The sequence below is a fragment of the Triticum aestivum genome, chromosome 2B, assembly GCF_018294505.1.
Source record: "Triticum aestivum cultivar Chinese Spring chromosome 2B, IWGSC CS RefSeq v2.1, whole genome shotgun sequence".
Taxonomy (NCBI): Eukaryota; Viridiplantae; Streptophyta; class Magnoliopsida; order Poales; family Poaceae; genus Triticum; species Triticum aestivum.
This window is the reverse complement of record NC_057798.1, coordinates 381,962,972-382,107,150: the sequence shown is the minus strand read 5'-3', so window position 1 is coordinate 382,107,150 and position 144,179 is coordinate 381,962,972. Positions and strand designations below refer to the sequence as shown.

The 144,179-nt window shown below is 50.5% G+C and overlaps 1 protein-coding gene across 1 annotated transcript; it reads left to right on the top strand.

Annotated features, from left to right (window-relative positions):
* The first annotated feature begins 25,034 nt into the window (after positions 1 to 25,034).
* On the top strand, positions 25,035 to 99,736 carry LOC123045037 (pentatricopeptide repeat-containing protein At2g41720). Its single transcript, XM_044467946.1, has 11 exons — positions 25,035 to 25,516; positions 26,172 to 26,344; positions 34,246 to 34,351; positions 35,274 to 36,383; positions 36,456 to 36,561; positions 36,635 to 36,839; positions 54,629 to 54,761; positions 76,392 to 76,496; positions 76,939 to 77,059; positions 99,227 to 99,382; positions 99,458 to 99,736. Exons 1-10 carry the CDS (start codon positions 25,142 to 25,144, stop codon positions 99,250 to 99,252), a joined length of 2,460 nt encoding a protein of 819 aa, XP_044323881.1. The 5' UTR covers positions 25,035 to 25,141; the 3' UTR covers positions 99,253 to 99,382; positions 99,458 to 99,736.
* The last annotated feature ends 44,443 nt before the right edge of the window (positions 99,737 to 144,179 follow it).

Genomic DNA, 144,179 nt, shown 5'->3' with positions numbered 1-144,179 from the left:
AGAGCGTATTTGGATTCGTCTCGTCGTTTTGAGCAACTTTCATGTAGAAAGTTTTTCGATCCGATCTACGGTTTAATTTCTATGATTTTCTGAAGTTTTAATGATATTCTGCAATGTTAATTTAATTCGAAAATAATGAGTAAATGCTAGGCGCACCCAGCACAGTGTACACAAAAGTGTACCCACTGGCTGACAGGTGGACCAGGGGGTCCCAGTTGACCAGTCAACGTTTGACTGGTCAACATGCGGTGGGGCCTCCTGTCATTCTCTCAGCTCACTAATTACTGATTTAACTAACTAATCTAGTTCATTAGATTAATTAATTAAGTTAATTAACCATTTAACTAATTAATTAAATAATTATTTTTATATTTTTTCTTGTTTTCTTTTCTCTCTTTTTTTAACAGGGGCGGGCCCCACTTGTAACTGGCCCAAGAGGCCACACGGGTTACAGGCGCAGAGGCGCCCGCCCGAATGGGGCACAGGCGAGGTCGTGGCCGGTGATGGCCACCGGGGCAGCGGCGCGGCGCCGGCAAGGGGAAGCGGAAGCGAGGCCGAGTGCGGTGGTGGCCAGGGCGGCCGGCGGAGAGGCGAGGCTGCAGGGCCTGTCGGTGTCAAAACCGGCGGATCTCGGGTAGGGGGTCCCGATATGTGCGTCAAGGCTGATGGTAACAGGAAGCAAGGGACACAGATGTTTACCCAGGTTCGGGCCCTCTCGATGGAGGTAAAACCCTACTTCCTGCTTGATTAATATTGATGATATGGGTAGTACAAGAGTAGATCTACCACGAGATCGTAGAGGCTAAACCCTAAGAGCTAGAATATGATGGTATGATTGTAATTGTGATCGGACTTGTAAGGACCAACCTCTCCGGTTTATATAGACATCGGAGAGGGCTAGGGTTTACATGGAGTCGGTTACAAGAAAGGAAACACAATATCCGGATCGCCAAGCTTGCCTTCCACGCAAAGGAGAGTCCCATCCGGACACGGGCCAAAGTCTTGAGTCTTGTATCTTCATGCTTCAATAGTCCAGACGTTGTACACATTCTGGTTGTCCAGATAACCCCTAATCCAGGACTCCCTCAGTAGCCCCTGAACCGGGCTTCAATGACAATGAGTCCGGCGCGCAGTATTGTCTTCAGCATTGCAAGGCGGGTTCCTTCTTCGAATACTCCAAAGTAATTATCGAACACTTGAATCGTGTCCGGATCCACAAAATGATCTTTACACACCGTTGTAGAGAGAATGATATTTCACAAACGCAATCTGCTGACAACTTTTTTAAGCAACTCGATGTGTCATTATGGTCGGGTCATTATTCGAACCGTTTTCCTGCAACCTGCCATAGCGCATATTGCGAGGCGGTTTCTTGGACACGTCTTGTCAAAGCAGAGATCTTGTCCCCTTATCGCGGGATTCTCATCAATATGAGTATGTGTAATCCCACCACGCCATCAATCGTGGTGCTTGGGAAGCAAGCGATTCCCAACGGGCAAGTGGGGAGGCGCACCGCTTTCGTCGCCTCTACAAAGGGATAAGATTTCCTCATTTTTACCCACGCCTTCCTTCTCCCTTGCCCACTCTTGCCCACTCGAGCTCCAGCGCCCAAGCCCAAGTCTTCTCCGCATAGCTAAACATGTCCGGAGCAGGAGGCAAGTGGGTGGCTTCCACCGTCAAGGAGAAGCACGTCACAAATCTTCGGGCGGCCAGATACTTGGCCGCAGACATAGCGCACCGGCTATCGGACGCCGGGCAGGTCATTCCGACCCCAGGACCCCACGAGAGGTCGTGTTCATCGCCCACTTCGTCCGTGGACTGGGATTTCCACTTCATCCCTTCGTCCGCAGGCTTATGTTCTACTACGGGCTAGATTTCCATGATCTAGCCCCAAATTTTGTCCTCAACATCTCGGCGTTCATCGTCGTATGCGAGGCCTTCCTCCGCATCCGGCCTCACTTTGGCCTGTGGCTGCAAACCTTCTGCGTGAAGCCGAAGATTGTAAGCGGCCAGCAAGCGGAGTGCGGAGGAGCCTTGGTGGGCAAGATGCCTAATGTCACCTGGCTGGACGGCTCCTTTGCGGAGGCCGTGAAAGGGTGGCAATCGGGGTGGTTCTACATCATCGAGCCGCGCGGCGCCAACTGGGCGGCGGCCCCCGAGTTCCGATCTGGAGCCCCCATGCGGTTCACCTCCTGGGAAAGGAAGGGCATGTCCTGGGGCGAATCTACAGAGCTGACCGGACTCCAGACCTACATCAAGAGCATGAAGGACAAGAACATCAAGCTTGTCAATGTGATCCAGGTCATGCTCGTTCGCCGGATTCTGCCATGCCAAAGGCGGGCATTCAATCTGTGGGAGTTCGTCCCGGCCGAACACCAGACGCTCCGGAAGCTCCACGACATGACGCACAAAGGCGCATGGAAGGTGTTGTTCAAGGCCTCCGAAGTGCCTCCTCCCACATCCGAGGACCGCGGGCTTCACGCCGCGCAGGCTCCTAGTCAGGTGAGTTCTCAGACTACCACCGGATTCGGTTCTTCCCAATATATTCATGGGAGAGCCTTAAGTAGTCATGCACATTTGTTCAGGATTATGTGGAGACAGCGGAGCAGGTTTACTGTTCGGCTCCGTTGCCAGAAGGCCCAGCTGACACTCTCCTGACGGAGATGCTGGTCCCGGCACCGTACAAGGTGCCGGAGAAGAAGGCCGAAAAGAAGGCCCCGGGGACCCGAAAGGGTCTCCGGCATAAGGTTATGCCAGAAGCCCCATCCGAAGACGACAAGGCACACTCCTCCCACGAAGGGGAGGAGGAAGAAGAAGAAGAAGACGCCCCATCCGAAAAGGATGAGGGACCCGGGGAGGCGGACCAGGGGGACGGAAAAGGCCCTCGGCGTAAGGCCATCATACCCCTGTCGTCTAATGACAACGAGACAGATTCCTCCCGCGGAGGCGGGAGGAATCAAGAAGAAATTCTACCTTCCCACACTGGGGGGGGGGAGAAGAAGAGAAAAACCGCCCTAGAGGGGGAGGCTAGGGCGTCCAAGAAGGGGAAGGTGTCCCTTCCGGACTACTCCGCCACGGCCGCTCACAGCGAGGAGGGGTGGCTGCCCAGGGGGAAGCCCCCAGTGCGATCGTAAGTGTCCGCACTCCATCATAACTTCACTCTATAGCTTTTATTTAACGCCGAACATATGTGCAGTCCGGCCAGGGCTCACCCCGAGGTATCTTCCTTCGGGTCCCTGAGCGATTCGGAGATGAATTCGCTTTCGACAGCCACTACTCCTCAGCCCGCGGATGACACGGAGGTGTTGTCCCGAAGGCTACCGGAGCGTGGGGAGGTGACTCTGGAGACGCCCCAAGGCAGGGTCCCAGATGTCGGACACGCGGGGTTCAAGATCCCCGCGGATCGTGTCGATGAGAGCCACGATAGGCGGGCTTTCAGCCGAACACTGTCCCAGAACCTTCAATGGTTCCGAACTCAGGCGGACAACCCCTCGTTTGAGGTAAGTGCTAAATATGTGTAAAATTACCACCCGATAGGTAGTAGCCCCTGATACTCTGTTTGGTGTTCGGAAAGAAAAGCCAAACGGAGGGTCAATTATAATCCGCAGGAGTCTAATAATAAGTATTCGTGTGAATAAGCAGGCTGTGCTGCTTGCCGCTGTTGCCCGCACCACCGAGGTTGCCGAACTAAAGCGGTACCTAGAGCAAGCGCAGGGAGAGCTCGGCCTCACGAAGAGGTAGCTTGAGAGAATAAAGGTAAGCGATTCCCCGCTCGCATGTATTTAAAGATAGGCAAAATTGGCTAGTCTAACGCCAAAGCGTTGTGACTGTGTAACAGGGGCCACCACCGAAGTGGCGTCCCTGAAGAAAGCGCTGTCCGAGGCCGAAGACAAAGCGGCCTGGGAATGCAAGGAGCGCGAAAAGCAAAGTGCTAGAGTGGGCGAGGTACAGCAAGAGCTTCGGGACCTCTGCAAGAAGTATGAGTCTGTGGAGCATGATCTGAAGATGAAAGAGGCCGAGCTTGCGAAGGCCCTTGTGAGTTTGAAAGACGCCAAGGCCGAAGCCGAGAAGGCACAACAGGAGATCCAGGAGGCCAAAAAGATAGCAGCGGGTAAGAAGTTCTTTATGCAAAGCAAACATGTGGAGGAGGCGTTTCTTTTACTTACTCGAATTCAGAGCTCTCCAGGGGCATTCGCAGATCTGCCATGCAGCGTATCAGACGCTGCGGAGTTCTAGCGTGCCCAGGAGGGGAGCTCAACGGAGAAGCTGTTCTGGTCCCAGTATGTTGGGGCCAAACATCCAATGCCTCTGAGTGACCAACTAAAGCAGTTGGTCGAACTCCACAGGGCGGCCGAACTGGCTATGAAAGGTTTCATAGTCCGGATGTGGCCTAGTGAGCTCCTGCCCAGTAGCTACTTTGGCCTGATCAAGAGGATGGTGGATGCCTGACCGCGGCTTGAAGTGATCAAGCGATCCGTTTGCATCGAGGGTGCTCGTCAGGCATTTGCCCGCATCAAGGTGCATTGGGGCAAGCTGGATGCGGAGAAGCTGGTAAAGGACGGGCCGCCGGAGGGCAAGGCGCATCGCCATCCCGAGATGTACTATGATGGCTTTATGAAGGGTGCTCGTCTCGTGGTCGATGAATGTACCAAGGACACTATTTTAGAGTGAATTCACTTCTGTCATGTTTGTAATTTAAAGACGAAGTTACTTGCACTATGTAGCGCTTTTGTTATTTAAAATATTACCTTCTGTGCGGCTGTTTATAAAATTCTGAAAGTAGGCCAGTCGTTGGCTTCCGCCCCCACGTAACTAGTACTGGGGTGTTCGTGGAAAACCCGGACACTCTTTATCCAAATGTTTGGTCCCTTAAGGAGGTGTTCAGCGCAATGAACAAGGCAATCGGACTATGCGGCTTTATAACTTTCACTTAGCCATAGAAGTCTACAATTTTAAATTTTGGCGAAGCCCCTAAAATCCGGACGGCCAAATTGGGGCGCTATACACGCATATATCGGACGAAGCCGATTTATCGCCTAAAGCGGAAAATCTTTAAGGATTTTAAGACCTCTCGAACAGCGACCAGCTCTCGCCACATCATGCCGGTCAGTTTTCGGCTTTCTCTACTGAGGTGCTCGTCCGGAAGAATCGGGACACAATCACAGTAGTTCTTACTGCGCTACCTTAGCCGATATAACGGAATGTAAGGCACCAAAACAAGGGAGCCACGCTATCCCAACTGTAGACCCAAGACATGATTCGGAGCTGATGCATATAGTGCTATAAGTTCGGGGTGCCACACTGTTGAAAGTGTTCGGACTTTACTTGCCATATTACGGGGCGCCATGAGAAGCCCCTGGCAAACTGACCGTACCAAGGTGTACAGATGCAATATCAAATAAACATTTATAAGAGAAAAAATGTTCAAGTAAGAATAATAAGCTGACGCTATATATGATCTCCCATTGACGAATAATATGTTTAAGCGTATGTTTACAATGGATGCATTAAGCGGAGATAAATAGGACTATTTGACATGTCCTATCCAGGGGCAGGCTGTGTACAGATAGATAAAGCAGGTATAATGATCGTAAATAGATTCCACCTGGGTATTTCCTTCCGTGCATAACGTCTGTTGCCTTCTTGGATGTCTCTCACATGTAAGTCCGGCAATTCGGCTCTTCTGAGGATGCTGCACTAAAGCGATGTCCTGAAATGTAAGAGGGAAAGATTATGAAGGTATTTGGCGGTTACCCGCACTATTGACTGAGTCATTGATGCGCCTCCGCCCATGCCCATGGTATCTTGAGTGTGTGATTGTGTGCGTGTGGCACAAATGCTGCTTTGATGGGGCTTGAGCGGAGGCCGGACTGCTAATAACGCTCTTGGCGTTCCTGATGATCCTGTTGCACGGTGCTCCGGACTCGCTTGACGGTGCTTGAGGTTGTCGTCGCCGGATTGGAGGTTTGCCGGAGGAGGCCGCATTGTACTTCTGCCGCGAGGGCTGCAGTATGCTCTTCTGTACGGAGAGAGCGGTCCATGTTTCCATTTACTGTTATGACCCCGCGCGGACCTCGCATCTTGAGCTTGAGGTATGCATAATGTGGTACCGCATTGAATCTAGCGAATGTGGTTCGTCTGAGCAGTGCGTGGTAACCACTACGAAAAGGGATGATATCGAAGATTAACTCTTCGCTCCGAAAGTTGTCCGAGGATCCGAAGACCACTTCCAATGTTATAGAGCCCGTACAGCGGGCCTCTACTCCAGGAATTACACCTTTAAAGGTGGTTTTGGTGGGCTTGATCCTTGAAGGATCAATGCCCATTTTGCGCATTGTGTCCTAATAAAGCTGGTTCAGGCTGTTGCCGCCGTCCATAAGGACTCGCATGAGGTGGAATCCATCGATGATTGGGTCCAAGACCAATGCGGCTGAGCCGCCATGACGGATGCTAGTAGGATGATCCCTACGACAAAGGTGATCGGACAAGCTGACCATGGGTTGAATTTGGGGGCGACTGGCTCCACCGCATAGACGTCCCGTAGTGCTCGCTTTCGTTCCCGCTTGGGGATGTGAGTGGCGTAGATCATATTGACCGTTTTCACCTGGGGGGAAATTTCTTTTGACCCCCCATGTTCGGACGTCGGGGCTCTTTGTCATCGTCGCTGTGCAGCCCATTGTCCTTGTTTTCGGTGTTTATTTTGCCGGCCTGTCTGAACACCCAGTAGTCTCTATTGGTGTGGTTGGCTGGCTTGTCTGGGGTGCCATGAATTTGGCACGAGCGCTCCAGTATGCGGTCCAGACTGGACGGTCCCTGATTATTTCTTTTGAACGGCTTTTTCCGCTGACCGGACTTGGATCCATTGAATCCGGCGTTTACTACCGTGTCTTCTGTGTTGTCGTTATTGTTCCGTCGCTTATGTCTGTTGCGTCGTGGCTTGCCGTTGTTATCGCGGACATCCGAAGTGCCAGAATGTGGCGTGGTGCCGCTGCGAGCCAACCAGCTGTCCTCGCCCGCGCAAAAGCGGGTCATTAGTGTAGTGAGAGCTGCCATGGACTTGGGTTTTTCCTGGCCGAGGTGTCGAGCAAGCCATTCGTCACAGATATTATGCTTAAAAGCCGCCAGGGCTTCGGCGTCCGGACAGTCAACTATTTGGTTCTTTTTAGTTAAGAACCGAGTCCAGAATTTCCCGGCTGACTCCCCGGGCTGTTGAGTAATGTGGCTCAGGTCATCAGCGTCCGGTGGTCGCACATATGTGCCCTGGAAGTTGTCGAGGAATGCGTCTTCCAGGTTTTCCCAACTGCCAATAGAATTTGCTGGCAGGCTGTTTAGCCAGTGTCGGGCTGGTCCTTTGAGCTTAAGGGGAAGATACTTGATGGCGTGTAGATCATCTCCGCGGGCCATGTGAATGTGGAGAAGGAAATACTCGATCCATACTGCGGGGTCTATTGTGCCATCGTATGATTCGATGTTTACAGGTTTGAACCCTTTTGGGAATTCATGATCCATTACTTCATCAGTGAAGCAGAGGGGGTGTGCGGCGCCTCTGTGCCGGGCTATGTGGCTACGCAGTTCGAATTGGTCTGGGTTGCTATGTTTGGCCCGGTCGGACTTGTTGATGATGTGTCCGGTGTGATGGTCATCGTCGCGCGCTAGGGCGCGCCCCGGCGATCCGTAGATCGATCTTGGCTATCCTGCTTTGTTTTCCAGAATATCTTGCAGGTCTTGCCTGTTGCCCTGGGCTGTAGTGTATCGGTGTGGGGGTGCGGGCCGGTATTCGGGCTGATATCCCGATTTATCCCAGCCACGAGGTGGCCGGTCAGCCGTTTGGCGCTCGAGTCCGTATTCCTCGGCTGCCAGGACTTTAGTCCATCTGTTTGTGAGCAGGTCTTGATCAGCTTGGAGTTGCTGCTGCTTCTTCTTTAGGCTCCTCGCAGTGGCTATAAGCTGATGCTTGAAGCGCTCCTGCTCCACGGGATCCTCACGCACGCCGAACTCGTCGTCGCCGAGGCTAATCTCGTCTTCGGAGGGGGGCATGTAGTTGTCCTCCTCCGGGTATCTGTCTGTCGCCTGTTCTTCTGGGCTGACCTGCTCATCTTCCTGTTCGGCCTGCTCGAAGGCGGGCTGGTCAGGGTTGTATTCCTCTTCGGCGCCATCCGGATTGCTTTCGTCTCCGGGGCCAGTATTGCTGTGGCGGGGCTTGGAGTGGCGCCGACGACACCCATGCTTTGCTTTTCTTCCTGAGGGGTTATCCTCTGTTGCAACGTCGCCATTGGTTTCCTTCAAAGTGTCCACCATATATATATCATATGAGGAGCTGGTTGTCCACCGCCCTGTGAGCGGTGGCTCCTGTGATTCTCCTGCATCGTCGTCCATACCGTCGATGTCTTCGGAGTCGAAGTCAAGCACGTCGGTTAAATTATCGATCGTGGCAATGAAGTGGGTGGTGGGTGGGCAGCGAGTTCCTTCGTCGCCTGCCTCCCACTCGAGCCGGACATAGTTCGGCCGGGAGCCTCCTGACAAAGAGAGAGACTTTAGTGAGTTCAACATGTTGCCAAAGGGCGAGTGTTGAAAGATGTCCGCAGCGGTGAACTCCATTACCGGAGCCCAACCAGGATCGGTGGGCTCGGGAATGCGTGGACTGGATCCTACAACCGGATATGAATCCGGGGGTCCGGAGTCAAGGCTTCCTCAGAAGCGAGGCCTGTGTTCGGCTCCACCGCGATGAGGGTACGGCCTGCGGGGCGGGGTCCATCCATCTGTCCCTAGGCAACGCAGCCTGCTCCAGATTTGAGTCCGGGGCTGCTGCAGGGGTGAGATCCCGAGCGTCGCCCGACAGCAGGTCCATGCCATGCTCGTCGTGACTGTCCGGTGCTCCTGGCGCGGGCCCAAATCCGTCAAAGATCAAGTCTCCGCGGATATCCGCTGTGTAGTTTAGGTTTCCGAACCTGATTTGGTGGCCAGGGGCGTAGCTGTCGATCTGCTCCAGATGGCCAAGCGAATTGGCCTGAAGTGCGAAGCCGCCGAACACGAAGATTTGTCTGGGGGGGGGGGAAGTCTCATCCTGGACAACGTTGTTGATGATGATTGAAGGAGCCATCGAGCCTTGCGACGACGTCACAGAGGAACTCTCGATGAAAGCACCAATGTCGGTGTCAAAATGGGCGGATCTCGGGTAGGGGGTCCCGATCTGTGCATCAAGGCTGATGGTAACAGGAAGCAAGGGACACAGATGTTTACCCAGGTTCGGGCCCTCTCGGTGGAGGTAAAACCCTACTTCCTGCTTGATTAATATTGATGATATGGGTAGTACAAGAGTAGATCTACCACGAGAGCGTAGAGGCTAAACCCTAAGAGCTAGCCTATGATGGTATCATTGTAATTGTGATTGGCCTTCTAAGGACCAACCTCTCCGGTTTATATAGACACCGGAGAGGGCTAGGGTTTACATGGAGTCGGTTACAAGAAAGGAAACACAATATCCGGATTGCCAAGCTTGCCTTCCACACAAAGGAGAGTCCCATCCGGACACGGGCCGAAGTCTTGAGTCTTGTATCTTCACGCTTCAATAGTCCAGACGTTGTACACAGTCCGGCTGTCCAGATACCCCCTAATCCAGGACTCTCTCAGGGCCCACCGCAGGCGCAAGTGCTAGTGGTCACGGGGCTGGACATGCACGCTGGGCGCGGCCAGCATGGGGGACCACGGGCGGGGCGCGGCCGGACATGCGAGCGGCGACGATGAGGGGCGCGCTGAGCCATCAGGTGCAGACCGAGCATGAACACGCTGGTGGCGATCTACGACTACCACGGGAGAGAATGGAGAGAGAGCAGGGTGCTCATGGCGGAGCTGTAGGGGGGTGGCTGCAGGCTCGTTGGAGCCGTTGGGGAGGACGATGGGGACGGGGTCCAGCGGGGTCCAGCGACGGCGCGAGGTTGCGGCGACGTCCACGACGTCAAGCAGGCGTCTGGCCACGAGGGAGAGGGGACGGGGTCGCGAGGAGGACAGCAGCGGTCTGATGAGGGGGGCTTGGAGCGACGGCAGGGTCGGGCGGTGATGATGGGGTTCGGGCAGTCCGCCCGGTCCTGATCCGGTTCAGGAGGGGAACGAGAGGAAGGAGGGGATCATGGGGAGTTGGGGTAGTGGGGGTTCATGGCTAGGGTTCGCTAGGGGTGAGGGGATAAGGGAGGGAAGGTGGGCCGGCCGGCTTGGTTGGCCCAGGGGGCGATGGCCAGCTGGGTCGGTCAGTTGGCCAAGGCCCAAGGGCACTGGGGGGGGTGTTTATCTTCTAATAAAACTGCCCCACTGTTTTCTTTAAAAAAACAAGACTAAAAGAGCTTTGTTAGAAAAGAGGCTTGTCAAACAAAACAAGCACATTATTTCTAGGAGTCACAAAAAGTTTTGAGGCCAAAAGTAGTTGCCTAACCATTTTTGGAAATTGGAAAGGCCAATTTAAAAGTCGCTGGACCACTAAATAAATTTCCTGGGGCACCTAGGAGTCCAAAAGAGGTTGATTCCAACATGACAAATAACCAGAGATTATTTGCCACGGTTTGAACATTTTAGATTAAAGTTTGAAAACTTTTATTTTTGACTTTAATTTAAATTTGAAATTGGACCGAATTCGAACCAACGCGAGTTTAACAACAGTAATCATGATGACGTGGCATCATTAGCAGGGAATTACTGTAGCTTAATTATCCGGGCATTACAACCATACTCTGGTTGATCTACAAGGTTTGGTAGTAACTTGATCTGAAGTTTCATGATCATCATCATTAGCTTCTTCACTAATTGGTGTAGGAATCACTGGAACTAATTTATGTGATGAACTACATTCCAATTCGGGAGAAGGTACAATTACCTCATCAAGTTATACTTTTCTCCCACTCACTTCTTTCGAGAGAAACTCCTTCTCTAGGAAGGATCCATTCTTAGCAATGAATATCTTGCCTTAGGATCTGTGATAGAAGGTGTACCCAACAATTTCTTTTGGGTATCCAATGAAGGCGCATTTCTCCGATTTGGGTTCGAGCTTATCAAGTAGAAGCTTTTTCACATAAGCATCACAATGCCAAACTTTAAGAAACAACAGCTTAGGTTTCTTGCCAAACCACGGTTCATATGGTGTCGTCTCAACGGATTTAGATAGTGCCCTATTTAACGTGAATGCAGCCGTCTCTAAAGCATAACCCCAAAATGATAGCGGTAAATCAGTAAGAGACATCATAGATTGCACCATATTTAATAAAGTACGGTTACGACATTCGGACACACCATTACGTTGTGGTGTTCCAGGTGGTGTGAGTTGCGAAACTATTCCACATAGTTTCAAATGAAGACCAAACTCGTAACTCAAATATTCGCCTCCGCGATCAGATCGTAGAAACTTTATTTTCTTGTTACGATGATTTTCCACTTCACTTTGAAATTCTTTGAACTTTTCAAATGTTTCAGACTTATGTTTCATTAAGTAGATATACCCATATATGCTCAAATCATCTATGAAGGTCAGAAAATAACGATACCTGCCGCAAGCCTCAACACTCATCGGACCGCATACATCGGTATGTATTATTTCCAACAAGTCAGTGGCTCGCTCCATTGTTCCAGAGAACAGAGTCTTAGTCATCTTGCCCATGAGGCATGGTTCGCAAGCATCAAGTGATTCATAATCAAGTGATTCCAAAAGCCCATCAGCATGGAGTTTCTTCATGCGCTTTACACCAATATGTCCTAAACGGCAGTGCCACAAATAAGTTGCACTATCATTACTAACTTTGCATCTTTTGGCTTCAATATTATGAATATGTGTATCACTACGATCAAGATTCAACAAAAATAGACCACTCATCAAGGGTGCATGACCATGAAAGATATTATTCATATAAATAGAACAACCATTATTCTCTAATTTAAATGAATAACCATCTCGCATCAAACACGATCCAGATATAATGTTCATGCACAACGCTGGCACCAAATAACAATTATTCAGGCCTAAAACTAATCCCGAAGGTAGATGTAGAGGTAGCGTGCCGACGACGATCACATGGACCTTGGAACCATTTCCGATGCGCATCGTCACCTCGTCTTAGCCAATCTCCATTTAATCCGTAGCCCCTGTTTTGAGTTGCAAATATGAGCAACATAACCAGTATCAAATACCCATGCACTACTACGAGCATTAGTAAGGTACACATCAATAACATGTATATCAAATATACCGTTCACTTTGCCATCCTTCTTATCCGCCAAATACTTGGGGCAGTTCCGCTTCCAGTGACCAGTCCCTTTGCAGTGGAAGCACTCAGCCTCAGGCTTAGGTCCAGACTTGGGTTTCTTCCCGGGAGTAGCAACTTGCTTGCTATTCTTCTTGAAGTTTCCCTTCTTACCTTTGCCCTTTTTCTTGAAACTAGTGGTCTTGCTAACCATCAACACTTGATGCTCCTTCTTGATTTCTACCTCCGCAGCCTTTAGCACTGCGAAGAGCATATGAATTGTCTTTTCCATCCCTTGCATATTATAGTTCATCATGAAGCCTTTATAGCTTGGTGGCAGTGATTAAAGAACTCTGTCAATAATTATCATCAGGAAGATTAACTCCCAGCTGAGTAAAGTGGTTATGGTACCCAGACATTTTGAGTATTTGCTCACTGACAGAACTATTCTCCTCCATCTTGCAGCTATAGAACTTGTTGGAGACTTCATATCTCTCAACTCGGGCCTTTGCTTGAAATATTAACTTCAACTCTTGGAACATCTCATATGCTCCATGACGTTCAAAACGTCGTTATAGTCCTGATTCTAAGCCGTAAAGCATGACACATTGAACTATCGAGTAGTCATCAGATCGAGCTTGCCAGACGTTCATAACATCAACATCTGCTCCTGCAGCAGGCCTTGCACCTAGCGGTGCTTCAAGGACGTAATTCTTCTGTGCAACAATGAGGATAATCCTCAAGTTACGAACCCAGTCCGTGTTGTTGCTACCATCATCTTTCTGTTGGAAATATGCCCTAGAGGCAATAATAAAAGTGTTATTATTATATTTCCTTGTTCATGATAATTGTCTTTTATTCATGCTATAACTGTATTATCCGGAAATCGTAAGACACGTGTGAATACATAGACCACAATATGTCCCTAGTGAGCCTCTAGTTGACTAGCTCGTTGTGATCAACACATAGTCATGGTTTCCTGGCTATGGACATCGGATGTCGTTGATAACGGGATCACATCATTAGGAGAATGATGTGATGGACAAGACCCAATCCTAAGACTAGCACAAAAGATCGTGTAGTTCATTTGCTAGAGCTTTGCCAATGTCAAGTATCTCTTCCTTTGACCATGAGATCGTGTAACTCTTGGATACCGTAGGAGTGCTTTGGGTGTATCAAACGTCACAACGTAACTGGGTGACTATAAAGGTGCACTACAGGTATCTCCGAAAGTATCTATTGTTTTATGCGGATCGAGACTGGGATTTGTCACTCCGTGTAAACGGAGAGGTATCTCTGGGCCCACTCGGTAGGACATCATCATATGCGCAATGTGACCAAGGAGTTGATCACGGGATGATGTGTTACAGAACGAGTAAAGTGACTTGCCGGTAACGAGATTGAACAAGGTATCGGTATACCGACGATCGAATCTCGGGCAAGTAAAATACCGCTAGACAAAGGGAATTGTATACGGGATTGATTAAGTCCTTGACATCGTGGTTCATCCGATGAGATCATCGTGGAACATGTGGGAGCCAACATGGGTATCCAGATCCCGCTGTTGGTTATTGACCGGAGAACGTCTCGGTCATGTCTGCATGTCTCCCGAACCCGTAGGGTCTACACACTTAAGGTTCGATGACGCTAGGGTTATAAAGGAAGCTTGTATGTGGTTACCGAATGTTGTTCGAAGTCCCGGATGAGATCCCGGACGTCACGAGGAGTTCCGGAATGGTCCGGAGGTAAAGATTTATATATAGGAAGTCCTGTTTCGGCCATCGGGACAAGTTTAGGGGTCATCGGTATTGTACCAGGACCACCGGAAGGGTCCCGGGGGCCCACCGGGTGGGGCCACATGGGCAGTAGGGGGTGCACCTTGGCCTACATGGGCCAAGGGAACCAGCCCCAAGAGGCCCATGCGCCTGGGGAAACCCTAAAGGAAGAGTCCCAGCAGGGGAAGGCACCTCCTAGGTGCCTTGGGGGGGAGGACTCCTCCCCTGGCCGCCGCCCCCTTGGAGATTGGATCTCCTAGGGGCTGGCGCACCCCCCCTTGGGATCCCTATATATAGTGGGGTAGGAGGGCCTCCCAAACCTACACCTTATGCCTTTGGTGCAGCCCCTCCCTCTCTCCCAAGTTCTTCTCCTCTCCCGTGGTGCTTGGCGAAGCCCTGCGGGATTGCCACGCTCCTCCACCACCACCACGCCGTTGTGCTGCTGCTGGATGGAGTCTTCCTCAACCTCTCCCTCTCTCCTTGCTGGATCAAGGCGTGGGAGACGTCACCGGGCTGTACGTGTGTTGAACGCGGAGGTGCCGTCCGTTCGGCACTTGATCATCGGTGATTTGAATCACGACGAGTACGACTCCATCAACCCCGTTCACTTGAACGCTTCCGCTTAGCGATCTACAAGGGTATGTAGATGCACTCCCCTTTCTACTCGTTGTTGGTCTCTCCATAGATAGATCTTGATGTTACGTAGGAAATTTTTTGAATTTCTGCTACGTTCCCCAACAGTGGCATCATGAGCTAGGTCTATTGCGTAGATTCTTTGCACGAGTAGAACACAAAGTAGTTGTGGGCGTTGATGTTGTTCAATATGCTTACCGTTACTAGTCCAATCTTGTTTCGACGGTATTGTGGGATGAAGCGGCCCGGACCGACCTTACACGTACTCTTACGTGAGACAGGTTCCACCGATTGACATGCACTTGGTGCATAAGGTGGCTAGCGGGTGCCAGTCTCTCCCACTTTAGTCGGAACGGATTCGATGAAAAGGGTCCTTATGAAGGGTAAATAGCAATTGTCATATCACGTTGTGGTTTTGCGTAGGTAAGAAACGTTCTTGCTAGAAACCCATAGCAGCCACGTAAAACATGCAACAACAATTAGAGGACGTCTAACTTGTTTTTGCAGGGTATGCTATGTGATGTGATATGGCCAAAAGGATGTGATGAATGATATATGTGATGTATGAGATTGATCATGTTCTTGTAATAGGATTCACGACTTGCATGTCGATGAGTATGACAACCGGCAGGAGCCATAGGAGTTGTCTTTATTTTTGTATGACCTGCGTGTCATTGAAGAACGCCATGTAAACTACTTTACTTTATTGCTAAACGCGTTAGTCATAGAAGTAGAAGTAGTCATTGGCGTGACAACTTCATGAAGACACGATGATGGAGATCATGATGATGGAGATCATGGTGTCAAGCCGGTGACAAGATGATCATGGAGCCCCGAAGATGAAGATCAAAAGGAGCAAAATGATATTGGCCATATCATGTCACTATTTGATTGCATGTGATGTTTATCATGTTTATGCATCTTGTTTACTTAGGACGACGGTAGTAAATAAGATGATCCCTTACAAAATTTCAAGAAGTGTTCTCCCCTAACTGTGCACCGTTGCTACAGTTCGTCGCTTCTAAGCACCACGTGATGATCGGGTGTGATGGATTCTTACGTTCACATACAACGGGTGTAAGACAGTTTTACACAGCGAAAACACTTAGGGTTAACTTGACGAGCCTAGCATGTGCAGACATGGCCTCGGAACACGGAGACCGAAAGGTCGAGCATGAGTCGTATGGTAGATACGATCAACATGAAGATGTTCACCGATGATGACTAGTCCGTCTCACGTGATGATCGGACACGGGCTAGTTGACTCGGATCATGTAATCACTTAGATGACTAGAGGGATGTCTATCTGAGTGGGAGTTCATAAGATGAGCTTAATTATCTTGAACATAGTCAAAAGACCTTTTGCAAATTATGTCGTAGTTCACGCTTTAGTTCTACTGTTTTAGATATGTTCCTAGAGAAAATATAGTTGAAAGTTGGTAGTAGCAATTATGCGAACAGTAGAAAGCTTATGTCCTTAATGCACTGCTCAGTGTGCTGAACCCCAACGTCGTTTGTCGATGTTGCGAACATCGGACATACACGTTTTGATAACTACGTGATAGTTCAGTTAAATGGATTAAGTAGAGGCACCAAAGACGTTTTCGAAACGTCGCGGAACATATGAGATGTTTCGAGGGCTGAAATTGGGATTTCAGGCTCGTGCCCACGTCAAGAGGTATAAGACCTCCGACGATTTTCTTAGCCTGCAAACTAAGGGAGAAAAGCTCAATCGTTGAGCTTGTGCTTAGATTGTCTGAGTGCAACAATCACTTGAATCGAGTGGGAGTTGATCTTCCAGATGAAATAGTGATAGTTTCTCAAAAGTCATTACCACCAAGCTGCTAGAGCTTCGTGATGAACTATAACATATCAGGGATAGATATGATGATCCTTGAAATATTCGTGTTGTTTGACACCGCGAAAGTAGAAATCAAGAAGGAGCATCAATTGTTGATGGTTGATGAAACCACTAGTTTCAAGAAGGGCAAGGGAAAGAAGGGATACTTCATGAAACGGCAAATCAGCTGCTGCACCAATGAAGAAACCCAAGGTTGAACCCAAACCCGAGACTAAGTGCTTCTGTAATAAGGGGAACAACCACTGGAGCAGAATTACCCTAGATACTTGGTAGATAAGAAGGCTGGCAAGGTCGATAAAAGTATATTGGATATACATTGTATTGATGTGTACTTTACTAGTACTCCTAGTAGCACCAGGGTATTAGATACCGGTTCGGTTGCTAAATGTTAGTAACTCGAAATAAAAGCTACGGAATAAACGGAGACTAGCTAAACGTGAGATGACGATATGTGTTGGAAGTGTTTCCAACGTTGATATGATCAAGCATCACACGCTCCCTCTACCATCGAGATTGGTGTTTGCGTTGAGCATAGACATGATTGGATTATGTCTATCGCAATACGGTTATTCATTTAAGGAGAATAATGGTTACTCTGTTTATTTGAAAAATACCTTCAATGGTCTTACACCTAAAATGAATGGTTTATTGAATCTCGATCGTAGTGATACACATGTTCATGCCAAAAGATATAAGATAGTAATGATAGTACCACTTACTTGTGGCACTGCCATGTAAGTCATAATGGTATAAAACGCATGAAGAAGCTCCATGTTGATGGATCTTTGGACTCACTCGTTTTAGAAAAGTTTGAGACATGCGAACCATGTCTATTGGTGTATACGCATGAAGAAACTCCATGCAGATGGATCGTTTGAACTCACTTGATTTTGAATCACTTGAGACATGCAAATCATACCACATGGGCAAGATGACTGAAAACCTTGTTTTAGTAAGACGGAACAAGATAGCAACTCGTTGGAAGTAACACATTTTGATGTGTGCAGTCCAATGAGTGCTGAGGCATGCAGTGAATATCGTTATGTTCTTACTTCACAGATGATTCGAGTAGATGTTGAGAATATTTCCTTGATGAAACACAAGTCTGAATTATTGAATGGTTCAAGTAATTTCAGAGTGAAGTAGAAGATCATTGTGACAAGAGGATAAAATGTCTATGATATGATCATAGAGATGAATATCTGAGTTACGAGTTTTGGCACACAATTAAGACATTGTGGAAATTGTTTCACAATTAATACCGCCTGGAACACCATAGTATGATGGTGTGTCCGAACATCATAGTTGCACCCTATTGGATATGATGCATACCATAATGTCTCTTATCGAATTACCACTATCATTCATGGGTTAGGCATTAGAGACAACCACATTCACTTTAAATAGGGCACCACGTAATTCCGATGAGATGACACCGTATGAATTATGGTTTAGAGAAACCTAAGTTGTCATTTCTTAAAAGTTTGGGGCTGCGACGCTTATGTGAAAAAGTTTCAGGATTAAGATCGAACCCAAAGCGGATAAAATACATCTTCATAGGACACCCAAAACAGTTGGGTATACCTCCTAATTCAGATCCGAAAGCAATATGAATTGTTTCTAGAATCGGGTCCTTTCTCGAGGAAAGGTTTCTCTCGAAAGAGTTGAGTGGGAGGATGGTGGAGACTTGATGAGGTTATTAAACCGTCTCTTCAACTAGTGTGTGACAGGGCACAGGGAGTTGTTCCTGTGGCACCTACACCAATTGAAGTGGAAGCTTATGATATTGATCATGAAACTTCGGATCAAGTCACTCCCAAACCTCGTAGGATGACAAGGATGCGTACTACTTCAGAGTGGTACGTAATCCTGTCTTGAAGGTCATGTTGCTAGACAACAATGAACCTACGAGCTATGGAGAAGCAATGGTGGGCCCAAATTCCGACAAATGGTTAGAAGCCATGAAATCCGAGAGAGGATCCATGTATGAAAACAAAGTGTAGACTTTGGCAGAACGGCTCGATGGTCGTAAGGCTAATGAGTACAGATGGATTTCAAAAGGAAGACGGACAATGATGGTAAATGTCACCATTAAGAAAGCTCGACTTGTCGTTAAGATGTTTTCCGACAAGTTCAAGGAGTTGACTACGATGAGATTTTCTCACTCGTAGCGATGCTAAGAGTCTGTTGGAATTATATTAGCGATTACTGCATTATTTATGAAATCTTGCAGATAGGATGTCAAAACATTGTTTCCTCGACGATTTTAATGAGGAAAGGTTGTATGTGATACAACCGGAAGGTTTTGTCAATCCCGAAAGATGCTAATAAGTATGCAAAGCTCCAGCGATCCTTCTAAGGACTGGAGTGAGCATCTCGGAGTTGGAATGTATGCTTTGATGATGATCAAAGATTTTGGGTTTGTACAAAGTTTATGAGAAACTTGTATTTCCAAAGAAGTGAGTGGGAGCACTATAGAATTTCTGATGAATACATGTTGATCAGAAATGATGTAGAATTTTTGGAAAGCATATAGGGTTATTTTGAAAGTGTTTTTCAATAGAAAGCCTGGATTAAGCTACTTGAACATTGAGCATCAAGATCTATAAGGATAGATCAAAATGCTTAATAATACTTTCAAATGAGCACATACCTTGACATGATCTTGAAGGTGTTCAAGATGGACTAGTCAAAGAAGGAGTTCTTGCCTGAGTTGTAAGGTACGAAGTTAAGACTTAAAGCTCGACCACGGCAGAATAGAGAGAAAGGACGAAGGTCGTCCCCTATGCTTAAGACGTAGGCTCTTCAGTATGCTATGCTGTGTACCGCACCTGAAGTGTGCCTTGCCATGAGTCAGTCAAGGGGTACAAGAGTGATCCATGAATGGATCACAGGACAGCGGTCAAAGTTATCCTTGGTAACTAGTGGACTAAGGAATTTTCTCGATTATGGAGGTGGTAAAAGAGTTCGTCGTTAAGGTTACGACGATGCAAGCTTGACACCTATCCGGATAGCTCTGAGTAGAGAGACCGGATACATATAATGGAGCAATAATTTAGAATAGCTCCAAGTAGAACAGTTGTTTGGAATAGCTCCAAATAGAGCGTGGTAGCTGCATCTAGGAGATGACATAGAGATTTGTAAAGCACACACGGATCTGAAAGGTTCAGACCCGTTGACTAAAACCTCTCTCACAAGCAACATGATCAAACATAAAACTCATTGAGTGTTAATCACATAGTGATGTGAACTAGACTACTGACTCTAGTAAACTCTTGGGTATTAGTCACATGGCGATGTGACCTGTGAGTGTTAATCACATGGCGATGTGAACTAGATTATTGACTCTAGTGCAAGTGGGAGACTGTTGGAAATATGCCCTAGAGGCAATAATAAAAGTGTTATTATTATATTTCCTTGTTCATGATAATTGTCTTTTATTCATGCTATAACTGTATTATCCGGAAATCGCAATACACGTGTGAATACATAGACCACAATATGTCCCTAGTGAGCCTCTAGCTGACTAGCTCGTTGTGATCAACAGATAGTCATGGTTTCCTGGCTATGGACATTGGATGTCGTTGATAACGGGATCACATCATTAGGAGAATGATGTGATGGACAAGACCCAATCCTAAGACTAGCACAAAAGATCGTGTAGTTCATTTGCTAGAGCTTTGCCAATGTCAAGTATCTCTTCCTTTGACCATGAGATCGTGTAACTCCTGGATACCGTAGGAGTGCTTTGGGTGTATCAAACGTCACAACGTAACTGGGTGACTATAAAGGTGCACTACAGGTATCTCCGAAAGTATCTATTGTTTTATGCGGATCGAGACTGGGATTTGTCACTCCGTGTAAACGGAGAGGTATCTCTGGGCCCACTCGGTAGGACATCATCATATGCGCAATGTGACCAAGGAGTTGATCACGGGATGATGTGTTACAGAACGAGTAAAGTGACTTGCCGGTAACGAGATTGAACAAGGTATCGGTATACCGACGATCGAATCTCGGGCAAGTAAAATACCGCTAGACAAAGGGAATTGTATACGGGATTGATTAAGTCCTTGACATCGTGGTTCATCCGATGAGATCATCGTGGAACATGTGGGAGCCAACATGGGTATCCAGATCCCGCTGTTGGTTATTGACCGGAGAACGTCTCGGTCATGTCTGCATGTCTCCCGAACCCGTAGGGTCTACACACTTAAGGTTCGATGACGCTAGGGTTATAAAGGAAGCTTGTATGTGGTTACCGAATGTTGTTCGAAGTCCCGGATGAGATCCCGGACGTCACGAGGAGTTCCGGAATGGTCCGGAGGTAAAGATTTATATATAGGAAGTCCTGTTTCGGCCATCAGGACAAGTTTAGGGGTCATCGGTATTGTACCGGGACCACCGGAAGGGTCCCGGGGGCCCACCGGGTGGGGCCACCTGCCCCGGGGGGCCACATGGGCAGCAGGGGGTGCACCTTGGCCTACATGGGCCAAGGGCACCAGCCCCAAGAGGCCCATGCGCCTGGGGAAACCCTAAAGGAAGAGTCCCAGCAGGGGAAGGCACCTCCTAGGTGCCTTGGGGGGGGAGGACTCCTCCCCTGGCCGCCGCCCCCTTGGAGATTGGATCTCCTAGGGGCTGGCGCACCCCCCCTTGGGATCCCTATATATAGTGGGGTAGGAGGGCCTCCCAAACCTACACCTTATGCCTTTAGTGCAGCCCCTCCCTCTCTCCCAAGTTCTTCTCCTCTCCCGTGGTGCTTGGCGAAGCCCTGCGGGATGGCCACGCTCCTCCACCACCACCACGCCGTTGTGCTGCTGCTGGATGGAGTCTTCCTCAACCTCTCCCTCTCTCCTTGCTGGATCAAGGCGTGGGAGACGTCACCGGGCTGTACGTGTGTTGAACGCGGAGGTGCCGTCCGTTCGGCACTTGATCATCGGTGATTTGAATCACGACGAGTACGACTCCATCAACCCCGTTCACTTGAACGCTTCCGCTTAGCGATCTACAAGGGTATGTAGATGCACTCCCCTTTCTACTCGTTGCTGGTCTCTCCATAGATAGATCTTGATGTTACGTAGGAAATTTTTTGAATTTCTGCTACGTTCCCCAACACTTTCAACTTAGCTTTCTCTAGCAACGTATTAAAATTCAAGGGAACGGTAGCACGGGCCATTGATCTACAACAACATAGATATGCAAAAAACTATCAGGACTAAGTTCATGATAAATTAAAGTTCAATTAATCATATTACAAAAGAACTACCACTTGGATAGACATCCCTCTAGTCATCTAAATGATCACGTGATCCATATCAACTAAACCATGTCCGATTATTACGTGAGATGGAGTAGTTTTCAATGGTGAACATCTCTATGTTGATCATATCTACTATATGATTCACGTTCGACCTTTTGGTCTCAGTGTTCCGAGGCCATATCTGCATATGCTAGGATCGTCAAGTTTAACCCGAGTATTCTGCACGTGCAAAATTGGCTTGCACCCGTTGTATGTGAACGTAGAGCTTATCACACCCGATCATCACGTACTGTCTCGGCAGGACGAATTGTAGCAACGGTGCATACTCAGGGAGAACACTTATACCTCGAAATTTAGTGAGGGATCATCTTATAATGCTACCGCCATACTAAGCAAAATGAGATGCATAAAGATAAACATCACATGCAATCAAAATATGTGACATGATATGGCCATCATCATCTTGTGCCTTTGATCTCCATCTCCAAAGCACCGTCATGATCTCCATTGTCACGGCTTGACACTTGATCTCCATTGTAGCATCGTTGTCCTCTCGCCAATTATTGCTTCTACGACTATCGCTACCGCTTAGTGATAAAGTAAAGCAATTACATGGCGATTGCATTTCATACAATAAAGTGACAACCATAAAGCTCCTGCCAGTTGCCGATAACTTTTACAAAACATGATCATCTCATACAATAACTCATATCACATCATGTCTTGACCATATCACATCACACATGCCCTGCAAAAACAAGTTAGACGCCCTCTACTTTGTTGTTGCAAGTTTTACGTGGCTGCTACAGGCTTCTAGCAAGAACCGTTCTTACCTACTCATCAAAACCACAACGATTTTTCGTCAAGTGTGTTGTTTTAACCTTCAACAAGGACCGGCCATAGTCAAACTCGATTCAACTAAAGTTGGAGAAACAGACACCTGCCAACCACCCGTGTGCAAAGCACGTCGGTAGAACTAGTCTCATGAATGTGGTCATGTAATGTTGGTCCGGGCCGCTTCATCCAACAATACCGCCGAATCAAAGTAAAACATTGGTGGTAAGCAGTATGACTATTATCGCCCACAACTCTTTGTGTTCTACTCGTGCATATCATCTACGCATAGACCTGGCTCGGATGCCACTGTTGGGTAACATAGCATGCAATTTCAAAACAATTCCTACGATCACGCAAGACCTATCTAGGAGATGCATAGCAACGAGAGGGGGAGAGTGTGTCCACATACCCTCGTAGACCGAAAGCGGAAGCGTTAGGTTAACACGGTTGATGTAGTCGAACGTCTTCACGATCCAACGGATCTAGTACCGAACGTACGAGACCTTCGAGTTTAGCACACATTTAGCTCGATAACGCCCCTCGAACTCTTGATCTAGCAGAGGGTAGAGGGAGAGTTTCGTCAGCACGACGGTGTGGTGACGGTGATGGTGATGTGATCCGCGCAGGGCTTCGCCTAAGCACTACGACGCTATGACCGGAGGTGTAAACTGTGAAGGGGGGCACCGCACACGGCTAAGAGAACAATCGATGTGCCTTTGGGTTGCCCCCCGCCCCCGTATATAAAGGAGGGGAAGAGAAGGCCGGCGGCCAGGAGGGGCGCGCCATGGGGGAGTCCTACTAGGACTCCACTCCTAGTAGGATTTGCCCCCCCTTTCCTTTCTTCCACTGGAGGGAAAAGGAAGGAGAGGGAGAGGGGGAGGGAAAGGGGGGCGCCGCCCCCTCCCCTAGTCCAATTCGGACTGTCATGGGGGGGGGGGCGGCCACCCCTTGCGGCCCTCCTCTCTCTCCACTAAGGCCCATGTAGGCCCAATACTTCCCCACGGGGTTCCGGTAACCCCTCGGTACTCCGGTAAAATACCCGAACCACTCGAAACCATTTCAATATCCGAATACCACCTTCCAATATATGAATCTTTACCTCTCGACCATTTCGAGACTCCTCGTCATGTCTGTGATCTCATCCGGGACTCAGAACAAAACTTCGGTCACCAAAACACATAACTCATAATACAAATCATCATCGAACGTTAAGCCTGCGGACCCTACAGGTTCAAGAACCATGTAGACATGATCGAGACACATCTCCGATCAATAATCAATAGCGGAACCTGGATGCTCATATTGGTTCCTACATATTCTACGAAGATCTTTATCGGTCAAACCGCATAACAACATACGTTGTTCCCTTTGTCATCGCTATGTTACTTGCCCGAGATTCGATCGTCGGTATCCTCATACCTAGTTCAATCTCGTCACCGGTAAGTCTCTTTACTCGTTCCGTAATGCATCATCCCGTAACTAATTCATTAGTCACATTGCTTGCAAGGATTATAGTGATGAGCATTACCGAGAGGGCCTAGAGACATCTCTCCGTTACACGGAGTGACAAATCCTAATCTCGATCTATGTCAACCCAACAAACACCTTCGGAGACACCCGTAGAGCATCTTTATAATCAACATTTACGTTGTGATGTTTGATAGCACACAAGGTGTTCCTCTGGTATTCGGGAGTTGCATAATCTCATAGTCAGAGGGACATGTATACGTCATGAAGAAAGCAATACCAATAAAACTTAAAGATAATTATGATAAGCTAACGGACGGGTCTTGTTCATCACATCATTCTCTAATGATGTGACCCCGTTAATCAAATGACAACACATGTCTATGGTCAGGAAACATAACCATCTTTGATTAACGAGCTAGTCAAGTAGAAGCATACTAGGGACACTTTGTTTTAGTCTATGTATTCACACATGTACTAAGTTTTCGGTTAATACAATTCTAGCATGAATAATAAACATTTATCATGATATAAGAAAATATAAATAACAACTTCATTATTGCCTCTAGGGCATATTTCCTTCATACTGGTGGTGGTGGACGGTGAGCGGCCGCTGAGTGGAAAGTGGCGGCGGCGGATGGAAGGGGAGAAAATGTAGACGAGTAGGTTCTCAGTGCTAGCGATCAGCTTAAATAGCAAGGTTAGAGCACTACACGGCTAGTCGGAGCGGCGCCACGCGGCGCCATCGATCCGTCGTAGTAGATGAGTTTCGGACCGCCGACCTGACGGACGCGCCCAGTCATGCCCGTGCCTCTCCGTATCCGCCCCATATTGAGGCTAGATATAAGGGGTGCCGGCCAACTCGGACCGTTTGAGACGGGTTTGAGACATTTGGGTCGTTTTTTTTCTTCTGCCGGTCAGTTAGTCTCCCGTGGGCCAAACGAATGGTGAGATATGTGGTGCATCCACCGCCAGGTTCACCGGGGTAGTATTTTCCAGTGGAGAACGTCGCTGAGAAATATCAGATTCCTTATCCGCAGAAATCTAGCACATCCACAACGGTCGAGCTTTGCCACCAACTGCAGCAATGTCTTCGGCCACCTCCCCTCCGCCGGCGTCACCGAACTCGGAGGCGCCTCCGCGCGTCGTCCACCCGCCACCTAGGCGGTCACCGAGGTCGCCTGGACCGCCGCCGTGGGCCAAGCGGCGGCCCTCCGTCTCCGTCGACTACGACCGCGGCCGCCGCACAGTCCGGGTCGAGGTGGACGGCGTAGGTGCCGACGCGCTCCCCGCGCGGCACCGCCTCCGCGTGGCGGGGAGCCGGTGGCAGCGGGACTGCAAGGTGTCCCAGGTCGCCGCGTGCGTGCTCGCGCTCCCGCGGGCCGACACCCATGCCGTCGACACCGTGCTCAACTGCTGGGCCGGGCGCTTCGCCCGCCGTAACTTCCCTCTCCTTATTCGTGTAAGACACCTCTGCAATTTATGTGTTCGATGCACTGAGTCTCTCTGACTCGCACATACCGGCTTTCTATGTGTTCGATGAAATGAGTTACTGGGCATCCATTTGGGTTTATCATAGGAGTAAATGAACAAAAAAACAAATGAAAGATTATTCTGCGACTATTGCAGTCTTGTCTTGCAGCTGTTGGCCATTAGAGTGTCTCCAAAATGTCTAGATGGGAGTGTTGAAACTGAACGAACTCAATTTCTGTTTTGGACAGACATTCTAGTCATATAACACCTGTGATTTCGTGCTTGATTCAAGCATTCGGATCTTGTATTATTTCTAGTCATCTTGCACGTATTAGCTAGTTCTAGTAAACTATGGGAGAATTATTGATTTTAAGGATTCTTGCTTGATCCTTGTAATCATAGGCTTCTCATGGCATTATTTCTGTTTAATGCTTTTGCTAGTAATTCCAAAATTCTAATTACTTAATTCATGTACCATCTTACCATCTTTCTGCTCCAATATATACATTGCTATTTACTAGAGAATGTGCTTCTAGCTACTGAAGCTACAAGTCACAAGTCAAGACTTCTCATTTTGTTAACAAACCTCCCACCTTTGTAAATCCACTGACATAAAGTGCTTACATGGTCTACATCACTTGTAGGAAATGGCCTTTTCTGGGTCCTTGCAACATGCTGTATATGTGTTCTGCTGGATGAAAAACCAGGAGAACTACTGTGCCCGTAATGACATTTATGGTATGATGATACGATTACATGCCAGACACAACCAGGTTGATCAAGCACGTGGCCTGTTCTTTGAGATGCAAGAATGGCGGTATGAATAATATTAACTTGAGACACCAGATTTCATTTAGCTACCCTCGGTTTTCACCAAAAAGTCAATAAGCCACAATATCCTCATGTTATCTGTGTTCATGAGTCTACATACAGACTATAGAACATATTTGGCCTTGGTTGCCTCTGTTATGGATGCAACTTGATTGTATTGCAAGGCCCATGGGGCAAATATAGCCTAATAAAGACTCCTAGAGCAATACCAATAGTCCTAGACCAATACTAGTACTCCTAACACCTCAATGACAACGCATATGCAATAGCGTTGCATTTGAAGAGGTGTAACACTAGAAAAAAATGGTAATCCAAAATCCGCATCTTGAGAGTGTCGTTGTAGCATGGAGAGTCTTGAAAGCTTGTTGAGTCAAGCCAAAGGGGATAAGAGAAGATGGTGGATCAACAAAAGACACTGCATCAGTAGAAGATAGAAAATACGTATCAAGAGAAGATGGGTTGTCGAAAAAAGATGCACATCAAGAGAATGAAGCATTGCACACAAAGTCATAGTCCAAGAAAATCGGCGGCTAGAGAAACTCGGTGGCAAGAGAATGGGCGTAAATCGACAATGCAAAAAGAGGCCACGAAAATCCTATAGAAAACAACGAGGACCGAAAAAGGCCACAAAAGCTGTATAGAAAGGACTAGAACCAGAAAAAGATGCTGACAAATAAAGGTTTGGTGGACTCACATGGCATGAGAAACAAAAAATATCAACAGATTTGGTGGACGCAACAGAAAATATGGAGAACTAGAAGCTAGGAAGCACATACAAAATGTATATCACGTGCTAGGATTGGGACCGGCTCTAAGACCGATGATTGTGACATGGTTAGGGGTACAATTCTAAGGAGTGAAGGTTGGCCAGCCATGGTGCCGGGGATGAGAGGGAGAGAAGGTTGGTGACAGGGATTAAATCTTTACTAGTTTATTCAGGGATTAGATCTTTACTAGTTTATTCTTATCTACTATTTCATAATCCTTATGGGGTACATGGTGTCCCTTTTATAGGGAAGACTCAACTTGATGCCTAAGAATAGAATCTTGGCTTTCCTAACAAACCATATCTTAATCTTCCTAACTGAACCAATCTTTTTCCTAAATAATTATCTCTAATGGGCTAAGTATGAGATCCACGCCTTTGACAACATAGATTCAAGAGCCATCGTGTATGCAGGAGAGTTTGTGGAGGAGGCTGTCGGCCCAGTGGGAACCAGGGTACCACGACCTGTCTGCCTCCGGCTCAGGAGGCGACACTTGGGCTGGCCCATGAAGGAGGGCCTTGCAACGACTGCTCCGGAGGGAGCCGCCTCGCGAGGGGCTAGCCTCGCGAGGCCCATTGTCACCTGGCTGAGTCTCGCCAAGGTCGTCAAGTACCAGGTTGCCTTGCGAGGCTCCCCTCGCGAGGCTGCCTCACGAAGCAGGTCGTACAACACTAGCCATGGGGCTCCAAGTCCACGTGGATGACGTTCCGCAGGGTAAGGACGACAGGCCGTGACCAAGACCACTTTCCATTTTAGTGATAGGGGGCGGGAGCGTCTGCCTTCCCCAAAGCAAGTCCCAAAGCATTCCGCTTTGGTGTAAGAAGATCAGGACAGATCGATGCGCCAGGGCAGAGCTCATCGCCGAGCCCACGAGAGCATCAGGATGGCAGCTTTGGCAGGCAAAGACTGCCTTTAGTCAGGATAAGCATGGACGCCTGTTCCCCTTTGAATTGCCGCCTTGTGGCCACCCTTTCCCGCTCATATTTTCGGGGAAGAGGACCAAGGCACTACAAAGGGGGTAGGGCCGCCTCCATGTAAGGGGATCGAGCCATTCTCTTCCCCACGCATCGTGTACCTTGAGCTCCAAGCGCTCCATTACACAACAATCCCACACAAACAGGATTACAAGAGTACGGTATTACACCGCACGGTGGCCTGAACCTGGGTAGCTCGCGTGTCCCCGTCGTGTCCAGTGCGAGTGAGCGTGATCCCGCCGTAGTCCCCGTCGGGTCGTAGGTTGCCAAGCAAAGCCCCCTAGAGTTTGAACCCTAGTTCTTGGAGAGTTTCGTGGACGCAGATCCTAGACTCCGACATTTGGCGCGCCAGGTAGGGGGATTTCTCGTCTTCGCACCTTCGACCTCGACATCGACATGGACAACGACGCCGCCACTCGCCAGGAACGCGCCTCGCGCCGGGCTGCCGCCAGGGTCCATGCGTCGTCCGCCGCCTGTGGTGCCCCTGGATGGCGCCCTCGCGCTGCCACCGAGCCCGTGTGATAGCGGGTGGCCTCCTCCGTCCACCCGTCAGTGAACGAGCAGGCACGTGGCCGCTCCGCCACCTCCTTCTCGCTTGCGCGTTGCGACCCTCTCGCTCCGCACGCCGTGCTACTCATGGCGCAAGAGTTGCTGCGCTATCGTCCCACCGAGGACGGCTACGACACTTAGCTCGGGCGCATCACCGAGCTCGTTGACGCCGCACGCGATGGCCAGGCGCCCTCTCGCTCCCTGCCTGCTCTGCCGTCGCGCGCCGAGCGGGCAGGGCGCGATGCGCCTACTCCCCCTCCTTCGGGCCTTGACGTGGCCGAACAGCGCCACGCAGCGCGTGCTTTGGAGCCGTCCCATGGCTTGTTCGCGCCGGCCGGTGTCGACGACAGCTGCCAGATTGTCCGTCGCGCGCCCTCGGACGCACGCGTGATCCTCGAGAAGCGGCGCAACCGTGAGGACCGCGTCCTCCATGACGTTGCCGCAGCCGGGCGCCAGAACCGCGCGGCCCTGGTTGGCGGCACCATCACCAACGGGGGCTACCTGACCCTCACCCCCGAGCTGCGACGTGTGGTGTGGCCCGACAAGTTCAAGCCTGAGCTTCCATCGCGCTACGACGACAGCGCCAACCCCACGGAGTTCCTCCTGCTCTACACCATCAACATCCAGGCTGCGAAGGTAGACGACCGGGTCATGGCGAACTGGTTCCCCATGGCCTTCAAGGACGCCGCGCGCTTGTGGCTCATGAACCTTCCAGAGGCATTCATCTCCTTGTGGGGTGAGCTGTGCACGCAGTTCGTTGCCAACTTCGCGGGCACGAGCGACCGTCCTCTCACGCTCAACCACCTGCGAGCCGTGTGCCAGCACCCTGGCGGTCCCTTCACAAGTTCATCCAGCGCTTCAGCTAGGTGCGCAATAGGATCCCAAAGCCTCCGACGCTGCGATCGTCTCCGCCTTCATCAACGGCGCCACAGACGTAAAGATGTGCGAGAAGCTCTCCATCAACGACGAGCTCGACTCCGTGGCAGGGCTGTTCGTCCTCGCCGACCGTTGCGCTAAGGCTGAGGAGGGCAATCTTTTCCTCCACAACGACCCTGATGCTGAGCCTGGCGCGGCGAAGTCCAAGGGTAAGGACGCCAAGCGCAAGGGCCCTACCGTGCTCGAGGCGGAGCCAGACTACAAGTCCGGCCGCGACCGCGACGAGGCCAAGAAGGACGACCGTCTTTTTTGCGCCTACCACAATGTGAATTTCTCACAGCACTGAAGACTGCCACGAGCTCAAGTTGCTTCGCAAGGGCCGCACCGAGCGCCTCGGCAGCCGCAAGGAGCGTGGCAAGGGCTGCGGCGGCAACAACAGAGGCGGCCGCTGGGGCGACAACAACAACAACCGCCCGGCGACAACGACTGTTAGGGCTGGCAGAACCTGCCGCGGCAGGCCGACCCTCAGGCCAACACCACGCGCCAATGACCCTCCCCCCGCCGAGAGCGCTGGGGGCTACCAAGAGCTCCGCAGGGTGGCCTGCATCAGGCCCCTCCATCCAACTGCCACTTCAAGTAGTTCTCTCAGTGAGGTGAACGTGGCCCTCCTGGCGCCCGAGTCCACCAGGCGCCTCAAGTGGTCCGAGTTTCCCATCGCCTTCGACGCCGGCGACCATCCCAAGTCCACGAAGGCCGTGGGTGCCTTACCCCTGCTGTGCACTCCTACCATCAACAACGTGGCCGTCACCAAGACGCTCATCGACGGTGGTGCAGGCCTCAACGTACCCTCTGTGGAGACCTTCGAGACGCTTCAAGTGCCCTACGAGCGCCTGGTGCCCACCAGGTCCGACGGTTCCACTCTTCCCATGGGGCAGGTGCGCCTTCTCGTCACCTTCGGCACTCGCAAGGACTACCGCATGGAGTTCATCGTCTTCGACGTGGCTTACATTGGCCTGCCCTACAACGCCATCTTAGGCTACCCGGCGCTCTCCAAGTTCATGGCCGTGACCTACCACGCCTACGGTCTCGTCAAGATGCCCGGCTGTAGCGGCACCCTGACCATCTATTGTGACGAGAAGAACGCGATGCGCACTCTTGAGCACGCCTACAAGGCTGCTTCCACTGCATAGCCGGCCGATGAGGACGTGCCGGGGCCTGCCGAGCCGGTGCCCGCGAAGAAGCCCCTGCTCTCCCAGGAGCGGTCCGAGACCAAGAAGGCGTCACTAGATGGGAGCGACGCAGGCCCCTCCCCCGCCGTTGGCGGCGGCCCTTCCCCCAAATAGGAAGGCGAGCTCGTCACCTTCCTCCGGGCAAGCTCTGATGTGTTGGCTTGGACAGCTTCAGGCATGCCCTGTGTACCAAGGGAGGTGATCGAGCACCACTTAGCCGCGTGCCAGAGCGTGCGGCCCGTCAAGCAGAAGGCACGGCGTCAGGCGCCCGAGAAGCAAGAGGTCATCACCCAAGAAGTCAAGAAGCTTCAAGATGCCGGAATCACTCGCGAAGTCCTCCACCGCGAGTGGATCGCCAACTTCACCGCCATTGCCAAGCCACACAGCAACAGACGCATGTGCGTCGACTTCACTGCCCTCAACGAGGCTCGCCTCGGGAGTCCTTTCCTTCCTCCACGAATCGACTAGACCGTGGGCTCGTCCTGCCGCATGCCTTTCGGCCTGGAGGGTGCCGGAGCCACCTTCGCGAGGCTAATGCGCATGAGCCTGGAGACCCGCATCGAAAGAAATGCGGAGGTGGTTAACACCCATCTCCCGTCCCGGCGCGACACCACTCGTGACGGAGGAGGGTGTTCCGGTACGAAACACATGGAACACCCGACATCTCCGTAAGTTCTATCCGTGACCCCACGGATAGAGCGACATGGAGCTGTACACGCTCCAGAGCTCTCTCTACCAGCGCTGCCACCGACACGCGAGAGCTCCTTCCCACTCGTGGAAACCCCATGCTCAACACTGGCGGATTACTTACCTGAGGGCCCCCCGGCCATCACATCCTCAAGCTGACCCGTGTCAAGCACGACAGCATGTATCTTTCTGTTATGTAATGAATCTACTTCATGCATCAATACATTCTATTTCCTACAGAATCCTATGTACTTGCAGCTGAGTGACGGCGCCGCTGCTGCCGCTGCCTCCCTGCGAAGCACGCTTGGGCTGCCGCTCGGGGGCTCGGCGCGGGTCCCGTCGGTGTCGGCGGGCGCGGTGCTCTCCTCCTCCCACACCTCGAGAGGCTCGCTGGCCTCCCCGGTGCCCTCTCCTCCGCCTCTCACCTGCACGGGCCTGGCGGGGATAACGCGAAACGCGTCCTCTTCGTCGTCGTCATCCTTGCCCAATCGAAGCCGGTGGCGCGCCGGCGGGGACGATTCCTTGCTGCTCTCTTCTTCGGAGTCTGCGGTGTTGTAGTCGCCCGAGGCGGACTCCGCCTCCGAGGAATCCTCGCGGAGCTCCTCGAGCTCCGTCCGGATCGGACCCCACTGGTCGAATCGGGGCATCGCCGTGACAAGCTCAACCTTGTTGGCCCAGCGATGCACCGGGCATGTGTCGTAGGGCATCTCCTCCGCCTCCCCTGGGAACAAGACCTCCCAGGCTTCGATCACCACTCCGGCCGGAAGGTGGCCCTTTCCTAGCCGAGTCCCGTCTTCGGATCCCGTGGTCTCCCACATCGGGTGCGAGCGCCTCTGCAGGGGCGCGATGCGGCGGCAGATGAATTCCTTGGCGACCATGGCTGCCGTAAGCCTGGCCTCCCGCAGCTTCGCCAGCCTCTCCAAGATCGGCCCTAGGGTCGCACGACTGAGCTTTTTGTGCCCCCAGCGGGGGGGTCTTCTCGGCCAGCTCGGTCGGGATTGCCAGAAGAGGGCTGGCCTGCGTGGCATCGACATAGACCCAACACGACCTGAAGTTCTCCACCTTCTTCAGGATCTTCATGTCGATGAGGAACTTGCCCATCTCATCGTCGATGCGGAAGGAGGTGTCGCCTAAGCGATGGTTTCTCGAGGAGAAAACCCGCAAGCTGTAAAAAGTCCGGAAAAGCGCCACGGACGACATCACTCCCAGGAAGGCCTCACAGAGGTACGCGAAGACGGAGAGGACAAGGACGGAATTGGGATGAAGGTGGAGCAGGTGAATCTCGTAGTGCTCCAGGATAGCAAGGAGGAAATCAGAGAAGGGCGGCACCAACCCGGTGAAGAGCGAGTGGAAGAAATGGGAACCACCGTGGGCCCGAGGTCGCCAGCCCGGCCAGATGTGGGTGTCTCCTCCCTCGTAGTGCTCAGTGGCCACCGGAGGGCGAGCCTTGGCCATTCCGCTCTCGTTGGTGATGGTGAAGGCCAGCAGGGCTGGTCCGGGCTCCCCCGCTGGGGTATTCTTGCTTGAGGAGGCCTAACAATTTTTGAATAAATTACAAAAGCCAGGACCTTAGGCTCTGGTACCATGTTAAGCTTCATGCACTAGCCAATGCCAAAAGTCCGAATTGATAGAAAGGGCAAGGCAATCCGCAATCCACATACACTTCAACACAGGTGAGATGCCGGTGAGCAGCAGTGCGGAATAGCAACTAGCGGATGAACATGCACCGACGGAAGGTGCATGTGGGAGATGGAGTTGACGAAATGACCACCGCCGAGGAATCACTAGACAAACAACATTGTAAACTTCCTTTTTCGTATTTTTAGAAGAGTTGAAGCTAAGGAGCACATAAGGCCGCAACATCAAGCATCTAGCGCACCAGCTAGAGCAGGGAAGAGCCACACGCTGAGCATACAACAACCAGTAGCGTGCAAAGCAAGCCGTTGCAAGGAAGATCCAACACGCGAAGCAGCAAGCGTCCCGCACGCGGGTCAGTAGCAGCCATGCAAGCAATGCACAAGTAGTCAAGGGAGAGCCGCGTGCGAGACTATAGAGAAGCAGCCTGCATGTTGTCCTCTGCCAGAGAGGTGCGTCATGACCAGGAGACATCTGCGCCGGGAAGACGGTGGCCCGACGGACGGTGGAGGTCGCTGGAGTTCTGGCCGGTGGGCTGCGGTTGAAGCCGGTGTGAGGCGAAGCAGGCGGGGCGTGCCGACAACATAGAGTCGTTCTCCTAGGGCGGCGGGGTGGCGAACTCCTGTAGCGGCTGCAATTGATCTGGACGGGGTTGCTTCTGTTGATCTAGATGATCGAGCGTGGGATGGCTGGATCGTGGGCATATCGATATGGAGATCGATCTGGCCAGCATTGGCGACGGCCGGTGCACGATATCGATCAGAAGAGGAGACCAAAAAAGTCCATCAAGAGCGTGAGCTGCGGCACGCGAAAAATCCCTAAACCTGGGCTCATGATACCATGGCCTAATAAGGACTCCTAGACCAATACTACTACTCCTGAATAGCCTCGTTGGCTGCTTGCCGAAATTATGAAAAACTCGTCTGTTTTATGAAGTGTATCCACTTAATTTTCTGCCAAAAGGCATATTTTATATTGTTACATATTTGCCTTTCTTACCACACATTACTAATGCCTTTACTGGAATAGCCAACTTGGCAGTTTGAAAAGCTGTACTATTATCATATGCACCAATATGATTTATCAATGTAGGTTATAGCTGCCTTATAATGGTCTGTCTTACATCGTCAGTTCAGTCTATGATTTTTTTTACATAACCAATATTTATAGGTGCAAGCCAGATGCTGATATATACAACTCTTTGATCAATGCTCATGCTCGGGCTGGTCTATGGCGCTGGGCCATCAACATTATGGATGATATGCTTCGTGCTGCTGTCAGTATTGTTCGTTGAAATAATCATTGTGTTCTAGTTGCTTTGTTTTCTTGAATATGACTGGTTATGTGTGATTTATGTGTTCTAGTTGTTTAGGGTTATATGTGATTTATGTGTTCTAGTTGTTTAGGGTTGTACGTTTCAAAGTATGCTATTTAGTTTACTGTCCTTAAAGAAAGTGACAGAGGTAAGGGCCTTGTTCACTTATAATATTGCTAGGGTGGCACCAGTACTGTAGATGTATACTGAGTTCTGGTATAGAATTCCCTCTAGTCTCCAACAAAGCCATAATTGTTAAGCATATATGTAGATTAGTACTACCACATTAGTTTTGGTTTACAGTCTCTTAAGAGTATCCATAGTTGACCCTTGGCCTACCAGATTAAAACCATCATAGCACTACTAATCCACATATATCCTTAGTATTGGCTGTGAATTATATTGCTGTTTAGTTTGGTAATGATGGGTGTTATCTCTATTTTATGTTGGCTACTACCTAGCCATTGCAGCGTTGCCTCATATTTCTTGAATTTCATTACTGGCCCACTTAGAAAACACTTGTATTTTTTCCGGAATTATGGATGTTATGCTTAACTTTCTTCCTGTCTGAGGAAGTACTAATGTTTTCACCAATTCTTGCCTCTTAGCAATAGGTGCAAAAATATCTGCAGTAGTCCATTGCACCACTAGCAAATAATAAAGAGCTATTGCTGAAATGGATCAACATCACTAACATCGCCATGAATGTACTACCAGGAATAAATTGCAAATCTTGATTTTCTATATATTGCAGTCTGTAGTTTGCTCCGGTAACCACTTTGGCAAATAACATTTCTGTAAATATTATCAACGCTCAGATACTTGTACCATTGTTAGTTGTCATAGTTGTGTTATTAGTTTACTTTCTGTGTTTGTCCTGCAGATACCTCCTAGCCGAGCTACATATAATAATGTCATAAATGCATGTGGTGCTGCTGGTAACTGGAAAAAGGCTTTAGAACTTTGTAAGAAGATGATAAGAAATGGTGTAGGGCCAGACTTGGTTACACACAATATTGTATTATCTGCTTTCAAGAATGGCTCTCAGTATTCGGAAGCCATAGGTTACTTTGAAATGATGAAAGGAGCAAATATTGCCCCTGATACTTTCACTTTGAATATTGTCATCCATTGCCTTGTAAAAGTCGGACAGCACGGAGATGCTGTCGATTTGTTAAACTCGATGAGGGAGAAAAGAGCACAGTGTCCTCCAGATGTTGTTACGTACACTAGCATAATGCATTCTTATTATGTTTGTGGGCAAGTGAAAAATTGCAAGGCAGTCTTTGATATGATGGTTGCTGAAGGAGTTAAACCTAATATTGTATCATATAATGCACTTTTGGGTGCTTATGCCTCACATGGGATGCACACTGAGGCCTTGGGAATTTTCAAGTTACTGAAACAAAATGGTCTGCGACCTGATGTAGTTTCCTATACCACTTTACTGAATGCCTATGGTAGGTCAGCACAGCCTGAAAAAGCTAGGGAGGTTTTTAACGAGATGAGGAAGAACTCATGCAAGCCAAACAAAGTCAGTTATAATGCACTAATTGATGCTTATGGATCTGCTGGAATGTTCAAGGAGGCTATTAGCTTACTGCATGAAATGGAGAAGGATGGCATTCCACCAGACGTTGTTTCAATAAGTACTCTGTTGACTGCCTGTGGCCGCTGCAGGCAAACAACAAAAATTGACACAGTTCTTGAAGCAGCAAAATTTCGAGGGATTGAACTTAATATAGTTGCGTACAACTCGGGCATCGGAAGCTATTTAAGTTTTGGAGATTATGAGAAAGCTTTGGAGTTCTACGCCACAATGATGGCGAGCAATGTGAATCCAGATGCTGTAACTTACAATATACTCATCAGTGGATTGTGTAAATTGGGAAAATATGCAGAATCTCTGAAATTTTTTGAAGACATGGTGGACTTGCGAATTCCTTTAACCAAGGAGGTTTACTCGTCCTTGATTTGTTCATATGTCAAACAGGCAAGTGTCGATTTTCATTAGTTGTCTAGTTTTCTCTGGAAAGTTGCTATGCTAACGATGGTTCCCACTCAGGACAAACTAGCTGAAGCGGAATCTACTTTTAGTTATATGAAAGCATCTGGCTGCTTCCCTGATGTTCTGACATATACTGCTATGATTCAAGCCTATACTGATCATGGTAAGATCCTCTTAAATGTCTTAGGTTGAGATAACATTTTTTAACTGATCATGTTTTTCTTATGGATCATAAGGGAGTTGGACGAGTGTGTGGGACCTATTCAAAGAGATGGAAGGAAATGCCATACTGCCAGATGCCATTATATGCTCATCCCTCATGGAAGCATTGAATAAAGGAAATCAACATGAAAGGGTCCTTCAGTTGATGAGATTCATGCACGATCAATGCATCCAATTGAACCAGAAAGCTTATTTTGCAATAATAGCTTCATGCAGCATGTATGTCTATCCACTCTCTTAAGTTGAACAAGCATGAATTGGTAATTACGCTGTTATGATCTGAACAAGGTTACTACGGTAACACCGGTGGTCGTTACACCCACGTCTCATATACTACTTTATCATTTTAAGTATGTTCATATACTATATCTTAGATTTTCCAAAGCGACCTTCATGATTTTTTTTGCATGTGAGTCCATAGTTTTTAGTATATTTTGAAAATACTTTCATATTTATATGTGTACATATTAACAATATACTAAAATAACAGTTCATACTACCTAAAAAGTGGTATATATACTACCGAAATATTCTTATATACTACTTCCTCCATTCATAAATATATTTTTAACTTTTATCTGAATCGGATGTATATACACACGTTTTAGTTTGTTTGTTTGCTCATTGCAGTCCGTATGTAGTCCATACTAAAATATCCAAAACATCTTATATTTGTGAACGGATGAAGTACATACTATGCCTACATACTCCCTAGTTTGACAGATACTACATACTCCCTCCGTAGTGAACTAAACGCTTTTATGTTCTTTACGGAGGGAGTACAACATACGAATCTCACTTGAGTGTAACTACCACCGGTTGCATGTAAAATATCCGGGGCACCTAGGTGCATGGGCAGCTTGTTTGGGTCCAACCCGTTATTGCATTTGGTTGCAAGTGGCGTGCATCACTCTTGATTAGTTTCCTAATTTGTTTGCATGCAAGACTATCCATGTATGAGATAGCATCAAACATCTGAAATTTGGTTCCTAATTAAATAACATTATTAGTTATGTTGGATTTCGAACCATTCTTGTCTATTTGAATCTGAGATACCCACATGTACGTGTTACCAATTTAGGACGACACAATAATAACATTTTTTGGTATACACATACCCAAGATACCCACTTGTACGTGTTATTAGACCGCGATACCAATCAGTGGGTATTATACCTAACGAAAAATATTTAGTGTTGGTGTTATACCTAATCAAAATATATACACTCGAGGTATTATACCTAATGAAAATATACACATCCTGAGATACCCATGCGTACATGTTTGTAACTCGGTCAAAATATGGATGTGCAAACCCTCCTAATTACACATAGTTCCTTCTCTATTCCTAATGGGTATCATGTACCTTCCATCTATGAAACATGGAAAGAAATATGAGATAATTATTCATGACGCATTGATTTCTGATTTCTCTCTCCTATTATGTTTCTCAACATGGAACGTTGCCATGCATGGTATTTTTTATTTGCTGCTAACAAAATGTTCAAACAAGTGATGGCGACACTGGTGACTTTCCAGTTAAAATAGGATTGCACCAAGGGTCAGCTTTGAGCCTTTATCTTTTTTGCTTTGGTGATGGATGAGGTCACAAGGGATATACTAGGAGATATCCCATGGTGTATGCTCTTTGCGGATGATGTGGTGCTAGTCGAACAAGGGTTAATAGAAAGTTAGAGATGTGGAGACGAACTGATGTAGGGTAGAACCCTAGATGCCCGATCTTTCACGGTTGGTGGGAATCCTACGAAGAACACGAAGAACACGAGGAGAAACGATGAGGGGAAACACGAGAGAATCACTCAAACCAACAAGATCCGGTCACACATATGCTAGATCCTCGAAACAGAAAGAGTGATACACGATCCAAAGTCAACAAAGGACGATACAAAAGGTCTTCTCCGAGAGGAGGTCTTGAAGGGTCTTCCCGTGATGGGGTCTTGAATCCGCTTGGGGGATCTTCTCCGAAGAGGTCGTGAACTCCGATGGTGAAGTAACCAAGTGGATGAGCAAAGCTCTCACACAAATATGAGCTAATCCTTTGCTAACCCTAACTAGGAGGAGGTCTATTTATAGTGTAAGTGCAAAAGGGGCAGAATGAAAGGGTACATGGGTCTCGGGCCCGAAGCTGCGCACACACAGGCAGCGGATGTCCGGCAGCTAGCGGACGTCCGGTGGCTCGCGAGGGCCCGGACGTCCGGAAGGCTCGGACTTCCGCTAATTATGTTCTGTAAACGTTGCACCGGATGTTCGGTCGTCCGGTCGCCGGCCGTCCGGTCGCTTCGGACTTTCGCAGAATCGACTCGGGTGTGGAAAATGCCGGTCGTCCGGTGGGAGCCGGACGTCCACTCGCTGGGAAGTTCTGCCGGTCGTCCGGAGGAGGCCGGACGTCCGCTTGCTGTAGCTCTTGTCGGCTGGGACTTGGGTCGGCTGGGCCTTCAGGCGTCAGATGTCCGGTCCTGGTCGGACGTCCGCTGGCTGGAGCGTCAGGCGCCGGACGTCCGGTCCTGGGTGGACGTCCGCTCGCTGTAGCTTCTTCGGTAGCTCTTCTTCTTGTCCTTCATGCTCGGTGTCCTCGCCGTCTTGTCCATTGGGTGTAGCTGCTCCGTGGCCTTCCTCCAAGTACCCGATCACACATAGTGTTTCCGCTTGAGGTAGTAGCCATGTCTCATGTGTAGAAAGTGGTAGTTCGGAGAGGAGCGAGTTCTCCTTATCTTCGATAGCCTTTGCTCGAGCTCTTGTCATCGGTTCAAGTGGTGTCGTAGGAGATGCAGATACATCCATGGGGATGATCGTGGGATGCTCCACATCATCTCCCCCCCTTGGGAAAGATCCGACCTTGAATCAAAAACTTCATCACGATGGTATGGCGAGAGGTCTTCGACATTGAAGATGTCACTCACATTGTACTTGTCGCTTGGGAGGTCGATCTTGTAAGCGTTGGTGTTGTAGCGTGGTAGCACCTTGAAGGGTCCATCGGCTCGGGGTAGAAGTTTGGACTTGCGTTCGTTGGGGAAGCGTTCCTTGCGAAGGTGTAGCCACACAAGATCTTCGATGTTGAATATCATGGGTTGCTTGTTGATGTTGAGCTTGGTCGCGAGTCGTTGTACTTGGCGCTCGATGGTGTGCCTTGTATCTTCATGCATCTTCTTGAGGTAGCTTGCTTATGCACTCGCGTCCATGTTGGTGCGCTCTTGTAGTGGAAGAGGAAGAATGTCCAATGGGGACAATGGGTTGAAACCGTAGACGACCTCGAAGAGGGACTTGCCGGTAGTCGAATGTCTTGCGCGGTTGTAGGCGCACTCGGCGATAGGTAGGCACTCCTCCCACTCCTTGATGTTCCTCTTGATCAACACGCGTAGTAGAGTGGAGAGTGTTCGGTTCGTCACCTCCGTTTGGCCGTCGGTTTGAGGATGGTATGCCGAAGAGAACAAGAGCTTGATTCCGAGCTTGGCGCATAGAGTCTTCCAAAAGTAACTCAAGAACTTGACGTCGCGGTCCGAAACAATCATCTTTGGCACTCCATGGAGGCGCAAGATTTCCCTACAAAAAAGATTTGCAATATATGAAGCATCGTCTATCTTGTTGCATGGGATAAAATGAGCCATCTTAGAGAATCGGTCCACAACAACAAACACGGTATCCTTTCCATTTTGAGTTCTAGGCAAACCAAGTACAAAGTCCATGCTAATGTCTTCCCAAGGTTGGTATGGAATAGGAAGTGGCATGTAAAGACCGTGGGATTGAGCTTTTGACTTAGCTTTGCGACATGTCGAACATCGGTTGGTGAAGCGTGAGACGTCGCGGAACATCTTGGGCCAAAAATAGTTCTTGGAGAGCGTAGCGAATGTCTTGTCGCGTCCAAAGTGTCCCATTAGTCCTCCATGAGATTCTTGCAAAAGTAACAAACGAAGGGAAGACTCGGGGATGCAAAGTTTGTTAGCTCTCATAAGATAATCATCCTTGATGTAATAGCGTTCCCAAGATGTATGCGTCAAACACTTGGCATAAGGAATTGCAAAAGTAGAATCATGCGCATACAAGTCTTTTATGTGCTCGAAACCAATGGCATTTAATTCAAGTTTGGTGACAAGCATGCATATGCGGGAAAGAGCATCCGCCACAACATTTTCCTTACCTTTGATGTACTTGATGACATAAGGAAATGACTCGATGAATTGACTCCACTTAGCATGACGCTTGTTCAACTTAGTTTGACCCTTTAGGTACTTGAGCGTTTCATGATCGGTATGGATGATAAATTCATGAGAGCGAAGATAATGTTCTCATTCACGCAAAACTCGCACTAAAGCATATAGCTCTTTGTCATAGATGGGATAATTGAGTTGCGCTCCGGAAAGTTTCTCACTAAAGTATGCTATGGGGCGCTTCTCTTGCGTTAACACACCTCCTATGCCATTACCACTAGCATCGCAATGAATTTCAAAAGGTTTGTCAAAGTTGGGTAATGCAAGCACGGGAGCATGAGTAAGCAAATTCTTAAGCTCATTAAATGCGGTATCTTGGGATGGTCCCCAAACAAAAGGCGCATTTTTCTTACTCAAAGAATGTAAAGGTGAAGCAATGGTGCTAAAATCCTTCACAAATCTACGATAGAAACCGGCTAAACCGAGAAGACTACGCACTTGTTGCAAGTTGTTTGGTTGGGGCCAAGTTTTAATAGCATTGATCTTAGATTCATCTACATGAACACCCTTAGAAGACACAACGAAACCCAAGAAAACAAGCTTATCAACACCAAAAAGGCATTTGTCCATATTAGCATAAAGGCGCTCTTTTCTAAGAGTTTGCAACAAGGTTCTAAGATGGGTGACATGATCTTTGAGAGATTTGCTAAAAATAAGAATATCGTCAAAGTAGACCACAACAAATACACCAATATAGGGTCGAATAACAAAATGCATGACTCGCATGAAAGTACCGGGTGCTTCAGATAAACCCATTGGCATAACAAGCCATTCATTTAAGCCAAATTTGGTCTTAAATGTGGTTTTCCATTCATCACCTTCTTGGATGCGTATTTGATAGTAGCCACTCTTAAGATCAATCTTAGAGAAGATGGTGGCTCCGCTAAGCTCATCAAGCATATCATCTACGCGTGGAATAGGGTAACGATATCTAACGGTGATAGCATTGATGGGACGGCAATCGGAACACATGCGATAAGTGCCATCTTTCTTAGGAACAAGGATTACCTGTACGGCACAAGGGCTCAAGCTTTCACGTACATGACCGTTGTCGATGAGTTGTTGTACTTGTCGTTGGATCTCCTTAGTTTCCTCGGGGTTGATGCGGTAGGGAGCCTTGTTAGGTAGAGGTGCTCCGGGGATGAGGTCGTTCGGTGTTCGATGCCTCGTGGTGGAGGGTAGACCCCGAGGTAGCTCGTCGAGGAAAACATCGTGGAATTCCTGCAAAAGAGAAGACAACACTAAAGGTAGATTGTGAGAGGTGTTAGTTTTTGGTGCCTCGTCCTTGCACAAAAGGACATAGTGTATAACACTTGATGGGTTCTCACACACTTCTCTTATCTCACTTTTGGTGGCAAATAGGACTAAGTTTTTCTTGCCGCTCATCGTGGAGGCATTCGATTTTGGCTTGTGGCGCTCACTCTCTTTTGGGTGGGTCGCTCTCTCACTCTTTTCTCCATGATGGGTGGCTTGCTTGTCGGCGATCACTTGACTTGGAGACATAGGTTGTAGCACGTACTTCTTTCCTTTCATCTTGAAGCTATATTGATTGGTACGCCCGTTGTGGATGACGCCTCGGTCAAATTGCCATGGCCGTCCAAGAAGGAGGTGGCAAACGGACATCGGAACGATATCACACTCCAAGTGTCTTCATATGCTCCGATCTTGAAGGAGACTTTCACCGTATGCTCGACTTGGATAGTGCCAGAATCACTTAGCCATTGAACCTTGTAGGGGTGCGGGTCCTTCATCTTGACCAATTGGAGCTTGGAGCATAGTTCTTCACTTGCCAAGTTATGGCAACTACCTCCATCGATGATGACCTTGACGGACCTTCCTCTTGATGCCGGCCTTGGTGTGGAAGATATGGCATCTTTGGTCTTCGTCTTGTTGATGTTGAAGAGTCAAGACCTTGGAGACAACGAGAGCGGGGCTCGAATCCTCCTCACAAAAGACTTGATTATCTTCATCTTCGTTCACGCGCCGGTGCATGGCCACTTGCTCAAGGGCTTCCATCTCTTCTCTCATGGAGTCATAGGTTCCGTCGTCGTTGAGGATCATGGTGCGCTTGTTGGTACACTCAAAGGACTTGTGGCCTTGGCCGCCGCATGTGAAACACTTGATGGAACTTGTCTTGACGGTCTCATCGGTTGGAGTAGATGATGAAGCTCTCGGCTTGAGGTTGCTTGTAGTAGGAGGACGACTTGAGGTTGTCGAAGTTTTCTTGTAACTTGACTTGTCGCCGTTGCTTGTAGATGGCTTGGTTGAGGTAGAAGGTGTTGGAATCGTTGAATCTTGGTTGTTGGAGAAGCCGTAGCTCTTGGAAGAGTACTTGGCATACTTGAAGTCATCTTGCACTTGACGTTCCGCCTTGGTAGCTTGATGCACTAGCTCAATGAGGTTGGAGTAGGGTTGGAAGTCGGCAATCTTCTTGATGGGATGATTGAGGCCATTCAAGAAACGGGCCATAGTTTGCTCATCATCTTCCGTGACACTGGCTCTTATCATGGCAATCTCCATTTCCTTGTAGTATTCTTCAACGCTCTTTGTTCCTTGCTTGAGGAGTTGGAGTTTCTTGAAGAGGTCGCGGTTGTAGTATGTTGGCACAAAGTGTGCTCGCATGATATCCTTCATTTGATCCCATGCGGTGATTGGTGGTTCACCTCTTGCTTCTCGGCGCTCAAGGACTTGTTCCCACCATATGAGCACATAGTCTTGGAACTCAAGGGATGGCATGGCGATCTTCTCCTCTTCCTCATAGTTGTGCAAACGAAAGATCTTGTCGACCTTCAATGCCCATGAAAGGTACTCTTCGGGATCATTGCTTCCATTGAACTTGGGCATGGTGAACTTGAGCTTGCCGTAGCGTTGCTCTTCATTGTGTTGGGGTCGAAGATGATGATGACGCCCTTGACGTGGATGATAATCAACCTCATATTGCTGTTGGCGTGGAGGATTTCCTTAGTCATCATGCTCTTGGTGAACTTGAGGTTGTGGAGGAGCTTGTCGAGCTTGTGGAGGAGCTTGAGGAACTTGATGATGCACTCTTGCTTGGTAGTTTCGCTCTTGAATTTCTTCTCGAAGTGCTTCTTCTTTATTGCGCGTATCTCGGTTGCGGTTGGCGACGGCTTGACTTGACTCTCAAAGGGCACGTTGCGCCTGTTAGACCTTTCAGCCTGAGCATTGATAGATGTGGATGACACTAGGAGAGTTGGGACAATTTTCGTTGGTTTATTTCTCACACAATGCCATACCAACCCGAGGGGTTGGGGATACATATTTATAGGCTGCTAGCCAGCCAAGGCATATGCTAAGATGCTGCCAAGATGCCAGTCTAAGATGCTAGTCTAAGATGCTAACTGACAGTCCTTGATGGTCAAGGACAGAACTCTATCCTAACAGCCAGTCCTTGATAGTCCAGGACTTTATCCTCCTAACTGCCACAAGGACCATGTGCTGCAGCCCCACAAGGACCCTAGTACACAGACTTATCCATCATTCTCCCCCTAAGTCTTGTACGTCGTCTTGTGGGAGAGTTGAATCATCCCAATCCTGGAGCAAAGTTCGAGGAACTTGACCCTCCCAAGGGGCTTGGTGAGCAGGTCTGCGAGCTGATCCTTGGTGTTGATGTAGCTCGCCTCGATGCTCCCTTCTTCCACACAGCTGCGGATGAAGTGATACCTCAGTCGGATGTGCTTGCTCCGTTCGTGGAACACGGGGTTCTTTGCCAGGGCCAGGGCGGACTTGCTGTCCACCAGGAGCTGCACCGTTCTGGTGTCTTGAACGAGAAGATCACCAAGCAGTCGAGCAAGCCAGAGCGCCTGAGTACAGGCGGTGGAGGCCGCTATGTACTCAGCCTCACAGCTGGACAGGGCCACCACCTGCTGCTTGACTGATTGCCAGCTCACGAGACACTTGCCGAGGAAGAGGAGGATCCCGCTCGTGCTCTTACTGGTGTCGATGTCGCCGGCGTGGTCGCTGTCGCTGTACCCGACGAAGTGTGCCGCCCCAGGACACCTAGGGTAGTGGAGGCCGTGGTCGAGGGTCCCTGCTATGTAGCGGACGATCCTCTTCACTGCCTGCTGGTGTTCCGACGTTGGTCGCTCCATGAACCGACTGACATAGCCGACGGAGAATGCCAAGTCCGGCCGTGTGTGAGTGAGGTAGCGAAGGCTCCCCACAAGGCGTCGGTACTGCGTAGCATCCACTTCCTCCGTCGTGCTGTCGCGGCTCAGTTTCAGCCTCTCCTCCATCGGAGTGAGAGCTGGATGGCAGTCGGTGAGCCCAGCTAGCTCAACGATGCGCTTGGCGTAGGCGGACTGTCGAAGCGCGATCCCGGAGTGGTCCTGGTGCACCTCAATCCCTAGATAGAAGGAGAGGAGCCCCAGGTCACTCATCTGGAACGTGGCCTTCATGTCTTCCTTGAACGCCGCCACCTCTGCACCTTTGGTGCCGGTGATCACCAGGTCGTCAACGTAGACGCCCACCAGCAGGGCATTTCCTCCACTCCCCCGTCGGTAGACGGCAGCCTCATGCGGGCTCTGCTCGAAACCCATCTTCTTCAGCGTGGAGTCCAGCTTGGCGTTCCACGCCCTGGGTGCCTGCCGCAGGCCATAGAGAGCCTTGCGCAGGCGGAGCACCTTGCCCTCCTGGCCGGGAATCGTAAACCCAGGTGGCTGATGCACGTAGACTTCCTCCTTCAAGTCGCCGTTGAGGAATGCCGACTTAACGTCCATGTGGTGGACACGCCAGCCCTCCTGGGCAGCCAGCGCAAGGAGAAGTCACACGGACTCCATCCGTGCCACGGGAGCGAAGGCGTCGTCGAAGTCGACTCCTTCCTGCTGCAAGAAGCCTCGGGCCACCAGGCGAGCCTTGTGCTTGATGATGGCGCCGGCTCCATCCCTCTTCAGCTTGAACACCCACTTAAGGGTGATTGCGCGATGACCACGGGGGAGGTCAGCGAGCTCCCAGGTGCGGTTTTGCTCGATCGCATCCATCTCCAACTGCATCGCGGCGCGCCATGCCGCATCTCTCTCGGCCTCTGCAAAGGATCGTGGTTCGCCGTCCTCACACGCGAGTTGTAGCTGCGCCTCCAGGTCACGTGGCATCAGTCCCGGCACCGGCTGGTCGCCGAGTAGATCATCCATCGTGCGATACCGCAGCTGTTCACCTCCATACCATGCGTCGACCCGCTCCTCGTCGTGAGTGAGCGGGGAAGCGAACTTCATCGGGTTGTGCTCTGCGTGAGCTGGTGCTGATGAAGACGAGCCCGGAGTGGCGACCGCCGGGGCTGGAGTATGCGGCATCGCCGGTTGTGGTGTCGTCGGTGTAGCAGGCGCCGGAGTCGATGTAGTTTTGGGGGCCGGGGTAGACGTGCCCGGTGAAGAGGAGCTGCTTGCTCCCCCAGCTTCCTTGAAGTGAGCGTACTCGACAATGAAGTCGTCATACGTCGACGTCGAGCCGTCGTCCACCGCCTTGTCCCATTGCCACCCTCGCCCTTCGTTGAACACGACGTCTCGCGCTGTGCGCACACGTTGTGTCTTTGGGTCGAGGATGCGGTAGGCCTTTGAGCCCTCCGCGTAGCCGATGAAGACTCCCGGAGTGCTCCTGTCGTCGAGCTTGCCGATGTGGCCGAGCTCCTTGGCGAACGCAAGGCAGCCAAAGACCCGCAAATGAGAGACCGCCGGCTTCCGCCCATGCCAGGCCTCGTACGGAGTTCTGCCGTCGAGTGCCTTAGTAGGAGAGCGGTTGAGGATGTAGACGGCCGTTAGCACCGCCTCTCCCCAGAAAACAGCCGGCATCCCTCTCTGCTTGAGGAGAGCTCGAGCCATCCCCACAACCGTCTGGTTGCGCCGCTCGACGACGCCGTTTTGCTGCGGGCTGTACGGCGCGGAGTAGTGGCGCTGGATGCCCTCATCGGCGCAGTACGACGCGAATTCAGCCGCCGTGAACTCGCCGCCGTTGTCAGTGCGCAACACGCGCAATTTGCGGCCGCTCTCCGCCTCCACACCAACCTGCGCGCGCCTGATGGCGTCCGCCGCTTCTCCCTTACTGCCGAGGATCATCACCCACATGTAGCGGGAGAGATCGTCGACGAGCAGCAGGAAGTAGCGTCGACCTCCTGGTGTGGCTGGCGTCACCGGGCCGCACAGGTCTCCGTGCACGAGCTCCAGCTTCTCCTTAGCCCGAAAACTCGCCTGTTGTGGAAAGGGGAGTCGTCTCTGCTTTGTCAGTACGCAGATGTCGCAGAACTGCTCCACATGGTCGAGGCATGGCAGGCCTCGCACCATCTCCTTGGCACTTAGACGCTTCAGGGCCTCAAAGTGAAGGTGCCCAAAGCGCTCATGCCACTGCCACGCCTCGTCGTCTCGACGGACAGCGAGACAGACCGGTTGTGCCACCTGCACATCAAGGACGTAGAGTCGATTTTCACCTCTGGGCACCTTGGCGAGAAGGCGACGCTGGCGATCCCAGATGCGTAGGACCCCATGCTCAATCAGCACGCGTGAGCCGTTCTCATCCAGCTGTCCCAAGCTGATGATGGAATTCCTTAGCGCGGGGATGTAGTAGACACCGGTGAGCAGCCGGTGCTCTCCCATCTTGGTGGTGAAGATGACGGAGCCGACGCCCTTTATCTCCACAGCGGAGGCATCCCCGAACTTGACGGAGCCTCGCGCATCGGAGTCGAGCTCGGCGAAGAATTCCCTTCAACCGGTCATGTGGTGGGTGGCGCCGGTGTTGAGGCACCACCCCGTAGCCTTGTCCTTCCCGGAGCCATCGCCGAGAAGAGCGTGTGCTTTTGGCTCATCGAGGTGGATGAAAAGCCTTTGCGACTGGAGTCGCCGAGGGTAGCTCAATGCTTGCATGCGCCATGAACAGAGCCGTCTCCTCCTCCTTCGCCTGTGCGACGTGAGCCTGGCCTTGTCGTGGTTGCCGACACTCATTGGCCCAATGGCCAAACCGGCCACAGTTGTGGCAACTGTTGTCTTGTGCCGGCTTGGGCTTGCCAGCGGCGCCGTCCTTGGCGCCTCCGCGGGCGTCACCTTCGGCACGTCCTTGTGCCCTGCCCGGGGGGCCTCTTTGCGCCTTACGCTGCTTGCCACGCTTGCGGCCGCCCGTCGAGGAGGAAGGCTCCCCCTTCTTCCTGTCACCAAGGCTGGGATCCCACTGCTCCCGAGTTAGGAGCAGCTTCCCGCCGGTGGTGACGGGCCCCGAGGGCGGCTGTGGCTCGTCGGTGTCGACGACCTTGAGTCGACCTATCGCCTCCTCGATCGTCATCGTGGAGAAGTCCAGCAACGACTCGATCGAGCGAGCCATCTGCTTGTACTTCTCGGGAATGCACCGGAAAAGCTTCTCGACAGCTCTCTCCTCGGTGTAGGTGGCATCGCCAAACTTCACCATCTTCTGCAGCAGAGTGTTGAGACGGAGAGCAAAGTCATCAACGTCCTCACCTGGCTTGAAACCCAGGTTCTCCCACTCCTTACGAAGTGCCTGCAGGGTGGACTTGCGAGCACGGTCGCTGCCGATGCGTGCTGCGGCGATGGCGTCCCAAGCCTCCTTGGCAGTCCGCTTGTTGGAAAGCGAGAACTGCATCTCGGGCGGGACTGCGGCGATGAGGGCGTCCAGTGCCCGTCGATCCTCTAGGTGGTCGACGTTGCTGTCCTGGACTGCCTCCCACATGCGCCGCACCTGGAGCCTGACCTTCATGATCCCGGCCCACTCGACGTAGTTGGTTTTAGTGAGGGTAGGCCACCCAACACTGGAACCAACATCCCTGACCACAGTCCGGACCTCGTAGAGGCCGCGGTCCTGGTCGTTGCAGCCGCCGTCGCGGTGCGCGCCTCCACCTGGAGCGCGGGCGTGCTCGGCTGCCCACTGCGCCGTCCGCTCCTGCGCCACTTTGGCGCGATCTGCGTCGGCGCCGTCGTCCGCAGGCGCGGAGCTGCTGGAGCTGCCGGGGCTGCCGCGGAGTGCCTTGGCATCCGCCGTAGCCTCACGGGCTGCTTCTGCTGCTTCTACCTCCGCCCTGGCTGCTTCTACCTCCGCTCTGGCTGCTGCCAGCTTCGCTGCAGCCAGCCTCGACACTCTTGCCGCCGCAGCAGCCGCTGCTACAGCCGCTCGCTCACGCTCCTCTGCCACGGCGCGCTCGGCCTCTTGCCGGCGCCGCATGCTCGAGGTAGCCGTGTGCTGAGAGCGACCTGCAGACATGGCTCGCTGCAGGGGGGCTGTTGCGTGAAGAGGAGGCTGATGAAGACGAGCTGCTACTCGACAGTCCGGAGAGAGGAAGGTAACCAGAGGCAGACGGAGCAGCTGCTGCTACCGACTTGGGCTGCTCACAGGAAATGCTCAGGGTGCAGGTTAACGAGGCTCTGATACCACTTGTTAGACCTTTCAGCCTGAGCATTGATAGATGTGGATGACACTAGGAGAGTTGGGACAATTTTCGTTGGTTTATTTCTCACACAATGCCATACCAACCCGAGGGGTTGGGGATACATATTTATAGGCTGCTAGCCAGCCAAGGCATATGCTAAGATGCTGCCAAGATGCCAGTCTAAGATGCTAGTCTAAGATGCTAGTCTAAGATGCTAACTGACAGTCCTTGATGGTCAAGGACAGAACTCTATCCTAACAGCCAGTCCTTGATAGTCCAGGACTTTATCCTCCTAACTGCCACAAGGACCATGTGCTGCAGCCCCACAAGGACCCTAGTACACAGACTTATCCATCAGCGCCTCCAGTGCTTGAGCTTCCCGTTGTTATTGTTGAAGACGTTGAGCCTCGACATCTTGTTCGTCTTGGTGTTGGCGCGCTCGCTCTTCCTCTTGGTGACGTTGACGTTACCTTTCTTGTGCTTGTGCAAGAGTAGGTTGGTTTTGGCGATGACGATGTGCTTGCTCGTCGAATTGCTCTTGTGGATGTTTGCCGTGTAGAGGATTGCGAGTTGCTTGACGGTCTTGGCGCGTGGCTCGACGTAGAGTGTTCGATGTCGGTGTACTTGAGCCGGAGAGGGTGTCGTCGGAGTGTCGACTCGAGCGGCTCCGTCTTGAGTAGGACGGAGTGGTAGAAGAGCGGTTTACCAACAAGGCACGAATCTCGTCCATTCTTGCATCGTTCTCTTGTTTGTGTGCGTCGAGCTTGTTATCGAAGTAGTCTCTTGTTCGTTGCTCGGAGAGTCGCAAGTCGGTGGCGAGATTGTCGATGCGGTCGCTCATTGCTTGTTGTTCTTGATGCAAAGCTCTTTGTGCACCAAAGAGGTGGCTCTTGGTGACATAGGATGACATGTCGTCGTCTTGCTCGATGAAGAGTGGGTTGGTAGAAGAACTTGGCCTATCCATCATTCCAAGCAAATATGTGAGTGGGAGAAAGAGAAGAACTTATACCAAATGTACCTTGACCGATGTTGAAGATGGATCAATGATCACTCAAATGTGGAACAAGGAAATAGCACAATTGGTACCAATTCTTGTCGGTTCTCACACCTACACAAGTAAAAGCTTATGGTGGAGCTCGGTTAGGATGGTGGCACAAATTTTGATGCAATTGTTAGTGAGCCTCAATAATGTTGGAAAAGATTCACAAATTTGCAAATGCAACAAGTAGACCAATAGCAAGATATGGTACACGGAAACACACACGCAAATAGATAAGTGGGGTCGTGAACCAAGGAATGAGCTAAAATGTGGAATCCACGAAAATGCTCTTGTTGCACAACACTAGAGAGACGCTAGCACGATTGCACAATAGGCGGATACGAAACTTGTGCACAACCTACTAAGCAAAAATGCAACGACTTCTATCCCAAGTATGCTATATGTATTGGTATTCCGGTGATATGATCCAAGATGATCGAGTATGACAATCTTAATGTAGTATGATGCTATGGTTCTTGCTTATAAGCTCTTTGCTTATCTTTCCCTTTTCCTTAAAAGCTTGTTTGGCTCTTTCTCTTTTGAGCTCTTTTCTCATGCAAAACTTCACGAACCAAGATAGCAATTGTGTATGCGATGACAACTTTGTGACACAAGAGATGATACCAAGATATGCACCACGATGATATGGTATATATGCTATGGGAAGTATGATCACTAATGTGCACAAGTCACGTTGCCGGCAATACTCAAAGGCTAGTCTTGATGGGTAAGCAACGCAAAAGTAAGGCTATGTGGTTATCAATGCAATGTCAAGGAGTAGACAAAGATGTCGTCGAGGTAGTCGTTTGTAAGCAAGGACAGTTGTTGGCGATGACGAGTCCTTGACGAATGAGCGGTGGTGATGTTGATGTCGAACCGTACCTATATAGCCGAAACACAATAGGACACCGGAACCACAACTCAAATTCTCAAAAGAAAACACGTCAAAATTGTCGGGGTTGATACCGGGTAAGCGATGGTGGTGCTTGCGGAAAGCGGTGGTGGTATGCAGAATGGTAGTGCGTATGCGGAAGTGTAGGTGGAGAGGCGATGGTGGCCGAACTGAAATTATTCAGTTTTGTCAGGGAACAGCGGACGTCCGGTCGGGGAGCGGTTGTCTGGTTGTCGGACGTCCGGTGCCTGGGCGATTTCGGGCACGGGATGAACAGCTAGGGTTCGTGGAGGAAGTGGCGAAATTTGTCAAATCCGGGCTATTTTGTGGATGGAAATGGTGGAGATGATGGGGGAAAGCTAGATCCACTCGTGGCAAAGCAAATCCATGGATCAAATCCAACAAAACTTCATCACACCAACAAATCACAAAAAAATTTGGGGCTATTTTTGGTGGGGATTTTCTAAATTAAGGACGAAATCAACAAAACAAGGCTAGAAAACAAGGGGTAGGGGCTCCAAATTCGTGATCAACGTGGCTCATGATACCAAGATGATGTAGGGTAGAACCCTAGATGCCCGATCTTTCACGATTGGAGGGAATCCTATGAAGAACACGAAGAACACGAGGAGAAATCACGAGGGGAAACACGAGAGAATCACTCAAACCAACAAGATCCGGTCACACATATGCTAGATCCTCGAAACACAAAGAGTGATACACGATCCAAAGTCAACAAAGGACGATACAAAATGTCTTCTCCGTGAGGTCTTGAAGGGTCTTCCCGTGATGGGGTCTTGAATCCGCTTCGGGGATCTTCTCCGAAGAGGTCGTGAACTCCGATGGAGAAGTAACCAAGTGGATGAGCAAAGCTCTCACACAAATATGAGGTAATCCTTTGCTAACCCTAACTAGGAGGAGGAGAAGGTCTATTTACATGGGCCTCGGGCCCGAAGCTGCACACACACAGGCAGCGGACGTCCGGCAGCTAGCAGACGTCCGGTGGCTCGCGAGGGCCCAGACGTTCGGAAGGCTTGGACTTCCGCTAATTACGCTCTGTGAACGTTGCATCGGACGTCGGGAGACGACCGGTCGTCCAGTCGCTACGGACTTTCGCAGAATCGGCTCGGGTGTGGAAATGCCGGTCGTCCGGTGGGGGCGGGACGTCCGCTCGCTGGGAAGTTCTGCCGGTCGTCCGGAGGAGGCCGGACGTCCGCTCGCTGTAGCAGTCGTCGGCTGGGACTTGGGTCGGCTGGGCCTTCAGGCGCCGGACGTCCGCTGGCTGGAGCGTCAGGCGTCGGACGTCCGCTGGCTGGAGCGTCAGGCGCCGGACGTCCGGTCCTGGGCGGACGTCCGCTCGCTGTAGCTTCTTCGGTAGCTCTTCTTCTTGTCCATTGGGTGTGGCTGCTCCGTGGCCTTCCTCCAAGTACCTGATCACACATAGTGTTTCTGCTTGAGGTAGTAGCCATGTCTCATGTGTAGAAAGTGGTAGTTTGGAGAGGAGCGAGTTCACCTTATCTTCGATAGCCTTTGCTCGAGCTCTTGTCATTGGTCCAAGTGGTGTCGTAGGAGATGTAGATACGTCCATGGGGATGATCGTGGGATGCTCCGCATCACGAACTTTAGAATAGAAAGGGTTTAGTCTTGGTAGATCTAAAGCTGAGTACATGAGGTGCGGTTTCAGTATTAGTAGGCACAAGTGGTACCTCAGAAGGACAATATTTTTAGCGTACTCCTTTTTACATACATCATGCATGCATGAAGCCTTTTATCCCAAACAAGTTGGGGTAGGCTAGATATGAAACCCTTTCACGAGGACTTCCCAGGAGGTCACCCATCCTAGTACTACTCTCGCCCAAATGGGTTTCATACTAAAAACTATGGACTCGCTTGTAATCTGAAACACACAAGCGCCAGCGCGTTAACGAGGCGAGCGAGAGGGCAAATAGACAGGCAAATGTATACCTCGGAGGCGCGGGTGAGGCGATCGCCGCTCTCGCCGGTAGAGATGTTGAGGACGAGCTTCTGCACCTTGATGGGGTTTAGCTACTTCTTCTCCGTCGACTGCGAGTACCAAAACACAAACAACACCATACCGTCAGAACACCAGGAACCTGAGCAACCCACAAGATTTGGAAAAATTGACAAAGCGGAGGGGAACTCACCATGGCTGCAGGATCTGGGGTGCGGCGGCGAGGGAGAGGAGAGGGAGAGGGGGAGGGTTTAAAGCGTGGTGCGGGGCGGCGGCGGCAGGGGCTTTGTAGGGAGAGAGAGGAAACCCTAGCGCGGAGGGTGCTTATATGCCTACAATTATGTTCGTGCCCCCGTGTGCAGGTGTAGAATGGAGGGTGGTTTAGTAATGTTGGTTAATCTGGCTTAGGAGCGCTAAAGAAAGGACATGTAGCTTGCTTTGGAATCTTATATATAGTACTCCCTCCGTTCCTAAATATAAGTCTTTGTAGAAATTCGACTATGGACTACATACGAAGCAAAATGAGTGAATCTACACTCTAAATGCATCTATATACATTCGTAGGTGGTCCATAGTGGAATCTCTACAAAGACTTATATTTAGGAACGGAGGGTGTATATGAACGTACTCAAAAGTAATAATGTACTCCCTCCGTCCCTTACATTGTGGGACGAAGGGAGTAAGCACATATACTACCCCATGGTAGTTGAGACGTGGGTGTAACTAGACCGGGTTGTAGGATGTATTTTCCCCACGGAAACATAAAATGGTTTTGTACTCCTGGAAGTATATATTCCTGCTCCTCATACACCACACAGATAAACTGATTAAAGCTCTTAATTATTTTTGGCATATTTTGCTAATAATTACTAGATACCTAAGTGAGTTATATGAAAATAATTGCCAAGTCCATATATTTTACTTAGTTTACATATGACGCCTTTTTTGTACGTAGAACTGTTATATTGCAAAAACTAGGGACCTAAGTGACAATTTTTTGTACTACTTGTACTGGTGTATCTTACAGTGATTACTATGGTATATTTAGAATGATAGAGGTATACTATGGTATATTTAGAATGATGGAGGTATACTATGGTATATTTAGAATGATAGAGGTATAATAGATGCATATGAGGTACATTGAATGTGGGAGTACGTACTCCCAGGAGTACAGAAAATTAGTCCATATATCTTATATTACTAGACTTTTAGATTACCATGTCTATTTATCAGGTTATCGTTCGAGTCACTTGCAACTAGGTCTGCTGTCTTCTGAGGCAACCATGCCGAATATACACACCATGGTTAATAAATAGAAACATAATAAAGTTGAATATTTATTGGGATAGCAGCATAGAGATTTCTTGTGGTTAAGATGCCATCTAAATTGTGGTTGTTCAGTTTTTATAATAGCTGCATAGAACCGCCCTTGATGTATTGAATAGGTCAATGTTCATTTCTGTCGCTTAGTTACTTATCGACATTTTGCTTCCCCATAACAGGCTACGGGACTGGAAAACTGCAAGTGAAATAATTGAACATTTGGATTCCTCTCTCCCATCCATTTCTGTTGGGAAGCTAAACCATCTTCTGAATTTTCTTGGAAAATGTGGGAAGACAGAGAGTATGATGAAGGTACAATTGGTCTGCGTAACATAGCTTTCATACCAGAACCTTTTTTTGTTATTTCCAACTTCTTCTATGCAATTGATATAGATACTTCAGCATTATCTGTTTTCATAGACCATCAATTTGTTATGTTGCTCTGTATATATGAAGCGGAAGTTGTGGCAACCAGTTCACCCAAAAAGCCTAAGCTTAGGGAGACGGTCAGACATTATATTCAAACACTCCCCCTCGCGTATGAACTGGGTTTGGAGATATGATGTGCGCATCGCAAGTAGAGGCAGATCACAATTATTTATTGCATGTACTGGGTTTTGAACCTAAATCTCTTGGATTCAAATTGTATGTGCATGACCATTTCATCCATCAACTCAAGCTTAGAGAGGGTTAGATATGACATTCTGAACATGTTTGTCGTTGCTAGTTATTCTATGGACACTTAGCAATATTTTTTAATGCATTATCACTTAGTGTTTTTGTGCTTACCATGATCAATTTAGACAGCATGGCTCCTCATTTAAAAAGAATGGACTGCTTGTGCATAATGGCTTGCTGGATCCCTATACAATCTTTCCCCTTGAAGTCTATTGTGTTTGGTTTGAGCCCAAGCCAACCTTGTCAAAAATTTGGCGAGCCAATATTTTGGCTAAGGTTTGTTTTCACTACTGTTGCAAGAACAATGAACTAGAGGGCATGCCAAAATTTTGGCAACTATCCATGAAAAGAGCCAAAATTGTTTTCATGACCAAAATTAGCATGGCTGATTTTGGTCATTAACCAGACAAACCCTTTGTTTTCTTGAATTTTGAGGCCCAAGTACCAATGTACATGTTGAAGTGTATATGTGGATTGCCTAGCCCTTTCCATCAGTTCGGACTTTTGGTTGCGTTGACTAGTGCATGAAGCTTAACATGGTATCAGAGGCTAAGGTCTTGAGTTCAAGTCCTAGCTTTCGCAATTTATTCAAAAATTGCTGCTGCCGCCCTTTGTGTCGGCGTATAGGGCTCTTGAGCCATACCTCTTGAGTCTATTCACGTGTTGACTTCCTGCGTCACACGTGAGAGGGGGTGTTGAAGTGTATATGTGGATTGCCTAGCCCTTTCCACCAGTTCGGACTTTTGGTTGTGTTGGCTAGTGCATGAAGCTTAACAATACATAGATAGATATTTACATACCCCCCTGTTCCAAATTATTTGAAGTTCCAGTTTAGTCCTAAGGGAAACTTCTCTATATTATTATTTGACCACGTCTGTAGAAAAATATAAGGACTCGACCTGGGTTGGAGATTACAGACTTATTAGTCTCATTCATAGCTTTTCTAAGATCTTGGCTAGGCTACTAGCCAACAGATTGGCGCCGCATATGAGGGAGTTGGTGGGTGCATCAGAGTGCCTTCATTAAAAAGGAGCTGCATTCATGACAATCTTTTGCATGTTCAGCATCTTATTAAAGTTCTTTATAGGAGGCACATAGTTGGCATATTCCTCAAATTAGACATCTCCAAGGCATTTGATTCTGTGAGCTGGATGTATCTTCTGGAAGTGATGTAATAGGGGCAAAGGTGTCCTGTTCTTTTGATGAGAAAGTAGCTATCGATTTGAAGGAGTCGACTTTGACGATCCGACTACGAACATATGATGACGTCGGCCTGCAAAGACAGATCTGCGGCGTCAGACATCCGAAAGGCAACGGAAGCAGAAGACTACAAATATGTTGGTGCGACGCGTAATTACCGTGAGGGCGTCGAGCTCAGCCAAAGTCGAAGCCTCGCTCGCACGCCAGAGACGGAAGGACGGGCTGCTATGAGCGGGCGCGGGACCTTGTGCGGTAGCGGCAGCAGGTGCTGGTGGTGCGATGGTCATCGAGTTGCTCCCGACGAAGTTGGGCATGGGAAAGTCTTCTGACCCTTTGGGTTTTTCGTCGTCCAGTCGACAACAACCGGAACCAAGGCATGAACCGAAGATACCAATTCCACTCTGCAGGCAGCTACTGCTGCCTCGACTGCTGCTTTGATGACCTCAGATTTGATGACTTCTTCGGTCTCAGCTGCTCTTTTGTCAACCGCAAGCGCCACCTTCTCATCGATGTTCACCTGACTGAACTTCCTTTGCCTTCTGGCCTCTGGGTCCTCGTGGTAGTAGTACTTCCATGTGGTGTCGTCTCTGACGCCGTGCACACGTCCATACTGCGGCCGCTGGCCCTGAGGGAGTCCGTTCAGTATGTTCAAGGCCCGGTTGAGAGGGGTGTCCCACTTGGGCCTCGCCGACGACTGAGACGACGAGTCGCTTTCGGCCGCAAGCTTGTGTTGATTTTTTTGCAAAAGGAACGTTGACCGTTTAGAAATGTTATACTACAATGTGTAGTCGAATTGATCAGAAGCTAACATAAGGTGGTAATTACCAGTATTCTCATCAACTTCCTCGTGGGCTCGTCCGTGTAGAAAACCTTTTTTTCTTTGTCCCACTTGTACCGAGCCCTGACGAAGTCATGCTCCAGCGGATTGGTGAACTCCGCCAAGGGGTTTGGGATCCCGTGGGCTTCACGTTCCGCGTCCTCCTTATCCCATATGGGTTTCTTGCCAATGTAACCATGGCTCCCGAGGCGGTGGTTCCCAGTGTTCCTTTGCGGAAGCCCCTTGAATTTCTCGGACTTGCGCTTGGCATCTTCGGTAGCACAAGTTTCCTTAAATTTTTCGTAGTCCTCTTCCGAAAGTGTGGGATTTTTCGCAAAAATCTTGGAGTAGGGTTCATTCTTGTTAGTCGAAAGTTTCACCCTGACTTTCCAGGCGGACAATGCGCCGCTGAACTTCCCCATGGCGGCGTTGTTCATCTTCTTCATGCCATCATCTTCCCACGGAACTTTGGTGTCATCCCGGCCGGGGAAATGGTATCTCTGGTGCAACTTCGTTAGGGGGAGGTGCTCCATATTTTTTGGTTTACTCCGTAAGTCCGTGGTGTTGATGCTTGCGACGTCCCGTAGGATGCATCCGAGTTGGTTTCCGTAGTTCTTGCGAGCTTCATCCGATGCTAGTGGCTCAAATTTCCCGTGCTGTGACCACCAGTCTGCCGGTGCCGAGCTTGTTAGGACGTCGTGACCTCGTACTCTTCTGCTCCGGCCCTGGTCTCGGCGCCGGTGGTGGTGTCGGGGTCGGGGTCGATGGCAGTAGCACTGTCCGCTATGATAAGGGGGCCCTCCAACCTTGTCTTGCCTGACTACACAAAAAGTGAAGGTAATCGTGTTCATGCTGTAAGGGACCGTCGACCTCATGATGATCAGAAGCCCCGGCTTCATCGTTGTTCGACATGTTTCCTACGTACGGTTAAGTTTGCTCGTTTAGTTCTCAAACTATAATCAAATGAATAATGACATAAAAAAGACCTATGGTTTGCCGGACTGCCGTTTCATTCCCGTCCCGGCAATTCCCTGGCATTGGATATGTCCTACTTTCTAGCGCCTGAAATTTGCCGGAACGGAAATGAATCAACATTCCGGCAAAACATTGGCCACTCGGAGTTTCCCTGCATATAGATCACTCAATGGATATCATCATGTAGTACTCAAAGGAGATCATCATTAATATAGGCCAACAAATTATTCAAGGAAACATAGGCCAACAAATTATTCAAGGAAACATAGGCCAACAAATTATTCAAGATAACAATAATAAAAATAATGAACCCTAGAACTCAATTCAAATTATGAACCCTAGCACTCAATTCATATTTCTGTCCTAATAAAAATAATGAACCCTAGAACTCAATTCAATCCAAATTATGAACCCTAGTACTCAATTCAATTTATGTCATAAATTATGAACACTAGAACTCAATTCAACTCAAATTATGAACCCTAGTACTCAATTCAAACTATGTCATAAATTATGAACACTAGAACTCAATTCATATACTGAAAATTCATTTACTGATTTTTTTTATTCCTACTGCCATTTGAACCCGAGAACCCTAGCTAGAACTAAATTCCTACTGTCTGTAAATTGAATTTCTAATGAACCCTAGAACTAATTTCCTACGGTCTAAATTCCCCTAATGAACCCTAGAACTAAACCCCCCTAATGAAGCCTAGAACTAAATTCGCATAGAGAAGAGAGGGGGAGGGTAGAGAGAGGATGCTCACCGGAGCAGGGGCGACGACGTCGGAGGGCTACAGAGGGCGGAGGGGGAGGCGGTGGCCTGTGCTCCGGCGACCTCGGGTGCTCCTGAAGGTCCGCGGCGGCAAGGAGGGGCTCAGGGAAGAGGGCTCCGGCGAGGAGGGGCTCGGGGAAGACGGCTCCGGCGGCGAAGCGGCGACAGCGACGGTGAAAGAGGAGTGGGGGGAATCGGGGGGTGGGGTGGAGAGGAAACCGCACCCACTTACTAAGTTAAAATAGCAGTAGCGAGGGGTCCAACCCTGCGCTATAGCTAAGTTAGCTATAGGGCGGGTTGTGCTTTTACCGAACCTGCGCTATAGCTAAGTTAGCTATAGCGCGGGGTTGAAACGCATCGCTACTGCTATTTTAACTTAGAGGCAGACGCAGTTTCCTCTCCATTTTCCCCTCTCTCCATTCTTTCCTTTTTTTTCTTTTCATTTTCTTATTCCTTTCCTTTTTCTTTTTCTTTTCATTTTCTTATTCCTTTCCCTCTCTCCATTTTGACTTAGGGGCAGGGTTGTACTGAGCTGGAACCATGGTGGGAAAGGGGATACAATATATAACTTAGGCGATATATTAGTGCATAACATATATATGTTACATCATTTGACCGATAACGCGGTCAAGTGCGTATACAAAATAGGTACAAATATAAATGTTGTTTACTCAGCGTCGACATTTTCATTTTTGAGTGAGCTTCTTTCCTTTCTTGTTCGTTGTCGAATAATTGAGCCCCTCGTTGTGACTTTTTCTATTCCATGGAGTACGATCTTTCTTTAGTAATGTAGTTTGATTCTTCTTTTGACGTACGCTTCATCGTCATCGTCATCTTCCCTCATAGGGTTGTCGTATTGGTCGTAATCTTCCTCGTTGGCGACTCCATCCATTCCGACGATGCTCCTTTTGCCTCTCCTCACGACAACACGGCTCGGATTGCTCGGGTCGGTTAGGAAGAAGCATTGTGTCACGTGCATAGCGTGTACCCATGGCTCATTTTTGGCGATGACGTTCACGGTAGCGCTCTTGGCGTTGGGTATGAACATGGTAGTGAAAAAACAGTTTTCTCTTTGGATGGACTTAGCCCATCTGACAGGGAACATCGTCACACTGGGCTGCCCAGAGTAGTCATGCTCCCAGATCTCTTCGACCCTTCCATAGAATCTTTCAGTTGTGTCGTTGTTGCCGGTCATGCATTCCATCGTCATCCTGAGTTCTGGTAATCATTGTTTATAGCTTTGGCCTCTGTGTAGAATGTGTATCCGTTGATATCGTACGCATGATAGGTTGCGAGGTTGGGCGCGGGGCCATGTGCTAAGGCGTATATGAGCAATCCGTCAGTAGAGCCCTCTTCCGGGGGATTAGCAAGAACATGTTGTTTGAACCAAGTCAAGAAAGTGAGTTTGTGCTCTCTAATAACTTCGGCGTTCGTCTTGCGTAGCCCCCCGTCACGGTATTTCTTTTTGATGGTTTCTTTGTGCAGTGTCACGAAAGGATCTAGCACTTCTAGGTGTTGTAGCACTACTAAGTTTGCTATGTCAAAGTCGTTGCGTCGACCCGAGTGGTCCACATGCAGTTCCCTCCGGCCGTTGGTGTGACCTTCACCTCCGAGCCTCCGAAGGTGCTTGTTGACGGCAAACCAACAACAGGGTCTCCGGCGCCTAAATAATTCTCGCATAAGGAGATGCACTCTTGGATAAGAAAGACCTGGACGATGCTTCCATATGGACGGGACATGTTACGAACGAATCCTTTGATGACCCCATTCATCCTCTCTAATGACATCATGCTGTGCAGGAATGTTGGCCCGAGGTCGATGATGTCGCCCACAATGCGGACACACAGATGCACCATGACATCAAAGAATGCGGGCGGGAAGTACATCTCAAGCTCATTTAGTACGACAACGATCTCTTGCTGTAGCCTTGGAGTTGCTTCACACTGATCGACTTTCGAGAGATAACGTCGAAAATGTTGCATAGACCAGTAAGCGTGTCACGGATGTGCTGGTCCATTATCCCTCTAATGGCAACAAGGAGTATCTGCGTCATCATCACGTGACAGTCATGAGACTTCATCTCGTTGAACCTTTTCTTCTTCGTGTCTAGAAATCTGCTCATCTTCCCACAGTAACCGGAGCTAACTTTGATTCCGGTAAGGAACTTGAAGAATTGATCCATCTCCTTCGGACTTAAAGTGAAGCAAAAAGGGGGCAATATTTCTCTTCCTTCTTGTTAGACTTTTTTGCCCTGTCCCCTGCCTCCATCTCCGTCTTTGTGTCCTCCGTCGACTTTTTACGGGGCATGTGGAGATCTGCCCTGATTTTCAAATCTTCCAAGTCTTTTCTTGCCTTTGGCCCATCCTTGGTCTTGTCCGGCATGTTCATCAGTGTCCCAAGCAAACTCTCGAGGACATTCTTCGTGATATGCATTTGATCAAGGCAATGAGGCGTGTCGAGTTTGGGCCAGTACTCCAAGTCTCAGAAAACTGACCTCGTTTTCCATACCTTCAGCAGCGGCTCCGGTATTTTTTTCATCTTTCCCGGCGCAGGGCACGCTTCCCAGTTTTTGAACAACTCATGGATTTCGGCGCCACTCCTCTTACGTGGAGGTCCTCGATGCTCAGCCTCACCATTGAATAGATCTCCATGGTTTCTCCATGGGTCATCCTTCTCGAGCCATCTTGGATGCCCCATGCACACAATTTTCCCAGACCCCCATCTTTCATTAACTGCTGAGACATTGTATCATCCGTGCACCGGGTGCATCCACAATATCCGTGGCACACCTGTCCTGTGAGATATTCGTAACCGAGATAGTCGTGCACCGTCGTCATCAGCGTGGCTCTCATATAGAAATACTCTCTTTTGCTGGCGTCCCATGTCTTGACCTGTGTTTTTCATAACGTGTCTAACTCCTCTTTCAGTAGCCCCTGATACATACAGATTAATATTATTTCCCGGTTGTTTCGGCCCTTGAATCAGCATGCTCATGTGTATGTACTTTGTCTTCATGCACAACCAGGGGGAGGTTGTATATCCATATAAACAGAGGCCATGTGCTCTGGTTGCCAAACGGATTCATGCCATTGGTACTCGCGCCAAGCACGATGTTCCTTGCATCTGTTGCGAAATATCGATATTCGGCGTTGAACGCTCTCCACTGGCTTGCATCCGCGAGGTGTCTCAGCTTCGAATCATCTCCATCGTCGGGCTTTTTCCTCTCCGCGTGGTAACGCATGAGCTTTGCTTCCTTAGGATCTACGAAATAACGCTGCAGACGGGGAGTGGTAGGTAAGTACCATACAACTTCCTAAGGACATTTCTTTTTGGCCTTGTATCGAGAAGCATTGCACACCATACAACAGGTTTTTTCCGCGTGCTCCTTCCGATAAATGATGTAATCGTTGATGCATGCGTGGTATCTAATGTGCGGCAGATCAAGAGGGCACACGATTTTCTTGGCCTCATCGACACTAGTAGAACACAGGTTCCCTGCGGGGAGAACCTTCTTTAGATACTTGAGAAGCTCATCGAGGCTTCTGTCGGTCCATTTGTTTTTAGCCTTCGTCTTTAGAAGTTCCAGCGATTTGTTTTTAGAAGTTCCAGCGTGAAACTCAAGCGGGTCACCTCTGGATCGCAACCACCATACAATGGAGTCTTCGAGTCCACCTCCAGTTGCTCAAGCTTGGACTCCTCTCTAGAAGCAGCTCTGTCGCTAGTCGTCTTCTTGCGAAGCAGGTCTCGAACATGAGCTTAGATTCCTCTCTAGAAGCAACTCTGTCGCTAGTCGTCTTCTTGCGAAGCAGGTCTCGAACATGAGGGTCCTGCATGATTGAACTTAGTACCGAAGAAGGTTGTGGCGTGTCCGCGGCTTCTCCGTCATGTACGGTCTCTTCTCCGCCGCCGTGTCCAGCCTCTTCTCCGCCGCCATGTCCGGCCTCTTCTCCGCTGCCATGTCCAGCCTCTTCATTGCCTCCATGTCTGACCTCTTCTCCGTCGCCATTATTGGTCATCTCTTCGTTTGGCCCAATGTCCAGCCTCTTCATTGCCTCCATGTCTGACCTCTTCTTCGTCGCCATTATTGGTCATCTCTTCGTCTGGCCCAATGTCGTCATTGGCCGCCCCATCGACGTCATCATCTTCACTTATCCACCGAGTATAGCCATCCATGAAACCATGCATGAGCAGGTGCGCTTTCAAACGGCCTCCCTTAAAGGGGTCGAGCAAGACTCCTCCTTTGCATCTTCGACATGGACATAGAATCTCCTTGCGGTTATTTTCATACATGTCGTGCACCGCGGATCGCAACCATCTTTCCACCATTGTTCCACTGACCTTCATGATCGCCTGCGCGGTATAATTAATAAGCAAAAGGATTATAAACGCATCCATGCATCAAAGTCATACAAAAATTCGACATGACCTTCCCTAAAAAAGGACATATAGAGTTTGCCCGAAATTCGCCGAAACGGAAATAAATCGACATTTCGGCAAAACATAAGCAACTCTCATGTCAAACACAATTCGACAAATAAACATATAGGCGGCAACTCATGCCACACGCACAATTTTCATCATATCGCCCTATTCGGTCATATCGGTCACATATTTTCCAATAATTCTTCCAAATCACAATTTTTTACTCACCTAGCTATTTCGAGAGAGAAGCACGGTGACTAGATGACTTTACTTCATTAAAGAATAAATCTAGTTGGGGATGATAGAGCTAGCTAGTTGGGGAAGGAGAGATGACTAGTGGAGGGAGGAGAGAAAAGTGAGGAAGAGAGAAAAGGGTTGTATTAATGGAGATGGTGGACGGGGCATTAAAGCAGAGAGAAGAGAGGTAGGAGAAGGAAGAGAGAAGAAAGCTAGGTAGTAGTAATGGGGGAGAAGAAAGTGAGCGAGAAAGTGAGGGAGAGAGGAGGTGGAGGGGGGAGGGGGGAGAGGGGGATTGGGGAAAGGTGGCTGTTGTGCCTTAGCAGCAACGCGGGTCCTGTATAGGCAAGACGCGTTGCTGCTAAGCGGGGCCCACCAGGTGGCACAGTGCAAGAGTAGTTGCAGCGGTGGGCTTTGGACACACGCTACTGCTAATAACTTAGAAGTAGTGCGGTGCGGGACAAACATGCTGCTACTTTGCGTACCCTGGTGGGTACTGCGGGGTCCACTTAGCAGCAACGTCGTCCTTCTTACCCGCGCTACTGTTAACTATGTAGCAGTAGCGAGTTTGATTAGCCCGCGCTACTGGTAAATAGCAGTAGCGCGCACGTTAGACCCGCGTTGCTGTTAAGCCTCTACCTATAAGCTTTTCCCGAGTAGTGGCTCTTGTACCAAGGTCACCATTGATAATGGTCGAAACACCCTATTGTGGCATGATTGTGGGCTGGCCGACGACCCTTTAAAGGCCGTACCCCAAATTTGTTTAAAAGCAGCGGGCCGTTTGAACACAACTTGAAAATGACAATTAGATTGGGTCGTTCACCAGACTAAGTGATGTGGTTGAGCTAGTGGACTTTGTTCACATTTGGAAGGAGTTGCAGAGGTGGTCCTTAACCCTTTGTGGCCTACTCCATATGCTGGATTCGCTCGCTTGATGGCGTGTATTTGGCCAAGTCCCTTATTTTGGTTGGTTCTTGGGTAGCTCATCTCCTTTTGTAGGAAGCAAGATATGGTAGCGAAGGTGGAGCCAAATGCCATTTTTTCTTGCTTGGCTCTTTCATAATCATGTCATCACCGCCGACTGTCGTAGCATCAAGGCTAGACAATGAACTTGTCGCACCGCTAGCCATATATGAAGACCACTACGGGGTGCGTGGGAAACTTGAGGTGGAGACACGCATTCCCGTTTGCCGTGACCCAACATGAAGTTACCTGAAAGCAACAAGAAATCAACAAGTATTGCAAGGAGGGAGACAAGTCACTCTTCATTCCAGATATTGGCCCCTTTGTGAGGGGGGAGGGGTAGTGGAGCGGGTACATGAAGTTACATCTACGCTCAGCTATTTACAATCCTAACCCTAGATGAACTGATGTACCTGAGGGCGGGTTGGCCTTTTACTTCTGTAATATCCTGAGAATATGCGTGGATCCCACTTGGTGCTGAAGATGTAGTTTTCCCGAGGCACCGACCTGGTGGCATTCCTCAAGGTATTAACTTGGTGGAAATCCTATTGGGTTTTTGGTTGGTAGCAATCCCGCGGGGTGTCAAGTTGGTGGAGATCTCGAGAGGTTATAAGGTTTTCCGCAAAGTCTAGTAAGACATTGAGTCCAAGTAGCACATTGAACCTTCCCCGGCAGTAGCCCCTCGTAGGCCTGGGCGGTAAAGTAGCGCATGTCCGGGTCGATGCATGAATCCTAGAGGGGTTGGTGTGCTGACCGGATCTATGAATTTTGAGGCATGCGTGATGATGGTTGAATCCCACCTCTATGGTTCACTGGATTTACTCATGCATCCTTTTGATCCCATCACTAAGCATACTAGTGGTTGTATGATTGATGTAGCTTGCAAAACCTCTTGCTTGGTCGTTGACTTCGCGTCCTCAGTTAGCGCATGTCCGAGCCGATGCACGAATCCTAGAGGGGTTGGAGTGCTGACCGGATTAATGAATTTTGAGGCATGCGTGATGATGGTTGAATCCCACCTCTATGGTTCACTAGATTTACTCATGCATCCTTTTGATCCCATCACTCAGCATACTGGTTGTATGATTGATGTAGCTTGCAGAACCTCTTGCCTTGGTCGTTGACATCGCGTCCTCGGTGATTGGGCCCATGACCTCGGCTCCGCTACCCATGGTCGCTTTGGCGCGCACGATCCTGGTGTTCCTCCCGCGTCACACGGGCTTGCGGATGCTATCCGTCTACCTTCACTCGGTAAATACCGTGAGGGCACAGTTGGGTATCTTCTTGGGTTGGCTTGAGTTGCCTCGTGTGCAGAATGCTCCTTGTTCTGTTGTTGCTTCCCTTACTCCTGGAGCAAGTACTTCCTCATGATGGCGTAGAGCCTCTTAGTTGTTGACCGTAGACTTTGATGCAACTTGGCGTAGAGGGCTGGGTCACATATCGCCAATCGCGTGGCGAAGCACACGCTCTCGTCGGTGATGGTGCAGATTTGACACTATATGCCGGTGAAGCGCTTTTGGAATGCTTTGATAGATTTGCGTGGATCTTGAATGAGCGTGTAGAGTTTGACGGCGGTCACCTCCTTCGTCTCATTCCCTTGGAAGTCAGCATGAAGATGCTAGCAAAGTTGTTCCCAAGTGCACCGATCTAGGAGCGAGCGCTAGGTACCACGACCGAGCCATCCTAGAGATCTTGAGAAGAAGGCTCTTGGCCATGGTGGTTTCGTCGCCTCGTGCCGCCTGCACGACTGTTGTTGCCGGACTTAGCGAGAGCGATCAGAGATGAGGTCGAGCGAGAGAGAGAGACGGAGGTAGACGAACGAGAGAGAGAGAGTCAGTTTTGTGCTGCCACCAACTGCGCAGCGTTTTCTGCTCTTACCTTTTCTTCTTATCTCTGTTACAAAATTGGAAACGACTAACTACCCCGGCCAGCTCGCTGTGATCCGGATTGGCCGCGCCATCCCGCAACCTCCAGATGCACAAGCGCGCTACGCTGACCGGGTTAACTATAACAGAAAGAACGGAGCGAGATCGTGCGTACTGCACGTCCCCATCTACTACGTGCATGCTGCATGGAAGTGTCACATCTGCAGGCATGCAATGTTTATTTTAAGCAGAAAACTACATTAGCCTATGACGTGAGCTTAGCATGGCTAACATTTCTCCCCCCTAAGCTCAGCGTCCTTTGCTAATTACCTTCACTCCCAGCCTCTGACGCAGCTCGACGAACTTCACCCGACCCAGCGCTTTTGTCAAGGCATCAACAACCTGATCATCAGTGCCAACGTGATCAATCTGCACCTCCTTTGTTTCAACACAATCTCGGATGAAATGAAACTTGATATCAATATGTTTGCTTCGGTCGTGGTGAACGGGGTTCTTGGCCAGTGCGATTGCAGACTTGTTGTCAATCAGAAGCTTGAATGAGCTTGCTTCTTCTTCTCCTCTCATCTCTGCAAGAAGACGGCTCAACCAAAGACCTTGGCAAGTGGCTGCGGCTGCTGCAACATACTCCGCCTCACATGAGCTGATGGCTACAATCTTTTGCTTTTGAGAGGTCCATGACACTGGGTTCTCACCAAGGAAGAAGATCTGACCCGAGGTGCTCTTGCGATCTCCAACATCTCCGGCGTGATCGCTGTCACTGTAACCAATCAGTTCAGCTTTGCCGGAGCCACGCCGGTAGCAGCAGCCATAGTTCAGAGTGCCGCGCACATACCAAAGGATTTGCTTCACGGCTGTCCAGTGAGTCACAGTGGGCTTCTCCATAAACCTGCTCACTATCCCAACCGCATGTGTGATGTCTGGCCTGGTGTGAACCAAGTATCTCAGGCTCCCAATCACGGTACGGTACAGCGAGGCATCAACCAATTTTGCTTCATCATCTTTCTTCAGCTTGAGCCGGCATTCCATGGGAGTTTGGCATGCATTACATCCATCCATTCCAGCCACCTCGAGCACTTTTTCTGCATAATTCCTCTGACACAAAGTAATGGAGTCTCTGGTTTGTGTTACCTCAATGCCCAAGTAGTAACTTAGAAGGCCAAGATCACTCATTTTGAAGAGCTCTTGCATCTGTCCCTTGAACTCGATGATGGATGCTTGGTCAGTGCCCGTGATGATGAGGTCGTCGACGTACACGCCCACTAGCAGGAACGAGTGAGCATTGCCACGGCGGTACACGGCGTGCTCCAGTGGACTGCGCGTGAACCCCAACATGCTCATGCTCTCGTCTAGCTTCGCGTACCAGGCCCTCGGAGCTTGCCGTAGCCCGTAGAGTGCCTTCCGAAGCCGCAGGACCTGCTGCTCCTTGACGGCGGTGATGTACCCCGGCGGCTGCGCCACGTACACTTCCTCGGCGAGGTCACCATTGAGAAAAGCGGATTTTACATCCATGTGGTGCACCTCCCAGCCGGAGTGCGCGGCGAGCGCAAGAAGCAGCCGCAGTCTCCATGCGTGCCACCGGCGCGAAAACTTCCTCGAAGTCCACGCCTTCTCGCTGCACATAGCCTTTCGCCACCAAGCGGGCCTTGTACTTGATGATCTTGCCGTCCGGGTCGCGCTTGACGCGATATACCCACTTGAGACCGATCGCCGTGTGTCCACCTGGGAGCTAAGCAAGCTCCCATGTCTTGTTGTCGATGATGGACTGCATCTCGACGTCCATGGCGCCCTTCCATGCCTTGCTTGCGAGCGCCTCGTCCACGCCACGCGGCTCCTCGGCACTGAACAGGCAGCGCACGAGCAGGCACCGCTCGAACTGCTCACGCACCGCTTGATCCTCGGTCTCCTCCAGCACGCTCGTGAAGCTCCGGTAGCGAACTGGCTGCCCCGTTGGCACATCATGCCTGGAGTCATATGACGGAGGCGTGTCCCCACTAGCCCTCGGCGAGTCCATGCGTGTCACCGGCTTGTACTGCGATGACTCGGGCGCGTCCACCACAGGTGTGGCAACTGCAGGAGATCGCGGCGTCCCCAAGGCTGGTGTAGAGGGTGTCGCCGCGGTCCGAGGGGTGGCCAGCGGGGTGGTCGACCCACTGTCGATCTCCTGGACACCATCATCCATGGTGTAAACCACGGTAAATGTCACCGGCGCTGCGGTGTCCGCGCTCGTGCCCGGGGTGCTCCAAGTCCATGGCCTGCTCTCTTCAAATAAAATGTCACGAGTTACCTGAAGTTTTTTCGCCACTGGGTCGTAGACGCGATAACATTTGGCACCCTCCTCATAGCCAATAAACACCATGGGAGTTGAGCGATCAGTGAGCTTGGTCACCCCTGGTCCGAGCTTCTTCACATGTACTGTGCAGCCGAAGGTACGCAGGTGTTGCACGTTCGGCTTCCTGCCGTGCCATGCTTCATACGGCGTGACACCATCGAGGCTGCGGGTCGGTGATCTGTTGAGAATGTATACAGCCGTCCTCACTGCTTCGCCCCAGAACACAGCGGGCATGCCCATGCTCTTCAGTAAACACCGCGCCATCTCGACAACAGTCTGATTACGCCGCTCAACGACACCATTTTGTTGCGGCGAATACGGTGCAGTCGTGTAGTGCTTGACCCCGAGCTTGTCGCAGTACTCCACGAACTCACCAGAATTAAACTCGCCGCCCTGGTCAGACCGGAACGCACGCAACCTGCATCTTCCTTCAGTTTCAGCAGCAGCATGAATCCTCTTGAAGCAGCTGAATGCCTCGTCCTTTGTCTTCAGTACGGCCAACCACATGTATCGACTGAAGTCATCAACTGCAAGCAAAAAATACTTGTTGCCTCCAAGAGTGGGTGGACTGATCGGACCACACAAGTCAGTGTGGACAAGCTCCAAGCCTTGTTCGGCCCTGTACGCTGCTGCCTGCGGGAATGGTGCACGGTGCTGCTTGCCGAGGGTGCATCCGTCGCAGTACTCGTCGACGCGGTCGATCAGCGGCATCCCACGTACCATGCTTTTGGAGGACATGGCACACAGTGCCCTGAAGTGTAGATGACCCATCCTAGCATGCCAACGCCAGGTCTCGTCGTCGTTCTTCGTCAGCAGGCACGCCGGTGTGTCAATGGTGAGCACGGCAGTGTACAAACGACTGATCGAACGCCGGATGTGAGCCATCATGCGCCCGACGGTGTCATGAATTGTCATCAGTCCCTCATGAATCTGAATTCTGCACCCCCCTTCATCCAGCTGGCCAACTGAAATTATATTGCTGCTAAGACTTGGGATAAAGTAAACCTCTGACAGTGCGCGTTGGTTGCCGCTCTGTCCTCTGAAGATCACTGAACCTCTTCCTCGGATTGCAACGCGTGATCCATCTCCGAACTTTACAGTCCCTTGCACAGATTCATCAAGAGTACTGAACATGCCCCTGTCACCAGTCATGTGGCTTGTAGCTCCCGTATCAAAGTACCACAGCCCCGGCGGTGAGATCTCTGGATGCACTTTCTCTTCATTGAGATGAACTTGCTGGGGCGCCACGATGCTGGTGGTGAAACAAGTGGTGACCGCGGCCATCATAAGTCCCTCATGGTGCTCGTCGCCTTCGCGGACTAGATGTGCTTGCCCCTGCTTTGCACGTTCTTCTTCCGCCTTAATCCTGGTGTACACTCTTTCTTCCAATGACCCGGCTTGTTGCAATAATGGCATTTGCCCTTTTTCTTGCCGCCTGAGCCGCCGGATCCTCCCGCGCCGCCGCTGCCCGGTGCAGGTCTGCCACCGCCGCCACCATGAGGTTTTGGCTTGCCCGGCGACTTGTTCTTGCCGCCGCCTCCTCCGCCGGACGATGAACCGCCGGCGCCGCTGCCCAGCTTCTCCCGGGCCAGCCACTCCTCATGAGTGACCAGAAGGCGCCCGGTGGATTGCGTGCCGTCGTCGAGGTCGTAGTGGTCCTCACATGCAGAGAAACGCCCGACGAGCTCCTCGATGGACATGGTTTTCAGATCGATCAAGGATTCGATCGCCATGGCCATCGGGCGGTACCTCCGCGGCACCACTCGGAGAAACTTCTGGACTGCCTTGTGCTCGGTGACAGGGTCGCCATACAGCTCCAGGTCGGCGACGAGGCCAAAAAGCCGCAGCCCGAAATCCTCGACGGACTCCCCGTCTTTGAAACGGAGATCCTCGAACTCCCGCCGGCGCACCTGCGCCTTGGCTTCACGGGCGCGCTCGCTGCCCATCCGCATCGTCTTGATGGTCTCCCACGCCTTCTTCGCCGTGTCCTTCGCAGCCAGCACACGCAGCATCTCCGGCGGAACGCCGGTGAGGATGATCTGTAGCGCGCGCCGGTCGTCGTTCTCCTCGGCGCCGTCCTCGATCACCGCGGTCCAGACGCGGGCGACTTGCAGCTTAACCTGCATCACAAGCGCCCACTCCTGGTAATTGGTACGGGTGAGCATCATGGACGTCCCCGACTCCTCGCGCACGACGCGCTCCACCACACGGAGTTCGCCGCTGCCGCTGCCGCTTCCGGTGAGACGCGCGATCGGCGCCTTGGACGTCGGCGTCTTCGGCGGCGACTTGGTCCCGGTCTTGCTCATCTTCTCCTCCTCGCTATCCGACATGGTACGCCGCGGATCGGACACCGCCGGCCACCGGAGAGTGGATCGAACACCACGGCTCTGATGCCAATTGTTGTTGCCGGACTTAGCGAGAGCGATCAGAGATGAGGTCGAGCGAGAGAGAGAGACGGAGGTAGACGAACGAGAGAGAGAGAGTCAGTTTTGTGCTGCCACCAACTGCGCAGCGTTTTCTGCTCTTACCTTTTCTTCTTATCTCTGTTACAAAATTGGAAACGACTAACTACCCCGGCCAGCTCGCTGTGATCCGGATTGGCCGCGCCATCCCGCAACCTCCAGATGCACAAGCGCGCTATGCTGACCGGGTTAACTATAACAGAAAGAACGGAGCGAGATCGTGCGTACTGCACGTCCCCATCTACTACGTGCATGCTGCATGGAAGTGTCACATCTGCAGGCATGCAATGTTTATTTTAAGCAGAAAACTACATTAGCCTATGACGTGAGCTTAGCATGGCTAACAACGACGGCCTCGTACATAGGTGAACCCGCTCAGGTCGGCGTCACTTGCTTATTAGCTCGGGAGGTCCGCTGGACAAAACTTGTGCGGCCATGGCTTCACTTCAAGTCCTAGGCTAAGGGCGTTGCGCTCGTCGGCAATGTTGATGACTTCACATCTTCGAGCGCGCATTGTTTGTGCGGAGATGTAGTTGTTGAAGCGCTCACTGTCTTCCTCTAGACCCAATGACACTCATCTTTCGCAGAGTAACCAATCTGGTCATGCCTGCGTAGGATGATGGTCTGGAGTGCTTCTACCTCCGAAGCTCCTCGGAGTGGCCGTCTAGCCCACACATTCATTTTTCCTATTGGCCATCTTTGCTTCTTGACGATTTCGGAATTCACCTTAACTTACTCCCTTGCCGCATCACACTCTTGGGTTTGGTGGTGGCGAATTTCCTTGGTTTAAGCCATGCGGAGCGGGGGTTCGGCTTTGCTAAGGCTATTGTGGTCACTTGTCGCGCATGTATGTTGGCGGCCTCGTGTAGGAGCGCCACCAAGCGAATGGAGTCCGCTTGGGATGCTTCTAGGATGGCTTGCAGTTCTCCTGCCCTCGCGCTCGCGTCTGTGGCTTGTTGCCAGAGTGCTTCAACTTCCTCGTTGATAATGGCTTGTGCAGATTCTTCCGAGCTGGCAACCTGCACATCGGTGGAGGTTTCATGTGCTTTGTTAGTCGTGCGAGCTTGGCGCGTGCTGCTTGTAGGTTACGTGGGTTGAGTCGTCTCCTTCCTCTTTGATGCGCTTATGTTTCTGTGGTGCCATCTCCTTGCCTTCCTGTCCAGGCCTCCAAGAGAGTGCACGGGGTGGATATTAGCTGGCCTTCCGCATCGGTCCGTGATGGTTGTGCTCTCTTGGTCACACTGCTTCTGGCTAGGTTCCCATAGATGGCGCCAATTGTCATAGCATCAAGGCTAGACTGTGAACTTTTACACTCCTAGCCGGATACAAAGACTGCCGCGAGGTGCGCGGGAAACTTAAGGTGGAGATACGCGCCCCTGTTCGCAGCGACCCGACGCGGAGCTACCTGAAACCAACAAGTATTGCAAGGTAGGGAGACAAGTTACAAATCTGCCCTCCGGCTGTTTATAATCCTAACCATAGATGAACTGATGTACTTGAAGGCGAGTTGGTCTATTTCTCTGGGAATATCATGAGAATATGCTGTGGGTTCTGCTCGGTTCTCAAGATGTAGATTTTTCGGGGCGAGCTGGTGGCATTCGTCATGGTGTCAGACTTCATGGCAATCCCGCGAGGTTATAAGGTTTTCCACCAAGTCTAGAAAGATGTCGAGTCTGGGTAACGGGGGGACCCTTCCCCAACACGAACAATCTTGGGCGACGTGGTTGGCCTCACGAGCAGATACACGTTCTTTTGTGGAATTGAGGAGAACCATCTCTGCATATCTTGCCCATCAGGTAGGAGATCATGACTTCCTTAGTGGGCTGGAATGGCCTTCTCATTCCACACCTAAAACCAATCTCCGTTTCTCTGAACTATGATGCTTGATGAGAGGCTTTACTGAAGGCTTGCGAAAAGGATATGCGAGGGTGTTTTAGCGGGCTGCTCATATATATTCTCTGGAATGTGTGGAAAGATACTCCAACTAGTGGATGTGGCGCCCCTTGCTCATGAGGAGTTTGCCCTATGTAGATTGGCTTTGCTTAATATGTAGTCTATTTGTTGGTAAAAAGTTGCTTGTATTTTGTCTTAGGAAGTGTTGAGTAACGTGATTGTATTGGAAACATAGGATAGACTAGAAAGTATTCTGGCTTGTCTTGTACTTCAAGTAGATCATGTACTCCTATATATATACCCATGAGCCTCAAGCAATACAACAAACTATTCTGCCAACGAACTATTCTGCCAATCTCTCTCTCCCTTCTAACATGGTATCAGCCTAACCGGTCCAAACCCTAGCCGCCACCCACCGCTTCCGCACCCGGGGCGGTCGCCCTCCATGACCGTCGCCAGGGGCCGCGCCGCCCGTACCTAGGGTTCGTCCGCCGGTCATGTTGACCGGCTGCCCTAGAGTCTTTTTCCTGAGCCCTTGCTCCGGGTTTTTCTCTCTCCCTCGCCGGTCGTTTTGATCGGCGTTTTCTTTTTGGTTTTCCGATCTATGCTTGATCGGTTTGCGTCGCCCGCCGCCGCTGTCGACACCAACGCGCCTCTACTCCGACCCCGGCGCGACCGGCCGGCCTCTCCTCCAACCCGGCCGCCACGCGTGCCGAGGCAGCCCGTCAGGGCCAGCCGTTGTCCGCGCATCGGCCCGCTCGTCGCCTTACGCCTGCCGTCGTCGCCCTGCTCCGACCGGACTCCTGCATCGCCCAACCCGGCGGCCTCGCGCGATGCAGCGGCCCATCACAGCTGCCGTTTTGCGCGACGGCCCACCCATCGATCCACGCCACACGCCTCTGCCGCGTCCGCACGGCGGCCCTGCGGTCTACCTCGCCGGCCTCGTCCCCGGCGGCGTCAGGCTCGTGACTGTCTCAGCTTGGGCGCCGCTGCTACGTTGGTCGCTTGGGCCTCGCTGCCCGGGCGCCGGCGCTGCTTTGGCAGCCCGGGTGCCGGTCGCATGACGTCCCACGCCGTCCGTCATCGCCGTCTTCATCTTGGACTCCGCCGCTACCCCGCCTTCACCGAGCGGCGTCCCTGATCTCGCACGCGATCGGCTTGATGACCTGCTCGCCGCCGCGATCCGCGTCATCTACGCCCCGCGATCGACCTGGCCCGTCGGTTGCTCGCGCCTCTGCAGGTCCCGTGAAGATCGTGCCCGAGTTCAGCGCGCCCCTCCACCGATCAAGTAACGGGCTGCTGCTGCGTCGCCCCGTCGGGCCGCAGCGCCGCCGCCCTGTGGTTCTCCTCGCAGCTGCATCGACTCGCTCGTCGCCGCTGCGTCGTCCCTTTGGGTCGTGGTGCCGCAATACGCGGTCCCGCCCGCCGCCTCGAGGCCGTCCCCGCGGTTGTACCGACCCGCGTGTCGCCGCTGCGCCCTTCGGGCCGTAGTGCCGCGATATGCGGTCCCCGCCGCCGCCCTGAGGTTTTCCCTTCGTCGCCTCGACCCGCCTGCTGCCGCCGCGTCGCCCCTTCGGGCCGTGGCGCCGCGACCCGCGGTCCACCACCGTCCACGCGCGTCGACTTCCCGTGCCATGCGCCGCGCCGCCTCCCTTGGCGCGGGAACGCCACCGTCCGCGCCGGTCTTCGTCACGCTGTTGGGTTCCTCGCCATTTCGAGCATCGCCGCCGTGCTCGTAACCAAGCCGCCGCTGCCGCTCTGCTTTGGCCGCCGCCGTCGCTACGCCTGTAGCCGCCGCCGCCAGTCCACCCCCCTTCGTCTTCGTCCAGCACCAGCCTGTCGCCAGCGTTGCCGTCATCTTCCCCGACCACTTCGTCTACTCCGACCACCGTTGGTGACATCGGCCCCCCCATGCCCATTGGCGCCACAACCGTCGTCGAGTCTACTTCTCTGCTGGCCCCTCCGACTCCTTGACATGGCGTACAGCTCGTGCAGGTCCCTCGTCTACGCATGCCCGGTGCTGGCAACACTGATGCGTGCCTTCGTCCACGATGTGTCCCCGGGCCTGGCAAGCGTGGCGCGACGCTTCGTCAACTTCGTCTTTGTCCGTCTACGCATGCCCGGTGCTGGCAACACCGACGCATGCCTTCGTCCACGATGTGTCCCTGGGCTTGGCAAACCCGCCGCGACGCGTCGTCAACGTCTTCTTCCCGGCGCACCCCTACTTCGACACCACTGCGCCCATGCTAACTCGGCGCCTCCTTGCATTCGCGGCTCCACGGCGACTTCCTCGACACCGGCTACCCCGACTCGACATCGACCACGGCATTTTTTGCACGGCTACCGCGACCACAGCTACACCATCCATGCTCTCGGCTACATCGACAAACGACACAAAGGGCTACCGCCTTGCTTGAGCAACCTCGTCGGTTTTCACTCCAGCCACGACTTTCGCGATGCATCGACCGTTACAACTGTGGGGGCGTGTCCGTCGGCTTGCCTTCGGATTCTTCTCCAGTCTCACCGTCTGGGTCGCTACCGTTGTGACTGCAGGGGGATGTTGAGTAACGTGATTGTATTGGAAACATAGGATAGACTAGGAAGTATTCTGACTTGTCTTGTACTCCAAGTAGATCATGTACTCCTATATAAATGCCCACGAGCCTCAAGCAATACAACGAACTATTCCGCCAATCTCTCTATCCCTTCTAACAGGAAGGGCTTAAGCAGTAGTTTTTGTCTACTCGAGTAATTGGCTTGTTGCTTCCTTGTGCTTGCTTTGGCAAGCTTTGTAACAAACTGCTTTTCCTTCTTTGTGAAAAAACATGCTAATATCTACAACATCAAAGCTTGCATATTTGCATGGATATTTAATTATTTATGATGAATCTAATGAAGCTAATTTGGTGTCGTTAGATGTTAATATTTTTTTTTTGTAGACTTGGTCAATTTTTTTAAGTTTAACTTGGGACAAAGCTAGAACTTCAAACAATTTTGTATGGATGGAGTACTTCATGTATCATCTATATAACTATATTCCTGATATTCTTGGCCCGAAGAAGCTGGTTTTATAGTTAAGAACGCTAGCTTCTTGACTAGTTTCAAGACCATCAAACCACCGTCTTTTCTTTCATGAAAATACATTGATACTCGAGGGACCCATGTAATCTCATATCTAAACACTGGACTTGTGAGGAAATAGTTTCAATAAAGGTGCTTAGATTATTGGATGTGCTTTCCAGTTTATGTTTTACCCTGAGTCCTTGTAAAGATGGGCCTAAGATACTTAATTTTCTCTAATGCAGCTGTTTTACAAGATGGTGAGTTCATGCTCTACTGTAGGCCTTTCTACTTATAAGGTTCTGCTGAGAAATCTCTTAGCAGTTGGAAAATGGAGAAAGTATGTCGAGGTAAAGATGGGTATTCACTAGTATCTGTTTCACTTATGATTGCATATTTGCATGGACATCTATATCTGGTACATTCAATTTGCACAACTGTGCTCTGGCAACATGATGGTGTACTGCAGATACACATTTATCTTGGAACAACTTCACATTTTTACCTCAGAAAAAAACCCTCACATTTTTTTCTTCTGTTTTGACCTGTATTATGTTGGTCCTTGTAAAACCTGCACCAATATGTGCTTCTGGGATCATAAGAACTGTGGCAGAAGCAAGTGATTTGACATTACATTGAAAGTTTTGCTTGAGTTACTTCTTCCATGAGCAAAGCTCTAATGTCAGCAATAAAATGCTAGTACTGGACGGGTATTTGAGCCTCCATTATATAAACAAAAACCAAGGCTCGTGGTTGTTTATGGGCAACTCCTTTGTTTTCTGGAACATGTAGGTTTTGCAGTGGATGGAGGATGCTGGAGTCCGTCCAACACTATATATGTATCAAAATGTTCTTCCATATATTTGGAGGGACAATAGCATGGATTATGTCACTCTTATGCAGGAAAAAATAAGTATGTTACTTCTTTAACTTTAGCAGAAGTACTATTTTATCATGCAAGAACCTCTTTCAACATTTCTGTTTTCCCCTTGCCATTAGTGACCTAGTCAAATCTAGAACATGTCTTGTTTGGTGCTTGTGGTTGTTGAACTATCATTGTTGTAGACCTTAACATTTACATGGTTTTATCCTTTTCCAGGAAGTGTCATATTTTTCAACAGTTTTTGTACAGGGAACATTTTTTGATATTTTAGTCAATAAAGTGTCCAAGTATCTTATGTTTGTTAATTTATAGTTGTGATAGGAAAGAAATAGTAAAAGACATAGCTACATCATGTAATCCAGATATTCAGTAAACATAAAACTGTGGCATTTAGACAGCGAACTGAACCATCTATGCTACCTATATGAGGCATAGCCTTCCATCATCTCGTATACTTTTTTATTGAGAAAATGCAAAAGCTTCTGTCTTGCATATATAGAAAAAGAGAGTTGTGTATGAGCCCAAGAGGGCCACACCCACAAGTAGAATACCACACACCTGCAAGCTAAGGCGCCACCGGAAGCATCACCACAAGACCCAATGCTCCCACCTTCTCCCATAGTTGGGCCTCAGCTTTAACCGTGTCACAGGCTAGCGATACTGAGTTTGCATACCCTTGAAAATGGCCTCGTTGCGATGCTCCCAAATTCACTAGACCATGAGCACGATCACCGTGGAGGTGCCCTGCCCTTACGACCGCTGGGATGGAGGTGATGGCTGTTGCCACCAATCTGCAAAAGACCGGCCTGTTGCCATAAATCTGCAAAGGACTGGCCTATTGCCACTAATCTCATGTATTCTTTCAGTGTCTACTGTGAGTTTACCTTATGCTGCCAATACTCTGAAAGATGTGGCATTTGAATAATTTGGTCATGAGAAAATTTGCAGTCACTTGGGGTTTAAGAAAACAGCAGGCAGCCATAATACCCGCTTCGTATGAAATCTTTATTCTTTAGCTGTTGAAAGAGGCACATATTAGCTTCATAAGAAATAGTTAGCTATTTAAATAGACATACGCTACATGTTCTAGAATCTATAGGGCGCGCTTGGTTGGTTGTTTCCTACCCAATACCAGCGTATAATACGAAGTATGTTTCTTTTCCAATCTCAGCGATTGGAACTGTTATGACCGGTTTAGCTTATAACCGGAGGAGGCCCACCGGGCAGTAGTTAGGGGCTTGGCCCACAAGTTATCTTAGGCTATTCGTATTGAGGTTATAAATACTAGATGTAAAACACTTTTGAGAGCAAGCAATAAGAATATTATTATTCCTGTTGCCCGGCTCCCAGAGGAGTCGGAACCCTAGCCGCCTCCAACCCTAGCCGCTGCCGCCATCTCCCTCCTACGTGATGGCGCCCAGCCGCCGGCGCGCCCGCTCATCACCTCGCCCCGCTCCATCCTTCCCCTACAACCTCCGGAGCAGGTCCGGTAGGACCCCTGGTTCTACCAATTTGGTATCCAGAGACTCCAGTTCGATCATGTCTTCCAATCTCCCACGCGGGCGCTGCCCACCGGCACCACCGCCGCGCCATCCGCTCCCTCGATGACCACCAACGGAGCTCCGACGCTGCCGGGGCCGAGCACCACCGCGGGTGCCCCAACGCCGCCGGCCCCAACGCCGCCGGCCCCAGTCACCCCCGCGCCACCGCCGATCGCCGTCTTCACGCCGGAGCAGATGACCTTCACGCTGCAGCATCTTCTGACGGCAGTCCAGGGCCTCCAGCTGCACATGGCGGGGCCCTACGCTCCACCGCCGGCTGCCCCGATCACCGCCTACGGCCACCCCGCGCTGCCATGGCCGTCACAGGGCGCCGCCGCGGGCGGCGGCCTCCTGCTGCTGCAGCTTCCGGCGGGCCACCCCGGCGGGCCGCCATCGCCGCTGCTGCTTCCTCACCAACCGGCCGCGGGCCCTCTCTGGCCGCAGTGGCCAACCACGGCAACAGCAGCCCTCATCGCCCCGGTCCACACTCCACCGCCGCCGATGCAACCTCCCGCGCCACCCCTACCCAGCTCGGGGGCGCCCTCGCAGGCCGGCCTGCCCATCAATCAGGTCCTGTTTCCGCCCTCTCCGTCGCCAATACCAGCGTGGGCGGCTGGATCTTCACCACCGCCGGTCTACACCGCGACGTCCGAGCAGCCGACCCCGTTCCCGTAGTTTGGCGGGCCATCCGGCTCCACAGGTCGCTACCCGGAGTACCCCGACCAGGCACCACCGGCCGCCCTGCTCCGCTCCTCCGAGCCAGTTCGACATGACGCTCCGGCACAGACCCCGCCGCGGTTCGCCAAAATCGACTTCGCCACCTATGATGGCACGACGGTAATCTGATCAAACTGCCAAGATGGGTCCAGGGACAAGAGCGATGCCCCTCCCGCTCCGCTAGCTCCCCTCTCCACCAACCCCGCCGCCGTCGACTCCACGCCGGTAGCCCCCCTCCCTTGCTCTGCCATGGCCCCCCACCCCCCCTTGCCCACCCGCTCCCTCTCCGGCGAGCGCGTCTCCTCCGGCGACAGCCGCTGGTCCGATTCCGGCTCGGACAGCGTGGCTCCCCCTCGTTCCTACCGCGACGTCGCTCGCACCCCACCGCCGGCTCCGCCCGTCCGCGACATCGTCCTTGCGCCGGCGCCCGGCGGCCCCGCCCCGGCGGCCCCCAGGCTGCCCGCCTCCGCCCGCCTTGGCCCCCGCTCGGAGGTGCACCGCGTCTCGCGCGGCGCCTCGGTGGACGCCGACGGCTACCAGCAGCCACGCCGCAGAAATCGACGTCGGCCTCGCCGCGAGCCTGCGCGGAGCCTGTCGCCGCGGCGCCAGCGCAGCCCGTCCCCCGAAGAGCTTGCCGGGCTCTGTTTCCGCTGCCTCGACCCCCGCCACCGCGTCCGCGACTGCACCAATGACATTCGCTGCCGACGGTGCCTCATCTCCGGCCACGACTCCCGTGGATGTGACGACTTCCACCGCCGCGCTGGGCGCGTTCCACCCGCCGCCCCAAGGGCTGCCGAGCACCACGCCGGCCGCGACCCCCCCGCCGCCCAGCGGACTGCCGCGCCCCAGACACCGGCTCCTGCTCCGGTTGTGCAGATCCCCCCCAGCCACCGGCCCCAGCCACGGTCGCGCACGTGAGCGCTGCTGCACCAACGCGCATCATCATGTCGCGCACTGTTGAGATGGAGGAAGCGGAGGAGGTGCTCAGCCGGGCGATGGTGGCCACCATCACTGGGACTCGTCCCCAGGTGTCCGCCGACGACGTTGCTGAGCTCCTCTACTCCACGTTCGGTTTTGAAGAAGGCGACTTCACCACCCACCTCCACAAGCCGGAAGATTTCTTGATCATCTTCGGCTCCCGCGCCTCCAAGGACCGCATGAACGGCGACCACTACATTCGATGCCCGCGCTTCTCACTGTCGCTTCGCCCCTGGTGCAAGCTTGCCCACGCCGGCTCCGGTGGGTTCGAATACCGCGTCGAGCTCGAGCTCCGCGGCATCCCCGCCCATGCCTGGCACTTAGCGACGGCGGAGCACATCCTCGGGACCGGGGTCTGGATTGAGCGCCTCCATCCGCAGACACGCTCCCGCGCCGACTTGGCCACGTTCCGCCTCTCTGGTCGCGCGCACGACCCTGCCGACATCCGCCGCGCTGCGACACTGGAGATCGTCGAGGTCACTCCGGGACGCACCGCCTCCTCCGCCCCCACGGTCACCACCCTCACGTACCCCATCACCATCGCCCTTGCCCGATCCGACGTAGACCGAGCTCGCGCCCCCTCTGGTCATACAGCTCGCCCAGATGGCGCGGGTGACAGGCGCGCGGCGGCTGATGGCGACGCCGATGCCGGCCAGGGCCCCGGACGAGGCTGTTCGCGTCGCCGCGGCCGCAAGCGCCGCCGCACTGCCGCTGCTCCGGAGGGACGTGCCGACGGCATGACTGTCGACGCTGCCGGCTGGACGCACCCCCGTGGCCAGCACCGCGCTGACGGCCTAGCCGTCGCCGATCGCTGGTCCGGAGTCTGCAATGCCGTGCGCGCAGACACGCCACCGCCCGTACCGTCGCCGGCCCGATGTATGGACGCCTGGCCCACCGCCTGCACCCAGGGCCACCCCTCTCGTCACAAAGCTAAAAGAGGAAAGAGGGGAGGAAAGAAAAAGCGTGAAAGAAAGGAGGCTGCGCTCACCAAGGCTGCGGCGGCAGCAGATCCCAGGCCGACAGGATCGCCTCAGCGGGAGTCCGTGCATGCCCCCCCCCTGCTGGCCCCTATCCACTGCCCCCGACAAGATCGCCTCAGCAGGGGGACACGCATGTCGCTGCCCCATCTGGCCCCCAACTGCTGGCGCCAACCCCACCCCCCACCTCTGACGCCGGGCCAGACGCGGCCCCATCGCATGCGTCGCCTAGCGACCGGGTGGGCACGGCGACTGTTGTTGAGCCCACATGCAGTGCGGTCCTGGACACCCACCCAATGGTGCCGCCCGTCGACACAGTGGATGATGATCCTTTGTCGGGACAAGATGTCAGTTCGTGCACATCAGCGCCTACGGCCGCCGCACCACATGCTGATCTTCCCGCGCGGGCGGACGCACGGGACTTCCAACCTGGTGCCGTCCAGCCGCCAACCCATGGCCAGCTGATTGCTCCGACTGCTGATGTGCCTGATGGCCAGCCCGCAAGCCGTGAAGCGGCCCACACACAACTGCAGATCCTTCAAAGACCCCAAAACCTGGACTCTCCCAGGCCACCGCCCTCCGGCCCTCTCGCTGACGGCCCATTGGAGGAAGATGCAGTCCAGACGCCAACGCCGACCATCAGAAGTGCGACGCGCTTCGCGTCCCCCCTGTCACGCTCCGCCGCAGCCGCCCGCGTGCCCCCTCGACAAGCTCTTGGACCCTTGGCGACTTTCTCGCCGCGGCCACCAGGCAGCTCAGCTCGGTCCTCCCCGCTCCGGGCCGTAAACCGAGAAGACAGCCGCTGAGCTTCGCCCAACCTCGGCGCGGGCGCTCGGCCACCGTGGCCAAGACGAAGATCGGGGCACCGCCGACTGCCGCACGCCGCACGCAGGTGCAAATACTGCGCACGCTCGGCATCGTTGACGCGGATCAGGCGATCACCCCGGAGGCCATGAAAGCTTATGATGACATCTTTGCCGCGCCGATTCCCAAGACGGTCCTTGCAGCCATTGCGGCACTAGTTGGGCGCGAGCTTCCCGCCGACCCCTCTGTCGCACCGGTTACTACGGTCATCGCTGGCAGGCCGATCGAGGCCTAGCTGTGCGCTTGTGCCCCCTGTGTCGATCATGCTTTTATGGATCATGGACCGAAGATTATCGTCTGGAATGTGCGCGGACTAAACACCCGCGCTAGGCGCACCGCCATTCGCTCGCTGATCGTGTCTACCGACGCGTCGATCGTCTGCTTCCAGGAAACCAAGATGGAATTCATCCACATGTCCACTGTCCTCGAAACGCTTGGTTCGGACTTTGATGACTATGTTTACCTGCCGGCGATTGGCACTCGCGGTGGTATCCTGCTGGCCTGGAAGAGCAGGATGGTGACTGTTGACAATCACATGTTCAGCCCCAACACGCTCACCACCCAGGTTTCGACTCCATCGAGCGTGGACGCCCCCTGGTGGCTGACCATTGTATATGGGCCGCAGCAAGACCAGGAGAAGATCGCGTTTCTTCAGGAAATCCGCGACGTCCGTGCTAACTGCGACGGCCCTTGGATGCTCTGCGGAGACTTCAACTTGATCTACCGAGACGAAGACAAGAACAACGGGAATATTAACAGACGCATGATGGGGCGCTTCCGTCGTGTTATCAACGACCTCGCGCTTAAGGAGGTTTACCTCAACGGTCGACGATACACATGGTCAAATGAGCAGACCCCGCCCACGTTGGTTCACCTCGACCGAGTCCTTTGCACCGCGGATTGGGAGGAGCGGCACGGCGAGTGCCACCTGCGCTGCCTTGCCTCGGTTGTTTCCGATCACAGCCCGCTCATGCTGGACTGCTCGCCCTCGCCCCCGGTGCACCGGCGCTTCCAATTCGAGGAATACTGGACGCGCATTGCCGGCTTCCAAGACGTGGTTGCAGCTGCTTGGTTTCGGTGGACGACCCGAGCCCGTTCCGCCGCATAATGCGGCGCATGAAGGCCACCGCACGCAGACTCACGAGCTGGAGCGCTCGCGCCGTGGGCAACATCCGCGACCAGCTCGCGATCTCGCGCGAGCTGCTCCTGCGTCTTGACTCGGCCCAGGAGCTTCGCCAGCTCACGCCCCACGAGGACTGGCTCCGCCGACAGATCAAGCTGTCATACCTTGGCCTCGCTTCGCTCGAGCGAACCCTGGCTCGACAACGCGCGCGCATCTCTTCTCTCAAAGACGGGGACGCCAACACATCCTTCTTCCATCGCCAGTGCACTTATCGCAAGCAAAAGAACAGGATCCACTCCCTGTCGGTTGACGGCGTCGTGCTCACCGACCAGACTGACATGGCTGCGGCGGCCTTCGCGCATTATGATTCTCTGCTCGGGACCGATCGACCTCGAGATTGCGCCCTTGACCTGCAGCATCTCATCGAGCCGGCCGCCCTTGACGACCTGGAGGCCCCATTCACTGAAGACGAGATTTGGCAAGCCATCAAACGCCTGCCGGCGCGCAAGGCGCCCGGCCCGGACGGCTTTACCGCGGAGTTCCTTCGATCCTGCTGGCCCGTCGTCAAGCACGACTTCGTTTGCGCCTTCCAGCAGCTTCATTCGCTCCGTGGACGAGGATTCAGTTATCTGAACCAAGCGCTGCTCACACTCATCCCAAAGCGCGCCGACGCTGCCAGCCTGTTCGACTACAGGCCCATCAGCCTCATCCACCTCGTCGCCAAGATCTTCGCGAAGGTGTTATCTCTCCGCCTCGCGCCCAAGCTCAATGACTTGATCAGTCCCATCCAGAACGCCTTCATCCCCGGACGCAGCCTCCACGACAACTTCTTGATCGTGCGACAGTCGGCGCGCCTCCTCCACCAGCTGGGAGCTCCGCGCATCCTCCTCAAGCTTGATCTCACCCGCGCCTTCGACTCCGTCTCATGGCCCTTCCTCTTCGAGGCCCTGCGTCGATATGGGTTCGGTGATCGCTTCCTTGGCTGGATCGCCATCCTGCTCTCGTCGGCCAGCACCCGAGTCCTCCTAAATGGCGCGCCTGGCCCGGCGATCTGGCATCGATGTGGACTCCGCCAGGGCGACCCGGTGTCACCGCAGCTCTTTGTGCTTGCTGTCGACACGTTGGGGCGCTTGTTTCGCCGGGCTGCTGAGCTCAACATCCTGCAACAGCTGCACCCCCGTCGTGCGATCCCCATCATCTCGCTTTATGCCGACGACGTCATCCTCTTCTGCCACCCCTCGCCTAGCGACACGTTGGCGGTCAGAGAGATCCTGCAGCTTTTTGGCAGAGCTTCAGGCCTGCGGGTAAACTTTCAGAAGAGCACGGCCACGATGATTCGTTGCGTAGCCGAGGAGGTCGCTCCGGCCATCGCGACGCTGGGATGCCCCATCGCGCAGTTCCCCATCACCTATCTGGGTATCCCCCTCACCTTGCGACGCCCGACTGCTGCCCAACTACAACCCGTCGTCGACAAGACTGCCGGGAAGCTGCCCACTTGGAAGGCGCACCTCATGAACAAGGCTGGACGCCTCGCCTTTGTCAAATCCGTGCTCTGTGCAATTCCCCTGCATCAACTCCTTGTGCTCGCGCCGCCGAAGAAAGTCCTCAAACTCCTTGAGAAGATCCAGAGAGGCTTCCTCTGGGCTGGCCGCACCGAGGCTCAAATGGCAACTGCCACGTGAACTGGCGCCGCGTCTGCCGCCCCACACGCCTAGGCGGCCTCGGCATTCCATGACCTGGAGCGCACGGGCCTTGCCTTGCGCACCAGATGGCTCTGGTTCGCGCGCACAGACGGAAACAGGGCCTGGGCTGGCCTCGATCTGCAGTTCTCCAGTGAGGAACGTGCATTCTTCTTTGCGTCCACCTCCATGGTCCTTGGCGATGGTCGGCGAGCATTGTTCTGGGAAGACCGATGGATCAACGGGCAATCCATCTCTGAGATCGCCCCCCAGCTATATGCCCTCATCCCCAAGCGCCGCCGCAAAATAAGAACAGTGGCCGATGGCCTTCAGGCGCACACATGGGCATCAGACATTCATGGCGCCCTTGGCATTCAAGAGATTGGCCAATACTTGCTAACCTGGAGGGCCATTGAGAATATCACTCTCTCTGGTGATCCAGACCAGCTCCATTGGAAGTGGAATGCTGCTGGCACATACACCGCCCAGTCCGCGTACCTCGCCACCTTCCATGGCTCTACTTCCTGCCCGGCATGGAAACTTAACTAGAAAGGCGGGGCCCCCCCGCGAGTGAAGTTCTTCCACTGGCTCGCTAGCTTGGGACGCTGCTGGACAGCTGATCGTCTCGCTCGTCGCGGACTGCCGCACCCTCCTCGCTGCCCGCTATGTGATCAGATGCCGGAATTGATGAACCACCTGATCATGGACTGCCCCTTCACCAAGCAGATTTGGCACGACATCCTGTCTTGGCTGCACCTCCCTTGCAGCGCGCCTAATGGTGAAAACTCCCTGTCGACCTGGTGGCACACGGCGCGACAGACCACACCCAAGCTGATGCGCAAAGGACTTACATCCGCGACGCTGCTGATCCCTTGGATGACCTGGAAGCATCGCAACGATTGTGTCTTCAATGCAGCCACCCCTTCGACTAGCATCTTGGTTGCAAAGATCAAAGAAGAAGCTGCGCTCTGGGCGACCGCGGGTGCTCGAGGCCTGCGTGTCATCCTCCCACAGACCTGGGATGTACACTGAAGTTATTTTTTGTTTCTCGCCTGTAATGGTGCCTCCTAGGAGGATGTAACAAACTATCTCTCTCTTTGCAATTTAATGAAACGCAAAAGCCTTTTTGCGTTTTCTCAAAAAAACCTATGATGGCACGGAGGACCCCCTAAACTGGCTCAACCAGTGCGACCGGTTCTTTCGCGGGCAGCGAACCCTCGCATCGGAGCGTGCCTGGCTCGCCTCCTACCACCTCCGCGGCGCGGCACAGACGTGGTATTACGCCCTCGAGCAGGACGAGGGCGGCATGCCCCCTTGGGAGCGCTTCCGCGAGCTCTGCCTCCTCTTTGGGCCTCCGGTTCGTGGGAGCCGCTTGGCGGAGCTCGGTCGCCTTCCCTTCACCTCCACAGTCAGGACTTCGCCGACCGCTTCCAGGCCCTGGCGTGCCACGCTTCGGGCGTGACGGCGCAGCAGCAGGCCGACCTCTTCATCAGGGGCCTTCGGATCACATCTACGTGGACGTGGAGCTTCGCGGACCTCAGGATCACCAGACGGCCATGTACTACGCCTGCGCCTTCGAGTGTCGCGCCCAGGCTATGCAGCAGGCAGCCCCGGCTCGAGGAGGTCGACAGGCCACCCGGCAGGCCCCGGCGCCGGGCCGGCCACCCCCGGCCGCTCCGACGACTACCATCCCGGCCGCGACGCGGCCCTTCCGTCGGCTCTCTCCGGCGGAGCAGATGGAGCGGCGACGCCAGGGCCTCTGTTTTAACTGCGACGAGCCCTATACGCCGAGCCATGTCTGCCCTCGCCTCTTCTACTTGGAGACGGCCGACTGCATCGAGGAGGACACCCTGACCAATGGGGCCGACGCACTGCCACCCCCAGCGGCTGCGGATAGGGCTGGAAAAAAAGCTCGAAGCTCGTGAGCTAAACAAGTAGCTCGTGGCTCGGCTCGAATCAACTCGAACTCGAAGAATAACGAGTCGAGCCGAGCTTTAGTTTAAGATCATTTATAGACCAAGTTAAACGAGTCAATCTCACGAGTACTCGTGTAACTCGTTGGGCTCGATACAATAGATCCCAATACAAAGAAAGATCAGCCACTAAACAACCTACGTCCCAAGCGCACAACCCAAGGCCGAGCAGTTCAAGGCCTAGCCTCCTAGGAGACTCATGTGTTACAAGAAAATTACAATTGTTTAGTGATATATATGTTTAATATATACATAATCATTTTTATCATATTTGAGGGCTTTATGTTTATATCTTAAACGAGCTTAACAAGCTAAACGAGCCAGCTCGCGAGTTATACGAGTCGAGCCAATCTTGGGTTTGAGCTCGTTATAGTAACGAGTCGAGTCGAGCTAGCTCGTTAACGAAACGAGCTCTAGCGATTCGAGCCGAGCTGGCTCGACTCGGCCTGAATTCCAGCCCTAGCTGCGGAGGCCGCACCCGCCGCCGCCCCGGCGACGGCACTCGTGGTCTCTTTCCACGCGCTCGCGGGCATCCGCGACGAGCGGACCATGCTGTTGCCGGTGATGATCCACGGCGAGCGCTTGGTGGCCTTGGTGGACACAGGCTCCACCCATAACTTCCTGCCCGAGGCTACCATGCGGCGCTTAGCACTTCAGCCGACGGGCGGGGAGCAACTTCGGGTCACGGTGGCCAACGGCGATCGCCTCCGGTGTCATGGACTCGCCCGGGACGTCCCCATCACCATCGGCGACGAACACTTCTCTATCACATGTGCTGGCATCGACTTGGGCTGCTTCGACTTCCTTCGGACCCTCAGTCCCATCCTTTGGGACTTCGACGCTCTGACGATGACCTTCTGGCGACTGGGCCGCCGCATCCGGTGGGACGGCATTGGGGGCGCCGCTCCGGCGACGCCGCAGCTCTAGCTGGCTGCGGCAACCTCTGAGGCCGAGCATCCCCTACTGGATCACCTCCTGCAGCAGCACAACGACCTCTTCGACGAGCCACAGGGCCTTCCACCGGCCCGGGTGTATGATCACCGTATTCATCTACTGTCGGGCTCCGCACCGGTGGCGGTTCGTCCTTACCGCTATCCGCAGCTGCAGAAGGACGAGTTGGAGCGGCAGTGTGCACTCATGCTCGCCGCGGGCATCATTCGGATCTCCACGTCGCCCTTCACCGCGCCGGTCCTCCTTGTCCGCAAGTCGGACGACACGTGGCGCTTCTGCATTGATTACCGCGCCCTTAATGCGCTCACACTCAAGGATAAGTTTCCTATTCCGGTGGTCGATGAGCTACTGGACGAGCTCCATGGGGCATGCTTCTTCACCAAGCTCGATCTCCGGTCGGGGTACCACCAGGTGCGCATGCACCCGGACGACATCGCCAAGACGGTGTTCCGGACTCACCACGGCCACTTCGAGTTCTTGGTGATGCCCTTTGGCCTAGCCAACGCGCCGGCAACCTTCCAGGCCCTGATGAACGACGTTCTCCGTCCCTACTTACATCGGTTTGTGCTCGTTTTCTTTGATGACATTCTTATCTACAGCGCCTCGTGGGCGGAGCACCTCCAGCACGTCGCCATCGTCTTCAACGAGCTTCGGGCGCATCATCTTCATCTTAAGTGCTCGAAGTGCTCGTTCGGGACGCCTTCAGTCGCCTACCTCGGCCACGTCATTTCGGTTGACGGGGTTGCTATGGATGCCGACAAGGTGGCGACCGTCGCTGCCTGGCCGACGTCGCACTCACCGCGGGCTCTTCGCGGTTTTCTCGGCCTCGCGGGCTACTACCGGATGTTTATCCGGGAGTTCGGCCTCATCGCGTCGCCCCTCACGCGTTTGCTGCGTCGCGACGCCTTCGCCTGGGACGACGAGGCGACGGCGGCATTCGAGGCCCTCAAGGGGGCCCTCACGACGGGTCCCATTCTTCAGATGCCAGACTTTGACCTCCCATTCATGGTGGACTGTGACGCCTCGGGTGCGGGGTTCGGCGCCGTGCTTCATCAGGGCGATGGGCCTCTCGCCTTCTTCAGCAGACCCTTCGCTCCACGCCATCTTAAGCTCGCGGTGTACGAGCAGGAGCTCATTGGCTTGGTACAGGTTGTACGCCATTGGCGGCCCTATTTGTGGGGTCGGTCTTTCCGCATTCGCACGGACCACTATAGTCTCAAGTTCTTGCTGGACCAGAGGCTCTCGACCGTGCCGCAACATCAGTGGATCAGCAAGCTTTTAGGCTTCGACTTCTCCGTCGAGTATCGCCTGGGTCGTCTTAATACCGTGGCAGACGCCTTGTCTCGCCGCGACGCCGACCTCGACTCCACCGTCGGCGACTCCGAGGAGGCGGCGCTGTACGTCCGCTCTGGGCTGACCTTCGGCCTCTTCGACGACATTCGCCGGGCGACGGCGACCGCCGCCGCCGCCGTCCTTCTTCAGCAGCAGCTGGCGGCCGGCGACCTGGAGGAGCCTTGGCGCTTCACCGACGGCCTGCTCCTCCATGGGCGCCGCGTCTTCGTACCGGCGCATGATGATCTCCGTCACCAGGTGTTGCTGCTAGCCCACTCTGGCTGGCCATGAGGGTGTGCAGAAAACCCTCCATCGCCTCCGCGCCGGCTTCTACATTCCTGGTGATCGAGCCCTGGTCCGTGACTGGGTTCGGTCTTGTATGACGTGCCAGCGCAACAAGACGGAGACATTATGGCCGGCTGGTCTGCTTCAGCCCTTGGAGGTGCCGTCTCAGGTCTAGGCAGATATATCCATGGACCTCATCGAGGGCCTTCCCAAGGTGGGCAGCAAATCGGTCATTCTCACGGTGGTCGACCGCTTCTCCAAGTATGCTCACTTCATCGCGCTGGGCCATCCGTATACCGCCGCGTCCGTGGCCCGTGCCTTCTTCGACGGCATCGTCCGTCTTCACGGTTTCCCCTCTTCGATCGTCAGCGACCGAGACCCGGTGTTCACGGGCCATGTCTGGCGCGACCTCTTCAGGATGGCCGGCGTCAAGCTCCGCCTGAGCACGGCCTTCCACCCTCGGACAGACGGCCAATCTGAGGTGGTTAACAAGGTGATTGCCATGTATTTGCGTTGTGTTACAGGTGATCGCCCTCGGGCCTGGGTGGATTGGCTCGCTTGGGCGGAGTACTGCTACAACACCTCCTATCACTCCGCCCTGCGTGCTACGCCATTTGAGGTGGTCTACGGCCGGCTGCCCCCGCCTATCTTGCCGGTGGACCCGGCGACGGCTTGGACAGAGGCAGCAGGCGACCTTATCCGCACCCGTGACGAGATGCTTGCGGAGGTCCGTCAGCGTCTCATTCAGGCCCAGCAGCAGGCCCTTCCACGCTTCCTCCGACCTTCGATGGACGCCTTCTTCCGGAACCGGAGAAGGTGTTGCAGGCGCAGCTCCATCGCGGAGTCTGGTTTGTCTTGATCTAGTGGACGGGCCTTCCAGCGCAGGAGGCTACTTGGGAGCAGCGTGACGACTTCCACCAACACTACCCAGACTTCCAGCTCGAGGACGAGCTGTTTGCGCAGGCGGGGAGAGATGTTATGACCGGTTTAGCTTATAACCGGAGGAGGCCCACCGGGCAGTAGTTAGGGGCTTGGCCCACAAGTTATCTTAGGCTATTCGTATTGAGGTTATAAATACTAGATGTAGAACACTTTTGAGAGCAAGCAATAAGAATATTATTATTCATGTTGCCCGGCTCCCAGAGGAGCCGGAACCCTAGCCGCCTCCAACCCTAGCCGCCGCCGCCATCTCCCTCCTACGCGACGGCGCCCAGCCGCCGGCGCGCCCGCTCCATCCTTCCCCTACAACCTCCGGAGCAGATCCGGTAGGACCCCTGGTTCTACCAGGAACATCGTTTTCCTTTTCCACCAAAGGTTTACGCACGGTTTGGCCCAGACTACAATGTAAAGTTTACAGACCAATCGAGGCCACACAAAAAAAAAAAAACGAACGTATCAACGATAGCCGGCCTCCCTCTCCCCCATCCTGCACGCCAGCAACTTCCACGTCGTTGAGCGCCATTGCGGCCGGTACTGTCTCCCAGATGGAAGTGGTGAGGAGCTTGAGCTCGGCCATGCGTGCTAGCACCGGGAACGTGGTGATGGAGAGCGCCATCCCCATGTCCGCGATGGCGGACGCGCGGCGCCTGCTCTGCCTGACAGAGCGAAGGTCAAGCTGGAGGCTGACAGGGAATAGGAAGAAAAAGAGGCCGAGGCTGGCGATGGACCCGAGGACCGGTGTCGTGTTGTCCTCTTGTGGCCGCCGGGCGTAGTGCACAAGAGAATTTCTCCAGATCTGCCATTTCTTTTCTTCCCCGCTTCCTTGCTCACCTTCCTCCTTCCCAAGGCGAGCATCCGCAGTAGATTGGTTCGATTTTCATACGATCTTTAGATTTCCTCCCCTTCAATTCATTTGCCTCCACACAACCACTCCAATTAATACTCTCAATCTGGTGAGTGAAATACAGTTGGTGGTGTTACGGGCCAGTGGTGCCTCAACATACAAGAGCCGGCCCGGGCCCCCCTAGGCTGGTTATGCCTTGGGCCGACGTATCGGCTCATGGGCCTTATGAAGATAGGACTCGGAAGCCTTGAAGTACACGACAAGGACTCTAGAACCGACTAGGATCATGTAACCCTAGACCCCGGTACCCATATAAGTCGGGGCTAGGCTAGTCGATAGGACATGAACCCAAGAGTTGATACTCAATCCCTCGATCACCTTTGTAACCCCTATACACAATCAATACAATCGAGTAGGAGGTAGGGTTTTACCTCCGTGAAGGCCTAGACCTGGGTAAGCTCTCTCTTGTTGCCCATCTAATCTACTTGTCTGGCCAGAGTAGTCGTAGCCAAACACAGGATATTACAGCGAAAATGATACGGGTGTGTTCTACATGTGCCCACTAATATACATCGGTAATCATTTGCAGTTGTAAAGTCGTACAGGGCTTCCAAACACAGTCTTAGTGGTTTACATAGGCATATATTATCTTCAACAAACTTGGACTTTTCTGGATTTTTCTTTTGGAAATATCCTACCAGAAGGGAAAACGGTAATTTCTGGTTTCTGGCTACTTTGGTCACCGTCTGGATCTAGAATCTGGAACTCTACCATCTTCTTTCTTGGGCGTTGCTTCTTTGGCGCAAAGTACTGGGCATGTTTGGTTGCGTGCAGCACCCCAACAAGGCCTTAGGGAAGCAATTTTGGCATATTTGCTTGCCTGGCCTGCACTGAAATCTTGGCCCGCACGTTTCTTAAAGCACTGCTCGGCCTGGCTAAGGAGGAACTCTTGAATCGGCCTTTTTCCCAGAGCCAGACTCCAGTGAGGCACGCGTGGCCCTCGCCGGTACCCCTTGGGAAGCGGGAGAGACGAGACGACATTACTGCCCACTCCTCTTCCCTCACCGCCCAAATTCCCGATTCACACCCCTTTCTCACCGGCCTTTCATTTGCACCGATGGCCGCTGATGCTCCACCACCCCGTCGCCCGACTCCTTGCCCCGCGGATGATAGCAACCACGACTGTTGGCTTGCTGCCATGACGAAGTGGGGGCCTCACCCCCGGGCAGTTGGCGAGGATGCTGAAGGCAGGCCCCTTCCCCCCATCTGCACTAAGCCACTGGCAGTGGCGAGGAGTGCGGAGGTGACGTCGGCCGCTGGAGGGGCGGGGATGTTGTCTTTCTGCCGGAGTTTGCTTCGGCGCCATCCGCTCCCGCTCCACCTCTAGGGTACTCTGAAGTACTCAATGTTGCTTCTTCAGTTGTGCAGATCCTGTTTAGCGGTTAGGGTGTTTTAAGGTGGTTGCTAGGATTGATTTTGCATAGCACCGGATCGATTTTGCATATTTTGCACCGATTCGATAGACTTTAGCACTGATCAGCACCAGATTGATTGGATCAGATTTTGGCACTGATTATGCAGTGAGTGTCGATTTAGGGTTAGATTTGGGGGGAATCTAAGTTCGATGAGGGGGTAGATCAGTCCTATTTATGGGAAGGACAGTTTGATTAAGGACCATGTTGAGTATTGATCTTCACTGATGTGCAGTCCATATATTAGGGTGATCATTGGTATGAGGGTTCGTCTACGCATTGTAGTCTGATACTTGTACAAGCTCTCCCCTTCTACATGACAACATGCAGTGAAGATCATCACCCTGGACATGCACATTGTGATCCTACACATTGTAGTTCGGTTTACAGTATAGTTCGGTGGTGTGTGTTGAGCCTAATGTTCTTCATTGCTGCGCTTTGCGGGCAATGAGGATCCGGGCAGCTGCTCCAAGGGCAAGGTTATAGTAGAAAATGTCTCTGAGGCGTCGGGGGAGGCCAAGGAATGTTGGTCTGCAAGGTGCTAAAAGCAGCTGGGTAGGATCTACTTCCGATCCCCGATGCCTTCCATGAACACATGAACCCCAGTGCAAGGTGCTAAACGTCATGAAGTCGTTCTTAGGATGAACGCCGGTTGCAACTGGAGGGTGAAGCTCTGGGATGTCAACGAGGAGGCTTGCCATTCATCAAGGGTGGGCTGGCTTTGCCATAGCTTGGAGTTGAAGATCGGGCACATGCTCACTTTCAAGGTCCTGACTGAGGATAGTTTCAAGGTGATCGTGTTCGACCTTTTCGGCGTTGAGGTGGTGATTAAGTGCGGCCAGCACGACCCATCACTTGCAATGAGAATTGTAACGCCTGTTCGTTAGTCTGTCGGTCCTGGACTATGCATGGTTTTCTCTGTGCTACTATTATGTCTGTTCGTGTGTGGTTGTCTGTGTGCTACTATTATGTCTGTTTGTTAAAACTTTGTTTTAATCTGTGTGTTAAAGTGGTTTAATCTATGTTCCTCACTTTTGTTGTGCTAGTAACCTCACCACTCAAAGAAGAGACCATACCGCATGTCTTGCATGTAACCAAACAACAACTAGTTGTATCTGGTGAGGAAAGACTTGCAAGCAAACGGCGTCTACTTTTTGTCATGCAGCTTAGATTTTGGTGGGTAACGAAATGCAGTGCAGAACATGGTTTACTGCCTGTATTTGAGCCAGGCTGAACCAGGCCACAAATGCAGAGATCCACGCATGAAACCAAACTCGCCCATCACTTCTAAAGGACAGACCCAGTGCATAGAAGCTCCCACACAAGGTGGGGTCTGTGGAGGGACTATAGGAACCTAGTTTTACCCCTGCAAAGTGCAATGCAGAGAGGCTGGTTCGAACCCGGGACCTCTTGGCACAAGTGGGGAGGACTTCACCACTGCGCCAGGCCTGCCCTCTACACACCCATCACTTCTATCAAAGTAGTTTTATTTGGGAGTGAATTGCAGAAAACATCGACTTTGAAGGCTCGAAACAGGCTTTCGCTCCGCTTTATATATAAAGCACCAACCAAACAAAGTACACGGCCGATTGATACAAGGGGTAGCCCTCAAACAATGCCAATCCTAGGCTAAGCGGATCACACAACATGAACGTCGACAACACTACTGAAATAGTAGAGTACATGAGGAACTGAGAACAACACCACACTAAGCCCTATATCACCTAAGTTCCACGACAACGCCCCTAGGAGGGAGAACGACGCCAAGCGTCGTTGTTGCCGAGTCCCAACAGACATAGGTTTTCACCCGGAACCCAGACACGGAGAGGGGCACCACGACGACGTCTTCAAGAAGATAACGGCGCCCACGAGCGTCGCCGTCGTCGGCGACAAAGCGCAGAGTATTTGCTCAGCAACTCCCCGGCGTTACCAAACGAGGTCTTCAGGGCCAGCGCGACGAGCCCAGAACTCCTGATCCGGATCGGGACACCGCCATCGTTAGAGACAAAGAGCGCGTCCGAGCCACCCGCTGCACCACCTCTCGCCGCCCACACGACCAAGAGAGAATGCCAGCACCGCCGCCATGGTGCCTGCCTGAGAGCCAACCATGCAAACCGCCATCCGGGGCCGCCACCCCGGCATCCATGTCCAAGGCTCCACTAACCGTCCGCGTCACGGTGCATCCACCAAGGTAGGAGTCAAAGGGATCTCCTTCCACTCCTAGCCCGGCATCAGTCACTGAGTATGGGTCGACGCCTCCATGGTAGGAGGTACCCACGCCTGCATCTCCAGCCGGTCCCGGTGGACCGGGGGAGACACTACCCCATGACTCCCGACGGCCGTCGCCGAGCGTGCTCACACGAGGCATGTCCATGAACTTTAGCGGCGATTTGCCTAACAGTGCAGCGGATCCCCGACCACCACCAACTCCCATCGTACCCGCGAGAGAGGGACCACAACGCCCACGGACTCCACTCGGATCGAACCCAAGCATACCAACCCGGAGTGCGAACTCCAACTTGCCCTAGGCCCTGACAAGATCCGCCCGAGCACGAGCCCCGACTTGCCTCCATGCCGTCGACCTACAACTAGGAGGAGGTTGCTTCCGCCACCCAGCGCCACCGGCAGCGGGATGACACCCAACTCCTTGCACCGCCACCCCCACCGACCCGCACCACTTGATGAGGCCAACCTAGCCGCCGCCGCCACTGGCCACCCCATCATGGCATGCCCCCACTCCAGCCACCTCCAGCACCCAAGGATCGTCGGAGACAGCCGGACCTCGCCGCCTCAGCCCGCGTCGCCCCTGAGTGCAGCAGGCTGGAGGAGCAGCCCGCCAGATCTGGATCGGACAGCGGCAACCCCTACGTAGCCCACCCTGCGCAGGCGCGCACCACCTCCCCCCCAGCAGCCCACCACGCGCCACCAACAGCCGTCGCTGTCGCCGGGACGGCCGCCGTCGTCGTGCCGCCGCGCCCTGCCCAATGCCGCGCACACACCCGAGGACGTTGCCCCGCGCCAGCCGTCCCCGCGCGGAGGGTGAAGAGGGCCTGCCGGCGCCGCGCTCTGGCGGAGGCGTGGGGAGGAGATCGAGGAGGGGTGGGGGCTGGCGGCGGACGGTGTAGGGTTTCGCCCCCTGCTCGCGGGAGCGGGTCGGGCGAGGGGTCTGCTATTTAGTTTCTTGTCCCGACATTGAAGGCTAGGGCTGAGGAAACCACACTTCTACAGTTTTGCGCCAAAAACCACTAATGCTGAGGCTAATTTTTTTGCAAAAAACACTAGTTGACAACTTAGACCGTTTTGAGCATGATTATGACAGGTGGATTCCGCAAATGATGACAGGTGGATTCCACAAATGATAACGCCACCACTGTAAATAAGTTTAGACGGGGTATTTTTGCCAAAAACTCCTTCCCTCCTAAGAAAAACTCTCTCGCCTGCCTCAATCCAGATTGGGATCGGGTTTCGCACCATCGCCCTCCTCCCCTGCCAGCTCCTTAGTCATGGCCGGAGCTCCTTCCTCTCTCTCTTCCTACCGGTTGCCGTGGAAGGCGACGGGGAACTGAAGGGCGTCAGGGCACTGCACCTCGCCGCCGGCAGCGGGAAGCTGGAGGTGTGCGCATACTTGGTCGAGGGCCTGCTTGTGCCCGTGGATGCCCATACGAGGTCCGCCGGCGCACGACCCTGGTGGTGCCCTTGTCTGCCAGAGCACGACCAAACGAGGACATCGACCCGCATCTAGGCTAGCCAAACCATCCCCGGCCACCGCAGTGCGGATGCCCTCGAGCACGCCCCGCCACACGACCTAGGTGAGGTCGTCGACCCGTTGCTGTTGTGGCCCATTTGCGGCGGCGTGTTCCTTCAACGGCACCCCCCCCCCCCCGGCGACGAGACTCCATGGCCGGCGTGTTGTTGCTTTGCCCGCCTGTTTGGGGCTGATTGCTTTTTTTTGTGGTTTGAGTGAAGGATGCCCTGTAAATTACAGGGATTGTTTTGTAAATCTAGAAAATTCCACTGGTAACGATGTCTACAGTGAACCGTTACGCCACGTCATCATTTGCGGGACCCACCTGTTACCTGTCATAATCATGCTCAAAATGGTCTAAGCCGTCAACTAGTGTTTTTTTGCAAAAAATTAGCCTCGGAATTAGTGGTTTTTGGCACAAAACTGTAGAAGTGTGGTTTCTAGAACCCTAGCCTTCAATGTCGATGTTTTCTGCAATTCACTCTTTTATTTGGCCTGTGATCCTTGCTTCATATGTTACTTGTATCAACAACAACAACAACAACAACAACAAAGCCTTTAGTCCCAAACAAGTTGGGGTAGGCTAGAGGTGAAACCCATAAGATCTCGCAACCAACTCATGGCTCTGGCACATGGATAGCAAGCTTCCACGCACCCCTGTCTATAGCTAGCTCTTTGTCGATACTCCAATCCTTCAGGTCTCTCTTACTATGTTTTTAAGGCGACGCCTTACCGCCTTAGGGAGGGGGGGCGCTTTGGCGCCTAGGCGACGCCTAGGCGGGCGCTTTGGACGCCTAGGCGCCCAAAGCGGTCGATTTTCCAAAGCGGAGGGGGAGCGCTTCGACGCCTAGGCGTCGCCTAGGCGTCGCCTTAGGGACGCCTTTAAAACATAGCTCTCTTAACGGGCTCCTCCCATGTCAAATTCGGTCGACCCCGCCCTCTCTTGACATTCTCCGCACGCTTTAGCCGTCCGCTATGCACTGGAGCTTCTGGAGGCCTGCGCTGAATATGCCCAAATCATCTCAAACGATGTTGGACAAGCTTCTCCTCAATTGGTGCTACCCCAACTCTATCTCGTATATCATCATTCCGGACTCGATCCTTCCTCGTGTGGCCACACATCCATCTCAATATACGCATCTCCGCTACACCTAACTGTTGAACATGTCGCCTTTTAGTCGGCCAACACTCCGCGCCATACAACATTGCGGGTCGAACCGCCGTCCTATAGAACTTGCCTTTTAGCTTTTGTGGCACTCTCTTGTCACAGAGAATGCCAGAAGCTTGGCGCCACTTCATCCATTCGGCTTTGATTCGATGGTTCACATCTTCATCAATACCCCCATCCTCCTGCAACATTGACCCCAAATACCGAAAGGTGTCCTTCCGAGGTACCACCTGGCCATCAAGGCTAACCTCCTCCTCCTCACACCTAGTAGTACTGAAACCGCACATCATGTACTCGGTTTTAGTTCTACTAAGCCTAAACCCTTTCGATTCCAAGGTTTGTCTCCATAACTCTAACTTCCTATTTACCTCCGTCCGACTATCGTCAACTAGCACCACATCATCCGCAAAGAGCATACACCATGGGATATCTCCTTGTATACCCCTTGTGACCTCATCCATCACCAATGCAAAAAGATAAGGGCTCAAAGCTGACCCCTGATGTAGTCCTATCTTAATCGGGAAGTCATCGGTGTCGACATCACTTGTTCGAACACTTGTCACAACATTATTGTACATGTCCTTGATGAGGGTAATGTACTTTGCTGGGACTTTGTGTTTCTGCAAGGCCCACCACATGACATTCTGCGGTATCTTATCATAGGCCTTCTCCAAGTCAATGAACACCATATGCAAGTCCTTCTTTTGCTCCCTATATCTCTCCATAAGTTGTCGTACCAAGAAAATGGCTTCCATGGTCGACCTCCCAGGCATGAAACCAAACTGATTTTTGGTCACGCTTGTCATTCTTCTTAAGCGGTGCTCAATGACTCTCTCCCATAGCTTCATTGTATGGCTCATCAGCTTAATTCCACGGTAATTAGTACAACTCTGAACATCCCCCTTGTTCTTGAAGATTGGTACTAATATACTCCGTCTCCATTCTTCTGGCATCTTGTTTGCCCGAAAAATGAGGTTGAAAAGCTTGGTTAGCCATACTATCGCTATGTCCCCGAGACCTTTCCACACCTCAATGGGGATACAATCAGGGCCCATCGCCTTGCCTCCTTTCATCCTTTTTAAAGCCTCCTTCACCTCAGACTCCTGGATGCGCCGCACAAAACGCATGCTGGTCTCATCAAAGGAGTCGTCCAGTTCAATGGTAGAACTCTCATTCTCCCCATTGAACAGCTTGTCGAAGTACTCCCGCCATCTATGCTTAATCTCTTCGTCCTTCACCAAGAGTTGGCCTGCTCCGTCCTTGATGCATTTGACTTGGCCAATATCCCTCGTCTTCCTCTCCCGGATCTTAGCCATCTTATAGATGTCCCTTTCACCTTCCTTCGTGCCTAACCGTTGGTAGAGGTCCTCATATGCCCGACCCCTTGCTTCACCAACAGCTCGCTTTGCGGCCTTCTTCGCCATCTTGTACTTCTCTATGTTGTCTGCACTCCTATCTAGGTATAGGCGTCTGAAGCAGTGGATCTCATATGTTACTTGTATCACTGTTCTAAATATGTTACTAGCATTGAGTGTCTGTTTCTCCAAGTACCTATACTAGCATTGCACTTTTTTAATCTGAATGACCCATTTGAGCTTGCTCACACCAGATGCCTTGAGAGAGAAGATAACATGAGCTTTAAACGTGTATATGCACGTCTTTGGTGTGAAACAATTCAATCGCTAAATATGGTGGATAACACACTGCTGAGTTTGTTCTCTAAAGTTGTGGAGCAATGGATACTTCCCCCAGAAAGATTGACAAGGTAACATAACAATCGTAGGCCCAAAGTAATGATTTTGTCTAACTGATGCCTAACATTATTGCTGTTTCTTTCTAGATCAAGGTAAGATCTAAATATAGCCCAGTGGGGTGCTTGAAGAAGGATACAATGGCTATATCAAAGGTTTTATAATTCAAATGCTCAATGCTGCATCGTAGAACTGTAGACGCCGGGAAAAATATGTTTTTAAATAGAAGTACCATCCGTTTTCCCTACAAAGACAGTATAGATTATAGAGGATTATGTTTTTAAGAGTCAGTTCCATTTTTTACCCCCCAGTTACACATTTGTGACATGTTTTACCCCATTTAAGAGAAATTCCCCCATTTAAACCCATTTAACTGAAATACTACTGGTTTTTACCCTTTTTAATATTTTTTTGGAGATCTGACAAGTGACAAGTCTGTTCCACAAATCACTGCTTATGTGGCATGCTTGGCTACCCGGTTTCATTCGATTCGGCCGTAGTAGCGGGATGCGCCATGATCTACTGGATCGCTGCCGTTCCGATACATCTCCAGATAATCAGTTGCTTCGGTTTCGGTCACCAACGAGATGCTGTCGTCTATGGCATCTTCGTGGAGGAATGTATTTTATAGTTTGCAAAACTAGTCAAGCTTTAATCTGCATTAACATTAACTACGATGAATGCTTGCGTGATCATTAAATGGGAATTTTGGCAAAAAGACCACCTACCCAGTGGAATTGGCAGAAGGGATATCTGCGTGTGGTATTGCCAGATCTACCACCGTGGCAGGGCGCAGGCGCCAGCTCGGGAATAACAGGATTTCCCGACTGGTGGCGAGTTGCAATGGAGCGGAGCCGTGGTGGTGGACCCTGCCGCGGTCTTGGGAATACCTCCATGTTTGATGACCTGTACAGTTGCGGTGTTACATTTCACAGCCCTTTAACTATGGCAAGCCAGTGGACACATGCACGAAAACAATGGTCTACAAACATTGTGAAAGGTTGTTACCCCGAATACCACCAACATGCACGAAAACAATGGTCTACAAACATTGTGAAAGGTTGTTACCCCGAATACCACCAACAGTTTGAACTTTTGGATGAAACCCATGGACTGAGCATGACGTTCAGATTGTCTTTGGTGCACAACGCATCTCAACCGAGTGTGTGAGAGATAGTGGCTTATGGCTGACTCGCTGCAACTTACTGTACCTGTGGTTTGTTGAGCCGTATAACCAAGAATGTCATGAGATAGTTCGGTCTCTATTAGAATATTCCACCACCTTTATCAAGATGTGTTGACGACGAACTCATAAGTAAGCTGTGAACTTCCTAAACAATTAACGCCTTTGTAATCTTGAAGTCTTCTTAATATAAAAAAACTCACACTACATAATTTTCAGGCTTAGCAATAGTGGCATGACTGGAGTGCCCACAACATTCAATGGATAGACGAGTGGAAAAATGAAGCGCTAATAATTAGTGCATCAACCTAGGTAAATTTTTATTTATGGATAGACAAGTTGATGAAATTACTTCATACGCAGATCGTACAAGCAATGGTATTGCATCACCACACGTACTCGCCTAACCGGTCAACCAGCTTCGAGGCCAGACACATCTCAGATGAGAGGAGTAGTTGCAGGGACGGATTGGCAGTCATCGTCTTACTATCGTGACTACGCAGTAATCACAATTCAATTATTCGGGTTCATCATTTCAAAATTAGTTCAACCACATAACAACCCCATTTCGTTCAGGTTGATCAGTTCATAACAACCCCATGCGGATGCGAGGCATGCCAGCTAACAGAAAGTCAACCTTCGAGCGTATTCAAGACATGGTCAAGAGTGGCGCCAAAAGATTAGGTTGCGGTAGAGGCAACGACATTTTCACTGGAGCATACAACATGCCGGAAGTGCGGTCATCAACACGGAGTGCAGCTCTGTCACCTAGACTGAGTGAGGCGCATATGAGCCAATGTGGGACAGTGTGGGAGGGTCCGAGTATGACAACGCCATTGCCACAACATGACCCATCTTGACTACTACGTCGTTCTCCTTCAGTAGCGTCGGGTCAAGGGTCGACATCCCAGGAATAGGGCGCAGGCTTTGACTTGGATTCGATGCTTGAGGAGACTCGTTTACCGGACCCAATCGCGTACACAGGACATGGCTCATACAATCAAGGCGAGGGATCTCAACCGTATCTCTCCAGGTGAGGGATCTCGATGCCCAAGGAGACTCGTTTGCCAGAGATAAACCAGTACGATGAAAAATGGTTACAGTAGAGGCGAGGAATCTCAGCAGGTATTATCTCACCCCTATCTACATTTTTGGTGCATTTGCCATGATATCACTAACGGTTTATTTTCATACAATTTTCTTTGGGAACTCATGTGATGCACGAGGTGGTAGGACAATACTCCTAAAGTCAAAGCCAGGGGTCACGACGCTAAAACACCACTCAAGTATGTGTTGGGAAACGTATAAAAAACAAAAGGTTCGCCCTACGATCATCCAGGAACAATACGAAGATGCATATAGGGTTTGGATCAACGATCATTACCGACTTCAGAGTGTAGCAAAAGTAGACGAGTCGGTGTAGATCATACTTGGAGTCCCTCAAACCGTTGATGACGATCTCGCGAACCACCCTTGAATGACCCCGCGAACGGAAAACCGAAAGCACAACCTCTCTACTTGGTTGCAAGCATACAGTCCTCACAATCCGGCAGCGCTTCGCCGTCCAGAACTAATCGTCGCCGAAGAATCAAAGGGGGGAGATTAGAATCACACTGGGCTTCTAATTATGAGGATTAGAGGAAGTAAGTCTAGCTCTAATTAGTCAATTAGGACCAACTAGAACTAGAACTAGATGAGCTAGAGGAGGCTCCAAAACTTGTGTAGACAATAGGGCCAATACCTCAAGTATATATAGGTTAGAAGGGGAAGGAGGGGCAACCACTGTCGGGGGATTGATTCTGAGCCACGGGAAATCCTCCAAAAACCCTGGTTCGAGCTCTAGGGGCTCGACTTTGTGTCTACGAGGCTACAAGCTAGGCATGGCGAGGACACGACGAGCTATCCAGGTTCGGGCCAGCTTGCGGTGTAATACCCTACTCTTGCTTGGTTGTATTGCTTGTGGACGATGCTCTTGGAGCTACAAGGTGAGCTGGAGCTCGGTGGGGCTAGCAATGGCGCTAGAGCTTGAGCAGGAGACGATGAACCGATCCCACGGTGGCCGCACTGCCCCTTAAATGGATGCCTTGGGCCTCTTCCTCGAAAATATGAGTGGGAAAGGGCTACCACAGGGCGACATTTGAGAGGGGACAGGCGCCGGTGCTTCCCCTGATGAAAGCTGGTCTTCGCCTGCAAAAGGTGTTGTCCATGACGCGCCAGGGGCTCCATGATGACCTCTGTCCCCTCTCAAATGAACATAAATGCCTTGGAAAAATGTGCATGTCCTCTGGTTAAGGTTTTAACCTTTTTCCAAAAATAATGAACATTTTTGAAGGGCATTTTGGGTTCATTGAAAAATATTTGAATTTGAACCAAATTGAATTCATCTGATGCGGGGGTTTGGTCATCCCCATTTCAAGATTTAAAAATTTAAACATGATGCATGGATGCTTATGCAGAGTCGGGCAAGGACGAAGCTAGGGCTGTGACAACTCACCCCCACTAAACAAGAATCTCGTCCCGAGATTCAAAACGTGAGGTAAGAAGACAGAGGGGACACAAAGCCAACTCAATCTTCACGATCCAGATTGCACTTTGTAGGAACGTTGATTCCTTGCATCATAACTAGATCTTGACATCTTTGCTTTAGAGATCTTTAACCAACACGTCAACGAGAAGGAAAGAGCTCTATAGGAATCGATCTTCTCGAAGATTGGGCAACTCACGGCCAACTCACGGAAGGAGACATAGTAACATCCCTCGAGTTGAAACACCAAACACACATAGAGATGGATGGAAGAATGACGAAGGTTCGAATGGGTAGGCAAAATTCCACGCTGAAGAAGATGGTGCGTGGTTTCAAGATAACGAGGAGTTATCTGCCATGATTCCATAACGACACCTTAGGCAAGGTGACTCGTAGGATTATTCCCTTAAGTGGCAAAAACAATTACTTTTGATATAGAGACCACTGAAACTCTTCATACCAGCCTAAGGCAATTCACAAACGATTGTTTAAAGGAGTTTTAAGAAATGGCATAATCAATTTAAAGAGGGAGCTAGGGTTCTGAGACAACTCGGCAATGGAAGGCACATTCGTATTGTTACCGAGGATATAACCCAATGACTGAGCGTGCTCTCAAGAACTTGAGCATTTCCATATTCATCAACGTCTTACCAGCATCCGCAGCGAGGATCCTGGCAACACATCATACTACCATGATAAATAGTGATGGGCGATGCAGATGCAAAGGAAGACAACACTTTCTGAGATTTGTCCTTAGCAATGCTAAGGAACAGAACCTGGATGATCGACCGAGAGACATTTAGCACTCCGCTTCTAATGTTCTCCTTGATGTACTAGATATCACGATCATGCTTAAAAGCATGAACATGGCCATCAAGTACATGTTGGACTTCGGAAGCACAAAATCCATAAGGAACAACTTCTAGAATAAGTCATATGACATCATCATGGGAAGGTGGCTAAATTGTTGAATCAAGATACTACAATAATTGGCCTTCTGGCTAGATGGGGTAGCCACAACATCCACTTTATCGGTTTATAGGACCAATATTATAATTTTTGGAAAACGTTCCAACCATTATATCTGCCTGAGATTCAGATTTGGTTGATCACATGATACTCTAGACTCAGTAGGTCTGAAAGTGAAAGGTTGCAACACAAATCGATGAGATGACGTTGCAAGATTCTCGGGAAACGAACTACGATAGTAAGCTTCAAAACATGAGCCGGTTCTGCTACATACAAGTGAACATGTTGTCCAAGACAAGCATGGCCACGTAGAAGTCTTACAACAAAATACTACCGAGTTCAGGTTGGGAAACCATCATTGCGGATAATGAAGTCCTTGCATAAGTCATATGATTAGCTCTTATGAGGGAACTTCTTCTCCTTGAACAAGTCAATCAATTGCTTGGTGTGCTATAGAATACATGTGGAGTGGAGGTAATTAATCTACCAAATCATAGTATACTTTGCACATGCATGACTGACTTGGGACGATTCCAAAGGAAGCAAAAACAATCTTTCTCGGATCCACGATGGCAACTTACACCAAGTGCACATGAATTAGAGGAAGTCACTCCTTTCATCCAAGCATATCCTTCATGAACGGGACACAAATAAAATGCTTACACAAGTTTTCAACACTAGCCTGATGTTCATCATGAATTATGGAGGAGATAAAATACTGCTGATGGGCTCAACAACAACTCATCGGAATTTCCATATCACTGGAATTCCACCATTATGTCGACAAGGTGATATTGGTCAGACCAAAAGATGTAATGGTGTATGCTCGAGGGATCAACCACAAGTAAGACAACATTACAAACATTGTTGGTGCTGAATTTGATTTGATGATAGCCCACACTCAAATCAAAGTTTTGATAAGACAATACATCCAACAAATGATCACGAAGACCAATCGATGAAGATATCATCTTTCTTCAACACACATACAATCACACAGGGATAACCCTTTGGAATGAACTAAGTTAGGCAAAGCTCCAACTCTCCAAATTGTTGTTTAGCTTAACTAACCAGCTCAAGGGTATCCAACACAAATTCTTGGAGAAGGGGTGGTTTCAAGAAACCAACTTAATCACGAGCTCATCATAACAGTCAGGGGACAACCTGGTGATACTTCCGAGAACATAATCAGAAAATCACGAATCACCGATATGTTATTAAGTTCGAGAACAATCTTGATTCCGAGGCAAGACGAGATGATCAAATAAGCAAGGGATTGCCGTAGTCCTAACTCATTGATCGAAGAGTGCACCATAAATATAGACTAGGTAGCACGATCAACCTTAGGGTGATGATTCAATAATCAACACGCTAAGGATGAGGTTATTGTCCATTAACTACCATGCAACCGAGTTGCTAGGAGTATTGATTTCACACATCGCAGTTCACTTGTCGGCATTCTGGTTGTAACGAACACAGATACCGAGGAATGAAGAATGATGGAGAGAAGCATCACTTCATCAAGAATTCATAAGAGGGTGTGCAATTCTCACGATACTCTTGTTATGAAAGAGGGTGATACTCTGAGGTAGAACAGAACAAAAGCTGGAGTGACATTTTGATCTGCGGAATACAACTGCTTCGACCCAATCCTAGAAATGGATAAGGTACTAGAGTTTGTTTCTCCTAGTCATTCCAGAGTAGAATGGCTTGATGGACCACAAGAGTAAAAGGCATCGATGAACATGAATGCACACATGCTCTTGACTATCAACTGATAGGTGAAGGCCGAAATACAATTAAAGAGGGACAACTCAAAGGAGCATATGATTTTCTTAGTTGTGGATGCATAGATTAGCATGTCGAACGAGTTCAACATATTTCTTCCGGATAACCCATGCAGAAAGGTAGAACTGGCAGAGTCACAACATAGAATCGAGAACTCATCAAGAGCACTCTGGTTGTGATCTTTCGGTTCAAAAGAACCTCTGCCAAGGATGGTTCATGATATTGGAAGAACGATATACCACGGACCTCGAGGACTATCGCAAAGGTTACTAATCACCCTAAAGGAACTAGGAAACACTATCAACATGAATGAGTAGAGTGAATCTCGGGTTCAAAAACCCAGAAATAGAATGCCTACTAACTAAATGGCATCACGAGATGCTTTCGAGAATGACGGCCAGAATCATAACACTGTGAAGACAAAACATGGATGGATTACTAGGTGGTTCTCCAAGACATCTAGGTCATAATAATATCTCCAACATATATACTGAGGCAATAGAATACCTCAACACGCTGGTTAGTGTGGTTAATCTAGCCCAAAGGAACATCAAGAATGGAAAGAAGGGATTTGCAAATGCATCAGACGATTTAAAAACCTGGGATGACTCGAACAACATAACGGTTGTAAATGCTAAAAAGATCTTGAGATATTGTGCAAAATGGTGGCATACCCACTCGACATCACAATATCAAGGTTTCGATACCAACTGATGATACACGAAAGTAGTAGGAACTGAACTGAGGCTTAAATCCATCAATCATATAAGTCTACGGATTAGTAACACGTGATCCTGATAGAAAAATGAGAAGCCTAGTTCTTAATCCCCGTAGAATAGAAGAGGTTGACTCAGATCAGAAGGCATAAGGTAAAGAAGTAAAAAGAGCCTTACATTCCCTTCCACAATCAATTTCCTTATGTAACTAAAGAATTTCTAGACTCAACTTCAACCTTTTTGGGTTGGTAATCCTACAGGCAGTCAAGCTCTGATGCCAAAGCTGTTAGGACCCCGATCCGAAGTCACACCGATCTAGCTTGTAACACATCATATCACTTTGCGGCCTCATGCACGATATTCCCACGGGTGCCACCTTACCTGGCTCGGGACCGTTTGCGCCTTTTGGCTCACGTATATGATAGTGTCGCTGGCATCCTTATGACAGAGAACCCGGGCCGACATGACTAGTCGTAAACCCAAGGTGGCGCTATCTTACAGGGACATGCACACATGACCCAGAAACGAACGTGTCAATCATCAACGTATGAACCCAAGTCGTAGCAAGCTACAAGGACTTAAAGGAACAACCCATGACATTTCCCCAAAGGGACAGACACAAGAACGAAGGACACATGCCGGCCAGCCTAAGTGTTCCGGAGCAGTAGCAAGCTAACATGGCTCAGTGGAAGCACTAGGAGACATTTTCCCATAAGAGAGGCTACCAAGAATAAACAACTAGATTGTCGGGTCCCACACATACCAAGCATTTCAATAACATACACACAATATGCTCGATATGTGCAAATACAACATGGCATCACAACAAAACTCTATGACTCAGAGAATTTATTCAAGAGGCTCCGAAGAGTCATACCTAGTAAGGAATACAATCATGGGTCACATGACCCAAGTTACAGAGCATACAAGCAACGGGAGCATAACATGTCTGAGTACAGACAACTACAAATGAAAAAGGCTGAGAAGCGTGACTATCTACAAGACCCTCCCAAGGGTACAAGATCGTAACTGAGGTAACAAGATAAACATCAAAGTCCACGCGGAACTACTAGTGAGACTGAAGTCTCTCTGTAAAACATAAATTAAGCAAACATGAGTACAAATGTACCCAACAAGACTTACATCAGATCTAGCTACATATGCATCAGTATCAACAAAGAGGTGGTGGAGTTTAACTGCAACAAGCCAGCTTTGACTCGGTGGTTATCCTGTACTACGACTGCTAGTAACTCTTTTGAGGTAGCGCACACGAGTTCACATATGCACCATATCAATACACCACTATGGATCCGCTCCCGCCTCCCTACGAGAAGGCCATCCATAGCACTCACGCTTATCTTGCACATTTTAGAGTATCCACTGTCACTTGTCTCTGAACTGTACAAGCAACCAAGTAGTCCTTTACCGCGGCCGCGACTATTCTAATAGACCATGTTAAACCTGCAGGGGTGTACTTCTTCACACACACTCTTGCCACTTACCGCCATGTACACGTCATGTAGCTCGGCAACCTTCAAGCGGAAGCCTGGCGAGGGTGTCGGCCACGACCTGACTAACCACGCAAGACCCTAGTCTAGGTTTATTGCCTATTCAAGTTCCATCCGCAAGGAGATCCGGCCGGGGTGTCACTCACGGCCCCAAATGATGTGCACAGGGTTTCCAAGCCCACCAAACGGGCGATGCTTGGTACACTCGGCCACGGTGCCTAGTCTGTCCCAAGCCCACCAGTACCGGGTGCCACTTGGTAGACTACTAACACAACCTACAAACACCAGAAACTAGTTGCAACTCCTGGACAAACATCAATGCGATTAATAAGTCGAGAGGGGTCGAGTTACCGGAACCCAATGTGTGGTAGCAACTGTCTTGGATCACAGACACAGAACTCAGTTCCTGAGGACGGTTTCAATGAGACAACCCACCATGTACTCCTACATTGCCTCTCATCGCTACCTTTACCAAATCGTGTTCACACACTTAGCTCTGAACAGAAGGACATGTTCAACACCGTCCCGATCCATCCCGGATGAATCAGACCTGACACAACTCTATGCAATAGCGGGCATAACAAACAAGCATGTATGAGTAGGCACATCATGGCTCAAACAACTCCTACTCATGCTAGTGGGTTTCAACTATTTACTGTGACAAAGACAAGTCATGCAGAGGAAAGGGGTTCAACTACCGCAGCATGTAACAGTTGAATCGTTGTTGTCCTAATGCAGTAAAAGAGAGGAGGAGCAAGAGAGTGGGATTGTACCAGAATGAACAAGGGGGTTTTGCTTGCCTGGCACTTCTGAAGATAGTAATAGCTCTTCATCGGTGTCATCGAACTCATCGTCAGAATACATCTATCGAGAGGGAACAACCACCGGCAACAGAGAAGGAAACACAATCAATGCAATGCACAATATGATGCATGATCATGACATGGCAAAATGAGTGTCTTTGAGCTAATGCAACTGGCAACAAGTTAAATGAAGTTGGTTTGAACCCTAGGTTCAAATTCAAACTCCACATGTGGTTATTTAAATGTCATTCATTTGATTTGTCCTAAACAGTAGCCAAAACTTATTCTCACATGGATGAAAATAGGACAAATGGATAAATTGGATTTTTTCTGATAATTTTTCATATATAAATTATTTCATTTGGAATCACGGTTTATTTTCTATGATTTTTAGAAGTTTTAGGAAATTTCTGAAAATAATAAATCATTTCTGATTTATTTAAAATCCAGAAAGGTTTTATGATGTCAGCATGACATCATCACCACGTCAGCAGGTCAACACGGCCAGCCAGGTCAAACCTGACCAGTGGGAATGTCAATGATGAAATTTGGCTTGCCAGTTTTACAAATTTGATAGCTGTTGGAATCGGAGTTCAGCTAAAAGTGCAGATAAGAAATATGTTCAATGCAGAGGATAAATACGGTAATACTTCCATGATGGAGTTCTTGCTTAGACAGCAGAGGGGCAAGGAAGAAATCTGGTCTGGAGAATATTTGAGATAGAAAAGGTTCTGCATGAGGTAGTTGTTTGGCTGCAGCAAGCCCAAATATAGGCTAGTACGTACTAGTGTAGGGCTGGGCTGCTGTCCCATGTGTTTTGGGTGCTGGGCGGGCTAATTAGGGATTAGGAATATTATATTTGACCTGCTTGCAGAGGAAGCAAAACAGGGATTACCTTCTGTACATGCAAAAGGAGTCCTACTCCGATTCAGCCAAAGACCAGGGCGTGCCCTTATATATATGGGGTACTTGGCCGATTGGAAAAACAACCAATCGATCATTTTGCAACCTTACGTTACTTTTTCTCCTACGTTCTTTTCTTTCCAGCAGCTAGCTCGTAGCTTCTGCCCAGCCGTAGCAACCCTAGGGTTTGGCTGATCTTTGCCGTTTTGCATTGAAAAACGGTCGGTTTACCTCCACGAAAGTGAGGATTCTGTGGTGTTGTGTGGATCAATTTCGCGCAACAACACAATTGGCGACTCCACTGGGGAAGAAGAAGAGGAACACAATGAGCACCGACCCCAAGGACGGGAGTGATCTCAACCCCGACAACATCATCACTGTCACACTTGAGGATCTGCCTGAGGATTGGCAGAAACTTGAATAGGAGCTTGAGGAAGAGAGGGTGGAAAAGCTGAAGCAGAAGTTGGCGGACTTCCAAAGGACAAGAAACGGCGTCATCCAGAAGGTAGCTACACCAAGCCATCCTGCTGGGGTAAGTAAAACTGCTTGTACAGAAGAGATTGCACATTTAATTGATGCATCTGTAGCTAGTAAATACGGCAAAAAAATGATAGATATGGCATGCACAATTACTGAATCTGTAGCTAACAAATTTGATGAGTTCAGAGAGCGATTTAATAAGGACATTCAGATCAGCTTGCCTCGTCAAATTCATACAATGGTATTACAGGCCAATGATGAACGTTATGAGAAACAACCGGTGCGTCCAGAAAATAGTAGGTTCACTAATTTACCTAACCCTATGCATACACCTGTTGCAGTACCCAATGTTATGCAGCCCCACATCCTGTTAAGCAATAACCAAAGTGGGCAGAATTACATTGGCAATTCGGCCAATAATTTTGTATATACTGCTGCTACTCCTACTCTGACTTCGGTTCCACAAAATTTCAGTAGCAATAACCGAAGTGTTGGCTTTAATTCCAATCTGCAACAACCCTACTAACAAACAATAGCATATAGCACACCACCCTTGCCACCAATTGGTACCAGGGTTCCTTACGGGCCGGTGCTAGATGCGTGTTTTAATGGTTCTCCGCAGCAAATGTATCATGCTCAAACTTCTTTGTCAGAGTTACCGCCACGTACCTATGGTGCATCTATGCCACAAGCTAGTTCTCCACAGCCTGCTGAAAATTTTAAGGATCAACTTGCTAATATACTTAGGGAATTTGTCTTGGAACCTAAAGGTAGAGCACATGCATATAAAAAACCCTACCCTGAATATTTCGACACAACACCTCCTCGTGGGTTTAGAATTCCAGATTTGTTAAGTTCACAGGAGAAGATGGTAGATCAACCTTTGAGCATTTAGGACAATTTTTAGCACAATGCAGTGAAGTTGGTACATAATATATTTTTAGAGTGAAATTATTTCCTTTGTCTTTATTTGGTACTGCATTTACTTGGTTTACATCGCTTGCTCCTAACTCCATTGCAACATGGGCCCAACTGGAGCAGAAATTTCATGAGTACTTTTATGGTAGTGAAACTGAACTTAGACTTTCAGATTTGACAATGGTTAAGCAAAAGCACAATGAATCTGTTTATGATTATATTAAAAGATTTAGAGATGTCAAAAACCGATGCTTCAGTTTGACCATAGCCGAAAAAGATTTAGTTGATCTTGCTTTTTTGGGTTTGCTTGCTCATATTAGAGATAAATTGGAAGGGCAAGAATTTTCAGATGTTAACCAAGTTTTGCAAAAGGCTTGGGCGCAGGAAAACCGTGCTAAAGAAGTTAAACCATACTGCCGGTTTAGAGATAATAAGAGCAAAGACAAGGAAAAACCTACGGTTAATGTCGTAGAACATGATAGTGATTCAACTAGTGAAGATGATGTTGATATATGTATGGCCGAATGGGTTCGAGCACCTAAGTCAAAACCTTTCGCATGTGCTGCCCTGAAACCCACACCAGCTAAAAGAGAGGAAATCAAATATACTTTTGATGTTAGTAAGTGTGACACGATTTTTGACATGTTGTTGCAAGGGAAGTTAATTAGAATAAAAGAAGGGCATGTGATTCCATCTCAAGAAGAACTGGGTAGAAGAGCTTATTGTAAATGGCATAACTCTTTTTCTTATGCTACTAACGATTGTAATGTGTTTCGTCGACAGGTGCAATCGGCCATTAATGACGGACGATTGATTTTTACAGAAGGTACTAAGATGAAGCTCGATAGTGATCCTTTTCCTATCAATGTGGTTGAGTTTGAGAATAAGAAAATTCTTATTCGATCGGATCAGACCGAATCCGCAAGAGAGAAAAATGTTGTTGATGATAATGTTCCTCCAAGGATGATCAAACCAAAAAATCCAGAAGTAGGAGTGTGGAAAGTCAATGGAAGAAGGAGACAAGCTTCGAGACCAAAGCCGACAGTTAACATGTTGTTGGAGAAATACACTTCACTTAAGGCCACCAATGTGTTTAACCGGCTTGGAGGTAATAAGCGTCCTAGATCTCCTTCTGGACCTGCCGGTCATGAGCAATGGCAGAAAAATTCATATGACCAGCAGCCATATTTCGCAATAGAGCCAACATATTGGGGTTGTGCACCTCCTATGTATCCGCAAATTCCTCCATGGGGTTCTAATCCTTGGGCGCCATATCCTATAGGGCCAGCAGGATATTTTCAACCAGGATGGATCCCGCCTAGGCCTATGTTCAGACCAAACATGCACGAGAAAAGGGCTCGATTTAATCATGAAGCAAGATCACGTGATGTTGTTATGGTTCGAGGTAAAGATGGTTCACACAAAGGGGCTGAAGATAGCTCATCCAGCAAAAGATTTGCGTAGAGCAGATTGCCTAGACACAATGCGGATGGCAAGGTTCACATAGGTGGCCAAAAGTTTGCATGGGTACCGGTCAGATCTAAGGGTGATGTAAAAAAATCAGTTGTACATGATGTATTTAAGTCTGGTTGTGCTATTACGAACCAACCTGGGTTGCGTGCTGCTCATAATGTTGATAATGGTAAGCTCAAATCAGCTGCAGGTGTTGCCCCTGATCCAGAAACAATCATGATTAGAGGTTTCAAATTTGGTTCAGTTCAGAAAAGAGTTCCAGGTTCAGAAATGATTAGTAATGGTGCATTGCAGCAGCAGGGGCATTATACATCGCAGCAAGAGGAAATTCCAGCAAAAGAAAGCAACTCACATGCTGATTTGGGGCCCAATATGCAGAAAGATGGGACCACTAGCACAACTGATCAATACATAATTGTTTTAGCCAAAGACAGAATGTTTGCTCCCCAAGCAGCAGCACATCAGTACAGACCAAGGAACTCGGGGGGCAGCAGAATTAGGTCAGTGGCACCAGGAACTAAACCGAAGCTTCGATGGTGCCCGACAGGGCTCATACATACTCAGAAAAGAAGGGTGCAGCGGCTGCGGGCATTGGAAATTAGAGAGGAACTAGCTGAGAAGAAGCGCGACGAGTGGTTCAATAAAGATAAACCAATGGTGCCCTCGAATATGACTTGGAAAGAGAAGCGCATCGCAAGGGAGGAATGCAATAGTGCTAATGACATGGTTATGGATGGAAACTCTAAGGATAAACAGGATATGCCTGCGGATATGGACATTGATATGGTATTTGAGCTGCCTGCTGAATTTCGTGCGCCTAAGGCTGAAGAGGCCGAAGTTGCAGAACTTGTTCTTGGCCCAAAAAGTGTTATATTTGAGAAACCAAAGAAGCATGGACAACACCTAAAGCCTTTGTTTATCAAGGGTCACATTGATGGTAAACCTATTGGTCGCATGCTTGTTGACGGCGGTGCCGGTGTTAATATCATGCCTTTTTCGGGTTTTTCTAAGTTGGGCCGAAAAGAGGAAGAACTGATGAAAACCAATATGGGACTTAGTGGGTTTTCAGGATACTTGTCTGAAGCTAAGGGTGTTATTTCTATGGAGCTCACGGTTGGTAGCAAAACATTGCCGACTGCTTTCTTTGTTGTTGATGTCAAAGGCCGATATAATATTCTTTTGGGGCGCGATTGGATCCATGCAAATTGTTGCATCCCTTCTACTCTACAGCAATGTTTGATTCAGTGGGTTGATGATGATGTTGAAGTGGTTGAGGCGGATAATTCGGCCTGCATTGCTTTGGCTGAGGCTCCGGTTGATTGGCAACACTGTGAGATGTCATGCTTGACGGGTAGAGATTTATCAGATTATGATTATATTAGTATTGGCAGAGATGGTTTTGTTCCTGTACATGCACAGCCGGCTAGTGTAGCTCGGCTTAATGACTTATCCTTGTGAACAATGAATAAGGAAGATAGTGTTAAATGGATGCAAAGGCGTGTTGAGGAGTATCGTTCAGGAAAGAACGATATGCATGAAGCTACTGAGGATTTCGATGACATGGAGAAGCTTGGACAAGGATTCTCATTGGCTGACCCACTTGAGGAAGTTGATATTGGTGATGGAAGTGTCCCTAGACCTACATTTATTAATGCTAATATGGGGGCCGATCAGAGAGGAAAGGTATGTGCATTCCTTAGGGAATTTGTTGATTGCTTTGCTTGGAATTATACTGCGATGCCCGGTTTGAGTAGGGACTTAGTTGAACACAGATTGCCTATTAAATCTGGTTTTAGGCCGCATAAACAGCCCCTTAGGCGATTCAATCCTAGTATATATGACCGCATCAAAGATGAAATCGGTCAATTGTTAAAAGCTCGGTTTATTCAGCCGTGTAGATATGCGGAATGGATTTCTAATATTGTTCCTGTTGAAAAGAAAATACTAATAAGATTAGAGTATGTATTGATTTTAGGGATTTGAATAAGGCTACCCCTAAAGATGAATATCCTATGCCTATAGCCGACATGTTGATTAACGATGCTTTTGGACATAAAGTAATCAGTTTTTTAGATGGTAATGCTGGTTATAATCAGATATTTATGGCCGAAGAAGATATGTTTAAGACTGCTTTTCGATGCCCTGGTTTTGTTGGTTTATTTGAGTGGACTATTATGACTTTTGGATTGAAGAATGCCGGAGCTACATATCATCGTGCTATGAATCTGATCTTTCATGATCCTCTAGGCATCGTATTAGAAATATGTATTGATGATGTAGTTGTTAAATCGGATGGGTTTGATCATCATTTAGCCGATTTGCGATTAGCTTTTGAAAGAATGCGTTGGTATGGGCTGAAAATGAATCCACTCAAATGTGTTTTCGGTGTATCGGCTGGTAAGTTCTTAGGTTTTATAATTCATGAGCATGGCATAGAGATTGATCCTAAGAAGGTAGAGGCAATCAGAAAATTGGAGGAGCCCACATGTAAAAGGGATGTGCAGAAATTATTAGGAAAAATTAATTACTTGAGACAATTCATATCTAACCTTGCGGGAAAAATTGAATCGTTTGTTCCTTTACTTCGGTTAAAACATGAAGCCGAATTCACTTGGGGGCAGAATAGCGAGAGGCTTTTAATAATATAAAATAGTATTTGTCAAGTCCTCCGGTGCTTCGAGCACCCAAGTCTGGTGTGTCGTTCAGGTTATACATTGCCGCACAAGACAAGGTGATCGGCGCAGTTTTAGCACAAGAGAACAGCGGGAAGGAGTACATCATTGCATACTTGAGCCGCCGCTTGCTTGACGCTGAGAGTCGGTACGTGTTTATTGAAAAAATATGTTTATCTTTATATTATGCATGTACAAAATTTCGGCCATATTTACTTTATAGTACATGTGTAGTAGCTTGCCAAGCCGACGTGATTAAATATGTGCTGCGTCAGCCGATTCTTAGTGGTAGGATTGGAAAATGGGCTTATGCACTAATAGAATATGACTTGGCATATGAATCGTTGCGTGCTACAAAAGGTCAAGTCATCGCTGATTTTATTGTTGATCATAGGATTAAGGATGATGAAGATATTAATTATGTTAGTGTGTGCCCGTGGAAGTTTTATTTTCATGGATCGGTTTGTAGGGAGGGACAAGGCATTGATAATGTTTTAATTTCACCAAACAATGTCGTTTATGAAACATCGGTCCGTTTGGAATATCCTTGTACAAATAACCAAGCTGAATATGAAGCTTTGTTGTTTGGTTTACAAAATTTAGTAGATATGGGTGTAAAGGATATAGAGGCTTTTGGAGATTCACTTCTGGTAGTCCGGAAAATTGGTGGTGAATTTCAATGTTTTGATGGACTATTAAAGCTATTTAGACCGATGTTTAGATATAATTAAGTCTCTGAATACTTTCACTATCAGTCATATACCTAGGGAAGAGAATTCTAGAGCTAATTTCTTAGCGCAGCAAGCATCCGGATACCAAATCAGTAGGGGAAAGTTTTCCATATTAGAGAAACCGATGCTAGATGATGTTAATAGTAATGCTGATCTGTTGGCTATTAATTTGCTAAAGGATGCAGCAGGTTCTTGTTCAATCCAACAATAAATAGTACATGGCAAAGAAGATTCGGTGCAGGAGTCACAAATAACCGAATCAGCAGCTAATTTAGAACCAGGTGATTGGAGAACTCCTCTGATTAATCAGCTAAAGGATCCTGGGCAAACAAGAGGTAGAAAAATTCGGCGACAAGCTTTAAAATATACTTTGCTAGATAGTAAGTTGCACCGCCGAACGATAGATGGATTACTTTTAAAGTGCTTAGGTCCTGATCAGTCAAGAGTAGCTATGGGTGAAGTACATGAAGGGCTATGCGGAACACATCAGTCGGCTCATAAGATGCAATGGTTATTGAAAAGAGCAGGTTTTTATTGGCCGACGATGTTAGGGGGCTGTTTTCACTATTATAAAGGGTGTGAAGAATGCCAGAAATTTGGAAATGTCCAATTGGCACCTGCAGCTATGATGCATCCCATTATTAAGCCATGGACGTTTAGAGGATGGGGTTTAGATTTTATTGGTCAAATATATCCTGCTTCATCTAAAGGTTATCGCTTTGTCCTAGTAGCTACAGATTATTTTACCAAATGGACTGAAGCAATTCCTTTAAGAAATATGACCCATAAGGAAGTGATTAATTTTGTTTTGGAGCATATTATTTGCAGATTCGATATTCCTCAAACTTTGACTACTGATCAAGGTTCTTCTTTTATGTCTCATCAATTTCATGAGTTTGCCGAATCTTTTAGAATTAAATTGTTAAATTCGTCGCCTTATTATGCTCAAGCTAACGGACAGACCGAGTCTAGCAATAAAACTTTAATTAAGCTTATAAAAAAGAAAATTAAGGAGCATCCAAGAAAGTGGCATGAAGTGCTTTCAGAGGCTTTATGGGCTCATCGGATATCTAAGCATGGAGCAACTCAAGTGACACCATATGAGTTAGTGTATGGACAGGAAGCAGTGTTACCTGTAGAAGTTAATTTGCAAGCTCTTAGAGTAGCCAGACAAAATGATTTGTTGGTTGTAGACTATAATAATTTGATGCTGGACAGAATTGATGATGTTCCAGAAGAAAGATTAAGAGCCTTACAGGAAATTGAAAAAGAAAAGTTAAGAGTAGCTAAGGTTTATAACAAAAGGGTGAGGGAAAAATCGTTTCAAATAGGAGACTTGGTGTGGAAAACAATTTTGCCTGTTGGAACTAGGAACAATAAATTCGGCAAGTGGTCGCCGAGTTGGGAAGGCCCATATAGAGTTGTTGAAATAGTTCCTGGGAATTCATATTTTGTAAAATCTTTGCAGGGGGAGAGATTGCCTAAAGCTCTCAATGGAAAGTATTTAAAGAAATATTATCCTAGTATGTGGCAGGAGGCTTGATGGCATGACAGCAGATATTATTTAAGATATCGTCCTAAGCAAAATATGGCCGATGTGTTATTTGGACATCGCCCTGAGCAATGATATGACTGATGAAGCAATTGACATCATCCAAAGGTATCACTATAGTGTTTTTGGTAGATGCAATCATACCAAAAACAGGGGGGCATGTGTTAATGATGAAATTTGGCTTGCCAGTTTTACAGATTTGATAGCTGCTGGAATCGGAGTTCAGCTAAAAGTGCAGATCAGAAATATGTTCATCGCAGAGGATAAATACGGTAATACTTCCATGATGGAGTTCTTGCTTAGACAGCAGAGGGGCAAGGAAGAAATCTGGTCTGGAGAATATTTGAGATAGAAAAGGTTCTAGATGAGGTAGTTGTTCGGCTGTAGCAAGCCCAAATATAGGCTAGTACATACTAGTATAGGGCTGGGCTGCTGTCCCATGTGTTTTGGGTGCTGGCCGGGCTAATTAGGGATTAGGAATATTATATTTGACCTGCTTGCAGAGGAAGCAAAACAGGGATTACCTTCTGTACGTGCAAAAGGAGTCCTACTCCGATTCAGCCAAAGACCAGGGCGTGCCCTTATATATATATGGGGTACTTGGCCGATTGGTAAAACAACCAATCGATCCTTTTGCAACCTTACGTTACTTTTTCTCCTAGGTTCTTTTCTTTCCAGCACCTAGCTCGTAGCTTCTGCCCAGCCCTAGCAACCCTAGGGTTTGGCTGATCTTTGCCGTTTTGCATTGAAAAATGGTCGGTTTACCTCCACGAAAGTGAGGAATCTGTGGTGTTGTGTGGATCAACTTCGCGCAGCAATAGGAACCCACTGGTCAGTGACCCATTCTATTAACAATGTTAATTAGTGTTAAAACTTAACTAAACCGAGGTTAGCAGAGCCCTGGGCCCACTAGTCAGTGACCTAGTGGTCATTAGGTTAGTGGTTAACCGGTGTTTAACCGGAGCTAGGCCGCCGCCGACGTACAGAGACGCGGCTATGCTCGGGTTTCGTCCTCCGGCGACCAAATGGACGGCGAAGGGGCTCTACGTGCTTAGCGCGACGTGACACATTGAGGGGTGGCTGCGGCAGGTGCCGAGGTGGTCTCTAGCGGTTGCGGTGGCGAGCTCAGGCGGCGGCCAGACCTCGGGCAAGCTCGGGTTCGAGGCAGGTAGCGCTACAGGGCACAGCGAGAGCGGCCGAGGGGCTTTACGGGTTCCTGGGATCACCTGGAACACACCAAGGGCATGTCTACGAGCGAAGGAGCTCGGGGATATGCGTGCAACGACAATGGCAGACGACGGCGCGGGAGCTTGGGGCTATGCGTGCAACGACAATGGCGGACGGCGGCGCGGGAGCTCACAGACAGTAGTTGTTGCACAAACTAGAGCAAGGGGCAGAGGGGAAACAGAGTGGAGCTCACGGCGCACATGCAGAGCAAAATAGCGGGCTCGGGGATGACCTCCAGCGCACATATCTATGACGACCTCCGGCGGCCAGATGCGGCGATGACGAGCTCGAGGGCGACGATGCCAGGCATCCGAGGTCGTGTTCTTCGGCTTGGAGCTTCACGGCATCAATGCGGAGCTAGAGGACACGACCACGAGGCATGGGGTCGGCGGTGGGCGCGGTGCTTTTGCGGCGGTAGCGACGGCAGCGCTCGGGCGCGAGAGGGAGAGGGCAGCAGAGGAGGGGATGAGCACGGGGGAGAACTAGGAGAGTCGGGGGGGTGCGTGGCGAGGCCAAGGGCGACAAGCCAGGCAGGCAGCTGCCAGCGTGGCCCGTCGTGGCGCCGTGCTCGGCCTTGCCTCTGCCAGTAGGCAGAGGTTGAAGACAAAGATGCCCCTGGTGGGCTCGGCTGCTTCTGTTGGGCCAGTTGCTACAAGACTGGGCCAGGTAAGTTTCCTGTTGCCTTTATTTTTCTTTCCGTTTTCTATTTCTTTTGCTTTGTTTTGATTTAGTAATAATACTAAACCATTTTTGCTACTTCTGAAATTATTTGTGGATGCAATATGGACTAACCCAAAGCCCCACAATATTTTTCAGAATGATTGGAGTTATAGAAGTATTTATAGGAATTTATAACCCCAACTCAATTACAATAAGATTTATTCAAAGACCATAAATGCCTTGGAAAAATGTGCATGACCTCTGGTTAAGGTTTTAACCTTTTTCCAAAAACAATGAACATTTTTGAAGGGCATTTTGGGTTCATTGAAAATATTTGAATTTGAACCTAATTGAATTCATCTGATGCTGGGGTTTGGTCATCTCCATTTCAAGATTCAAAACTTTAAACATGATGCATGGATGCTTATGCAGAGTCGGGCAAGGACTAAGCTAGGGTTGTGACAACTCACATCCACTAAACAAGAATCTCGTCCCGAGATTCAAAACGTGAGGTAAGAAGACAGAGGGGACACAAAGCCAACTCAATCTTCACGATCCAGATTGCACTTTGCTTTATAGATCTTTAACCAACACGACAACGAGAAGAAAAGAGCTCTATAGGAATCGATCTTCTCGAAGATTGAGCAACTCACAGCCAACTCATGGAAGGAGACATAATAACATCCCTCGAGTTGAGACACCAAACACACATAGAGATGGATGGAAGAAACATATGACGATGGTTCGAATGGGTAGGCAAAATTCCACGCTGAAGAAGATGGTGCATGGTTTTAAGATAACGAGGAGTTATCTACAATGATTCCATAACGACACCTTAGGGAAGGTGACTCGTAGGTATATTCCCTTAAGTGGCAAAAATAATTACTTTTGATATAGAGATCATTGAAACTCTTCATACCAGCCTAAGGAAATTCACAAATGATCGTTTGAAGGAGTTCTAAGAAATGGCATACTCAGTTTAAAAAGGGAGCTAGGGTTTTGAGACAACTCGGCAATGGAAGGCACATTCCGATTGTTACCGAGGATATAACCCAGTGACTGAGCGTGGTATCAAGAACTTGAGCATTTCCATATTCATCAAGGTCTTACCAGCATCCGCAGCGAGGATCCTGGCAACAAATCATACTACCAAGATGAATAGTCATGGGCAATGCAGATGCAAAGGAAGACAACACTTTTTGAGATTTGTCCTTAGCAATGCTAAGGAACAAAACCTGGATGATCGACCGAGAGACATTTAGCACTCCACTTCTAATGTTCTCCTTGATGTACTAGATATCAGATCATGCTTAAAAACATGAACATGGCCATCAAGTACAGGTCGGACTTCGGAAGCACAAAATCCATAAGGAACAAGTTCTAGAAAAAGTCATATGCCATCCTCATGGGAAGGTGGCTAAATTGCTGACTCAAGATACTACCATAATTGGCCTTCTGGCTAGATGGGGTAGCCACAAAATTGACTTTACCGGTTTATAGGACCAATATTATAATCTTGGGAAATGTTCCAACCATCATATCTGCCTGAGATTCAGATCTGGTTGATCACATGGTACTCTAGACTTAGCAGGTCTAAAAGTGAAAGGTAGCACCACAAATCGACGAGAGGGAAACGAACTACGATAGGAAGTTCCGAAACATGAGCCGGTTCTTCTAAGTACATGTGAACACATTGTCCAAGACAAGCATGACCAAGAAGTCTTACAACAAAACACTACCGAGTTCAAGTTGGGAAACCATCATTGCGGATAATGAAGTCCTTGCATAAGTCATATGATTAGCTCTTATGAGGGAACTTCTTCTCCTTGAATAAGTCAATCAATGGCTTGGTGTGCTACAGAATACCTTCGGAGTGGAGGTAATTAATCTACCAAACCATAGTATACTTTGTACATGCACGACTGACTTGGGACGATTCCAAAGGAAGCAAAAACAATTATTCTCGGATCCACGGTGGCAACTTACACCAAGTGCACATGAATTAGAGGAAGTCACTCCTTTCATCCAAGCATATCCTTCACGAATGGGACACGAAGAAAATGCTTACACAAGTTTCCAACACTAGCCTGTTGTTCATCATGAATTATGGAGGTGATACAATGTTGTTGATGGGCTAAAAACAACTCATCGGAATTTCCGTATCACTGGAATTCCACCATTATGTGAACAAGGTGATAGCATTGGTTAGACCAAAATATGTATTGGTGTATGCTCGAGGGATCAACCACAAGTAAGACAACATTACGAACATCGTTGGTGCTGATTTTGATTTGATGATAGCCCACACTCGAATCACAGTTTTGACAAGACAATACATCCAACAATTGATCACGAAGACCAATCGATGAAGATATCATCTTTCTTCAACACACATACAACCACACGGGGATAGCCCGTTGGAATGAACTAAGTTAGGCAAAGCTTTTATTCTCCAACTCTCCAAGTTGTTGTTTAGCTTAACTAACCAGCTCAAGGCTATCCAACACAGATTCTTGGAGAAGGGGTGGTTTTAAGAAACCAACTTGATCACAAGCTCATCATAATAGTCAGGGGACAACTTGGTGATACTTCCGAGAAGATAATCAAAAAATCACGAACCACTGATATGTTATTAAGTTCAAGAACAATCTTGATTCCGAGGCAAGACGAGATGATCAAATAAGCAAGGGATTGCCGTAGTCCTAACTCATTGATCGAAGAGTGCACCATAAATATGGACTAGGTAGCACGATCAACCTTAGGGTGATGATTCAATAATCAACATGCTAAGGATGAGGTTATTGTCCATTAACTACCATGCAACAGAGTCGCTAGGAGTATTGATGTCACACGTCACAGTTCACTTGTCGGCATTCTGGTTGTAACCAACACAAATACCGAGGAATTAAGAATGGTGGAGAGAAGTATCACTGCATCAAGAATTCATAAGAGGGTGTATAATTCTCACGATACTCTTGTTATTAAAGAGGGTGATACTCTGCGGTAGAACAGAAGAAAAGCTGGAGTGACATTTTGATTTACGAAATACAACTGCTTTGACCCAATCCTAGAAATGGATAAGGTACTAGAGTTTGTTTCTCCTAGTCATTCCAGAATAGAATGGCTTGATGAACCACAAGAGTAAAAGGCATCGATGAACATGAATGCACACATGCTCTTGACTATCAACTGATAGATGAAGGCCGAAATACAATTAAAGAGGGACGACTCAAAGGAACATACGATTTTCTGAGTTGTGGATGCATAGATTAGCATGTCAAACGAGTTCAACATATTTCTTCTGGATAACCCATGCAGAAAGGTAGAACTGGCAGAGTCACAACATAGAATCGAGAACTCATCAAGAGCACTCTGGTTGTGTTCTTTCGGTTCAAAAGAACTTCTGCCAAGGATGGTTCATGGTATTGGAAGAATGATATACCACGGACCTCGAGGACTATCGCAAAGGTTACTAATCATCCTGAAGGAACTTCAAACACTATCAACATGAATGAGTAGAGTGAATCTCGGGTTCAAAAACCCATAAATAGAATGCCTACTAACTAAATGGCATCACGGGATGCTTTCGAGAATGACGACCAGAATCATCACACTGTGAACACAAAACATGGATGGATTACTAGGTGGTTCTTCAAGACACCTAGGTCATAATAATAGCTCCAACATATATACCGAGGCAATATAATACCTCAACACGCTGGTTAGTGTGGTTAATCTGTCCCAAAGGAACATCGAGAATGGAAAGAAGGGATTTGCAAATGCATCGGATGATTTAGAAACCTGGGATGACTCGGACAACATAACGGCTGTAAATGCTCAAAAGATCTTGAGATATCCTGCAAAATGGTGGCATAACCACTCGACATCACAATATCAAGGTTCCGAGACCAACTGATGATACACATAAGTAGTAGGAACTGAACTGAGGCTTAAATCCATCAATCATATAAGTCTACGGATTAGTAACACGTGATCCTGATAGAAAAATGAGAAGCCTAGTTCTTAATCCCCGTAGAAGAGAAGAGGTTGACTCAGATCAGAAGGGCATAAGGTAAAGAAGTAAATAGAGCCTTACATTCCCTTCCACAATCAATTTCCTTATATAACTAAAGAATTTCTAGACTCAACTTCGACCATTTTGGCTTGGTAATCCTACAGGCAGTCAAGCTCTGATACCAAAGCTGTCAGGACCCCGATCCTAAGTCACACCGATCTAGCATGTAACACATCATATCACTTTGCGGCCTCACGCACGATATTCCCACGGGTGCCACCTTACCTGGCCCGCGATCGTTTGTGCCTTTTGGCTCACGTATACGATAGTGTCGCTGGCATCCTTATGACAGAGATCCCGAGCCGACATGACTAGTCGTAAACCCAAGGTGGCGCTATCTTATAGGGACAAGCATACATGACCCAGAAACGAACGTGTCAATCATCAATGTATGAACCCAAGTTGTAGCAAGCTACAAGGACTTAAAGGAACAATGCGTGACATTTCCTCGAAAGGATAGACACATGAACGAAGAAGGACACATGCCGGCCAGCCTAAGTGTTCCAGAGCAGTAGCATGCTAACATGGCTCAGTGGAAGCACTAGGAGACATTTCCCCACAAGAGAGGCTACCAAGAATAATCAACTAGATTGTTGGATCCCACACATACCAAGCATTTCAATAACATACACACAATATGTTCGATATGTGCAAATACAACATGGCATCACAACAAAACTCTATGACTCAGAGAATTTATTCAAGAGGGTCCGAAGAGTCATACCTAGTAAGGATTACAATCATGGGTCACATGACCCAACATACAGAGTGATGAAGCCATGTACCTAGGGTAGGGTCATGGACCTGTCCAAGGTACCTTCCCCAAGGACATCTCTAGAAGAAATTGCCTTTCAGTCGACCTGGAAGGATTCCACTCGACAGACTCGAAGACACTCGACCATGAAGACTCACTCGACCACCAGGAAACCTAGGGTCACTCTGCACCCAAACGGTCTGCTATTAAGTAGTCTTTATGGCCATGATAGCGCTTTATGTAAGGCGTTACCAGTAACGCCAGGCCTTTATGTACACTGAACCCTCCGCTACGTGGGCTGGCTGGGGTCCTGGCGCACTCTATATAAGCCACCCCCTCCACAGGCAGAACGGTTCGCACCTCTGTAACTCATACGCATATAATCCAGTCGGATGCCTCAGGGCTCCGAGACGTAGGGCTGTTGCTTCCTCCGAGAAGGGCCTGAACTCGTAATTCCCTTGCGTATACAACTACTCCATAGCTAGGATCTTGCCTCTCCATACCTACCCCCTATTCTACTGTTAGACTTAGAACCACGACAGTTGGCGGCCACCGTGGGGCCGGTGTCTTAGCGACTTTTTGGAGAAGTTGCAATTGTTCCAATCGCCTTCACCATGGTTTCTGGCGGAGTTTTAGTGGAGGGCCGCGAGATCCGTCTTGGCGCGCTCACATTCATCGCCGACAACTCCGCGTGGCTCCAGGAGGCTCCACTCGACATCGACGCGCTCCCAGTCCGTGGGGCGACGGACTTTCGTGCATGTGTCCGTGGCGTCCTGCTGCGGCAACCGTCGGCCCCGTTTCGGTCGACACCTGCGTCGTCCTCCCTCCCTGTCTCCCACCAGCGCAAGTGCTCTGGTCGGTCGAGGCTTCAGCGGTGGCCGAGACACGCAGTGGCTCGCCAATCGGCCACCACCCAAGTCGCGGCGATTGAGCCCGACGAATCTCTCTACGGCTTGTTCGATCTGTCGACTGGCTCCGTAGAGACTGCATCCGAGTGCGACAGCAGTGATCCAGCGGTGGAGGTCATGATGGTCAATGGGCCTCGTAGTCCTCCCGGCTTCCCCCGCACCGACGGAGGGGACGGCAGAGGCGACCCAGCTCAGGTCCACGAGGAGTATCAACCCGAGCCACTCACTTCGTTGCAAAGAGAAGATCTTCGCCGCCGGAACATGGATGCTCTGCATACTCCTATCGTAGGAGAAACCCCTGAGGCTCGCGCCTTGGAGGACGCGCGTTTGGCCAACTTGGCTGAGCGCACTTGACTGGAGAACCTCCAGCGAGCACTCGACGAGCGCGCGCGGCAACGAGTTCCAGACTCCAGTCGACATCAACTCTTTCCGCCACCGACTCAGGTATATCGAACCCCAATTCAGAATCTGACAGCTGCAGCCCGTATAGCGGAGTCAATTCAGCCCTCTCAGTCAGAGGCTGGCAGAGGCTTGATGCAGATCAGAGATTTGCTCCGGGCAGCAGGAGATCAAAATTTAGCTGTATCGCAGTCGCGTAATAGGATTCACAGTCGATTCGTCGCTGCGAATACAGTCCAGTCGGCCCATAGCCCAAGATCGCCTCTGCGGCGTGAGGGACGTGGGGGTCGACGTGATCAGTATGATGACCGATTCGATCGCGATGATCGGCGTCGAGTGCCCACTCCTCCCCCAAGGGGTGGGTCTTACGCCCCTCGGCAGCAAGATGACAGACGCCAGCACAGTGTTGGGCGAAGGGTTCCAGTCGACCCCAGAGAACCAGGCTTTGACGCGAGGTCCATTATCGTGCAAGGTCTAGTCGACCGGAACAGAGCTCACCGAGAAGGCCATGACAGAGATGCACCCACCAGCAGCCGAGTTCATGTCTCAGGACCAGAGTGTTTTAGCAGAGCCATTAGAGCCGCGGTGATCCCTCCCAACTTCAGGTTGGCGACTGGGGTGAGTAAGTTCACTGGTGAGTCCAAGCCCGATACTTGGCTTGAGGACTACCGAGTGGCTGTTCAGATTGGCGGTGGTAATGATGAGGTGGCCATGAAACACTTACCACTTATGTTGGAGGGCTCGGCCAGAGCCTGGCTGAATCAGTTGGCACCTAGCAGCATTTACACTTGGAAAGATCTTGCCCGAGTGTTTGTTAGGACATTTGAAGGAACGTGCAAACGACCCGCAGGTCTGACAGAGTTGCATGTTTGCGTACAAAAGTCGAATGAAACCCTGAGGGATTACATCCAGAGGTGGATCACGTTGCATCATACGGTGGAGAACGTATCTGATCACCAAGCAGTCTGTGCCTTCAAGGAAGGTGTTAAGAACAGAGAGTTAAGTTTGAAGTTTGGTCGGACCGGAGACATGACTCTGAGTCGAATGATGGAAATTGCCACCAAATATGCCAATGATGAAGAAGAGGATCGACTCCGGAGTGGCAAGTACAAGCCAAGCCAGTCGGAAAAAGGGAACTCTAGTCGGAAGCAGAAGCGGAAAGCCGAGCCAGCTGCTCCTGGAGAAGCCTTGGCCGTGACTCAGGGCAAGTTTAAAGGGAAACCCAAAGGATCTTGGAACCCCAAGAAGGTGAAGGACAAAGAAGGAAACGACGTGATGGATTTGCCATGCCACATGCACACGAAGAAAGATGAAGAGGGTAACTTCATTTACCCGAAACATACCACTCGCCAGTGCCGGATCTTAATCCAGCAGTTTCAAGGGAAACATCCCAAGGATAAAGAAAAGGAGTCGGACAAGATTGAGGACAAAGAGGACAGTGATGAAGGATACCCCCATGTCAATTCCACCCTGATGATTTTTGCTGATGTTGAGAGCAAAAGTCGATTGAAAGTTATCAACCGGGAAGTGAATATGGTTGCTCCGGCAACACCCAGTTATCTGAAGTGGTCTCAGACCGCCATCATATTCGACCATTCTAATCATCCGACACACATAGCCACCCCTGTGAGGCAAGCTTTGGTGGTCGACCCAGTCGTCGAAGGCACTCGACTGACTAAGGTTCTGATGGACGGTGGCAGCGGACTGAACATATTGTATGCGGAGACGCTGAAGGGAATGGGCATTCCGATGTCCAAACTCAGTTCCAGCAACATGAGTTTCCATGGAGTCATTCCTGGAGAAAGGCTGAATCAGTCGGCCAAATTGCTCTTGATGTGGTTTTCGGCGATTCAAAGCATTTCCGCAAAGAAAAGTTAACATTTGAAGTTGTGGATTTCCAGAGTGCTTATCACACCATTTTAGGCAGGCCAACTTATGCACGATTCATGGCTCAACCATGTTACGTGTACCTCAAATTGAAGATGTCTGGTCCCAAAGGGGTGATCACCATCATTGGCAATCGGAAAAAGGCAGAAGAGTGCTTTCAGAAGGGCTCAAAGATCGCTGATGCTCAGATGGCAGTGGTAGAGCTGCAGGAATACCAGAAAACTGCAGATCCGAGTGATTTGTTGCGAGCCAAGAAGCCTGCTACTGAATCAGCGTTTCAGTCGTCTGGTGAGACAAAGCCGATTCACATCCACCCGACTGACCCCAATGCTGCTCCGACTCATATCTCAACAACACTCGACTCCAAATAGGAAGAAGCGCTCATCCAGTTCCTTCGTGAGAACTGGGACATCTTCGCATGGAAGCCTGCTGACATGCCGGGTGTTCCCAGGGGGTTGGCTGAGCATCGTCTACGAGTCGACTCAAAGGTGAAACCTGTCAAGGAACATCTTCGACGGTCCGCCGTCCAGAAGAGAAAAGCCATTGGCGAGGAGGTAGCTCGACTCTTAGCAGCAGAGTTTATCCGAGAGATTTACCACTCCGAGTGGCTCGCCAATGTTGTCATGGTCCCCAAGAAGGACAAGTCACTTCTCATGTGCATTGATTTCAAACATATCAATCGGGCCTGCCCGAAAGATCATTTTCCTCTCCCCCGCATCGACCAAATAGTCGACTCGACTGCGGGATGTGAGCGCCTGTCTTTTTTAGACGCCTATTCCGGTTATCATCAGATCCGTCTATATGGACCCGACAAGATCAAAACAGCTTTTATCACCCCATTTGGATGCTTCTGCTATGTCACCATGCCATTCGGCCTCAAGAATGCCGGAGCCATGTTCATGAGGATGATTCAGAAGTGTTTGCTCACTCAAATCAGTCGGAACGTGGAAGCGTACATGGATGATATTGTGGTCAAATCACGGAAGGGTTCCGACCTGTTGACTGACCTCGCTGAAACATTTGCCAAGGAGGTATGGTATCAAGCTTAATCCATCAAAGTGCACATTCGGAGTTCCTGGCAGAAAGTTACTCGATTTTCTCGTTTCCGAACGAGGAATCGACGCCAACCCGGAAAAAGTTGGCACTATACTCCGAATGAAACGCCCCGTGCGTGTGCACGATGTCCAGAAACTTACTGGATGCTTGGCCGCGTTAAGTTGATTCATCTCTCGCCTCGGTGAAAAGGCATTGCCTCTTTACCGACTGATGAAGAAGTCAGACAAGTTCGAGTGGACTCCAGAAGCTGATGCAGCGTTTGCAGAACTTAAAGCTCTGCTCTCCACCCAGTCGGTGCTTGCTGCTCCAGTCGGCAAAGAGCCCCTGTTGCTTTACATTGCAGCCACATGACAAGTCGTTAGTACAGTACTTACGGTCGAGCAGGGAGAAGAAGGGAAAGCCTTCAAAGTTCAGCGCCCAGTATATTATCTTTCCGAAGTATTGACCCCATCGAAGCAAAGATACCCTCATTATCAGAAGCTTGTATATGGGATTTACATGACCACGAAGAAGGTTGCTCACTATTTCTCTGATCATTCCATTACAGTCGTCAGCGACGCCCCATTATCGGAGATTTTGCACAACAGAGATGCAACTGGTCGAGTGGCAAAGTGGGCGATTGAACTCCTTCCCCTTGATATCAAGTTTGAGGCAAAGAAAGCCATTAAGTCCCAAGCAGTAGCAAATTTCATCGCCGAGTGGATTGAACAACAATTGCCGACTCAAGTTCACTCGGAGCACTGGACCATGTTCTTTGACGGTTCTAAGATGTTGAATGGTTCCGGTGCTAGGGTAGTATTGGTTTCCCCCCGAGGAGATAAGCTCAGATATGTGCTCCAGATCCACTTTGATTCCTCCAACAATGAAGCAGAATACGAAGCACTTTTGTACGGGTTGCGCATGGCCATTTCACTCGGCGTCCGTCGCCTTATGGTTTATGGCGATTCAGATATGGTGGTCAATCAGGTGATGAAGGAGTGGGACGTTAGAAGCCCAGCCATGAGTGGTTACTGCAATGCGGTAAGGAAGCTGGAGAAGAAATTTGAAGGGTTAGGGCTCCATCATATACCCCGACTGAAGAATCAAGCAGCTGATGATTTGGCGAAGATAGGTTCCAAGAGAGAAGCCATTCCAGTGATGTGTTCTTGGAACATATCCATACTCCATCAGTTCAGGAAGATCCTTTTACCGAAGAAGCTCCGCAGCCAAAAAGTGTCACACATCCGACTGAAGTAGAAGTTCCAGCAGTGGTCGACCTGATCATGGAAGCATTGGTCATCACTCCCGACTGGACAGTGCCATACATCGCGTATATCTTAAGGAAAGAGCTCCCAGAGGATGAAGAAGAGGCTCGACAGATCGTCCGCCGATCCAAAGCCTTTACCGTGATAAAGGGATAGTTGTACAGAGAGAGCGCGACTGGAGTCGGTCAGAAATGTATAACGCCAGAAGAAGGTCAGATAATCCTTGACGATATCCACTCGGGGACCTGTGGCCATCATGTGTCTTCTCGGACCATTGTGGTTAAAGCATATCGAGCGGGATTTTACTGGCCGAGAGCAAATGAAATGGCAAAGGAGATAGTCGACAAGTGCGAAGGATGTCAATTTTACTCCAATATATCACACAAGCCCGCCTCAGCCTTGAAGACCATCCCACTCGTCTGGCCTTTCGCTGTATGGGGATTGGATATGGTTGGACCACTAAGAACATGCAGAAGCTGTTTCACCCATGTGATGGTGGCAGTCGACAAGTTCACTAAGTGGATTGAAGCTAAACCCATCAAGAATCTTGATGTCGGCACTGCTGTCAGCTTCATCAGGGAGTTGGTATTCAGATACGGAGTTCCCCATAGCATCACCACTGATAATGGGTCGAACTTCGATTCCGAGGAATTTAGAGCCTTCTGCATGTCTCAGGGCACACGAGTCGACTATGCTTCAGTTGCTCACCCCCAGTCGAATGGGCAGGCGGAATGAGCAAATGGTTTAATTCTCAAAGGACTGAAACCCCGACTGATGCGCGATCTCAAGCACGCAGTTGGCGCATGGGTCGACGAACTTCCGTCAGTACTTTGGGGATTAAGGACCACACCTAATCGATCGACTGGGAGAACTCCGTTCTTCTTAGTCTACGGAGCTGAAGCAGTCCTGCCGAGTGACCTGCTTCACAACGCACCTCGGGTCGAACTCTACACTGAAGCTGAAGCAGAACAAGCCCGACAGGACGCAGTCGACCTTCTAGAAGAAGAAAGAGAGATGGCCTTGATCCAATCGACCATTTATCAGCAAGACTTGCGTCGATTCCATGCCAAAAACGTGAAGAGTCGAGCCTTCCAAGAGGGAGACTTGGTTCTCCGAGTGGATCAGCAGAAGCCACACAAGCTTGCTCCTACTTGGGAAGGTCCCTTCATCATCACCAAGGTTCTCCATAATGGGGCGTACCGCCTTTACAATGTCGAGCACCAGATTGACGAGCCCCGAGCGTGGAACGCGGAGCTGCTCCGCCCCTTTTATACTTAAGTATTCACTCGGATGAGTTGTAATAAAAGTACTTCTGTAGTTTATTTATCAAAGACAAGAGTTTTATAATTTTCCCAGTGATTGTTGTTACTTTTGTCCACATGAAGCAGTCCCCCAGTGGGTGGCTTAGCTGCGAATCCGTTTCGCCTAAGTTTGTAAAAAAAATCATTGCCGAGTGGTGAGCCAGCCTCCCACTCGGGGGCTTAGCTGCGAATCCGTTTCGCCTAAGTTTAAACAAAATCCTACCGAGTGGTGAGCCAGCCTTCCACTCGGAGGCTTAGCTGCAGTCCAAGTACTCGCCTAAGTTTAAACAAAATCCTACCAAGTGGTGAGCCAGTCTTCCACTCGGAGGCTTAGCTGCAGTCCAAGTACTCGCCTAAGTTTAAACAAAATCCTGCCAAGTGGTGAGCCAGCCTTCCACTTCGGGGCTTAGCTGCAGCCTAGTGTTCGCCTAAGTACAAATACAACATGCGCTTCGCAAGGAGGACGAAGCGCAGGTCGACTGCTACCTTCTCCTTCCGAGCTACGCCACAAATACAACATGCGCTCCGCAAGGAGGACGAAGCGCAGGTCGACTGCTACCTTCTCCTTCCGAGCTACGCCACAAATACAACGTGCGCTCCGCAAGGAGGACGAAGCGCAGGTCAACTGCTACCTTCTCCGTCTGATAGAGGCAAAGGTGTCCCGTCTTTCGATGAGATGATGGATTTCGCTTTGGTGGAAGTCGACTTTGACGATCCGACTACGAACGTGCGAGGACGTCGCGCCTTAGCAATCGCTAAACCAACTCCGAGAGGTTATTGACCACACCGGAGCACGATCAACCTGACCACGAGGGTCTGTTTCCTGCGAGCAAACGAAGAACAAGCAAGAAACTGAGATTGCAATCTGGATATTGCGAATATAAGATGAAAGCTTTATTGATCAAGGTGGGGTTCTGTGACGCCTTTGTCTGGTCGTTGAACACAAACGAAGTACGCGGAGTTGCAGCTATGGCGAACTTTAATCTAAACAAAACCCAAAGTCTAAACGGTGCCCTAAGGGCTGTATATATGGAGGAAGAGGGGGGAATTTCGTGGCCCTTGGTGGAGGGGTCCGAAATCAACCCTATCTCTTGTTTCCCCACACATGCGGACTCTAAAAATAGCCTATACTTATGTATTTCAAAATTACAAGGGCCTGGCCCAATAATAAGGTGACGCAACACCTAGAATAGCCTTGGGACGAAATTTATGAAGTGGCATCTTGTATATTTCGTCCAAGGCTTCATGCACCCATTATGGTGGCTTCAAAGTCCTGAAATCATCACTTGTAACTCCGTTCTTGTTCCCCTTGCGCATGGCATCATCTTCATGCTTGTTCTTGCTCCAATGTCCATCCTTCTCCAAGCTAGGCCCTTCATTTGTAAGCAAAACAAATGTATCCAATTTAGGCAGCATCATATTCTCATGAACATTAGAATCATTACCAAGAAACGGAAGTACCTGATAATTTAATTGGCGTGCGCGAGCTCTAGTAATTGGTCCAGTATATGTAATAGTAGGGGCTGTGGGTGTAACAATGGTATTGATGTCCTCATCATCCTCCCCTTCTTGAAATGAAGTCGTCCTCGACGGAAGCTCATCTTCCTCACCCAAATAAGGCTTCAAATCTGCAATGTTAAAAGTGGGACTAACCCCATAATCTGCAGGCAGCTCAAGTTTATATGCATTATCATTTATTTTCTCTAACACCTTAAAGGGACCATCAGCACGTGGCATTAGCTTTGATTTGCGCAAATCAGGAAATCTATCCTTACGCAAATGTAACCAAACAAGATCTCCAGGTGCAAACACAACATGTTTTCTACCCTTATCTCCAGCAAGTTTATATTTAGCATCCATACGCTCAATGTTTTCCTTAGTTAACTCATGCATTTTTAAAATCAATTCAGCAAGTTGTTTAGCATCAAAATTAACCTTCTCCAAAGATGGAAGAGGCAACAAATCAATAGGCGCACGAGGTAGGAAACCATACACAACTTCAAAAGGGCACATCTTAGTAGTAGAATGCAATGAACGATTATAAGCAAATTCAATATGAGGCAAGCATTCCTCCCACATTTTCTTATTATTCTTCAAAACAGCTCTAAGCATAGTAGACAAAGTTCCATTGACTACTTCAGTTTGTCCATCAGTTTGGGGGTGACAAGTAGTACTAAAAAGCAGCTTAGTCCCCAACTTAGCCCATAAACATCTCCAAAAGTGGCTAAAAATTTTAGTATCACGATCTGAAACAATAGTATTTGGCACACCATGCAAGCGAATAATTTCACGAAAGAACAAATCAGCAACATTAACAGCATCATCGCTTTTATGACATGGTATAAAGTGTGCCATTTTCGAGAATCTATCCACGACAACAAATATGCTATCCCTCCCCTTCTTTGTTCGAGGTAAACCTAAAACAAAGTCCATAGATATATCCTCCCAAGGGACACTAGGTACAGGCAAAGGCATATATAAACCATGAGGATTGAGTCGTGACTTAGCTTTTTGACATGTAGTGCAGCGAGCAATAAAACGCTCAACATCCCGTCTCGTCTTTGGCCAAAAGAAATGTGTAGCAAGTACGTCCTCCGTCTTCTTCACGCCAAAGTGTCCCATTAATCCTCCTCCATGCGCCTCCTGCAACAACAAAAGATGAACCGAGCTAGCTGGAATGCATAGCTTGTTAGCACGAAACACAAATCCATCGTTAACGACAAACTTGTTCCACATTCTTCCTTCTTTACAATTTTGCATTACATCTTTAAAATCAGCATCATGCACATATTGATCTTTGATGGTCTCCAAACCAAATATTTTGAAGTCAAGTTGTGAAAGCATAGTATAGCGACGAGACAATGCATCAGCAATAACATTTTCTTTTCCCTTCTTGTGTTTAATGACATAAGGGAAAGTCTCAATGAATTCAACCCATTTAGCATGTCTACGATCCAGTTTAGCTTGACTTTTAATATGTTTCAAAGATTCATGATCAGAATGTATAACAAATTCTTTGGGCCATAAATAATGTTGCCATGTTTCTAAAGTCCGAACAAGAGCATATAATTCCTTATCATAAGTAGAATAATTCAGACTAGGCCCACTCAATTTTTCAGAAAATTATGCAACAGGTTTGCCATCTTGTAATAACACACCTCCTAATCCAATTCCACTAGCATCACATTCAAGCTCAAAAGTCTTATTAAAATCAGGAAGTTGGAGTAAAGGAGCATGTGTTAACTTATCTTTCAATACCGTGAAGGCTTCTTCCTGTGCAGTACCCCAAAGAAAAGGCACATCTTTCTTTGTAAGCTCATTGAGAGGTGCAGCAATGGTGCTGAAATCTCTCACAAAACGCCTATAGAATCCAGTGAGGCCAAGAAAACTCCTCACTTGTGTGACCGTTTTGGGCTGTGGCCAACTCTCAATAGCTTCAATATTGGCTTTATCAACTTCAATTCCCTGTGGAGTAACAACATAGCTAAGAAAAGATACTCGGTCGGTGCAAAAGGTGCACTTCCCAAGGTTACCAAACAAACGTGCATCACGTAGAGCAATAAAAACAACACGTAAATGTTCCAAATGCTCTTCCAAAGATCTGCTATAAATCAATATGTCATCAAAGTAAACTACCACAAATCGTCCAATGAAAGCACGTAAAACTTCGTTCATTAATCTCATGAAAGTACTAGGTGCATTAGTTAACCCAAAAGGCATGACTAACCACTCATATAATCCAAACTTAGTTTTAAATGTTGTTTTCCATTCATCTCCCAATTTCATACGAATTTGATGGTATCCACTATGCAAATCAACTTTGGAGAATATTGTAGAGCCACTCAATTCATCAAGCATATCATCTAGCCTAGGAATAGGATGACGATAACGAATAATAATATTATTAATGCCTCTACAATAAACACACATACGTGATGTACCATCCTTTTTCGGCACTAGAATAGTAGGAACAGCACAAGGACTAAGGGATTCGCGTATATAACCTTTGTCGAGAAGCTCTTGTACTTGACGCATAATCTCTTTTGTCTCCTCTGGATTGGTACGGTATGGTGCACGGTTCGGCAGTGAAGCACCGGGTATTAAGTCAATCTGATGCTCAATCCCTCGAATAGGCGGTAATCTCGGTGGCACGTCTTGTGGAAAGACGTCAGCGAACTCCTGCAAAATGTTAGCGACAGCAGGAGGCAAAGAGGAAGGCACGTCCTCGAATGAAAATAATGCCTCTTTGCACACAAAAGCATAGCAAACAGATTTGCTGAAATCTAGCTCATCAATATTAGATTTGGTGGCAAATAAACATGCACTTTTCAATTTAATTTCAGAAGCAACACTAGATGATTTATTATTAGGCTTCATTTGTTGCTCAAATTCTTTTGCCACAATCTGATTTTTCACTCTTATTCTTCTCCTGTTTTGCTTTATTAGCTCTATTAATATCATCTTTCAAAATGGAATCAGGAGTCATAGGAAGCAAAGTAATATTTTTATCCTTATGAACAAGAGTATATTGATTGTTTCTACCATGGTGTACAAATTTTTTATCAAATTGCCATGGTCTACCAAGTAATAAGGAACATGCTTGCATAGGTACCACATCACAATCAACATAATCAGCATATGTAGAGATACTAAAATGCACGCGAACAATACGTGTTACCTTAACCTTGCCGCTGTTGTTGAACCATTGGATGTAGTAAGGATGTGGATGTGGTCTTGTGGTGAGAGAAAGCTTCTCCACCATCTCCATGCTAGCCAAGTTGTTACAACTCCCTCCGTCTATGATGACGCGCACAGAACGTTCCTTCACAACTCCCTTGGTATGGAACAAATTGTGCCTCTGATTTTGCTCAGCTTGTGTGACCTGCACACTCAAAACACGTTGAGCAACTAAACATTCATACCTGTCAGCGTCTTCAGGAGCCATGTATCGCGTCTCGTGATCAGAATCATCTCCACCATGTTCTTCACGTGTAATAAGAGCCAAAGTCTCCTCATCATAGTCACTAGCGGACTCATACCCACCATCCTCAGTAGCAATCATCACACGCTGAGATTTGCATTCTCGCGCATAATGACCTCTTCCTTTACAACGACGACAAATAATATCACTTGTGTACCCTGTTGATGCCATGGAAGAAGAAGAGCTCTGTGTAGGTCCGGCAGGTGCGCTCTTGGCAGATAGTGGTGGTTGTGCCTGCTTTCTTGTATCACGGCTGGAGGTGGCACCTGATGGAGGTGCTGGTGTAGTGGAAGTAGAAGATGCACGCGGTGTCCATGAGGAAGGTCGACCTGCAGAAAAGTTAGTGTGCGCCATTGCTTGTCGATCCTGCACTTCACGTTCAGCTCTACAAGCAAGATGGAATAAACGAGTGATATTAGTATACTCCTTATACTCTAGAATGGTCTGAATCTCTCTATTTAATCCACCCGTAAAACGTGCAAGCATAGCTTCATTCTCTTCCACGCAAGCGCCAGTACGCCTCCTCATCCGTGTAGATGGTGGAGAGCTGGTCCTCCAGGTCGTAACGAATCAGCCACTCGTCCAAGGAGAGCCCGGTCGAGTCCGCGCGAGCATCCAGGGTTTGAATAGCAATCAGGATGGACTTCTTGCGCTCTCTAAGGTCCCGGCCAAGATTAGCCCCCCAACCCTTCATGAACTGGCGGGCTAGCTTGGCACAAAAGTGCCATGAATCGACCGCGGACATGGAGCGATGGGGTGCCGACCTAGAGAAAATCCAGCGGGCGACGACGGCCTCCCAGAAGCCGGTCTGGTTGAGCCAGAAGAGCTCAAACCGGAACCGCGGCGAGGAGGGGGCGCTCATCGGCGGTGGAGAGGAGAAGGGGGACATGATCGGAGCCTATCCGGGTGACCGCCCGGAGCGATGCCAAGGGGCATCGCAATTCCCACTCCGGGGAAACTAGGACACGATCCAGCATGGATTGTGTCGGTACAGCTTGCCGGTTGGTCCAAGTGAATCTGGCACCTGACCGGTCAAGCTCACGGAGCCCCAGCTCCACGATCCAATCGTTGAATAATTGCATCCGGGGGAAATTAATCCGGGAATTATTCTTCTCATCCGGGGATCGGATGAGATTGAAGTCACCCCCCACTAAAACTGGGAGGGGAGAGTTAGAGATCTTCAGCTGCAGCTCGTCAAGGAACGCCGGGGAGCGGCGGTGGTCCGCCGGTCCGTAGACAACAATGACCTCCCATTTGAAGTTCAGGGCCCGCTCGAAGATCTCCATACTAACGAAAAATTCCCCTCTATCCATGCCTCCCACCTCAAATGTGGTATCCTTAACCCCTAAGAGGATGCCACCCGAGTGGCCTGAGGTCCCACTAGAAGGGAGCCAGTGCCACGCGAAGAGGTGGGGGCTCAGATGTTCAAGTTCCTGCAGGGTGAACTCAGAGCGGAGGGTTTCTTGGATGGCCACAATGTCAATATGTTCATCCCAGATGTACTCGATGAGCTGGCGGCGACGACCATCATGGCCGAAGCCGCGGAGGTTCCAGAAAAGGGCCCGCATCTAAACCCCCATCGGGGGGCTGCTTGACCCCAGAACACGAGAGGCGCTTTGCGCGCGAAGGGCGGTCGTGCGAGACCGAGTGCGTCCACGGATAATCCGTCGGCCACCGGAGGAGCCGGAGCCGGGGGCCACAGCAGGCGGGCACGAGTCTCAGCCAGCCTGCCGTCGAGGATCTCCCGGGCCCTAATGGCCGCGATCTGTTCTAATGGGGGACCGACCTCCCCCCTGAAGACAATGGCCGAGTCATTGGCCACCTTAGCGAGGTGGCCGAGGGGGGCGGCCTCGAGCAGAAAAGGAGCAACAAGAAGAACTGGGAGGGGCGGGATCCACACCTGACTCGAGGTTCTGGACCGCGGCGCGGAGCTCCGCCCGCTCGACGACGGAAGGCGCAGGAGAGTCGCCCGGCCGCGACGCCTCCAGGCGGGCGCTGCGGCGAGAGGACTTCACCGGCGTCGAGGTGGAGCGGGGCCTCCTGGCGTACGCCACCGTCGGAGGGGGGGTGCACGGAGGCCGGGGAGGAGACGTCCACTGCCACCGAGGCGTCAGGAGAGGCCGGCGAGGCGAGGTGGGAGCTGGACGGCACCGCCGCGGGGTGAGGATCGGCCGACCCCAGTGCCGCCCCAACCGCGGCCCCCGAGGGTGGAGGAGATGGGGCAGACGGGGCAAGGGCGATGGGCTCCTCAACACCACCAACCCCGGAAGACACCGGGGAAGGTGAGTCGTCGGAGGGCGTGGGCGCAGCCCCTGGTGGCGTGAGGCGGCGGGCAGAGGCGGCATCGGGGGAGCCGGGTGACGATGGAGGGGCGACGAGGAGACTCACGCTGGAGATGACGCCGGTCGACGCCGACGAAGACGGGGAGGGAACCAGAGGGGTGGCCAGGCGGAGGGCCACCGCGAGATCGGTGGCCGACACCCGGGTACGCCCCGCCCCCGACCCGCCCCGACCCGCAGGAGGGTTGGGGGGGTCCCGAGACGGGGAGCGAGAGTGCTCCGACTCATCCTCATCCTCGGCCGGGTCGTCGAAGCGGGAGGAGCGCGAGCGGCGGTGGTGAGAGTCGTCAGCATCAGCAGGGCCCTCCCCCCAAGAGGCCGCCAGCAGAGAGGCGGGGGCGGCTGGCGTGGGACGGAGGCTCGGGGCGGATCTTGAGGTCGTAGCCGTCATCGTTGAAGAAGACACGGATCATGACGTGGAGCTTGGAGGAGTCCAGGCATTTCACCTTAACCCGGACCTCCTCCTCCTTGTGCAGGGAGAGCTCGTCCACCACCACCACCCTGCCCAGGATCTTGGACATACTGCGGATGACCCGCTCGGAACGGGCAACATCAGGGAGGCCGGAGATGAGGAGCCAAGCCGTGTCCAGGGTAGCGACGGCTCTGGGATCCCACTGCGGCTCAGAGATGTTCACCACGATGTCGTTGAGAGCCAGGGTGATGTTGTTGCTGCGCGTGCAGAAGCCCATGCTCATCGCGTCAGGGAAGACCACTGAGAAGGAGCTGGGAGCCGTGGGGGTCACCTGCCAGTCCCACGTGCATCTGCACAAGTGGTTGAGCTCAGCCTCAATTAACTCCGGGGTGGCGATGGCCTCGCCCACAACCGTCACCAAAGCCAGCAGCGAGGGGGAAGGCGGGGCGAGCTCGGGCACCTCGATGTGGAAGAAGGCCAAGTCCTCGATGCCGTGCCCATACATCATGAGCTCCTCCGACACCGGGCGGTCCGGACAGAGAATCGCGGGGTGCCCGGTATCCTTGCAAAGGTAGCACGTCGGTGGGTTGGGGCACGCCACCTGGAAGTGTCCGGTCAGGCCGCAGTTGAAGCACGGCTGAGCCACGGCCGAGGCGGTGGTACCCGGAGGAGGAGCTACGGTAGCGGTGGAGGTGGCGACTTGTGGGCGCGGCGGGCCCTTCTTCTTCTTCTTCTTGGATCCCGGGCGTCCCCGGTTGCCGTTGCCGCCGTTGGCCGGCGGAAACGCAGCCTGGGAGCGGGGGGGCTGGTAACGGCGGGAGGGGGGAGCGTCGGCGTCGTTGTTGGATGGGAGCGGGCGGGGCGGCGAAGGGGACCGGTCCCGGCGCCGGGTCAGCGAGGGGGACCGACGCCGAGGGGGCGGCCTAGCCTCCCGGGCCGGAGACCGGCCCCGGTCGCGGGGCTCCCCCCGCGGAGAGGAGCGGCGTGAGGGCGAGCAGAAACGGCGGTCGCCGCGGGCCGGGGAGCGGCGCGAGGTGCGGGAGGGGGAGAGGCGGGTCTCGCGCGCCGGAGAGGGCCGCGCCGGCCGGGAAGAAAGCTGCTGCCGCAGGTCTTCCTCGCGCCGGCGGCCGTCGGGGGAGGGGCGTGGGGGATCGCGGCGGTCGTCCGCCCGGCGCTTGGGGCGCCCCGCATCGTCCCCCCATTCCCGAGGCATGGGTGGCGCGGAGGGGGACGGGGAAGGGCCGGTGGCGCCGGCGAGGAGGAGTCGAGGCGGGGCGGCCGTGGCCGAGGGGACGGGGCTGGGAGCCGGCGGCGCGGGGGTGGGAAGGAGTGGGGGGCGAGGGAACCCTACCGGCGGCCAAATGGACCGACGCGGTGGGCCGGCCGTCGCCATGGGGCGAGATTGGGCCAGTGGGGGCCCATCCGGCCTGCCAAGTCGACCCACCCAGGTCACCGAGGCCGGTCGCCCATGGGCCGCACCCACTGTTGCCGTCCCGAGAGGGGGCCCAGGAACCCGGTTTGTGGGCCGGCCCAAAAGCAACGCGGCCCGAAACGTCCGCCCCGGGGTGACCAAGCGGGGCGCTAGGGTTTCCCCGAGCACCACCGCGGTGGCCGCCGGCGGGGGCGTACGGGGGCGGCGAGGGGGAGGCGGGCCGGAGGACCGGCCGTGGGGATGGGGACCGGCGTGCCGACCGGAGGGGAGGAAGGGGCGGAAGGGGTTCCGGCAAGGAGCGACCGGAGCGAGCGCGGGCGGGGACGCCGGGGTCGGGCCAGCCGGTGCAGGCGACGACGGAGCAGAGGGGAGGCCGACGGCGGGCGTGGGCTTCCAGGAGGCAAGCGCCGGGCCCCGGTCGACGCGGCCGGCAACACCCCAGCTGCCAGCGCAACGCCGCTGGGGGGAGCCCAGCCCCAAAGGCCGAGGCTTGCGGCACCCGAGCCGGGGGGAGATGCCGGCGCCGGCCCGACCCGCGGGCGGCTGATCCCCCACCCCTGGGAGAAGGGCCACCGGCGAGGACAGGCGGCGGCCGTGGCGGCGCCTTGGGGGGGACTCGATCCCGGCAAACGACGGGACGGCCGGCCGCCAAGTCATCGGCCTCGGCGATGTCAGCCCACAGCAGCCGCGGCGAGCCGGAAGGGGGCGGCGAGGGAGGGGGGCGGACGCCGGCGGGAGGGCAGGGCTCGAGGGCGGGGAAGGCGGAGGGGGCGTCCGGGCGGCCACGGCGCCCGCGCCGCCGGGAGCGTCGCCAATCGCCAGAGCGCCCGTCGCAAACGCACTCATGGACCCTATATCAATCTTCTGTTACGGGGCTCCGGGTATGAGATGGGGTCGTCATCCTTGCCGCGCACGCCGATGGGAGCCAGGGGAGGCGTCTCCGCGGCGCGGGACCGGAGGAGCACGGACGGCGAGGGGGCGAAGCGGAGGAAGGGGTTGGACGGCGGTCCGCAGCGTGAGAGGGCTACCGGTGGATGCTGCACATCACCATGCCACACTTGGAACTGGGGACATCAAGGTAATGGAAGAGTAGCATAAGCACTTCCGATCGGACTCCTTCATCTTGATTTGATGGTATCCGGAGTATACGTCGAGGAAACACAGTGAGTCGTGTCCTACAGTAGCATCGATAATCTGATCGATGCGGGGGAGGGGAAAGGGATCCTTAGGGCAGGCCTTGTTGAGGTCTTTGAAATCGACACATAGGCGCCAGGATTTATCCTTCTTTGGTACCATCACCAGGTTTGCTAGCCAGTCCGGGTGTTTTATCTCTCTGATGAATCCGGCCTCGAGTAACTTGGCTAGCTCCTCTCCTATGGCTTATAGTTTGGGTTTGGAAAAGCGCTATAATGTTTGCTTGACCGGCTTATATCCCTTTAGTATGTTTAGGCTGTGTTCGGCCAGCCTGCGTGGGATCCCTGGCATATCAGAAGGGTGACAGGCGAATATGTCCCAGTTTTCGCATAGGAACGCCCGCAGGGCGGCATCGACCATGGGGTCCAGCTGTGCCCTGATGGATGTTGTCTTCGTGTAGTCCGTTGGGTGGACCTGGAATTTGACTATTTTGTCTGCTGATTTAAAGGAGGTGGATTTGGGTTGCTTATCGAGGATCACGACGTCCCTATCCATCATGGAGCGCAACGCGGTTAATTCTTTGGCCCCGAGGGCTTCAGACAACGCCTCGAGGGCCAAGGCTGCGGTTTTATTTTTGGCGCGGAGTGCTATGTCCGGATCGCTGGCAAGAGTGATGATACCATTGGGCCCGGGCATCTTGAGCTTCATGTACCCGTAATGGGGTACAACTTGGAAGCTTGCAAATGTATCTCGCCCTAATAAGGCGTGATATCCACTGTTGAAAGGGGCCACTTGAAAGGTTATCTCTTCGGACCGATAATTCTCCGGCTTGCCGAATACCACATCAAATGTGATTTTTCCCGCACATCATGCCTCCCGACTGGGAATAATTCCTCGGAAGGTCATGCTACTTTGCTCAATGCGGCTCCTGTCTATTTCCATTTTGTTGAGAGTTTCCTCGTAAATGAGGTTTAGTCCGTTGCTGCCGCCCATGAGCACTTTGGTGAGCCGAAAGCCGTCCACGATGACTGAGGACCAATGTGGATGGTTCCCGGACTATTCTAAATTGTGGTTCGTCACTGGCATTGAAAGTTATGGTTGTGTCGTTCCAAGGATTTATTGCTGCGACTTGGCAGACTTCAGCGAGGCCGCGGAGTGCCCTTTTGTGTCTATTGTTTGAGGCGAAATTCTTGAAGACTGTCAGTACTGCAGGGTCGTTGGGATGTTGTTCTGCGGTATTTATGGTGAGGAGATCCTCGCAGCTCTTGGCCACTTGCCAGAGTATCCAACATGCTCTAAGGCTGTGGGTTGGTATGGTATCCGATGTTCTGTGTATTTTGCATGGCCTATCGAGCCATCCCTCCAGAACGGTTCCACGCCCCGTAATGGGCTTCGATTTTTTTACTATTGGATCAGGCGACTGACAAGGGTGCATCCTTTTTATCCGGACGAGGGATTGAGTGGGAATTGGTGGCTCCGAGGAAGCCGCCTGAGTTTACCAGGCACTTTCCATTGTGCAGTACACCTGTACTATGGTTGTCAAGTCAGCGAAGTGTGATACGCGACGGCGGTTGATGGCATTAAGGATTCCCTTGTCCGTGCAATTTTTGCAGAATAATGAGATTGCGTCTTCATCGCGGCAGTCTTTGATCCTATCTTTGACAAGGAGGAATCTGGCCCAAAAGTGATGGCCCGTTTCTTGAGACTGTTGTCTGATGTGATTAAGATCGCGTGTATCTGGGTGGGTGGGTGGATTTGAGTCTGAACCCTGACCTAATCTGGGATCCGGAGTTTGAGAAACTTCCGAGCTTAATAGTTCAGGCTCCGGGATATCAACCAATTTTTCAGGCCCACCGTACGACTCTAAGTTCGGAGTTCGGGGCATGCCTTCCCGCGGGCGGGTATCCGGTTCTGTGAGCTCGGAAATCCGAACATAGTTCATCCTTAATATAGAGGAAGAGTTGTCGTGTTGCTCCTCCACTACCGCTATCTGATGGGTGATCGGTGGAGATTCAATTTCTCTCTGATCGGGTTTAAGCCCAATCCGAATGTAGTCCGTAGCGACTCCCAAGGTGGCGATGTGATCCAGGAGTCCGTTTAAAGATGACAACTCTGTCGGATCCATCTGTTCAGAGTATTCTGAGCCAACGCAGAGGCGATTTTCGATGACCCGATAAGTCATCGTCGGCCTGACGGCCGAACGGGCGGTCATAGTAAGCCACCCAGCCGAGGGTTTGGCCTGAGGCCAGGGATCCTCCAGAGGTGATGTTGTCCTTGATAAGAAGGCGAGCCATCAAGCCTATCTTCGACGTTCCAGCGGAACTCTCAATGAAAGCACCAATGTCGGTGTCAAAATCGGCGGATCTCGGGTAGGGGGTCCCGAGCCGTGTGTCTAAGGCTAATGGTAACAGGAGGCGGGGGACACAATGTTTACCCAGGTTCAAGCCCTCTCTATGGAGGTAATACCCTACTTCCTGCTTGATTGATCTTGATGAATATGAGTATTACAAGAGTTGATCTACCATGAGATCATAGTGACTAAACCCTAGAAGTCTAGCCTATGAGATTATGATTGTTGTTCTATAGACTAAACCCTCCGGTTTATATAGACACCGGAGGGGGCTAGGGTTACACAAAGTCGGTTACAAAGAAAGGAATCTACATATCCGAATCGTCAAGCTTGCCTTCCACGCCAAGGAGAGTCCCATCCGGACATGGGAAGAAGTCTTCTATCTTGTATCTTCATAGCCCAATAGTCTAGCCCATGTTAATGGTCCGGCTG

Excerpts from the sequence above, each read along its gene's own strand:
- LOC123045037 (XM_044467946.1), top strand. The coding sequence starts at position 25,142 with ATGTCTTCGGCCACCTCCCCTCCGCCGGCGTCACCGAACTCGGAGGCG. Across the intron at positions 26,345-34,245 it reads TTTGAGATGCAAGAATGGCG|GTGCAAGCCAGATGCTGATA; the intron begins GTATGAATAATA and ends CAATATTTATAG. Across the intron at positions 54,762-76,391 it reads AGACAGAGAGTATGATGAAG|CTGTTTTACAAGATGGTGAG; the intron begins GTACAATTGGTC and ends TCTCTAATGCAG.